This window comes from Phoxinus phoxinus (assembly GCF_949152265.1).
Source record: "Phoxinus phoxinus genome assembly, chromosome: 15".
Classification (NCBI taxonomy): Eukaryota; Metazoa; Chordata; class Actinopteri; order Cypriniformes; family Leuciscidae; genus Phoxinus; species Phoxinus phoxinus.
This window is the reverse complement of record NC_136890.1, coordinates 19,552,939-19,674,834: the sequence shown is the minus strand read 5'-3', so window position 1 is coordinate 19,674,834 and position 121,896 is coordinate 19,552,939. Positions and strand designations below refer to the sequence as shown.

General features: G+C 38.0%; 10 protein-coding genes across 23 annotated transcripts in view; 3 read left to right on the top strand and 7 right to left on the bottom strand.

The window, feature by feature from the left end:
• Positions 1 to 4,587: 4,587 nt before the first annotated feature.
• On the bottom strand, positions 4,588 to 7,232 carry LOC307011876 (CMRF35-like molecule 7). 5 transcript variants are annotated; one of them, XM_079637939.1, is made up of 6 exons: positions 7,097 to 7,232; positions 6,348 to 6,529; positions 6,093 to 6,227; positions 5,659 to 5,763; positions 5,380 to 5,435; positions 4,588 to 5,195 (listed from the first exon to the last, which is right to left on the bottom strand). In XM_079637939.1, the coding sequence occupies exons 2-6, from the start codon at positions 6,484 to 6,486 to the stop codon at positions 5,013 to 5,015; spliced, it is 618 nt and encodes a 205-aa protein (XP_079494065.1). In that variant the 5' UTR covers positions 6,487 to 6,529; positions 7,097 to 7,232; the 3' UTR covers positions 4,588 to 5,012. The 5 variants fall into 5 exon arrangements, with proteins under 5 accessions (XP_079494065.1, XP_079494067.1, XP_079494063.1 ...); XM_079637941.1 differs by having other exon boundaries at positions 6,093 to 6,224; XM_079637937.1 differs by having other exon boundaries at positions 6,348 to 6,680; positions 7,097 to 7,229.
• A 932-nt stretch (positions 7,233 to 8,164) lies between these two features.
• Positions 8,165 to 14,498, bottom strand: lmod1a (leiomodin 1a (smooth muscle)). 3 transcript variants are annotated; one of them, XR_013800579.1, is made up of 4 exons: positions 13,931 to 14,498; positions 10,282 to 12,042; positions 9,602 to 9,659; positions 8,184 to 9,171 (listed from the first exon to the last, which is right to left on the bottom strand). XR_013800579.1 is itself a non-coding variant. In XM_079638530.1 (3 exons), the coding sequence occupies exons 1-3, from the start codon at positions 14,189 to 14,191 to the stop codon at positions 9,145 to 9,147; spliced, it is 2,049 nt and encodes a 682-aa protein (XP_079494656.1). In that variant the 5' UTR covers positions 14,192 to 14,497; the 3' UTR covers positions 8,165 to 9,144. The 3 variants fall into 3 exon arrangements, 2 of the variants coding, with proteins under 2 accessions (XP_079494656.1, XP_079494657.1); XM_079638530.1 differs by lacking the exon at positions 9,602 to 9,659 and having other exon boundaries at positions 8,165 to 9,171; positions 13,931 to 14,497; XM_079638531.1 differs by lacking the exon at positions 8,184 to 9,171 and having other exon boundaries at positions 9,184 to 9,659.
• A 4,799-nt stretch (positions 14,499 to 19,297) lies between these two features.
• Positions 19,298 to 41,318, bottom strand: kdm5bb (lysine demethylase 5Bb). Of its 2 annotated transcripts, XM_079636673.1 has the most exons (28): positions 40,976 to 41,318; positions 37,662 to 37,739; positions 37,053 to 37,175; positions 36,425 to 36,595; positions 35,743 to 35,799; positions 34,226 to 34,369; positions 33,607 to 33,685; positions 33,348 to 33,466; positions 32,412 to 32,570; positions 32,140 to 32,259; positions 31,831 to 31,989; positions 31,528 to 31,709; positions 30,657 to 30,819; positions 30,458 to 30,577; positions 30,082 to 30,276; positions 28,770 to 28,951; positions 28,450 to 28,574; positions 27,808 to 27,958; positions 26,463 to 26,577; positions 25,967 to 26,337; positions 24,807 to 24,945; positions 24,477 to 24,656; positions 23,700 to 23,858; positions 23,138 to 23,611; positions 22,649 to 22,745; positions 22,372 to 22,544; positions 21,047 to 21,283; positions 19,298 to 20,203 (listed from the first exon to the last, which is right to left on the bottom strand). In XM_079636673.1, the coding sequence occupies exons 1-28, from the start codon at positions 41,126 to 41,128 to the stop codon at positions 20,069 to 20,071; spliced, it is 4,560 nt and encodes a 1,519-aa protein (XP_079492799.1). In that variant the 5' UTR covers positions 41,129 to 41,318; the 3' UTR covers positions 19,298 to 20,068. The 2 variants fall into 2 exon arrangements, with proteins under 2 accessions (XP_079492799.1, XP_079492800.1); XM_079636674.1 differs by lacking the exon at positions 35,743 to 35,799 and having other exon boundaries at positions 40,976 to 41,311.
• A 2,921-nt stretch (positions 41,319 to 44,239) lies between these two features.
• On the bottom strand, positions 44,240 to 49,201 carry tuba5 (tubulin alpha 5). The gene is made up of 5 exons (XM_079636672.1): positions 48,494 to 49,201; positions 46,487 to 46,709; positions 46,144 to 46,292; positions 44,937 to 45,617; positions 44,240 to 44,859 (listed from the first exon to the last, which is right to left on the bottom strand). Exons 1-5 carry the CDS (start codon positions 48,494 to 48,496, stop codon positions 44,566 to 44,568), a joined length of 1,350 nt encoding a protein of 449 aa, XP_079492798.1. The 5' UTR covers positions 48,497 to 49,201; the 3' UTR covers positions 44,240 to 44,565.
• A 244-nt stretch (positions 49,202 to 49,445) lies between these two features.
• klhl12 (kelch-like family member 12) lies at positions 49,446 to 59,993 on the bottom strand. Of its 3 annotated transcripts, none has more exons than XM_079636669.1 (12): positions 59,769 to 59,993; positions 58,596 to 58,834; positions 57,264 to 57,417; positions 54,840 to 55,057; positions 53,368 to 53,517; positions 53,092 to 53,206; positions 52,800 to 52,906; positions 52,504 to 52,699; positions 52,020 to 52,178; positions 51,752 to 51,850; positions 51,355 to 51,541; positions 49,446 to 51,233 (listed from the first exon to the last, which is right to left on the bottom strand). In XM_079636669.1, exons 2-12 carry the CDS (start codon positions 58,776 to 58,778, stop codon positions 51,107 to 51,109), a joined length of 1,695 nt encoding a protein of 564 aa, XP_079492795.1. In that variant the 5' UTR covers positions 58,779 to 58,834; positions 59,769 to 59,993; the 3' UTR covers positions 49,446 to 51,106. The 3 variants fall into 3 exon arrangements, with proteins under 3 accessions (XP_079492795.1, XP_079492797.1, XP_079492796.1); XM_079636671.1 differs by having other exon boundaries at positions 50,106 to 51,233; positions 52,800 to 52,945; positions 53,068 to 53,206; XM_079636670.1 differs by lacking the exons at positions 58,596 to 58,834; positions 59,769 to 59,993 and adding an exon at positions 57,550 to 57,693 and having other exon boundaries at positions 50,106 to 51,233.
• A 722-nt stretch (positions 59,994 to 60,715) lies between these two features.
• Positions 60,716 to 65,584, bottom strand: adipor1b (adiponectin receptor 1b). Its single transcript, XM_079637477.1, has 9 exons — positions 65,284 to 65,584; positions 65,121 to 65,201; positions 64,192 to 64,392; positions 63,528 to 63,650; positions 63,244 to 63,415; positions 62,135 to 62,321; positions 61,851 to 62,038; positions 61,574 to 61,767; positions 60,716 to 61,468 (listed from the first exon to the last, which is right to left on the bottom strand). Exons 3-9 carry the CDS (start codon positions 64,330 to 64,332, stop codon positions 61,340 to 61,342), a joined length of 1,134 nt encoding a protein of 377 aa, XP_079493603.1. The 5' UTR covers positions 64,333 to 64,392; positions 65,121 to 65,201; positions 65,284 to 65,584; the 3' UTR covers positions 60,716 to 61,339.
• A 3,134-nt stretch (positions 65,585 to 68,718) lies between these two features.
• ptpn1 (protein tyrosine phosphatase non-receptor type 1) lies at positions 68,719 to 99,735 on the top strand. Of its 5 annotated transcripts, none has more exons than XM_079637476.1 (11): positions 68,719 to 68,788; positions 68,906 to 68,999; positions 69,458 to 69,548; positions 69,956 to 70,056; positions 75,113 to 75,211; positions 75,391 to 75,528; positions 75,815 to 76,024; positions 81,950 to 82,111; positions 86,595 to 86,767; positions 86,872 to 87,113; positions 87,763 to 89,126. In XM_079637476.1, exons 2-11 carry the CDS (start codon positions 68,943 to 68,945, stop codon positions 87,789 to 87,791), a joined length of 1,302 nt encoding a protein of 433 aa, XP_079493602.1. In that variant the 5' UTR covers positions 68,719 to 68,788; positions 68,906 to 68,942; the 3' UTR covers positions 87,792 to 89,126. The 5 variants fall into 5 exon arrangements, with proteins under 5 accessions (XP_079493602.1, XP_079493600.1, XP_079493599.1 ...); XM_079637474.1 differs by lacking the exon at positions 87,763 to 89,126 and adding an exon at positions 99,169 to 99,735 and having other exon boundaries at positions 68,727 to 68,788; XM_079637475.1 differs by having other exon boundaries at positions 68,754 to 68,824; positions 87,763 to 89,125.
• A 4,205-nt stretch (positions 99,736 to 103,940) lies between these two features.
• cebpb (CCAAT enhancer binding protein beta) lies at positions 103,941 to 105,610 on the bottom strand. The gene has a single exon (XM_079638727.1). It carries the CDS (start codon positions 105,242 to 105,244, stop codon positions 104,408 to 104,410), a length of 837 nt encoding a protein of 278 aa, XP_079494853.1. The 5' UTR covers positions 105,245 to 105,610; the 3' UTR covers positions 103,941 to 104,407.
• Positions 105,611 to 107,730: 2,120 nt separating this feature from the next.
• On the top strand, positions 107,731 to 115,959 carry peds1 (plasmanylethanolamine desaturase 1). Its single transcript, XM_079638013.1, has 6 exons — positions 107,731 to 107,932; positions 111,167 to 111,286; positions 111,634 to 111,725; positions 112,189 to 112,333; positions 112,432 to 112,644; positions 113,176 to 115,959. The coding sequence occupies exons 1-6, from the start codon at positions 107,797 to 107,799 to the stop codon at positions 113,295 to 113,297; spliced, it is 828 nt and encodes a 275-aa protein (XP_079494139.1). The 5' UTR covers positions 107,731 to 107,796; the 3' UTR covers positions 113,298 to 115,959.
• A 4,898-nt stretch (positions 115,960 to 120,857) lies between these two features.
• Positions 120,858 to 121,896, top strand: part of slc52a3-1 (solute carrier family 52 member 3-1) — a 7,037-nt gene continuing 5,998 nt past the window's right edge. Inside the window, exon 1 of the mRNA XM_079638319.1 lies at positions 120,858 to 121,138. The gene's annotated coding sequence lies outside the window, so the exon portion shown is untranslated. The remainder of the gene's footprint in view (positions 121,139 to 121,896) is intronic.

Here is a 121,896-nt window from a genome sequence, read left to right as displayed (position 1 = left end):
TTTTATTTAACACTGTGGCTAGATTAACAAATAAACAGACATCACCTGAACAAAATATTCCGTTACATTTTAGTAGTAATGATTTCATGAATTTCTTCTCTGAGAAAATAGAAAGCATCAGAAATACAATTGTAAATGTACAATCTTTGACAGCATCTTATGATTCAGCCTCAATTATTGCCCCTCAAGAACAACTACAGCGCTTTACAACTATAGGACAGGAAGAGCTAAATAAACTTATCACTGCATCTAAACCAACAACATGCTTATTAGATCCAATTCCCACTAAACTACTGAAAGAAGTGTTACCTGTAGTGGAAGAGCCTCTTCTCAATATTATTAACTCGTCTCTATCTTTAGGACATGTTCCAAAAACGTTCAAGCTGGCAATTATAAAACCTCTTATTAAGAAACCACAATTAGATCCAAATAACCTAGCAAATTACAGACCCATTTCAAATCTTCCATTTATGTCTAAAATACTAGAAAAAGTTGTGTCCGCTCAACTGTGCTCTTTCTTGCAAGAAAACGATATCTATGAAAAGTTTCAGTCTGGATTCAGGTCACATCATAGCACAGAAACTGCGCTGGTTAAAATTACAAATGATTTACTTTTAGCTTCTGACCAAGGCTGTATCTCAATACTAGTTTTACTCGATCTTAGTGCTGCGTTTGACACTATAGATCATAAAATACTCTTAGATCGACTTCAAAATTACACTGGTGTTCAGGGACAGGCATTAAGCTGGTTTAGATCGTACCTATCAGACCGTTACCATTTTGTCCATTTAAATGGGGAAAAATCAAAGATAACGTCAGTAAATTATGGAGTGCCGCAGGGATCTGTATTAGGCCCCCTGCTATTCTCAATTTATATGCTGCCACTTGGTAATATTATAAGAAAACATGGAATAAGTTTCCACTGTTATGCTGATGACACTCAATTATATATTTCATCAAGACCAGATGATAACACTAAATTATCTAAAATGACAGAGTGTGTTAAAGATATAAAATATTGGATGACGTGTAATTTTCTTCTATTAAATTCAGATAAAACAGAGGTATTACTGATTGGTCCAAAAAACTGCCCACAAAACCTCTTACAATACAACCTTAATCTAGATGGACGTCCTGTTACTTTATCCTCTACAGTAAAAGAGATGGGTGTTATACTAGACCGCAACTTGTCTTTTGAAAATCATATTTCAAATGTCACAAGAACAGCCTTTTTCCACCTTAGAAACATTGCTAAGCTACGTAATATGCTATCAGTTTCTGATGCAGAAAAGTTAGTTCATGCATTCATGACCTGAAGACTAGATTACTGTAATGCTTTATTAGCTGGTTGTCCTGCATCCTCCGTAAACAAGCTACAGTTGGTCCAAAATGCAGCTGCTAGAGTTCTTACTAGATCAAGAAAATATGATCATATAACACCAATTTTATCATCTCTACACTGGTTACCTATTAAGTTCCATATCAATTACAAAGTATTGTTACTGACATATAAAGCCCTAAATGGTTTAGCTCCTGTGTATTTAAGAGATCTTCTATCGCCATATAATCCATCGCGCTCTTTAAGATCGCTAAATTCAAAGCTTCTGGTCGTACCTAGGATATCTAAGTCCACTAAAGGAGGGAGGGCGTTTTCACATCTAGCTCCTAAACTCTGGAATAGCCTTCCTGATATTGTCCGAGGTTCAGACTCGCTCTCCCAGTTTAAAACTAGATTAAAGACGCATCTCTTTAGCCAAGCATTCACATGATGCATCTCATACCTTTTATACTACAGTTAAATCAGATCAAATGCATTCATATTATGAACAGCAGCTACGCTAATTATTTCCCATCTGCCTTTTTTTGTTGTTATCTCGGGACACCTGTCCCGAGATAACTCAAATAGAGTTCGTCAGCTCCAGTTATGTATCCAGCCTCTCATGGAGACTTCAGATGCCCCAACGCCTGTGATGAGACGACTCGACGCCTGTGAAGAGACGACCCAACGCCGGCGATATGTTATGCCCTAAATTTTATGATTAACTAACTGTATTTTTGTATGTATATTTTTTGAAATGCATTTTCTGTAAAGCTGCTTTGAAACAATATGTATTGTGAAAAGCGCTATACAAATAAACTTGAATTGAATTGAATTAACCACATTTTGGTTTACCTTACGAAAAAGAAGTAGGCCTATACTTCAAGTTAATTTTATGAATGTCCAAGTATATTTTTAAGTTTACTTTATGTAGTAAAGACGAACTTAAAAGATGACAAACTTAAAAGATGCCCCACACACACAGAGAGAGAGAGAGAGAGAGGGAGAGAGAGAGAGAGAGAGAGAGAGAGAGATACTTCTACCTACAAGTGGATAAACCAATGACTGTTAAGCAGTGAAACTACAACTTAAACAATCAAAAAATAAGCAAACCTTATGTTTTGAAGAAGGAAGAGAGAGCGACAGCAAAGAATGAATTTGTACAGAAATTCTTATTTTCTGCTAATTTTTCAAATATGCAAAAAAAATATGCAGTCAAAAATAATATTGCGCAGTTCACATTATTGCACAATGTTAACTTATTGTAAAAAAAAGTGTTAAAGTGTGTTTTAACTTGTTAAAAGTGTGTGTGACTGTGTGTGCGCGCGTGTGTGTGTGTGTGTGTTTGTTCAACTGACACTCACATTAATTGCAGTGCCTTCCGGAAATGAAATTTGTGAAGTGAAACAGCCTCACTGCAACACCCAGGCTATTTCAGTGTGCATATGTATTCAAGAAAACAACGCACTAACCTAACACCTAACACATTTTTAACTGCCTTTTGGTTTCCCTATACCACCCTTTTAACCCCGTAACCACATTTTGATTTACCTTACGAAAAAGAAGTAGGCCTATACTTCAAGTAAATTTTATGAAGTAATGTTCAAGTATTTTAAGTTTACTTTATGTAGTAAATGTACTTATATCAATGTGTACTTGTAGTAAACTTGTAAGTGTACTATTTCTGGGACTAAATTGGCCCACTTTTAGCATATAAAAGTATACGTTTAAGTGTACTATAAGTGTAACAGTAGTCAACTTTCAGTACACAATAGGTTTCTCATTTGTAATGCATCTGTACTACAAGAGAACTTATAACTAATAGTTTAATATTTTAATAAATTTTATAGTTTATGAAAGTACACACTGAAGTGTACTCTCAGTAAACTACTTTAGTAGTTTATACTGCAAGTATAGCCTTCTTGTAAGTTTTCTTTAAGTGAACATAACATAATACTTATAGTCTACTATATATTATTTTTGCACTTCCAGTATACCACTATGTTCAAATGTAGATATTATTTTTTATACTTGAAAAATACATGTAACATGCCTACTTTAACTCATTTTAAAAACATTTTATTAGCTTCATACAACCTTTTTTTATCAACAATTGAATGTCGGTAAGTTTCATAAAGAAAGGCAACATTTTAAAAAAAGTTGAGAAAATCACATTTTTGTCAAAGACTACACGCCTTGATCAGATTCAGAACGTGATCAAAACACAGATGGAGTAGATCGAGTCCAACAACCCCAAAGCTTCACAGTCGTTTTCTCTTCATGGGTTCGACATTTAATTTGGTAACATTAAGCAGTTTTGATTTATATGTTGTTTAATATTTGATGATCACGTAATTTTACATTTGCATGAGCAATCTTCTATCACTTGTTTCAGCTTCTTCTTCTCCTGTGTTTTGATCCGGAGATTCTGTACTTGAAGAGGTGTCATCCTACCGTATAACAGTGAAAACATGGATAGCTGGAAAATTCATTGGGGAAAGAGTGAAGTAGAATTAAAGTAAATTCCTGTGCACACTAAGTGGACTAGCCTACACAAAAATTTAAATACGCAGAATTAGAAACTTATCTGTTTTATGTCAATATTCTAATCAATACTTTCAAACAATGTAGCCTAAGTTTCATAAGATTGTAGGCTATATGAAAAACAATGTAAAAAAAAAATATATATATATATATATATATAGGCTACTCGGTCAAAAAAGTTAACACAACTACAAGCCAAGTATACTTTGAATTCTTAATTACTTTTAGTATATCTCAATAAAAAGATTGAGTACAAGTACAGGCCAAATATACTTGGACTTTTCTCTCAGTATGAGTAAGTATATTTCTGAGAAGTATATAAAGTATATTTCTGAGAAGTATATAAAATGTAGACTGAAAGTATACTTTCTTATTTTTTTGTTTAAAAGAAGTAATAGGACACTTGAATAAACTTCTTTTTCGTAAGGGTTAGTTTTTACTGACATTTTATGGTTTAATATTCCTTATCAGGTTGTATGCTACTCTTAACTACTTTGTGTTGCCTTGTTGAGAAACAAAAATTTACATCAGTCATCATCAGTATCACATTTACCTTTAAGTTGTATTTGAGCTTCATTAAACAACCTTTCTGTGTCAAAGCCGCACAAATGGTCAGTTTTTCCACAGATCTTGATCGTGATTTTGCATAAAGCCATTCTTTCAGCTATTTTATATTCTGTGGCTCTGTGTTTGACTTTTTATTCTCAGAAAAAAGAGACAGATATAGAATAAACAAGCTTTAATATAAGAGACACTGGGCAAAAGAAATTCTTGCAATAATAATACACCATCAGTCTAAAAAGACACAAGAAGACACACAGACACACAAAGGTGTCAGAAAAAAATGTGGATTCACTGTGGATTTCATAATTGGTCATAACATTTGATCTCCTCATCAACTAAGTCAGGCAGACTATTAAACAAATATACAAACAATGTTTGTTTTTTTTAAAGCAACTTTGCATGCACATCACGAAAGCTAATGCTGTTATAGGAAATGCACACTATTCATTTAACACAGCAGCTCAGTTCGATGTCACGACTTGACGCACATGTCCACAGCAGGATGTTTGCAGGCAGACATGCCTGTTTTAGCAGGTTGACCACATGCATCATCTCACATCAACAGGTTTCAAGAATGAGCTGTTTTTTAAGAGAGAGAATGAGATTGTGTGATGATGAGTGAATAAAAATCGTTCATATCATCCTGAGGTGCAGGACCACAGTGCTGCACGGTGGAATATATTACAGAAGAATTGGCATCTCTAGCTGGACCAGCCAGGCTGTTCTCGGTCACCATTTCATCGTAGATGTGATGGACATCATCTACAGTCTAAGAGATATAGGGGTACACATACAAAAAAAATAATTGTGTACATTCAACATGTTTAGCGTAATCTTGTTTAACCAATTTAAATGTATACAATGTTGATCAATTGTATTTTGTTGGGTTAATGTGGTTTGTAATCAGATATTGGTGCTTTAGGATAAAATTGTGTAAGAGCAGATGTTCCCACCTGGTTGAGATCTGGTGAATCTTGAACTGAATTTTCAGGAACAGCACCGTTCAAAGCTGAAAGAAACATGATGGTGTAGAACTCATTCAAAGTGACTTATAGTGCATTAGTGATCTAAACAAAATAAATGATGAGAGCATTACTAAATACCCAGCAGTCACACCAGTTCTCTAGGCCTATGTGATTTTTAAAACAGATGCAATGGGGGTTTTTTTTTATAATTTGATTATTTATTTTGGGCATTTGAATCAGATCAAGTCTTTATGTTTGTGGTCTTACGTCTGGACATTGAGTGTGATCTTTTCCTGCAGAGAAACACTAAAGCCACAAGAACCCCAAACACCAGCAGCACCAGAACACCTGCACACACCACAGCCACATTGACTGAAATACAAAGAGAAAGACAACATGTTATTATTAAGTTTGCTGCAGCAAGCTAACTGTTAACATTTTAAGACAGTCATTTTTTTTTTTTTAATCTGGTATTAACACAATGTTACACAAAGAAATTCATACAAAACGGTTCATAAGAAGTAGAGTTATCCGAGAGAGAGAGAGAGAGAGAGAGAGAGAGAGAGAGAGAGAGAGAGAGAGAGAGAGAATCACAGATTTATAAAAAAGAAGCAGAATCTCTCCTTTGAAGAACATTGAAGGTGAAAGTGTAAAATACTAAATTGAGTATGCTTTTCTTAATTTATAAATAATCTAATTACTGTTGTAAAATGGATCATTAGTTTGCAGACTGGATGTAACTACTGCAGAGGTGAGTGTTGCTGTTGTCCATGCAGTTGTAGTTGTAGTTGTAGTTGTCTTTTCAGAGATGTGTGAAGGTTTGTTCACAGGAGCTGCTGAAAATAAAACAGAAAATGGAGGAATTTAATAAACATTTTGTAAAGCTATATGAAATTATTTCAATAAGAAGACAAATGTATTTATTGTATTCACAAACTGTTTGCCTAAAAACCCACCTTGACGGACAGACAGATGAACTTTCTTCAATATGTCACTCCACCATTTGTCAACTCCACAGTAATAAACACCAGAGTCTTTGAGTCTGAGATCTTTGATGGTTACAGTGAAGAACCTTCCACTCACAGTATCAATCATAGAGTATCTTCCATCGGAGACGACCTGATCAGTCTTTGCAATTCTAATCAAAACATGCTTATATTCACAGGGATCACGGCAAAAGTACTTGGGTGTATATCTGTAATCATCTGAATATAGACATCTGATCTCCACCTTTTCACCCACTGTTCCCTCAAAAACATCTCCAGACTTCATCAACACACCACTGAAAACTAGAGAAAACTTCATCACATCAGTCTATGTGTTAAACTGAAACATTTTTACACAATCCTTTTTTCCAAAAATATACAGAGGGTCATCAGACAACTACAGGTAAACCAGTTCAATTTAACTTTCAATTCACTCACATTGATAGCCTGCAATCAGATGTCAATGTAAGCATCTCTAAAAAGTACATCTTGAAATCATTTTGAATTGTCACACAATTCAGGCAAGATCATTTAACCCTGGAATAATGTAGGCTAACTATCAATGAAATGTGGATTTACTAGAACTTTTGTTTGTAAAACATCTTAGTCAAATTTCGGATCATTGGTATATTTTACTTCACTAAATTCATGTATTTCCTCTTTTAACATGCACACGACTAATACAAGATTTATACATCAAGCAGGAAAAAAGTATTTACCTACGAAAAGAGACAGAATCTTTAGATGGGTTTTCATTATCCCCAACTTATCATCCTCTTCAAGAAAGACATGATCTTTATAATAACCTACAACATAATAACACAACTTTATAATATGCTTCCTCTCTCTCACAGAGAGAGCGAGAGAGAGAGAGAGAGAGAGAGAGAGAGAGAGAGAGAGAGAGAGAGAGAAAGAGACCTACACCTACACAAAAGAACAAACCAATGACAGTTTAACAGTAGGATTTATGCATAGACACATGCCTACTCGCACGTACAGAAGGAGCCCAATGAGGGAGATTGTGATTATTGAGATTATGTCACAATGTGAGGTAAATCCGGCATATTTTTCCGGCAAGTATATTTGATTATGTAAGCTTAGTGTTGTTAACAATATTGTGAAAGGCAAAAAAAAGCCAGAGGACAAGAGAAGAGAGCCAGTCTTTCAGCTATTAATATTACTTATTTTTTCTGCTTCCATTGCTAATATTTTAAGAAAAAATGCCTCATTATGAGAATTAATTCTGCTATAAACTATACATACTCTTTTGAGCTAACTTTTCTTACCTATTTTTTGCACTACAACATCCGCCACAATATATATATACCATGTATTTAATATTTTCTCCTACAAAGGAATTAACTACTTTGAAAAATATTAGTCTACATTTCATCTTCTGTGCGCAATGGTAACTTGTCTCTTTTGCCACCTGCAGGTGGCATCCATGAACTGCACCAGTTATATTAAATTATACTTTAGCCTGCTACAGACAAGTTAGATGTCTTCTTATCCACAAAATAAACTTAAACTTCAAGCTTTAATTGCACATAGAACAACCAAAATAAGATAATGTGATGATTTGAGTTCATGTTGGCAGTTTTCACACTTTGACCTCCTGTTCCCTCATGAATAAAAGAGAGCCTGCTAACTACAGAGCCTAAGGGGTGGAACTTAAAGGCCCAGTCACACCCTAATCCTATATCCCTATATGTAATTAGGTCAAGCTCCACCCATCTGACCCATTTGGCTCTGCAGTGAGCACCAAATCAAACTTAATCAATACCAGGAACCATTTGTGGAGGTTTATTCACCAATCTGTTATCCAGCTATAAAAAAAAAATCATAAAAATAAAGTACAAATCATAAAATTCAAACAGCTAAATCCACATCGGTTAGGGCTACATACAGAGATCTCAAGTAAGTAATATTGCTAATTCAATACTTCTCAAGTGACATCTACAGTATTTATCACAATTAAAAACAATTGTGGTTGTTTTTATCTCGATTTATAAGGGATGAATAAGAAATTCTGCCCATTGATAAATGGATAACGTTTGCAGACGTGAAAAGAAGCTGTTCAATTTGTTCTATTTTCCCTCCTTATAAACTATCATTTATTCATGTTTTTAAATACACCGATAAAGCATTTAATTGATTAAAAATATGCTGCAGAAAGCATGGGATGAACTTTCACCTTAATATCATACAATGCATATGCCCTGGACTACTTTCATTGGTACAAATGGAGGATTGTTCGATAAACAACTTGAAGAATAGCATTTGTAATGAAACTATGATGAATTAAATATATACAGTACATGACCATAAACAGACCTGCTTATGAAATTACACAATATCACATACAGTACATAATCAATAGTAGTTTATAGTTACTGTAGAATTTAAAGTCTCCCGTAAATCAAAATGGACAATTCTTGTTTTTTTTAATTCAATATTTCAGTATTTATAATACATGATGTATCCGTGCACATCATTTAGTTTTTTTCATGTGCCCTCATAATCTTTAATTAAAATAACTTTCCCTTTCCTCTCTAGTACGTTGACTGTTTAACTGTCAGTCCAGGGGAAAATCTAGTATCCCACCTCAGATGTTTAGATTTCAGATAATCCCAATCGGCTGTATTTCAGAGTGTCTAAACCAGTTAAGGTGGAATCTCATCTTGATGATTCAATGACTCCACAGATGATGATGGGGCACTGGAGGACTGCAAGGGAATCTGGTAGAAGCACATACCCCAGACAGATGCTATCTCAACCGCTTAGGGATCTCAACCTGAAAGGCAGATTAAAAAGAAGATTAAGCATTTATAATAAGATATTAAAATGTAACTTCTCTTTTGATAAAAAAAAAATATATATATTAAAGGGGTCATGAACTGCATTGTTTTGTTTTTTAATGGGGTGCACTTAAAGTGTTAGTATGATTTTTACATTAAAAAAATCTAATTTATAAATAAAAGCCTTTTTTCCAATCCTGATTTTAACCCTCTGATTTCAACGCTGTTTGAAGGGGCATGGATGCTGTGAGACTTCAGTGTAAACGCCCACTGCTGTGATTGGCTGACATCTTTGCATATGAAATAGCTAGTATTACGAAAACTTTTAGCACGTTTTTACTATTATAGCTCTCAAGATGAACTAATCTATAGCATTATATTTAGATTGTGGCATGAAAGGTTGGAGTGATGAGCATTGTGGCCTACCAGACGTGTTGAGCGCATGAATGCAGTGATCTCGTCAAAACAGATTATTTTCATCCTACTAAGAGAAACCATGTGAAGTTGACCGTTTAGTCACTGGTTTGATTTACTGACACATAGACAAGACATCTGACTGTACATGAATCGTTGCATATCAGAAATCACTGGTCACAGATCAGAGATTCGAATTAACAGTTACTTTCATGTTGTCGCATTGCTCCATATCGTGAATTTTTTTATCTCAAATCCTGGTTCGAAATTGCAACTGATTTACCAAAGAATACACAGTGAAATGTACCAAATACAAATGAATAATGCTCAACTGAGACATTCACATTGTTGAAAATAAATAACCACATTCCTAGCATTAGGATCCTTTGGAATGTATTGTTGTTGTTTTTTTGCGTCATTCACCTGTGTTGATACGTCACATGACATCATATCCATACAGAGTAAAGCTGCTCTAGCTGTGGGTATTGGGTAGCGTGAGGTTGAAAAATTTGTGTCACAATGGAAATAGAACTTAGTTTTTTTAACGGAGGTGAAGTAATCACCTTTTCAAAAGATGTACTCAAAGAGTATGTGTAGAATGAAGCCTTCACATTTTTCTTATTAAAAGAGTGATATTTTAATACACTCATGTCCTGCTTGTATCTATGACATGTGATGTCCGTTTCACTTGCCTTTTTGAGAGCATTCATGCTGCAGTTTCTGATAGAGTCCAGGAGCTGATCTCTGGAGTTCCTGTCCGTCTGTCGGACAACAGCACTGCTGTCTGGTTTCCTCTGAGAGACTGGGGTCAGCGACCTCCTCAGGGCCTGGACATCTAATGCTGGACTGGGAGTTGGTGGAGGAGGAGGAGGAGGAGAAGGAGGAGGAGCTTGTCGACTTCCTGTTGCTCCTTTTTTCTTTCCTGTTACCTCAGAGGGGAGGGGTTTAGACGGTGGCGTTGTGGGCGGAGTTTTAGAAGTTTCCTGAGCAGAGGTGAATTTTGAAATGGCAACAAATTTAGAGTCTTTCTTCTGAGTGTAAATGGACGGTGTGAGCTTATTTGTTTCAACTGAGCTCTTATCTTCACGTGGGGTTTTGTGGGTGGAGTCGGTCTCCAGTCTGGCGAGTTTTTGTGCTTCTAGTCTTTGCTGCCGCTTCCTGTCCATGTTTCGGCTCAATATGTTTGTCATGGTCATCCTGGGCCCAGCCAGCTCGAAATGATATCCCAACTTCAGCAGAGAAGAGTTGTCACGTAAGACTTTGGCCATCTCCATCTCAGTCTTCCCTCCGCAGATGTGTCTCTGGTTATGAAACCGCAGCTCCATGAGCGTGCTGTTGTGCTGAAGAGAGTTGATGATGGCCAGGATGCCTTTGCCAGTCAAATGGTTCGAGTCGAGGTTGATTCCGGTCAGGGTTGAGTTATTTCGCAGGGTTCCAGCGATGGCGAACGCAACATGATCATCCGCTCTCGCGTTCGCGAGGCAGAAGGTTTTGACGTGAGTGTTGCTGCGAAGACCCTCGGCAAACTGTATCAGAGTGTCTGTCTTAATGGCATCTGAATTATTAACATTGACCTCTGTTAGTTCAGGGTCGTCGCTGCGAACCTGCTCTAGAAGGTCGTCAAACATGCTGGAGCCAGTATCACTGTCAATATCTTCGCTAACAGACTCATCTTCCTCAGTAGGAACAGAACGATCATCAGCACCATGACATTTCCCCGAGCTGTTACAGGTGGAATTGGTAGATATCTTCACCTCTCTGTTTTCTGACTGTTTTACTTGTTCTCTCTCTTTCTGTGCTCTGGTTGTATCTCTCTGTGGGGGACTTTTCTCACCCACCTCTTCTCTTGCCTTTCTTTTGATTGTCTCTTCTACATTTTTAATTCTGCTTTTCTTCTCCTCTGTTTCTCCACCTTTTAGGTTTAATCTTCCTACTGCTCTGTTGTTCTTGGGTTCCTCTATGGTTTTAGTTCTGCTTTCGTCTTGTTTCTTGACATATGCTTTATTGTCTTTTACTTTTAGGTCTTCGGCATCTTTATCCGCCTGCAGTTTGGAGAGAAACCCTCGTATTTTGGAGTTTTCACACGCTTTTTTCTCCTCCTTCCTCCCTCTTTCTTTCTTATCCTCTTTTTTCTCCTGCAGTTTGGAAATGAGGTCTAGAGTTTTGCTGCTTCCTCTTTCTTTCCTAGAAAGTTCTTTTCCACTTTCTGTCTTATTACCTGTCTTCTCTGCTTCTCTCTTGTCTTCCTCCATTTTATTCTCTCTGTCTTTGACTCCTTCATCAGGTAAGCCCTTAAAGTCATCCTCCATTTTTCTCGCTCGCTCCTTATCTTTTTCACTCTCTACATTTCTGCTCTCTGTGTCGGGAGGATCGCCGCTCTGCGACCTGGAAAACTCTCTGCTCCTCATTCGGCGGAGTCGATCTCTCCTTATGCCATCCCCTCTTGACTCTCCCTTCAACAGTAAACACAAAAGAAATTAGTCACAGCACATTAAATCTGAGAAGCTGTTTGTCTTTTGGTAGTTGGCATATCTGATTTTGGCTAATCATAATCTGACTTTTGACATCTTAAATGACATCATAATGCCGTATTCACATTATATTAGTTCCCATTTGCTTTCATTTCAGTGTAATTAGCTATAGATATTAACATTATCATAATACATAGGGGCATCAAACAAAGGAAACATATCTAGAATAAATACATCCAATTGCTGGACCCAGCTAGACTTGACTGAGGGAGTTATTTTTAGTGGTCATTAAAAGGGAATGAACATACTGTGTAGATTTGTGTGCCATTGTTTGAAGAAGTCTTAAAACTCTCAGATGTGCCCTTATAAGGCAGCAAAGGGAGGAACATTCAGGACTGGAATGCCGTCCTTGACTATTCCGAAGCCTCACTGTGGCCAAGCTTCAAGTAAACACATTCACAAATCGCTGAAGTGCATCACTCTTAACTACTGACTACTGTAAAATAACCTGAACATAAATTTCATTCTCACAGCTGTTTTACTGAATATACTGGAAGTGACTATTCAGTTAGCAAATTCACACTGCCAACACAATGACGCACCTGAACAGGCTTCACAGACAATTTTTTAAAGTTAGAATTTATCAAAAATAAGCTATAAATGGGGAATCACTGAATATAAAGAGCACAATGTTACTTAGTAACTTGCGAGGTTCCTTTGTGTGTGTTCTGTTGCCTGCTGAACATGTTTCAAACAAACACTGCAGTGTCTCAGTAGAGTTTAAAAGTAGTTTGTGGCCCCTTGAGTGCATCTCACATTACTAGTGCTTCATTAGCACCTGTTTAAAACACAAGTAGCACTCTCCAAAACCATAAGGAACACCGTCCCAGAAGAACCAGACCATCTGTTATGTTCTGCTTCTGTTACTGGAGACCATTTTTACAGCATCCTCTCAGAAAATCATATTGAGGTGAACCCAAAAGTGAATGAATACAGCTACTTTGAAGTCAAAGGTGATTCTGCATAGTTTATAATGGAGTGCCAACTACAAATGATTATCCCCTAGAACCACAGAAGGGAGAGATAATCCTGTGTTTATACCAGACAACAATAAACTAAACTATGATACAAATGTTTATAAAGACATTTGGCTGTAATGAAAAATGAAATGCGTCAGGATTTTTACCTAAGATAAGTTTATACTGTTATAACTTCTTGCCAGAAGTGTTTTGGAAATGTGTTGTTGATAAAAAGCTTCGACTCCCACTTGGAAGTACAAAGGGTTTTGTAAATGTGCACCACAGGCAAATACTCCAAAGCAAAGAAAAAGTTCATCACCGCCAGATGATGGCAACATTATTGGCCATAAGAGTCCCGGGTGTGCAGCAAAACAGGTGTTGACATGTGCAATCATGACAGCATGTCAGGCACGTAGGCCGGACTGATTAACATGGATCTCAGTGCTAAATCAGCCATTCACTGTGTCCACAGATCTACAAAAATGTCACACTATGATGAGAACTGTAAAAGACTGAATGACAGATGAACACAGGTCAGCTCTCCATTCTTCAAGTCTCTAAACTTGGCCACTGAGAGCAAATTCCCATAGGGAAAATACAGCAATGTTTCAGTGTATTTTTGAAGTTTGGATTTAGTTCGAAATAAATCAGTCTTGAAGACTTTTAAAGTGTTTTAAAGATTTAAGGGTTGGTGGACAAAAAAAGTTGTTTAACAGTTAGATATATTATTAAAAATAATAATAGCCTAAAGAAAATGATTTTACATAATAACCTACTAGACCTACTACTATCAATAATAATAATAACAATAATGTTATTGTTGTTGTTGTTGTTGTTGTTATACGCATCACCTCTACGCTCAACTCTCTCCGGATTAGTTTCTTGGTCTCCCGCTCGCAGTAGTCCAGCATAGCCTCTCTGTTATATCCTCTGGACGGTAGTTTTTCTGTCTGATTCCGCTGGCGGAGTCCCACTGGTACGGTCGGGTCGGGATCGATAAAAACGAGCTCCCGCTCGAGCTCCTTCACTTCCTCCGGTGAGAGCGTCGCGAGCAGCAGGTCCGTGTCCGAGTCATCGCTCCCCTGCCGCTCCGAGACCTTTGGTCTGGACATTTTCTTTGGAAAAAATTAATGTTTATTAGCCAATAATGTTTTAGTCTTCGGGAATGCAGCTGACCCAGCTAAAAGAGTATATGTTTCCTTCACAAATGCCGTTAAAATCCAATCCATGAAAAAAGGGGTGCAGAGGGTCTCGCGCTCAGAGCGCCTTTCACGAGCTCCAGCTCAAGTCGGAGCGCCAAGACGCATTCCGCGCGAACCTTCACATTTGCGTGACCGCGTGCAGTAATGCGCACACGCACTAATGCGAGAGCGTCTGTCTATCTGTCAGACAGGTCGTGTAGTAGGCCTACAAAGTCATTTTCTCACAAGCCACCTCCAATGACTGCAAACATTTTAACGATTTCTTTCTGTCATATTCTTTTCATTTTCCATAAAACAGTAGGCATAACCTGTATGGTCAATCACAAAAGTTCTCATTGGCCTTCATACATTTTTCTCGTAGGGTAGGCTACTTGCTTTTGTTATTATTCCTCTTGTTTCACCACTTTCTGTATTGTTTGAATCATAAGCCCGAACTAGTGGTTATTTTGGATAAATACTGGGGTTCTGAATGGTGGTGCGACATAAATATTGCTATGAAGGTTGATTGTGTTTAACTTGTGATTGAGTCAATGATACTAATTATATTAAATATTATGTGCTTGTGTTTCTTCGAAAAATGTGGACATTTTGTCTAGAGCCGTGTGAAAACAGCTGGATTGTGTTTAATGTGTAGATAATTTTTCAAAAAGGTGCTTCGACAATTGCACGAATGGTTTCGAGAAAATCTGTGTTATGTATGCATGTATGGGTAAAGGCTGAGAGGGGGTAAAATCTTTGCGTGGCAGGGGGAGCTGCCACTCGACCAGTCACGGAAATATGCGTGGCAGGGGGAGCTGCCACTCGACCAGTCACGGAAATATGCGTGGCAGGGGGAGCTGCCACTCGACCAGTCACGGAAATATGCGCCTGCCACTGCGTTATATGCGCCGGCCACTCGACCAGTCACGGAAATATGCGCCGGCCACTCGATCAGATGCGCCTGCCACCCGAACTTACACAATATGTAAGGTTTTTTTTAACCAAATGCAGCAAGTTTCAGCCATGTCAGCCACTACCAGCCACACGATCTTTCACTGTTTACATCTTTCAGACACTCCTATTGATACACAAGAGCACACAGACAGTGCAATACAGATCTTATTTACCTAGCCTATTTCTCATATTATGTGATTTTTTTATTCGCTCTTTTTACCCATATATGGGAGTGCGCTCGTGGCTGTAAGCGTTGCCAGCCACTACCAGCCACACGATCTCTCACCGTTTATATCTTTCAGATTCTCCTATTGATATGCGAGAGCACACAGACAGTGCAATACAGATCTTATTTACCTATTTCTCATCTTATCTGATTTTGTATTCGCTCTTTTTACCCGTATAGGCTATGGGAGCGCGCTCGTGGCTGTAAGCGTCGCCAGCCACTACCAGCCACTACCAGCCACACGATCTCTCTCCGTTTACATCTTTCAGACTCTCCTATTGATACGCGAGAGCACACAGACAGTGCAATACAGATATTATTTACCTATTTCTCATTTTATCTGATTTTTTTATTCGCTCTTTTTACTCGTATATGGGAGCGCGCTCGTGGCTGTAAGCGTCGCCAGCCACTACCAGCCACACGATCTCTCACCGTTTACATCTTTCAGACTCTCCTATTGATATGCGAGAGCACACAGACAGTGCAATACAGATCTTATTTACCTATTTCTCATCTTATCTGATTTTTTTATTCGCTCTTTTTATCCGTATAGGCTATGGGAGCGCGCTCGTGGCTGTAAGCGTCGCCAGCCACTACCAGCCACTACCAGCCACACGATCTCTCTCCGTTTACATCTTTCAGACTCTCCTATTGATACGCGAGAGCACACAGACAGCGCAATACAGATATTATTTACCTATTTCTCATTTTATCTGATTTTTTTATTCGCTCTTTTTACTCGTATATGGGAGCGCGGTCGTGGCTGTAAGCGTCACCAGCCACTACCAGCCACTACCAGCCACTACCAGCCACACGATCTCTCTCCGTTTACATCTTTCAGACTCTCCTATTGATACGCGACAGCACACAGACAGTGCAATACAGATATTATTTACCTATTTCTCATCTTATCTGATTTTTTTATTCGCTCTTAACTACCCGTGGAAACTACTCGGTTTTTAAACTTTGTTTATACTCTTTAGCACTTTGGGATTGTTTTTAACTATGAAAAGTGCTTTACAAATAAAATATATTATTATTATTATTAACCGTATGGGAGCGCGCTCGTGGCTATAGCGTCGCCAGCCACTGCAGCCACACGATCTCTCACGTTTACATCTTTCAGACACGCGAGAGCACACAGACAGTGCAATACAGATCTTCCAGATAATACAGATAATATGAGAATAGCCTATTTCTTTTCGTTTTAAAATGTTTCGTTCAAAAGTAGGCTAGACATTTCTAGCTTGCATTGTGAGGAACATACAATGCAAGGGATCGCACAGAAACCATATGCCACGATTTTATAGGCTATTTTCTTATTCGCTTCTTATTTATTAAATCCAGCCAGGGAATTGTTTGATCAAACATTGATTAAAATTAATATACAATTTATACAAAACGAATTTTACTTTAAAAAGGGCTTTATACAAAACAAAACTTAATGGAGTGGTCAATCATTCTTCAGAATGTCTATCTGAGTATATCAGGCAGCTGCAACAGTGAGAGATAGTGGCTGGCGCGCCACAAGACGCGCTACATTACAGGTCAAAATAGCTAATAAAAATATAAGATAAGATGAGAAAAGGGTAAATACGAGCAGGATTGCACTGTCTGTGTGCTATCGTGTATCATGGGAGTGTCTGAAAGATGTAAACAGTGAGAGATTGTGTGGCTGGTAGTGGCTGGCGACGCTTACAGCCACGAGCGCGCTCCCATATACGAGTAAAAAGAGCGAATAAAAAAATCAGATAAAATGAGAAATAGGTAAATAATATCTGTATTGCACTGTCTGTGTGCTCTCGCATATCAATAGGAGAGTCTGAAAGATGTAAACGGTGAGAGATCGTGTGGCTGGTAGTGGCTGGCGACGCTTACAGCCACGACCGCGCTCCCATATACGAGTAAAAAGAGCGAATAAAAAAATCAGATAAAATGAGAAATAGGTAAATAATATCTGTATTGCGCTGTCTGTGTGCTCTCGCGTATCAATAGGAGAGTCTGAAAGATGTTCGGAGAGAGATCGTGTGGCTGGTAGTGGCTGGTAGTGGCTGGCGACGCTTACAGCCACGAGCGCGATCCCATAGCCTATACGGATAAAAAGAGCGAATAAAAAAATCAGATAAGATGAGAAATAGGTAAATAAGATCTGTATTGCACTGTCTGTGTGCTCTCGCATATCAATAGGAGAGTCTGAAAGATGTAAACGGTGAGAGATCGTGTGGCTGGTAGTGGCTGGTGACGCTTACAGCCACGACCGCGCTCCCATATACGAGTAAAAAGAGCGAATAAAAAAATCAGATAAAATGAGAAATAGGTAAATAATATCTGTATTGCGCTGTCTGTGTGCTCTCGCGTATCAATAGGAGAGTCTGAAAGATGTAAACGGAGAGAGATCGTGTGGCTGGTAGTGGCTGGTAGTGGCTGGCGACGCTTACAGCCACGAGCGCGCTCCCATAGCCTATACGGGTAAAAAGAGTGAATAAAAAATCAGATAAGATGAGAAATAGGTAAATAATATCTGTATTGCACTGTCTGTGTGCTCTCGCATATCAATAGGAGAATCTGAAAGATATAAACGGTGAGAGATCGTGTGGCTGGTAGTGGCTGGCGACGCTTACAGCCACGAGCGCACTCCCATAGCCTATACGGGTAAAAAGAGCGAATAAAAAAATCAGATAAGATGAGAAATAGGTAAATAAGATCTGTATTGCACTGTCTGTGTGCTCTCGCATATCAATAGGAGAATCTGAAAGATATAAACGGTGAGAGATCGTGTGGCTGGTAGTGGCTGGCAACGCTTACAGCCACGAGCGCACTCCCATATATGGGTAAAAAGAGCGAATAAAAAAATCACATAATATGAGAAATAGGCTAGGTAAATAAGATCTGTATTGCACTGTCTGTGTGCTCTTGTGTATCAATAGGAGTGTCTGAAAGATGTAAACAGTGAAAGATCGTGTGGCTGGTAGTGGCTGACATGGCTGAAACTTGCTGCATTTGGTTAAAAAAAACCTTACATATTGTGTAAGTTCGGGTGGCAGGCGCATCTGATCGAGTGGCCGGCGCATATTTCCGTGACTGGTCGAGTGGCCGGCGCATATAACGCAGTGGCAGGCGCATATTTCCGTGACTGGTCGAGTGGCAGCTCCCCCTGCCACGCATATTTCCGTGACTGGTCGAGTGGCAGCTCCCCCTGCCACGCATATTTCCGTGACTGGTCGAGTGGCAGCTCCCCCTGCCACGCAAAGATTTTACCTCTACACTAAAGGCTTCTGCAGCTGGATGATCTGGCAGTTGCATAATAATTACCACTAGATGGCCGCACTTTCACCAGTTCTTGCCAGGCATTATAGCAAAATAATTCCATATTAGTAGAAAGAGTAGCATTTACTGTAAATTAAACTCATTTGATATCTGATTGTTAATATTGTCTAATATTACCAATTCACAAGTAATTCAATTGAAAGTTATTTTAATAAGTAAAAAGTATATTGTTGTGTGCATTCATTTTTTTACGTTTCTACTGATTATTATTCAATATAAGAAGATTAGAGAGTTTACGTGAAATCGATAGCCATCTACAAACATTTTGATAAGTAAAAAAAGTAGAGCGATATACATGATGTCTGATAAATTAAAAAGAAAAACTAACAGGGTTAAAAATGACCCTAGGTTAAGAAGTTCAAGCATGAAATGCCTAGTATTACCTAAAGACACTAATACCTGCAGCAGAGAGGGTCAAATTCAGTTTCAGTATATAAACAATGCTAAAATAACGCTGGTCTGTGATCAGTGTAAAGAAATCAGATGCACCACCACACCAGTGATCAATAAATGAGGAGAAGAGGCTTTGTCTGATATTAGAACAAAGAGTTTTATTTCACACTATAAATTGGGACACTTTTTTTTTTTAAACAAGCTAGTCAAACCCTAACACCCCCCCACCCTCACCCTTCAAAACGGCTTGAGCAGGTTTTGTGGCAGTTCATTACACTCTTCTGTCTGCTACAAATCTGACGTCTGTGTGTCCGGTACATATCCTGAATATCTCACCACCATCTCTAAAAGCACCAACACAACTGAGACCGCCCAAACCTGAAACTTACAAACGACATTATTGCTCCGATAAATAAAACTAATCTACAAAAGGAAATAAAACAACACAACGGAGAGAATCCCAGATGCCCGTGTACTGAAACGGCAAGTTTCCAAAAAATAGTTTCTCTGTATTTATTATTTATTGTATTTGGTGAAAACTGTTGGTTTGTCTTGTGTTGTGGCGTTTCTGGCCGTGCATGCAGAAGACCTTCGCTGTGTTTCACGAGAGCGCCTCTCCTCCACACCAGAAAGCAACACAAACACAAACCCATGCACCGCTATATTCATTCAGCATTTAGCATATTTATCATTGTTTTAGACAATCACAAACAGTTTGACAGAAGGAAAAAAGCTGTAAAAATACAAAAAGGTGACCAAATAGTATCATTCAGGACAATAGAGTCCAACATAAAGAGTAAAATAGCACCGTTGTTACAAAGGTCAGAGGTCGTAGGATAGGGAACGGGGAGGGTCAGTTACACATCCAGGAGAAGGGATACAGGAGGATGGGAGACCGATTGCCACCCTCACTTCCGGCGGCCCGCATTGGTTGTGTTGCAGGTCACGCACATGTAGTCCTCCTCGGCTGCGAGTTCTGCCGATACCCCCACACATATCATATGGAACCAGCGGTTACAGCAGTCACACTGTACCCAGTACACCTGAAGCACAGAGAAACCAGTCAAAATGCATTCAAACACACACACATACAATAGAGTGATCCTTAAAAGATGGCAATCTCGATTTACACACCCATGTGATCTTATTCCTAATAAATGACACCGATTCGGCAAAAAAAAAAAAACAGGTTCACAAACAACAAAGTTATTTCTAGGTTACAATAATTCAAATGATCACAGAAGTACTGGGATACAAGTTTATATTTCGGATATAAATACTGATGTCTACGATAGCGATCTAAATAGAGTAAATCAGCTTTTGAAAGTAACGTGATGCTTCAAATAAAGATTGTATCGATTATATCAATACACTATAGGTGGAGAAAAGTGGCTGTTAAAAATATATTTGTCTTTAGCTATGTTTCCATCCAAAGTTGAGAATTTAACTTGTGCTCAAATTGGAATAGCGCATAAAATATTTGTCATAAAGCAGCGTTCCATTCCATGCGTTTTTACGTTTTTGTTTTTACTTCAGGGACAATACACAATAATGATACATAATGTATTGGGCCAGATTTAGCCAACACTGTCCAATTTCCAAAAATCCACATAAGTAGGTGGATGGAAACATAGCTATTGAATCATTCATTCAAGAAAATAGTTTTAAAAATGCTGATTCATCCAGTAATGAAAAAATGTAAGTCTTTTTGAGTGAGTCATTAAATCATTAATTCAAACTGATTTCTTTTTAATTCATTCAAAATAATTTAAAAAAAAATGTAAGAGACTGCAGCAATTATTTGGTCAGAATCCCTAGTAAATGACGTAATTTTGTTGTGTTGTCTATCCAGAATTGTGCAGCTCTCATTACTTTCCCTCCCTCACCTCTTCCCCCTCCGGCTGGAGACAGCTCTCTGCTGGACACAGGGTCATATCCTCCTCCGAGTCTTCCGACTGAGACACGTCTGATGCAGAGACAGATGCTGCTTTCCTCTCTCTCCGCTTCTCCGTACCCATTCTCTGCTTCTTGCTTTTCGGCTTTATCCCTCTATCCCTGATCTCAGTATCCTCTCTGTTCATTCGCCGCTTGGCTTTCTTCTCTGCTGAAGTGATTGCATCTCTCTTTAGAGTGTGAAAAAAAGAGGAAGACAGAGAAGTAATGAATGTGAATTCTTAAACAAAGGTTCAAAACTTTTTCAGGCTGAGGACCCTTTGGTGGATCAACACCAAAAGTTTCCACAAAAATATTAGGAAGCACAACTATTTAACAATGATGATAATAACTAAGATACGTTTCCTGAGATCCAAATCAGCATATTGTGTTGTATACATTAGTGATGGCTGCTTTGCCATCACAGGAATAAATTACATTTTAAAAATATATGAATAGATAAGTTATTTTAAATTGTAATAATTGCACAATACTACTGTTTTACTGTATTTTTTATTACATCAATACAGCTTTCATGAGAATAAGAGACTTCTTTCAAAAACATTTAAAAAAGACCCCAAACCTTTGAACTATGCATTTACATACTTTGTATAATAAAATAATTATTATTGATGTTATATACTTATACAGTTTAATTTGAATGAGGGAGGAACCTTCCATTTTTAAAGTTAACTTACTTCTGTATTTTTTTTATTGCATTTTTTTAGCTACACATCTAGCTATACAATAATAGCTAGATCCCACTGAAGAGCTCATTCAATAAAAAAAAATTAATGAGCTAAAATAAAACAAATAGTGGCCGCCTACTTTTTCAGCAGCCTCGGTTCTGTAAGTATTTTCCATAAGGATTAAATAAAGATACTCAATTGTTAAAAAAAATCCTCAACCATCAACTAAACCAACAAGCTCCAGGATAAATTACAATATCAAAGTTTGATTTGAAACAAGAAAGCTGCTTCAAAGATAAAAGACTTGCATGAAGCAAATTATGTATTCAAGTGAAAAAAACAACAGTAGGCCTACTATTGACTAATAAATGGAATGTATACAATATATTTTATATATTTGCAAAATAATAAAATATATATTCATTGTTTGAGAGGGTAGGGAAACTCATTGAATTATATAATTCAAGATTTATGGGAGTGGGAAGTCACTGCTGAGCTCTTTTGCCATAGCATTTTAAACCCCGATTATTATTCTCAATTAGTGATTGAATTGTATTTGCTAAACATCATGAAAGCCTCGCACTCTTTACCTCTCTCTGCGGCGAGGAGTGTTTCTGTGTGAGGTAGGGTGTGTGTTCTGTGTGGGAAGTGTTTGTAGTCGGGAGGCCGGACAGCAGAAGTCTGTAAAGCTGCTGGGTCTCGGGGACAGAAACCTGCAGGAGCAAACCCTCCACCATCAGTTCCTCCAACTCCGAACTGAGACCTGGAACATAGACGGATTCATTTTAAAACAAGCAGTCATTCTGCACTTGCTCTGCAGTGAGATTTCAGAAACTAGGGGTTTGTGTATGTGAGAATCATACAGACCCTGGAGAGGGATACAGCGTTGCTCTGTGTAAAACACCGTCTGTTCCTGCCCAGAAACATGCCAGTCCTGACTCTGAGATGGAGATCCACACGGCTGCTACAATAAAACAACAATGACTCTTTATTGATGGGTAGAAAGCAAAAATGGCTTTACACTGCTACAAAAAATGGGGAGAAAAAGGGTAAACTGATGTAATTCACAAATAAAAACAATATATATTGTTTTAAAAAATAATGAAAGATAAAAAAATTAAATAAAAATAAAAAAAGTAAATATAAAAAGATATTACAAATAAAAATTAAATATAAATGTATATTTTATTATATACATTTTAATTGAATAATAAAAACAACAATAATAATAATACTATTGAATCAAATAACATGACAAAAAATAGTAACAGTAGTCTGACTGCAAGATTCTCACCCCTTTAGAAATAAAACATCGAACCACTAACAGTCTGGTTTCTGTGTGAAATAATGTCTAACCTTCCTGTTGTGCCCAGTGGTCCTGTGGCTCTTTGTAGGTGAAGCTACTCTGCAATCCTGAGAGGTCGGCGAGAGATCATAAGAGTCTATGACCTCTCGTGCCCGCCGCTGCCAGCTGACAGTACGTTCAATCATATAACGTAGAGCGTCACCCTCAGGGAGACGCACACGGATCCGCTGCAGTGATGACAACAGTGTCAGGATCTTGTCCATAGGAGGCTTAGTCGAGCGTAGGCATAACGGACACAGCCAGGCTTCAGGGTCGAGGGGATCCGAGGGCCCACGTACACACACGCTGTGGAAAGCATCTCGACACAGCTCGCACTGCAGCATGGCTCCCATGGCTGGCTTCTGACACACACACACTTTGAGAGCAGAGCAGTCCGCTGTAGGCAGGAGCTTCGATTCATTAGCTGCACGGAGAGAGCATAGCGACTCCAACTCTTTTAAACGAACCTCAGCCAGAGTAAACATCTGCGAGAGAGAAAAAGAAAGTGAATGATAAAGAGAAGCTTTTCGTTCATCTACAATATTTCTGAAATGTATCGTATCGCGAACTTACAGCGGACGCAGAGTCTTTGCTGTCTGAAAGTGCTCTCTCCACATCACTCATACTGTCCAGCTTCACAAGCTTCTTCTTCCCTGATGACACGCACTCTCCCTTAACCTTCCTCATCTTCTTCTTCAAAGAGCTGCCCACTTCCCATCGGGGACACACGACCTGCACAGGTGATCAGACCCATTAAAAACCTCAACTACTATTTATTCAAACCAAAGTTTTACAAAGTTTCTTTATGAGTGAATGAAAACATTTTCAGGTCATATTTGACCCCAAAATCAAAACCAAAAAAATATGAAATTATTTAAAAATTTTGCGCATATGTATTACATTCTCATAACATTTATTTTGCAAATATGTTTTGCATTCTCACAACATATCTTTATTGATATGTTAATAATTAAAATACAATTTTATTAAATAAAATTATACACTTTGCTTTATTATTTTTGAAAATAATTGGGACAACAGTATTTAAATATTATAATCATAATCATAGATTAACAATATATAATTAATTTATATCATAAATGAAAGCAAAGGAATAATTTAAAGAGGGTTTTTTACATTGAAGTAATTAGATTATTTTGCAATGATCTATAGTCATTTTCTTTATGCCTTTAAACCCAACCTCTAATTCAATTATAAGGTTATAACAACTTTTAGAAGTTAATTTTGAAACTTTCTATCATTTAAGAACTAAACATCTATTTAAATTGTTACAAATTCCACTTAAAAACGTTATATTTCCTATTAGTTTAATAAACTGTCCAGTCTAACCTCCAACAGTGAGAAGGGGGAGTTTTTGATGAGGAAGGTTTTTGTGGCTGACTCTTTCCAGGCCTGCACCTCTGATACCAGAACCTCCAGCTGGTCCAGAGGCTCCAGCCGCACAGGAATAGCATGAGCTCTCAGAACCATATCAGAGAGCGAGCTGAGAACCGGAGACTGACCTGCCACCTGCCAGCACAAACAGAAACGCAAAGGATCACAACTACCATTAACATAACTGACAGATTTTTTTTCTCCCTTCAAAAACATGAACAGACACGAGACAGTACCCTAGTGTGCAGAATGCATATATAGTTAATTTAGCGAGGAGTACTCAACCTGTAAATCCTCAGCTTCCTGAAGCCATTCTTTAGCCCTGTTCAATGTGTCTTGTAGTAGGAGGCAGTTTGGCAGGTACGCAGGAACCCCGTCCACCTGAGTCAACATGGAACCGAGCGTCTCTAAACTCTCTGGAGGCCTAAAAGGAAAAAGAAAACACTTTAACAAATGTCATTCATCTCATTACACAATCACTTTGTGGAGCCTCCTGCAAGTCCTCAGCACGCACCACAGGAGTTAATTCAGGCTCATTCAAGAACTGCTTTGCATTTCCAAGCCTCCATTTTGTCCTGAACTGATGCAAATGTTCATCTGTTGTATGAAAGGAAGTGGTTCCCCAATTGTTACAGCTTGAAACCTGAGAGCTCACTCCAATGGTTACTAGCCTTATGAAAACTAGAAATGTTGTCTTGGAAACTAATTAAATTAACATACGCTTAAGTTGAAGTACAAAAATGACTAAAACAAAAAATAAATAAAATTGAATTAATGCTATAAAAAAAATAAAACTAATTTAAAAAAAAAAGTCAAAAAGGACAATTTTTAAAACTTAAAAAAAGTCAATACTATTAAAAAAATATTATTAAATACTATTATATTATTAATTAATAATAATATTACCGTAAAATTATTTAAATAACACTGGTACACTATCTATTCAATGCCATTTACATGTTAAACGTTTGGACGGGGACACTTAACGAACGACTAGCTGAAACATTTCAGACTGAACTGACTACACACTTAGACTTTTCAACGACTGCAGCAGATTTTAAACACCGACTGAATGCAACTGTCTCTGAGTCTGCGCGTTTGGGCATGATCAGTCGTAAGTATTAAATTACATTCATAATTGGCATTACAATCTTTAAGTGTGTCCCTGGCTTTAATCACAAACTTTTTTTTTTATCAAAAGACATCAGGTTGAATTGTGCCTTTTTTGATTGATTGTTTTCTTTTGAATGGATGAGTTGCACTGTTTAATATAGAAAAAGTATCCAGCGTATTTGTTACAAATTTATTTTCAATACTACTTTACACATACCATTTTCTCACAATATAAACGGTTCATTATATATGAAAATATATAGCTGCCTATATTTGAGGAAGGGGGTTCATCATATTTAGGAGTCTGTGACATCACTCAGTGCTGCCCCCACCTGGCCTTCAGCAGTGCCTGCGCTTTCTCCTCCAACTCCTCTGAGATCGTGAGCAGTTCCTGCAGCCGAGCCATCGTGCGTTCAGTGGAGGGATGCTGAGTCAGTCCAACTCCTCGATCGATCAGCCGGCGCATGCTGTCCAGAGAGAGGCCGCAGGGGTTTGATACCGGATCCTCTGCCTGGTCAACTCTGGCCAGCCACCGCGCCTGTTCCAGACGCTCCCGTAGCAGCGGCAACTCCGGAAGAAACACGTCAAACTGAGAGCCCTCCTCCAGCAAGGACTCGATCTCACTAACAACATCTGCGCTCACTTCATCGGAGAGAAGCTTCTCACTGTGCTGCTGGAAATCCTCGATGCTATTCAGCAGTTCCTGAGACAGAGAGTGTTAATAGCTTCTATTATATGAGCTGTTTAGAGATGAACTGTGCCTCATTCATCTTCAGGAGGACTGCCTGCATATGTGTGTGTGTGTGTGTGTGTGTGTGTGTCAATCACCTTCAGAAGCGGTGCCTGTGTCAGGCTGCAGGGCAGGTTATAAAGCTGACGGACAAATGATCTCATTTCCTCCACAGTGAGCTGATTAGGAGATTTACCCCCGCCTGTGCGATACCTGCAGACAGATGACGGCAGACAGACATAAACAAATGCACGAAAGCATACACAAAATTCACATGCCACATGTGTCTAGACCAAACCAAACCACTGTGTGCAGGAAAACGTAGCCCACCACATTGGAAATTCCCCTTAAATGGAAATAAACACAGAAATAAACACTGAGTCGAAGTACTTGTATAGTGAGTGTGTGTGAGAGGTCATTCTTGCATCCGTTTGCACTATGCAAGTATGTGTATAGACGGATGTCATTGAGAGTTGCAATGCACTTGTTTTTCAGCAATCTGCACCATGAGCTCCACCATTTTTAAGATGCATCGCGCATGTTAAGGGAAAACATAATATTCAGCAATAACTTTTTTTTAATTAAATTGATCAAAAGTGACAGTGGAGACATTTAAATTCACACAAAAGATTTATATTTCAGGTATACAGTTTTTTTTTTTTTGACATTCTATACTAATCAGAGAATCGCTATGAAAACTGTTCCTTCATTAAACGTTCCATTCCGTGACGATCCGGCCGGGCCGCTACCGATATGGTTTCATTTTCCACTGTGGGGCGGATAAGTGATTTGGAATGTAATACAAATGCATCAGTCATCAGTCAATGGTAACGTAAGAGTAATGATATGAGATGTACATATAGCGACAGTTATGGAGAATGATCAGATCTATTTTTTTAAATGTTATTATTAATTTGTGTTTACATTGCTCAAATAGCACTTAGCCAGCTACAGAGCAATTGGTAGCCAGGCAACAGACAAGTGACCAATCCTGAGTTGCAACGTCTCTACACGCATTCTACCAGCACGGTTCGGCACGGTTAGCCAAGCGTTCTGAGAATTCCGGGCCGAGAATGGTTTATAATCGTGCTGTGCCAAACCAGGCTCAAGTGGAAACATAACTGGAACAGTTCCTTACCGTTCTCTTAACAGTTTGGCTTGATGGTGGAAAAGCGGCTACTGGTATATTTTAACATTAATAATAATAATGTTTCTTGAGCATCAAATAAGCATATTAGAATGATTTCTGAAGGATCATGTGACATTGAAGACAATCAGCTTTGCTGTCACAAGAATAAATTACATTTTAAAATACAAAACAGATATTCTAAATTGTAATAATATTTCAAAATATTACTTATGATATACATTTGGCTTGTTTGAGTAGGTTTCATTATAGTCTATTTGTAGTGTGTGTGTGTGTGTGTGTGTGTGTGTGTATACCTGGTCTGCCTCTTGCCGTTTAGCAGTTGCTGAGCAACAGACGAGCATTTCTCAGCATCTTGAGTTACTAGCCTTAGCTGACGTAGCAGATCGTTCTCTGGGAACGACTTCTCATTAGACTCCTCTAGAAGGGTGCGAAACACTGTGACATCTACAGCGAAAGAGAGAGAGAGAGCCAGAGCAGAAGTGAAACTCAATACATGGTACTCACAAATGCATTAACTGTAGTCATGTAACATTTCATTACTGAAATACAATATTCTATTAATTGCAGGATTTGATTTTGTATTTAAAACTTTAATGTACTTAAAAATTAATTTCTACATGCGCAGAAAAAAGAATACACTTTTTTGCTTAGTATAAAATAATGTTCTTCTTTAGAATATCATGCAGATGATTGTGTACATTCAGACCAGGAACATTTAAGTAAATAATAAGTTGTAATTTTGTATCATTTAAAAAGGAATTTATCATCAAATTTAATTTCTACATTTAGTGTATACCGGTACATACATTTATTTGATTTACACATTTATATTACTTTTATATAATCATAATAATAAAACTACACGTTGAAAGTGGATTATCATTCAGAAAGATTCAAAGACTATCAGTTCTGGAAGTTTTCAGAGTGAAACTCACTGCGTTTCTTGTCTAGCTTTGCTTCCATGACCTCTGTCACCTTTGACGCCCATTCATCATAAGACTCCGCCCTCTGCCGCACAGCGTTCATCATGGGGTAAAGGTCATCCAGTGTGTAACGGTAACTGTGTGGTTGAGCATTGCAATGTGAAACTTTCACCACGTTCAGTTAAGAAATCTGCACCACTGATTATGATTATTAGCAGTGGAATCACTTCAATGATTTAATAAATACATGTAAATATATGCATTTTCTTTGTTGATTTTTTTTTAAAATAATGTCATTGAGGAGTACTGAAACCAGTGGAGTGGAGACTTACTTGAGTGTGTAGTTGGAGACGGGGCAGGAGCAGAGGTCGTAGGCATGGTGTAGACACACCTGGACTCCTGGTCTGCAGGGGCAGGTGAGAGCAGTGAGGTAACAGGTGGTGCGACACTTCACGCACTGCCTCTCATCATCTGCCAGCAAGTCATATTCAAACAACTCACACTGGACCACCCCCTACAGAGAGAGAGAATATTAACAAATGATCATCTATAGACAAGTATCTTTTTTTTTTTTTATTCCATATATTATGAAAAATGGCATAATCAGACATTACTAGAATCTCTAACATATTAAAATAACCAAAATTAAACACCATCATGACCACTACCATATTCATTAGGGCTAACAATTAATTAGACCATTTTTTTGTAGTTAATTTGTCACTGAATTGCTCAAATTTGCATTATTAGAATAAACTAAACACCATTACATTATATTTAGCTAATCTCAATTTAACACATGGTCAATTTAACATTGATATCTCAATAATATAATATAATATAATATAATATAATATAATATAATATAATATAATATAATATAATATAATATAATATAATATAATATAATATATGGGCTTGACATTAACTTTTTTGCTCACTAGCCACTGTGGCTAGTGGTTTTCTAAACTTACTAGCCACAATTTTGACATCAATACCATGGGGGAAAACTGCCATACAGATATTTTTAATATCTCATAATTTGGCAGCCGGTATATTAGGCTGTTGTCACTTTAAGACCTGAAGCATGTACTCATTATACTGTTTTATATAGCTAATATACTTGGCTTTATGTGCACACACTTTTGTTGTGAGCACAAAATCTGCAGGAATGAGTAAAATTATGCGCAATACACGCAATCCCTCACCGATATTCAAGCCCTCTAACACCAATCAGGCAGCAAATTAGGGGAGGCGGGTTTGTTTCTCAACTCCCTGTCGGAGATGAAAAAGCGCAGCTGGTAACGTGCTAGTATCGATACGTATCGGAAAAAAAAATCTATATTTTTGACAAAACTACATTGCACTTAGGTTATTATTTCAGGTGTCTTTTTAAAAGACTACAATAAAAACATTTATTGAAAATTAAACCCGCCAAAGTGGCTAGTAGGAGTGACTGTTACACGCCACTGCTGATATACACCTGCATTTGGCGGGTTGGCGGGTGTGATTGTCAAGCCTTGAATATAATATAAGAGTAGTAATGAACAGTATTGCATAAATTTACACTATAGTGTCATTCACACAAATTGCATCACACGCACACACACAGAGACTTGACAGGTTTTGTTTGTGTTCTCTCACCATCTTACGAACTTTGTCCCGTAACTGTCTCTCCTCTCTTATCATGAGCCGCATGTCCTTCTGTACGGCTGACGCCAGAACCACGTCCAGTTTGCCGGCCTTCGTGGCCATATTACACACCATCTCATCATGAGAGAACACACAGTAACGGTGCAGCAGGCGGTAGTGATCCACACACTGACGCCCCAGTGGCATCTGCACACCAAATTTACAAAGCAAAGTAGTAACAAAAGATTACAACAAAAAAATACAGGAAAAATAACTGCAAAAATGAATGTGAATTAAAACTCTCCATGCTCAGCTCTGAGACCTGACCAAGAGAATCTACATTAAAAACAGTCATTGTAACAGCAGGATTGATCGAGGAAAAGCTCACCCAGTCCACTGTGCAAAAGTTCACAGCCTCTGCAAAGTTGAAGCCCTGGTTGAAGCCGCTGTGATAGGATCGCGGAAAAGTGATGACAAACTCTCCTGCGCACTGATTGGTTCTGTAAATCTAAAAACAGAGCATGTGTTACTCACAGGTTCTCTATGCGAGTGTGTGACTTGTAATTGTGTGTATAAACGTTACTCACTGGTACTCCATGGGCCATGAGTGTATTGGGGTTCATGATTGTGACGAGCTGGTGTAGAAGATCCGGCTGAGACTCAAACAGTTCCGGGGCCAGTTTCTTCATGACTGCCTCCAATTGCTCAGCGGCAAAACCAGGAGCACCGTACCAGGTCTTAGGTTCTCCCCTAACACACAAAACACATCATCAAGGTCTTCACACATACATGAAAGTTTTCGGTAAGATTTTTGAAAGAAGTCTCTTATACTCAGCAAGGCTGCATTTACTTAATACAATTCAAGTAAAAACAATAATATTGTGACATATATCACAATTTAAAATAACGGTTTTCTATTTTTTTGAATTTTCAGCACTCATTACTCCAGTCTTTAGTGTCACATGATCCTTCAAAAATCATTCTAACATGCTGATTTGATGTTCAAGATTTTTTTTTTTATGATTATCAATGTTGAAAACATATTGTGCTGCTTAATATTTTGCAGAAACAGTGATGCATTTTTTTCAGGATTCTTAGATGAATGAAAAGTTCAAAAGAACAGCATTTGTTTGAAATATAAATATTTTGTAACATTATAAATAACTTCACTGTCACTTTTTATAAATGTAATGCTACCTTGCTGAATTTACACAAAAAAAATGAAGGAAAGAAATTAGTACTTAAAGGACAATTTAGTCATATCAGATATTTCCTCTCTGTGACAACACACACTCTCATGGGTCACTGTTTTTTAGATTATTTATAGCAGACACCAAATTTAAAGCAAAAACAAGGTTGTATGGGACAGAAGCACAATCAGTTCAGCATGCTGCACTGTATAAAGCACAAATATAAGCATAGTTCCCCCTTTATTAAGCATGAACTTGTGCTTATTACCAGTGCAAGTAGTTGATTGAATAGCTCCAGTGGTCCTCAATGTGCCAGCAGAAAGAGGAGAAGCACATGCCCACGTAGAGCCACGGCAAAGTCATGCCACAGATATCAGCAGTGACATGGGTCAGCACCGACGGTGTCATCATGGCCATGTTATTCAGGTTCCACCCACAATCAAGATATTTCTACAGCAACCAATCACAGCACAGAATAACTAAATCAATAATGGAAACAGGATGTACTACATATTACTGAGAACGTCTGACATTATTTTACATATCTCAAAATCTGATATTTCTGTTGTACCTCATCATGCGGTGCAACCTTAAACTTTCCACCCTTGATTGGAAAACCGCTTCCGAACTCCTTTGAAGCTATATCAGCGCCATATTCCACGGTCACATCCTCCTCAATGGTGCCGACCAATCTCCAAAACTCTTTTTCTACCAATTCGGTGGGTACCATCTACAACAAACACCATATTCAGTATTCACAGGACAAAAATTAACATCAACATCAGTGGTTATTATGTTAAGGTTAGTTTATGTTTTAACATTATATTTGTATATACTCTTGAGAGTCAATGTTAGAGTCTCAGTAGGGTTTCGTACATACATGAACGGGCATGTTGAAATAGTCTGACTTGAAGGAGTCTGCCATTTCCCCAAAGGATTTCAGAGAATAGTCCCTGTACGCTTGCTCGAAGCCAAACGCCTCCTGAGGTTTACAGCACTCCTGCAGAAACACATAAATAATGAATCAATCATCTATTCTACTGAATCAAATTCTTTTTAAAAAGTAACATTGACTGGATAGGGATGCTAAAGCAGAACTGTTCAGCTTCAATGATAAAAAAAAACCTGTTACTTTACACTATGCAAACTCACCCGAGCCAGACACTTAGGGCACCTCCAATCACCTTTAGGAACCTCACTGAGGGGCGGGATCAAGCAGAAGGTGTGGTAGCTGTCATCACAACCGTCGCAAAGCAACAAACGATCCTCATCGTTCCCTTTTCCACACACCAAACACACATACAGGTCCACCTAGAGAAAGACAGAGTGCACTATAATATCACAAGCCACGTTTACAAGGTTTAGCTACACAAAGTGTTTGAATAGAGCTTAGTTACAAAAGAAATATAGTTTAAGTGAACTCGAATTTATTTCACAGTACTGTACAATATTATAAAGTTACTCATCTCATTTAATGATCTTAAACCATTGATGTTGATTTTAAGGTTGTGTAGGTAAGAATTGTCTAAATAACTTTTTCAAATTGGCTTAAACTGTCTTTATATACCAAATTACCAATACATAATTAAAATGTAAGTACTTTGAAAAAGAGAGTATAAAAATTGAGTGACTATAGTGTATTTAATCTTCAAAAAACACAGCTCATTAATTCCTACCGGGACGAAACAAGTGATTGGCTTGCGCGACTGTCACTCTCCGTCGCCATGACTACCGCCGCTATTACTGGCTCTGCCCACGTGCACGCAGTCGCGCACCCGTTTTTAGGTGGGACTGAATGGAATTAATGAGCTGTGTTTATTGAAGATTAAATACACTAGAGTCACTCAGTTTTTTATACTCTCTATTTCAGAGTACTTGCATTTTAATTATGTATTGGTATATAAAGACGGTTTAAACAAATTTGAATAAAAGTTTTTTTAGACAATTCTGACCTACCCTACCTTTAACTTGTAACGACTCTAAACTACAATCAACAGAATCCATTTGTCCACGGTTCATTTAGCCTACATGTGAGAGAAAAGCTCAGCAGAACTTACATTTGAATAAGAGATAGGGGAGAAAACTCACCACGCTCACTGGAGGAGGGAGGATGTTTTTCTTGTAACGTGATTTGCTTTTTTCTGGTTCAGGATTCAGCTCATTTATCTCCACAGGTTCCTGCTTCACCTGTATAGGGATCTCCCTCTCTAATACACACATACAAACACATTTGTTAATATAAATACACTGATTTGACTAGTCAATCACGCAAAGCAAACATGATTAGCATAACTTTATTATAGATCTGTGAGTCATGTGAGATTAGATGCAAAGGTTAGTTGCTCACCTGGTTCAGGCTTGGCAACGAAGGAACCCATCCTCCTCCTGAGATTGGGTCTGTTCTCACATCCCTCACCCTCTTCCGACTACAGACACACACATTGAGCATGCAAGTTAAAACACTAACAAATCTATTCGTTTAACATTGGAAAAAAATATTATACCCTACCTTTCCAAAAGTTTGAGGTCAAAAGTTTTTTTTTTTTAAAGAAATTAATACCTTTATTCAGCAATTACATTTTTAATTTGCTGAGTTTTTCATGTTTTTAAAAGTCTTTTCAACTTTACAATAAATCAAAGAATACATAAATTATTAAAATTTCCACAAAAATATAGCAGCACAACTGTCTTTAACATTGATAATAATGCTTCTTGGGCACCAAAACAGCATTTTAACTTGTAATATTGCAAAATATTAAATTTTACTGTATTTTTGAACAAATAAATACAGCCTTTGTGAAAATAATTAACTAAAAAATCTTGCCAATCCCTGTCAAATGATACTGTATAACCAAACTGACATACTGACTGGCATGGAGAAGTAAAACTTCTTTAATCTAAACTGACAAAATGGAGGCAGATTGTGATTATGAACATACAGTATGAGTGCGAGTGTTTACATTCACCTCTGTTTTTATCCTCTTGGCTCTTCTAGCAGGTGCGCTCGTGTCGTTGGGCTGGACATGAATGTTTTGCCTCTGCAGCAGATCATAGGGTTTATACTCTTTATCTTTGTCATTTACATCATCCACTGGAGTCTTCTGGAGACACTGAGGAAAACAAGAAAAACAACTCACCCAGTTATATGAGCCCTTCAGTCTGGAAATTAACTTGATGAAATGAAAAATAATATCAAATAAATAATTCACTTTCCCTCATGTAGGTTTAAACTTGAATGAATTTCTTTTTTCCCGTGAAACTCAAAATTAGATTTTGTCCAAACTGCTCTTTTCCATGTTGCAAATGTGATTAAAAAGCTAAGGCTGAATGGCAAGATTTTCAGCAAAAAATTTACATTGTACTATTGTTTTTTTGTTTTTGTTTTTAGCTTGGCAGCCAATGGAAAATAACAGCTTGTGAATCTCCATTTGTGTAGAGAAAGTCAGTCATACAGGTTGAGAACAACATCTAATGATCCATTAACTTAATCATTAACTTTGGTGGTAAAATGATCCAAAAACTTAATTTCTGTATGAACTATTCCTTTAGCGTGTAATTTAATAAAAACATTAGATCTGTTTTTGATCCAGAGTAATGTTTACATTTTTAATTCGCAGCTAATGAAGTCAAAGGTCATTTTAAGGTCAGCTCAGTTCTCCACACTCGAAATTGTGAAACTTCACACTTTAAAAAATTCCCTCTAAATCACCGTCATCATTTCCCTCCACTCCAGAGATAAGCTGTGCTAATGTGTGAATAACCTGTTAGCCTGGCCTTAAAGAGTGTTACATCTGTGATTGCATGCAGGAAAAATCCTCAACATTCTCGGTTATGCTTGCTACCACTATCAGATTACAGATTAACGTAGAAACAGAGGATAGAGGGAGAAGAGAGAACAGCTGGAGGTGTAAAGAGATTAGCGTGAACAGAAAGCAGGTCACAGACTCTGTGGTTGAGAGGAGGAGTAAGAGGGGGGAGGGGTGGAAGAAAAGATGCGGCAGAAGTCAAAAAGACAAAAACAGAAAGAGCAGCAAGTGAAAAAGACAAGAGAAGTAGGTGGAGAATGAAAGCAACAGTGTCTCGGCAGGATGGCTGCGGGTTTGGTGGGGGTCAGGACGGGTTGAATGCTGTCCGTCACAGAAACAACAGCTCGCTCCCATTTGTTACCCAAACTCAAAAAGCAAAACACTGCGTTAAGAAAAATAAATAAACACACTCACGCTGACAAAAGCAGCAAAAGGAAATGTTTATAGATCATTACAATAAAGTACCAAGGAGAGATTGTGTGTAAAACATTAATGAAGGGGTAGCAATACATGATTTTATTAATATGATCCCTAATTTTTACACTTTAAAGATGGAGAGTGAAGAGCCACAGCGACTACTAAAGGAAAAACATGAATTGCCACAGGTCCCATAATGACATCACATCCTGTCCATATTTAAATCGTCAGATTAAGTAATGGGGAAAGTAGAAACGTACCTCCTCCATCCCAGGAGGTGCCCTAAAACTTGACAGTTTGGCTGCGATCTCAGGAGCCTGATGTAGAAAAGAGCACCCAACATTACAGACACACTGCCAGTGACCTCGGAGTCAGAGGTCACAGACATCTCTAACAGAGATGTCAAGCATTCAGTCAATGGAAAGAAAATTAGTTATGCAAGAGCAAATGAAAAGTAACTTGGAGCCTATGACCACTGACCGGATTAAAGAAATATAATACATATTTACAGTGTGAAAAAAACACATGAATATGATAGTGTTTGTGCTTTCAAAACATCCAGTTAATTAATATTGATAATATATAATATCTAAAGACAAAATAAGTAATTTGCGACCACATTTGGCAGAAGCTGCAGCACAAATAGCAGTAACGCTGAAAAGATCAGCACACATTACAGGAAATCAAGCAGATAGAACACAATAAAACACACTTAACAACCACAGATTGCATTTATGCACAGAGAATACTCCATTAGACCTTAATAGTGCACAAACTAATACTGCTTACCCCGAAGGCCCAGCTTTAATACTGCAGACCAGCTGTAACCCGACTAACCCCAAAAGCCGCCCAAACACACACGGTGAACTCCTGCATGACTGCTGAAAGCTTTATGCAGAGTGTGTGATATATTGATTTGAAGCATCTATAAGTTAGACTCACCAGCAGGTTTGTCCCAGACTGGAAGAGGTTGTACGGATACAGGACCCTCTCATAATGGGCCCTCAGGTGGGACCCCACAGCTTTGCCTGGGGCAAAACCCATCGTCATGGCAATCTTCGTCCATCTCCTCTCTCTACAAACCAAATCAAATCCGCCCTCATCTGCAACCAACTGGCAGATGTGGAAAGAGAGTTTTGGACTTCATTGTAAAAAAGATAATTAACATTTATCAATGCTTTAGTTTCTCTTGGCCAATGATAAAGAGCCCAGCAGTTACACGAATTAAGGTCCATTCACACTATAATAACTATTTTGACATCCACACCAGCTAAAAATATTATAACCACATGCTGCAGTTTTGTCGTCTGTCTTGTTATGAATTTTTGATATTTTGATTTGCTCTCAATGTTTTTATCGTTCATGAGTTCATCGTTTAAAAATATTTCTGAAAGTTCCAAAGACATTGTTCCTCTTCCCCATTCTCACAGAATGAGAACTATTTTAAAAACTTTATAGTTATTGTTATAATACTCTGAGACACATACAGATATGAGTCACAGGTTCCCAGCTAACAATATTAAGAGTCATAATGGATACCATATACTGTACAGAACAAAGACTCACTCACTTTGTTCAGCTGGTAAAGATCGAGGATCTTCCGCTCCACGTGTGGAATTTTGAGCGTGCATCCTTGTAGTTCCCAAAACTTAGCAATCTGGTCCAAGAAGTTGAGTTTAACTCTGGTTTGAGCCTGCGAGAAAAGGGGGGTTGATGGAGGTGCAAAGAAAAAGAGAAAATAAGAATCAGCAACATTGTGAATGGTGCATGTTAATTATTAAGCATCTCAGAGACAGTGTTTTTTTAATATCAGACATCTCAAAAGACCCAAATTCTGCTGACAAGACTGTGACCATTGACCTTACAATGCAAACATGCACCCTTCAGTTTCACTATATTACTGACGACATCTCATAGACACAGTGTTTTTTAAACAGAGGTGATGATATTTGCAAAACCCTGACCCCAAACCTAACCCTGTGACAAACCTGTTGATATCAGTAGACTGATTTGACAGATTTATGTCCAGGTTTTCCAAGCACTTCAGATGACCTCGCAAGTTAGTGGTCAGCACGTCTCACTATCTTTGAGAGGATATTTCTAAATATTTGGCCCTCATGAATATAGCCAAACTTCTATACACACAATTTCTCAGCTCAAATCAAAATCATATAATTACCTCTAACTCGTTGAGTCTCTGGATTCGTGGAGTAAAATGAAGTCTGTCAACATCACATGCAAATGGAGGCTGCCAGTCCTAATCACAGACACACACACAAAGTTAACATACAATTAGTAAAGTTACATTTCTTATACTTTTATTGATATTTATTTAAAATTTCTGAAGTTTATTTAACTTTAGTATGCAATGTCAGCATAATTTCACAGTAAAAATCAAGCAGTGACATCCAAAGGCGCCTAATGAAGCATTAATTGTATGGTCATGTGATTTACATTCTACATAATTTGTCGTTAAAAGTTAAAATGTTCACAAAAACAAACTTTATTTCCATCAACAGCAAATCCAAACTGCGTCCTTGAGTCAAACCTCTGACTCATTACCGCTGAGGTCATGAACACAAACATGTTCAAAACACGAAAGGCTTTATCGAATAAATAATTTTTTATCTTTAGCTTTCTGATTTTCTGAATTCATTCAGCAGCCTTCTGAAATCATCAAGAATGGGTCTGCATGTGCACACAAAAACAAGAAGCTTTTGATTAGAAGGTAACTGTTTTTCATGTTTACAGATAAGACTTTCATTCTGAGGGTACTGGACACTGATAAATTAAACGGGGACACAAAATATCTACATAAAGATGTAAAAACACACCTTTGGAACACCACATTTTATACAAAATTTCAGAAGCAAAATAAGAAAACTAGTTGCTTCTCTTTCACTATCCCCCTCCCCCCTCCTCTGCATTCATAAATTTAATTGAAAAGATCTGACGAAGACAACCCTGTACAAATGTGACTGGTACACTGTGGTTTGTGGTCAACATACCTGTGAATGTGTGTCTGCTTAATACACTAGCTAAAAGTGAGCTAAAAAAATATATCACATTCACTCACACGCAACCTGCTGTGGATGGCTAAAAGGTGGAATTATGGTTCTTTCAGCTCAGTCCCCTATATATAAAAAAATGTTTTGTCTAAGTTTAACATTTTCTTTGTCTCCAGCCTCCCATAACCACATGCTTACAATTGCACTCAGAAAAACAGCAACACACACAATCGTGTCTCCAGATACACACAATGTAATTAACAGTTTGATTACAGAGACCAGACATTTTCCTCTTGGGATCAATAAAGTGTTACCCTTTCTTAACCAAATAAGGAACCACAATCAAAATGTGCTGCAAAACCACACATTTTACCATCAGTGAATTTAAAATGCAGATAGGTTTACTTTTACACATTTAGCCTATATAAATAGTGTATGTAATCATGAGGAAAACAAAACAATAATTTTTACAAAAAACAAAAAAAAAAGGAGAGAAATACTTTTTCCTGCCTCATAATGCATAAAATGGCATATCCATAGATAGACACACACCAGTGCAGGAGTCTGTACATTAAACCACTGTCCGTTGAGATAATTGACTACATATACAGATTTCTGCCTGTCTTATGAACAATATTCACCACAATCTGCATCGACTACCTCAGCTACACAAAATATATGAAATGCAGGTGAGTTGTGCGCATATAAGACCATTTATTACAGTATTTCCTTGTTTGCTGTTCAGGCAGCATAGTTACAGAAAGACACAAAATGGCCAGATGGTACATTCACTCCAAAGCTCGCAACATGGAGGACGCGCCCGGCCCGAGGACTTCATCTATCCATCCACAGGGTTCGGACCAGAATCAGCCGAGTGAGCCAAACCGAACCTACGAATCACTTTAGTTTACACGGTCTACATGGTTTAAAACGTGCCGGGGTCCAACGCACGTATGTTGGTGGTAGAAAGCAAGGGGCCATTTGGAAAACATTCTCAGCTTATAACCTTAGCAAAATATTACTTTCCGGTTTATTAATGAGTCAATAATACCCAGCCATCGTACTATAACGATGCTTGACATGTTTTACCCCGTTAATCGTCGCTTGTTAAACGTAATTACGCTTTCCCTCATCTGCGACCTCACGCGTGCCGTGAACCACGTCACGTAGCTGCGAATCTAATAGATTCATACCCGAATTCACATCAAACCCGAAGCCAGTAGACTACCAGAACCAGCGAGTTTGATCCAGAGCACGTCATGGCCATAACACATGGAGCGAGAATTGTCAATAAATAAGTAAATGGCATTTAAAATAACATGAAGACAAAAACTAGTTTTAGTGTCCATAAACATGAAAATAAATATAATGAAATACATAATGGGGTTGTCAGACACACAAAACCATCTTCAGATATTAATAAATTATAATGTTCGTGTCATTGGACTCGTCTAATGTTCACTCACTAACAAAGACGCCAGAACCACTGAAACCCTTCAAACTGGATTAGACAGGTTCCGGAGTTAAGAGTTCGGATTCAGATTAACGCCGCTGGTCTGAACTAGATCATTTCGCTAATATGTAAACTATATTTAGTCGCTGGGTATAAACGGTAATTAATTAATTGCATTAATCTAATCCGCACACAACCACTTTTGTCACAGAATGGATTTGCTGACCAGAATAGATGATATAGACTAATTTATACCATCATTGTATGCTTAATCTGTTCATATAGCCTAGGCAATCATGCAATACAATTAATATAGACTAAAAATTCAATTAATGACCATTTAAAAGTAGCCTAAGTGTGCTAAGGTGAAAATGAAAGGAAGTTTTATTTCCGCATTGGCAGGTATCTCCTTGTCTCTTGGTGTTTTTGTCTTTTTTGTTTTGTCTGTCTGGTATGAGGACATTAAAATCTCGTTAAAAAGTACATTGAACTCATTAAAAGCCTTTCAATCAAATGATGAGGTAACAGATGGGGGTTTCTGTTCGTCAATGTCAACAACAAAGATGCAGAAGCAACTATACCAGGACTACGAATTCAATGTACAAAAATATATAATATAAAACGATATTTTATATCAACGATAATTACTGACAATCAGCAAACTAAACTAAGTAAATGTGACGTTTAATCTAGTACTAGAACCGAGACAGGCCGTAAACTACACTTACAGCGGCTATAAAGAGCCATTTTACTGTATAATATTCACACATCCGCGATGTTTGCGTGTATTGAGCAACGTTATTGGGCTCGTGGGTCAGAAATCCGGGTCATGCGGGTCTGCAGGTCGAGCACAGACCCGGCAGAGCTTCGGAAATTCAACTGATTTGATGCCTATAGACACACAAAGCGGTTCGGCAGTGCTGTCACTGCGCCGCCATGTTTAGACATTTCCCTTTAAATCGAACTCAGAATCACTCCGCAGATCCGGCCCGGATCAACCGGTCCGATTCAGACCGTCCGGACAGCACTCACCGGCGGCGGTCGAACCTTGCAGATCCCTGTTTTCTCGGCGATGGGTCGGATTTTATTGATAAAGGCAAACGGGTCTGCAAATTCCTCCCAACTGGGCTCGAACACCGGGCACTCGGGCGGTGGGGTAAACTCAGCCGGGCCCCGCTGGGTCATCCTGCAGGTCCGGTTCCGGAGCAGAATCGAGTCGCTCAGCGAAGCGGGGACAGAACTTCCTGGGATCCGCAACAAGGTCTGTCCGTCCGTTACTCCCCTAGTCCGGCTAACACTTGAACAACACGAACAATCAACACACACGCGCGCACATACATACACACACTCACCGTGACGTGACTGCTCTTAGGCTGAGACCACATCCGCTCAAAAATCTAGAGACTAAGTGAGCGTGTCCACTCATTTCTAGCGTTGAAGAAACGCTTAAAATACATAATTAAACCGTGATATTTACCGTTAATTGTTGTATTTTTTAAACCGTTAGTCTTTTTTGACGCGTTACGATAATAGCTGGAAATACGTTGTTATTCGTTGTCGACTTAGTGCACGGCACGCCGCACGCGCTTTTGAAAATCAAGAAACAAACTAAATCTATTTACTACAGTTACCTCACCTTCAAATACAAGTTCACATTTTAAACTTCTGCACCCTTTATTCGGTCATGTGACATTTAATTTAATGCCAGTGTACAAAGAGATACCAGAGTAGATGCAAAGTGGTAACAATGTTTTACAAGTTCAAATCCACTGTCGACTTGTACGATTACGTGAAAACTCATAAGAATACACTTGTTCTGCACTGTTCACTGTTAATTTAGAAACTTTAGGAGCTCTGTGTGCATTTATATCCACTCAAAGCCGTCAACTGCTTCGCTCCGCCCCAGTGTTTACCTCTGCGTATGGATACCTTCAGGTGACAGCTGATAGTGGCTGGGACTTCTTCTTTAAATAGACTCACTGCTACTGCTGATTGGACGACTTGCGTGTAGAGAATGTGACGCAATGCAAGGGGGAGGAGGGGCGTTGTAGTAAAGCGCTTTACGTAGTGGTCTACTTTTGTGTTTTGTGTAAAGGTAACTTTGGTAGTGTCGCACTTCAATGTGAAATTTAGCATTGTCATGTTTTATAATGTTTATTATATGATAATATTATATATAAATAATATATAAATTACATAAATTACAAGGCCACGTCAGAGGCTGAGAGTGTAACACAAAGCTTATTGTTTTAAAAGTATTATTTTGTTATAAAGGACAGTGATAGATAGGAAGGTAGCAGTGCTGCATCTCAAACCTGGCCTATAATAATATACTCTATTATGCTTTCATTGCACATCTATTAAAATAATCATTATTGGTGTACAGACACTCACATTTTATTACAATTTCAATAGTCATCCACATTTTAAATTTTATATTGAAAAGACAAAAAAACTCTTATATCTCTAGGTTTGGTTGAAGTTAATGTAATATTGTATTTATTTTTTTCTTCACAAAATAAAAGGTTGAGATGAAACAATTATTGTGTTGTAATATAATCGCGGAAGACTATGATTTAGATCAGGGCAGGTCGGTCAGAGCTCCACCGAAATATTAATCCAAAAACTTACATGTAAACTGAATAAATTATAAATGTGTTCAGCCTTCTGTTACAAATATTGTCGGAAGTTCTACACTATTTAAGTCGTAAAGGGAGCGGGATGTATCTAAAATGTAGCGCGTGGCTTCGGCAGACATGTATCATGAAACTGGGCAGATGGTGTCCTCCCCAGCTCTACCGTGCCCCACAAATTTTCTATGTAAATCTGTGGAGAAAAATGGAACTGCAGCGCTCAGACTGCCCCGCTTATTTTCACGCATTCTTTTCAGAACAAGACGATTCAGCTATTAGTTTGCATCAGGTCAGTAACTAGTCGCTATGTCTGTTCTTCGTATCAAATTCATTAGTTTAAACGTGCTAATAATGTGAATAGCCTTTATAGTTCTGCTCTGTTTTTAACATTCTAAAACATAAATAAGGCGATAATTACTACATTAATAAGACAATACTAAAAATATGCGTGCCAGTCAATCCATAGACATAAAATACTCTGTATTTATTTTACATGTCTGTCAGTCAACATTAGAGCGCCACCCTCAGGCTGAATAATCCAAGGACGTTAGACACAGAATCAGCCCTAACCACAATTACGCTCAGGAGTCTCTGTCCATTTATAAAGTTTTATAGATATTTTTACATAGAAAATGTGATGTACTTAAATGTCTTGCAGTGTCACTATATATTAAAATATTTGAACAGGGTACACCTCAGAACCCACCTGTGGATTAACTGCTTGACTATGATAAATACAAATGACTTGAAGTTTCCAAACTAAAACAGCAATTAGAATTGTTATGAAGAATTTCAGTGCTTTAGGATTACTTTTCAGCAGGAGAGAACATTTGTTAAAAATAGCCTACCATTCAAAGTAGTACTGTATTCAGGATGAAACCCATTTTTAAAGCCTATTATTGTTCTTTTAGAGCTCTTTGAAACAAATGGATAAAACCTTAAGCTTACTTTCATACTAAACATTAATGAAACCGTTGAGTCACTGGCTATAGCTTTACATAACTAATAAAAAATTATTTTAAACTATTAAAGGATTAGTTCACTTTAAAACGAAAATTAGCCCATGATTTACTCACCCTCAAGCCATCCTAGGTGTATGACTTTCTTCTTTCAGATGAATACAATGTTATATATATAAAAAAAAATCCGATTTTTATAATGGCAGTATTTAAAAAATTACAAAATAAAATTCTAGTTTCCAGCCAAACTTGCCCCTATTAATGTGCAACTTACAAAATGTATGATGTCAGAAGTAGCACGAGTCAGTCATGGCGTAGTGTAAATATCAGCAGTACGTCGCATTACTTGCACTTTACACTGAAGGGGAATTCGTATGTTCGTTTGGCCGGAAGCTGCTTATTCTACTTTGTGTAAGAAAAAAGTAAATATTTAAAACTTTATAAACTCAGTTTTGCTTCAGACGGCCTTTATTAATCCCCTGGAGCAGTTTGGAGTTAGTTTACGATGGATATACGTTTTTGAGCTTCAATCTCCTGCCATTATAAAACTTAGAAGAGCCAGGATATTTTTTTATATAACTTATTATATTGGTCTGAAAGAAGTCAAACACCTAGGATGGCTTGAGGGTGGAGTAAATCATGGGCTAATTCTCATTTGAAAGTGAACTACTCCTCTTTAAGGAAAGAATACACATACAAAAATAAATAGACCGGACAATTTATTCTGAAATGGTATTTATCACTTACAGCATATGTGAGAGACAAAAGACAGCTTACAAAACAGTGTTCACAGACAGAACTGCCTTTGGCAACTCATTTCTTGTGAAATCAGATAGAATAGGAGGAATAGAAAAGAACAAAACCTGACACAAAGGAACATTTATATCACACACATCAGGGCATTGTTCCCTATCATTGGGATTTCATAAGGAAGATTGCCATTTGAGAGGTAAAATACTGCTTGTAAGTGCTGGAGTAGGACTAGTTTCTCTTCTAACTGTTGGTCTCAGATCAGCCTCTTAAAGCGTCTTTAATACTCCTCTCCCTCCTCTTCATCCTCCACAGACTCTGCACCAACCTCCTCATAATCTTTCTCCAGTGCGGCAAGATCTTCTCTGGCCTCTGAGAACTCTCCCTCTTCCATTCCTTCACCGACATACCAGTGTACGAAGGCACGCTTGGCGTACATCAAGTCGAACTTGTGGTCCAGTCGGGCCCAGGCCTCGGCAATAGCCGTGGTGTTGCTCAGCATGCACACAGCTCTTTGTACCTTGGCCAAGTCTCCACCAGGAACCGCTGTAGGTGGCTGGTAATTAATGCCAACCTGTAGAGAAAGAGGACACATTAATTTGACTGAAGTTTGAATTAAGTACACTTGAATCTCTTGTCAATTTCTCCCACCTTGAATCCAGTTGGGCACCAGTCCACAAACTGGATGGAACGTTTGGTCTTTATGTTGGCGATAGCAGCATTGACATCTTTGGGCACGACATCACCACGATAAAGCATACAGCAGGCCATGTACTTCCCGTGCCGGGGGTCACACTTCACCATCTGATTGGACGGCTCAAAGCAGGCGGTGGTGATCTCAGACACGGACAGCTGCTCATGGTAAGCCTTCTCAGCAGAGATGATGGGAGAGTATGTGACTAGGGGGAAGTGGATTCTGGGATATGGCACCAAATTGGTCTGGAACTCAGTAAGATCGACATTCAGGGCGCCATCAAAGCGCAGCGAAGCGGTGATGGAGGACACAATCTGACCGATGAGACGGTTGAGGTTGGTGTAGCTGGGGCGCTCGATGTCAAGATTTCGGCGGCAGATGTCATAGATTGCCTCGTTATCCACCATGAAGGCACAGTCAGAGTGTTCCAGGGTGGTGTGGGTGGTTAGGATGGAGTTATAAGGCTCAACCACAGCAGTGGAGACCTGAGGAGCGGGATAGATAGCAAACTCAAGCTTGGACTTCTTGCCATAGTCGACCGAGAGACGCTCCATCAGGAGGGACGTAAAACCAGAGCCAGTGCCTCCACCAAAACTGTGGAAAATCAGGAAACCCTGGAGACCGGTGCACTGGTCTGTCTAGATCAGGAGAGGGGGAAAAATTAAAAGAAGTAAATCAGACAGACTCGTCTAAATTACACTTATGTAAAGGGTTATGGATTGTTTACTCTTTTACCCTCATGTTATTCAAAACTGGCGTGACATTTCCATAATATTTTGTGGAACAAAAGGTACAGAAATATAATTTTGTTTGATAGAAACAAATAGTAGGCTATAGAAAGTCAATAGTAAACAGGAGGGTAACCGATCCCTTTAACATACTCTATCAATACCATATTGGTTATCAACCAATATTATACTTTTTATTTAGTATTTTACTTTGCAAACTCATTTCCTCAACACCTTATACTCATTTAAAAGTTCTCCTTTTAAAAACACAAAATTTAATAAGTTAAATGTAATCTTTAGCCAATCTCAATAAATATCCATTTTAAATTTTGTACAATATAATGTTGTGATACCCAAATGCACTATGTAATGCTTAATATTGGCATCAAGTTCAATATTAGTCAGTGCATCCTTAGTTCTCAATTATAGTCCATACCAATTTGCGGACGCGCTCCAGCACCATATCAATAATCTCCTTGCCAACAGTGTAATGGCCTCGGGCGTAATTATTTGCGGCATCTTCCTTCCCAGAGATGAGCTGCTCCGGATGAAACAGTTGCTTGTAGATTCCAGACCTTACCTCATCTGAAACATAAGATACAGGTCTTTATAATATCCAACTCTATAAAAATAATCATGCATGCCAACTTAAGCTTAACTATTTGCAGTCTGGATGCTGGCCAAAGTACACATACATTTCAACATTTCAGGGGTAATAAAACAGGTTTGCTACAAGATAGAATTTTTATGATGGTTGATCCCTTTCAATAACCATTTACCAATGACTGAAGGCTCCAGATCCACAAACACAGCTCGTGGCACATGCTTCCCAGCGCCAGTCTCACTGAAGAAAGTGTTGAAGGAGTCATCCCCACGACCAATGGTCTTATCACTCGGCATATTGCCATCAGGCTGGATGCCATGCTCCAGGCAATACAACTCCCAGCATGCATTGCCAATCTGTACTCCTGCTTGGCCCACGTGGATGGAGATGCACTCACGCTACACAAAGAAAAAGAAATTGCTTTAAATGGCTGCTAACCAAGAGCAGCCTCCAGGTCAGTGAACCTGGTGATCACAGCACATGATGGGTAGCCTTTCACAGTTGAAGGCATTTCACATCAGGTTAATAAAAATAAAAATGTTTTTGTGTCCAAAGCATTGCATAAAAGACTGCTTTCTTTGCCAGGCAGCTTTTCAATTACAAGTAATTAAAATAAAGGCCATAGTCTTAAAAATGAGATTAGAAGTTGGAGTCAATTAAATGTGGGATATTGACCTTGAACCTATTTGAAGCTGAAACTCTAATTAAAGTCCTAACTTCCTCTTGCAGCTGAACTTGAAACTATAATTACAGTTCAAACACTAACTGAGGTTGGAAGGTGAGACTAAAGGGTACTAGGGAACCTGGAGAACACCTGAGCCAGATTCCTTATTTAGTCTGATCTGAAGACCAAAGAATATCCAGTTAATATACTTGCTGAATCTCTTTAAGAAATCGTTTAAATTTCATTACCTCCAAGTTCCTACAGGTGTTAAAATGATAGTTCCGGAATGTTCCATTCGTGTGACTTTCTTCAGTGGAACACAAAATGAGATTAAAGTGACAGCTTCAGTCACCATTCACTTTATTCATATGGAAAGGAACTCAATTCATTGAAAGGTGACAGAAGCAGTCAATCCTTACTGATGTCTCATTTTGTGTTACATGAAGGAAGAAAACCCCACACAAGTTTGGAACATGGGGACAGAATTCTAATTGCAATAAAGAACAGAATTATTCCAGGAGAAACTCAAGTTATCTCACAGGCACATTTTAAATAAGAACTTTTTTGAAGATTACTACATCCCATTTTTCAAAAAAATTTCTTCAACAAGTGCTGCGCGCTGTGCTCCGATCTCTCGCGCTTTATCGTAAAATGGTCGACAGGAAGGAGCCGTAACCTGAACTATTGCAAAATAGAGGAAGTATAAAAAATAAATAATTATGCGCCAAACATCAAAGCGACGACACAAACAAGTAACAGAAATTTAAACGAACGATCGCTCCAAGAGTAGCTTTAGGGTTAAAAGTCTGTAAAAGTTGGGAGGGAAAAAAGTCAGCAGACTCCCATCCCCCAGCCTCGCGCTCCCACCAGACGCGCGCGTGAAAGGCCTCCGCAGTTGGATTCGAGGAATTCCTCATGCGCAGCAGCCTAGGAGTTACATATCCCATTCCCAATATGGTATAATCATACATTGCGATCGGAAGATTACATTCATTTTCAAAGGTCGCATACATAAGCACGTTTCCTCCATTGAGGCCAATAAACATTTCACGTCAAAGTAAAGACACGGAAGAGAAACGACGCTTGTAACGTTAATCGATTTATAAAGTTACTTGATATTGATAATGTGACAAATGTAACTTTTGAGGCGTCAATGTCTCAAAGGGATTGTTCACCCTCATGTTAATCCAAATTTGTATTTTTTTTTCTTCTTACGTGCTGACAGTTCAGTAAGTCACATCTTTTTAAACGTGAAGGCAGACAGTCTATGAATCTGCCCAAAATCTCGTTTTGTGTTCCACGGAAGAGCGAACGTGCATGGTTTTATAACACATTAGGGCGAATAGAATTGGCACATTTAAGTGAACTGCTCTTTAACACGCTTCAAAGAGAGCCATGCGACTACGAAGTAAACGTTGGTTTAATAACACGCAAATTAAAAAAATAATTGTGAAAAAGACCACGTTTGACTTTCTATTATTAAAGTATTCATATTTTAGTAACTAGAGTCTCACTTACCATTTTGACTTTATCTTCGTGGATACAAGTTTTTTATTAAAAAAAACGTTAATGTCTTTCGGTGGGAAAAATCACCAAAAGTCTATTTTGAGCTCGGTTGAGTTGAGTGTAGACCAGACGCGTTACGTGTCTTCGCCAACACAGCAATATGGGGCGAAAGGTCCGCGGTTCAGTCTATATACTCGCGTGCACGCGCACACCGGCCGCTGCAGCTCGCGATTGGCCAGCAGCAGCATCAACACCCTCCTCGCCATATGATTGGTGTAACTAAACACTCATTTTAGATTTAAAAATGTTGCAACATTTCTAACCGTTCGAGAACCATGTCGAGAACGAAATGGTTAGAATTAGAAATAACAAGCCATTTCCTTTTCCTGAGAATCCTGATAAGAAAATAGGTTGTGGGAGAGCTGAATTATTCATATTTTTTTGTCTCCACGAGAAGTGAAGGTTTCCTTGGAAAGTTCAAAATCCTCTGAGGTGCAACAGGTAGCCTATTTCTTTAGTTCCCGACAGCTTTTCTTCACTAAAGTTCGTTAACATTATTAAACAGGGCAATGGAAACTATAAAAGCACTGAGAAAGCTCCAATGAGTCAAACAAATATTTAAAATACTTTTTTTAAGGTTTTGTTTTTTAAACAAAATGAAGGTTCTGTGTCTTTTAGTCCATCCATGTGTATCAGCTCTGGTGTATTCTATATGCTAGTGTGTACTCATGAAAACTAACCCACTTTTATCAGATAAACATGTTTTAAGTTTATATTATAGTCTTGCTCATGTAGGGAAAAAGGCCTATAAATATTGATGACTCATCAGGCACTATTCAGAATTTTGTCCAATCAAATCTCTAGAATCAGCACATCCCTCCTCCAAATGGCACCTGTAACTAACAAGTATGTGGCCTTCAAGTGGAGACAGAATTATCATAATTCGAGTTCTGAGCACATGAATGTCTGAGCAGTTTTATTTACAAGTGGGAAACTCTGAATTCTAGATGTTACACGAGCTGCGACGTTGGAAATGAGCATGTCGATTTGAAACATTGATCTATATAATCAAAATATAGATAAGTGAGCTGAAACAAAGCCTTAAAAAAGTGTTGTTAGAAGTTATTTACTCAACTTTCAAGGGTTGCAGTTTGTAACAAAAACATTTTAATACCATGTGTAGATATGTGAAAGAAATTAATATTTGTAATAATTTTGAATTCAGATGTAGTTATTTGGGCTTATTATTATACTCCTTCAAGCCCTGACGAAAGCCTTGTTGGCTGAAACGCGTAGGCATGTTTTTATTTTATTAGACTAGCCATGGTTAAAGGCTTTTTAATCTTCATCCTCCTGACTGCCTCAGAACCTTATCTTTAGATATTTGGGTTTATTGTTCAGTCTAATTATTTTTCATGGCTACTTCCATGTTGTTCCCGATTTGAATGCATGATTTCATAATGAACAGACAAGGTTTGAGTTTCCCAGGTGTACTTGAAGGCAGCATTAGATACATATCGTCTCAACTTCCTGTTTCATAGGAAGTATGTCAGCACAATAAAGAAAACTGCAAATCTAACAATTTCAATGGGTCTTTAAATGTTTCATGAAATAATAGCCAATTCACCAGACAGTAATTCAAATATATTTGTCATTTTGGGAGAGGGAGTGCAGCTACCATGGCAATATTCAGCAAGCGTGGACCAGTGTAACTTGAGATTGATTTCTAGCATCTTCTATTTTAAAGTGATCTTACGGGTAAGCTGATGATGTGAAACGTTCGAAAGGGCTTACGTTTTGTTACATGATAAACAGACTTTTCCTTTATTGTCTTTATCATGGAATCACACTATTAAACCAGCATACCACATCAATGATATACTGCAGAACATCCACCATGCACGTCATCCTTCATTCATATTAATGGGTCAGTTTTCAGTATTTAACAAGACACTTTTCACTGAGAGAGAGCACAGCTAAATTCACCCATGCATTCAGATTCACACTTAAAACACCAGCACACTGGCTTTATGATATCTCGCTGATGGTTCTGTACATGACAGAAAAATCCCTGGTGCATCAGGCACATTGATAAAGGGTCGAGTCAATGAGAAGAGCCCCAGCAACCAGAGATGATGACGACAATGTCATAATGGACGTTACAGACAGCATCAAAACAGATTACGCAAAGCACCTCTGCTGTCGCATCCTGATGAATCTGACAATTTTCTCTCCTTCAGGAAGGATTCAGTTACTTGGACAGTAAGGCATACACATACTTGTCTCTTCTCTGAGACATTTTGACACCAGTAGATTATTATATTGCACTTTAAAGGACTCAATTGAGTGAATCTCACAAGTAATCAAAGATCACAGAGTTCTACGTGAAGAGAACAAAAACGTGAAACACAAATGTTCACTGCATCATAAAGTTAGTGTTTTTCTCCCTCATTAAAAGAAAACAAGGACTGAGATCTCAGATGGCAAAAAAACGTAAATCCAAAAAGAGGAAAGTGTCATAAAAAGGCTGGTAATGGGATCTGACGCTCCACTGAGCAGTGGAGCACAGATTTCCGCATCCAGAAGTCATTATAAAGCGCCTCTATGTCTGAATAGTTCCTCTTCTCATTTTTCTCTAAGCACACAAACTCCTGCATCACATCGTTGTGTTGCCATTGAAGTCACCACTTCCCAGCTGTCAATCACAGGGTCATAACATTCAATGCTGCTGAGCAGCGAGTTCCCATCATATCTGCAGAAAGAACATAAATGCAATATCAAAGTAAGTGATTACGTCATACATTTATTTTCTGGTAGTAACAACAGCACAAACACATTTGGGAAAGGTTCAATGTAATACATTGACATCTTACCCTGCAATAGCATAGAGGCGGCCCCTCAGGACTGTGGCTCCTACATAGCACCGTGGCGTACTCATATTGGCCACAGTGGTCCAATAGTCTGTGCGGATGTTGTACACTTCTACGGAAGACAGGTGGGCTGTGCCATCAAACCCTCCGACAACATATATATGATCGTTCAGCAAAGCCACACCAGCCCCTGCAACATAAATAAAAAGCAGTCACGGTATATAGCATTAGGATTCAGTGGGGGTTTGCCAATTATTGTTTTTGTAGAATAAACATTTGACCAGTAGTATTTGCAACATGCACTATATAGAAATGATTCTATTCACAAATATTTTTAGGACCTGTTGTAGAATATTTAAAAAAGTATATTTAATGTGTAAAAAGGAGACTGCGAGTGTACCTGAGCGTTTGTTGGCCATGGGAGTGACGCTGGTCCAGTGTCCCGTGTGAGGGTCATACCGCTCTACAGAATTCAGGATGTTCAGACCATCATAACCACCTGAAGCCACAACAACACAATGGTCTGAAAATCTGCATGTCTATCTGAACATGTCTGTGCCAAGCCTCTTGAACAACCGTATTCCTGATTTCTCAGCACAAGAAAACTAGAAGAAATGTCCAGACTTCCAGTCATATTAATTTACATTCAACGACTAATAAAACGCTACCTAAACAGTAAATGAGGCCGCTGGCTACAACAAGTCCTGCTCCCTCTCTGGCAGTCTGCATATCTCCCAGCATGCTCCACTGGTCAATATTGGGGTCATAACGCTCCATGCTAGTGTGACGTCGACTACCATCGAATCCACCCGCAACATAGATCATATCTGTGAAAGAAAAAGAAAAAAACTTTCAGATCGACACAATGCTGGTTTGCTCAACCGTCTTGCTAAAAGAAAAGCGCTTCAGGCGATGTAGCCTAAGAAAAGAAAAGCATCCTGCTCTACATCCACGGAACCCACATAATTCAAACTCACTGAACTTGTTTGGTAGATTTTGTTTCAGTCTTATGTGAACTGTACTGCTTCATTCAATGCTCATGTACCTGTAAATCTTCATAAACACAACCCACCTTGACCCAGAATCCGGAAGAAACCACAAGAACTGTGAATGTGTAAGAACAAGCATAATTCCCCAATACAGAATAGGTACCTCCGAGGGTTGTAGCTCCTGCAAGGCCTCTGCGTACATTCATTGTGGCGACCGAGTACCAGACTCCATCTTCATCTGCTGTGTAGTCCAAACACTCAACCGAACTCAACCGCGATCGGCCGTCATACCCACCGATAACGTAAACGCGATCATTCAGGGCGACAGTGGCAACATAGCGTCGCTTCCTTGCAATGTTCTGGAATGTTTTGAGAGAAATCAGACATGATGTTTGCTTCAGCGGCCGTTTTGTCCACTGACACTGGGGACATGTTTTATCAATGTAAAACATAACTCACAGGAAGAAAGCTCCACTCTCGGGTCTTGGGATCATACTTCTCAACAACGTCTATGGGTGATTGCTGGCTGCCAAATCCTCCGATTACCAACAGAACTTCTTTTGCACCTAAAACCCATTCCAGTGTCAGAAAGTAGTTGTACGAGGCTTCACAAGAAAATCACAAACATGTTAAGACATGCCAAACTGATTCAGCGAAAGAGTGAAATGACATAATGAATGATATATTTAGAGGATTAATTAGACTGAAGGATTTCAGGCCTAAATACTGAAAACACACAGAGGCATCAGACCGAGTCTCGCTTGGGTTCGAGGACTCTGCATCTCGCTGCGTAACTCTGGCCGGAGGTGAAACTTCTTTGCTTCGTCCACCAAATCTCGACATGGCAGACTGCAGCGTATCAATGGCTGAAACAGATACAAACACTCAATACAAATGTACAAATATCATGCAGCAACACACAAAATAAAAACACAGGTGGGGACATGGACCCCATGAACATTAAGATCTTTGTAACTGCAGCATCCTTTACATTCATATAGGCAGAGTGTATTTGGCAGAAGCTAACCTCTATGTCAATGACGTCAGTGATGTATCGTGGGGTTAGCAGCGGCATGCGCACATACTCCAGTAGATCAGACAGGTACGGCTCTCTTTCTTTTCTGTTGTGCTTCACCCAGTTCAGGACTGCCTCGAATACAGGCTCCTCTGAGTCAACCTACACATGTACAGTAACATTCAGATTTGTTGAGACACAAACTTTACTTGTTGCTTCTAATTTTCATGGTTTAGATCTGACTTCTGCACGATACTATAAATTGAAGTCCAAACGTTGTAATTACACTTTCAGAATGAATGGACCATGGTGAGAGACAAGAATTTAACAACACAAAAGGTACGTGTTTTTGTCTGAGAGTTCGTGTGTGCAGAAAACAAGACAAGAAGGGGGGTTACAGGTCTGCACTTGCATTTTTACTTGTCTTTATTACACTTTGTTGCTGAAAGTCTCAAAAACACAAAAGAAAGACATTTCAAACTTGCGGAGAAATATGGGACCGAACTGGTTCCTACATGCAAATTTTGCAGATATTATGTATATGTAAACAAAAGAGTATGTGCTATCATAGTGTGTTTTTTAATTGCTTGTGCCCTTCAATTGGAGTCAGAAAAATTGTAATTACAACTTTCAAGCACATAAATGACCAAGCAAAGTCATATTTACAAGATTAACTTATGATACACAAGATAACATAAAATAATATATCTCTAATCTAAGCTCCCGGGAAATTGCCGTAAAATCGCTAGAGTGTCTTCTGTGTGAACGCAAACACGTCCCGGGATCAATGCCGGGATGGGGACCAAGTAACATTGCCGGGATCAGTCCCGGAACGCGCCCTGTGTGAACAAAAGCCACGACCAATACCGTAAGGGGTGTGTCGTAGTGATTTCTATAACCTATGCTACAGCATATGGGGAACAATCCACTCTGCAAACCCAGTGGCACTACTGGGGAGTATGGACTTTTTACGGGATGTGTGTGAACGCACTCACAGATTCCGGAAAATCACTGGCAGTGTGAATGAACCAAAATCAAACAATCCCGGGACAAATTATCCGTGTATTTTCCGGAATCTCTGTGTGAAAGGGGCTTAATCTATAGATATGAGTGAGCGGTGAATGGTCTAAGTCTTCAGTGAATGGTAAAGAATGATTTTGCAAGTTTAATTTTACAGGCTGAATTTTAATAATTTTAAAGGGGTGATGTATGGAACAACTGATAGAAAACAAGTGTTAAGTCAATCCCTCAACTTTCACGTTTTGCCTAATGTAACATTTAGATACCATGTATAAATAAGTTATAGAAATGATCATTCAGATGTAGTCATTTGTGTTTCCTGTTCACAATATAATTAATTTGTTTCGGACTACTTCCGTGTTATGTTTCTAACTTGAATGTCGCAATAAGTCAAAGGTACGAGTTTGCCAGGTGCACTTGAAGGCAGGGACTCATTCAGAGTGAAAGAGAGCAGACAATCTCACCTGGATCTCATCACACTTGATGAGTTTTTCCACTTCACTCTGACTGAGAAGCATAAACTCTTCCTGTTGCACCACCTCAGCAAAATGCTTTTGTGAGAACAGTTCAGCAGCCTGCATCAAGTCCAGACAGTTGTGCGTTTCTGCAAAGTCTCTGATTCCCAAGCAGTTTGATGGATCCAACTGACTATTAAGAAAATCACAGCAAGCCCTTTTCACACCTGTAAAGAAAAAACAAACACACACACACAATAACATCAGACTGGTTTATCTGTGAATTAAATACAGCAGAATAACATTCACTCAACAGGCAAATTGAATAAATACATCAAGCAGATATAAAGATTCAAGATTCAAGATCTCCAATTCCTTCTGCTCAAAGTAACCCAGAAGCCTAATGCTACCACCATCAGTTTTTTTTAACAGTAGGGAGTGTCGGGAGCAGGTGTTACCTGAGTGTCAAGCTACATTTTGTTTGTGCCAAACATTAACGTTTCAATTTCAGAACAAAGAGCTCAACCTTCAAAAGCTTTTAGGTTTTGTCACAGGCCGTTTTTTGTCACAACCTTTCTCAGAAACGTCTTCAAGTTTGAGCGATTTCAATAATCTAGTTTGAATAGATTTTTTGGATGCCTGAACAGTTTCCTCCTTTTTCAGACAACGTACAATTGCTGTGTAGTTTTGACTGTTCTCCTGCGTGTTCTCCTTTGTGATTTGCTTATCTTTGACTCATGCACGTTTGACTACACATGACACAACGAGAAATCTGTTTAATAAAAGCTGTTCTTTTAAAATAACCATTCATTAAAAAATATTTTTTAAAACAATTCACAAAAATATTAAGTAGCACAATTATTGTTTTCATCATTGATAATAAGAATACATATTTCTTGAGCACTACTGTCAAGCTTAAAACCAGGTAAAAGTAACTGCTGATTGGTGTGCATTCTCTTAAAGGTGCAGTAAGCGCTTTCTGGAAAACGATGTTGATATTTGAAATCACGAAAACTAACACGCCCCTACCCAAAAGGATCACACCCCTATCTTGATGCCTCCGCCCACACATTCACACGCCATGCAACACAGCCCTGACGCCCGAGGGTATGATGTCATAAATAAGTGAAAGCAAATGTGTTACTATGATAATTCAGGTCTGATGACTAATTGTTATTTAGCTCCTCAACTCCTTCAATGGCAAAGTCATCCATTCCATCCCAAAAAACAAACAGTTTTCATGAACATAACACGATACTCCAAGTAGGCTAACTAATATATTACAACAGTGACAAGATCAAGGGGTTATAGCGATCAGTAAAATGGGAACCAAAAGAAATCTTTATTTTCGGACACACTTTACAAGATGCTTCAAAACGGACAGTGGATGAGGTTTAGACGTACCAGGCTTATAATAATAATGCATATGAACAAACAAGCAAAGATGACAGACACGAATATATTCAAGCAATAGACTACATATCTTAGTTCTGTAAAACACAGCAAAACCAACATTTACTCGCGTATCGAGAAGAAATAAAGCAACCTCTGCGTCCGTTTTCAGTCCTTCCCGCTCCGGCTTAAGGTCTCTCCAGCGCTGGAAAGCTTCTCCGATATTAACGCGAGTCCTACCTCTTGCCTATATTCCCCATGTTATATTCCCCTGGCCCAGTGACTCCTTATCATCCTCTTTTATATCCTCTGCCATCTCTCTCTTTTGTGTTTTCTCTGCCATCTCACTCTTTCTATAGTCGTTCTACTAATGTCTGTGCAGTGAGATCTCTCTCCTCCTCCATCATGAGTATATACGGCCCTTACTAATGATTGGCTACAAGTGTGTTTTGGTGTTCGGTCCGATCCACTTTCAGCAGCGTTTTTTAAGATACATCTGTTAATGTTTGGTAAAAATGTTTGGCCATACGTCCTATGTTTTTCTTTTGTGGAGACAGTGAAGAGACACAGATTGAATAAAAAAACTTCTTAGAGATCAATCAAATTCTTCTCTAATCTCTATCTTCAGCAGCAGAGCTGTAATAGTATGTCTCTGGCAATAATTGCACCCTGATTTCATGCAGGTTTGTACTTGTGTTTGTCTCCTTCATAATTAAGAGTCTCAGTGACTCCTTATGCTCAGATCTCAGCAAGCATGCAGTGTTGATTTCCTTATAACAGAATCAAATCATGCAGAATGATGTTTTTTTTTTTTTTTTTTTTTACATATCACATGTAAAATCTTATACATACCAGGTTAAAAAAAGGATGGTAATGTGCTTTATTCAGATGTGCTGATCTTGTTTTTCACTTTAAGCGCATATAAAAATGTATAAATGTTGTACATGTAATCGTCTCTCAAATCTGAAATGCGTTTGTTAATGTTAGAATCCAATCACAAAGAAACAGCAATGTGAGCTGGGCTGGTTTGTGTGTTTGTACCTTTAAGCTGCAGGAGACAGGCAGCGGGCAGCAGCTCTTGAACGTTTTCTACAGTAACCAGCACCGTCTCTGTGTAAACAAAATCCAGCAGGATCTCCATGGTGGACGCTGTGAGGCCCTGAATGTCCACAAAGGACTTCCCTTTTTCAGCAAGCTATGGAGTAACAACAAAATAGACTGACATTAAAAAACAACAACAGATTTTTCTTTTTACATCCATATTTAAATCAAAACACAATTTAGACTGTAGATTAAACATGATGCAAGGTTATGGATTTATTCATACTTGGGGTAAAAGCTGTCACAAGGTTGTTGTTTTTTTTACATTGTTGTTTTTCTTCCCTTTTCTTGGCAAAAAACTGACCAATAAGAAATAAGCCAGCTTTCCGGAACCAGCATTTCAGATTGTGACGGAGTACAAAAATAAAATCTACAAATGACCGAAACAAAAAAAAGTGATAAGTGCAGCAAATGCATAATATTTCTACCCTATCACCACAGCTGTAATATTATCATTATAGAGTGGTTCAAGGATGGCACATTTTTGCATGCAAAAAACGGAAACGAGTTAGCATTTTTGCACTTCCCGTTCCATTGTCCTGAAGTCAATGGGTTTTTTGAATGGGTTTTTGGATAAATGCCTGAAATAAGGTCTTTGGTGACCACAAGCTCAAAATATTTTCACGTTTTATTCTACTACTTTAAAATTGACTTTTACATGTTTTAAAAAAGGTGGTTGCTAACAAGTGGTTGAATAGGACTACAGAGGCTGTAGTCAGCCGAACAGGTAACCTCATCTACTCACTAGTCCACTTTTACAGCCTCATTGTGTTTATAAATGTGTGCCCTTGCAAACTATTTTAACTCAAACTTTCAGGGATTAGTTGTTTTCTTAATTAAGACTGAAAGAGTTGTAGGAAGCCTAATGGTGGTGACGTTAGGCCACGAGACCTTGGTGTAGTTCGTTTATAGCCTACGTTTAGCTTTTGACTTCTGATTATTGTATTTAGGCTTCAAAATTCATAAATATGATGTTAATTTGTGAAGATTATCATGATGAACAAAATGTGTAAGAATCGTTATACATTTTTGTTGGAGCTTAAGTTCTGCAATAAAACAACAGCCAATGGAAGGGGTTCTTGTTGAGGCGAAATAAACCTAAAATTCTCAGGACAGGAGCATGTGTCCAAATTTGAATCTTAACCGTTCTATTTCATCAGATACGATCTGTAAACAGGGCTTTAAGTGTAAAATACCGAACTTGTCCTTTAAGACCACAGCGATTTCTGTAACGTGTGAGTGATGAGTGTGAAAATAGAGGGTGTTTGTTACCTCACTGGTGAACATGGCACAGAAATAATCACTGCAAGCTGCCAACACAATGCGGTGGGCCGGGAAATCTGTGCCCTCCACCCTCAGAGTGATGTCACACAGCGTGTTGCTCTTTCTTAGGGCGTTCATGGCATTCAAAATGGACTTGGCGTGTGAATTGGTCATGATGTCCTTGGGTGCCATGACGACAGGGGGTGGGGTGGAGTGACAAAGCCTCAGGCACTGCAGGATGATGATTTCTGCAGGACACACCAATCAGTGACCACTCTAAAACAACACGGCTGATCCCAAATACACACATAATCCAAACTTGTATTACTTTCTATCTTCTGTGGCACATAAAGGAAGAGATTTTGAAGAATATTGGTAACCAAACAGTTTTGGTTTCCACTAACTATCATTGTATGGACAAAAGTCAATGGGAACCAAAACTGTTTGATTACCAATATTCTTCTAGATAAATAGAAGTTTGGAAAGACATAGAGGTTTGGAAAGATATGAGGGTGCGTAAATGAAAGAATTATAATTATTGGGTGGCCTATCACCTTAAGATCAGACCATTTGTATCAATTTGTGTATCTGCTGCCTTCACGTGCTATCGGAAAATTCCTACTTCCCACTTCTGAAGTCGTGATTACGAGCTCGTCGCATTCAAATTTTGACTTGAGTGGGCGGTCATGTCCAATTTTTTAACAAGGAAACTAGTATTTACGATAATTCTGATAGCACGTGAAGGCAGCATTAGCTTAGAAATAGGCAACTGTATTTGACATTTGTTGAGAAAGTTAAATGTAAAAAGGATTAACCAAAAAGATCTATGTCTTAACGAAAAGGTTCACTACGCATCCTTTAGGATACATTAATCTTTTCAGCAGCATCTTAGAAAGAAAGAGACATTCTGAAACATAACGATACAACCATGTAAATATATAAACAATTAAATATTTTAGAAAAGGTCTAACGTTAGCTGTAGGCTGAGAGACATTACGCCTGTGTTGCAACAGACGGAAAACAGGAATATTTTCTTCGTATTTAATATGTTCCTCGTAAAACTTCATCTGAAAGTGTTGGTGTAAATCAGGTGAGAGTTTTAAGTTTCACAGAGGTGGTTGAGGCTACATGCTAAGGCTAACTAAAAACGACCCACACATAAACATCTTTATGTGAACTCACAGCGTACAGCTGATCCACAGCAGAACAGAAACGGAACAGGGCTGGATGACAGCACACGGCGGTCTATTTGGACATCTGCTGGCACCCCTAGCAGGGAGACCCTCGCAGGTGTGAATTGAATCAATTTTACTCCAGCAATAAGAACTGCGTTCACGTGTGCGCGCATCCCTAGCAAAACACTGCGACGTCACCAGCGCGCGTGCGCTTTCAGCAGCTCTGCGCACTGTAAATGTGCTCGCGCGTTTCGTAATAATGCCATCTCAAATCTCCATTTGATAACTTAATACAAAAAAAACCCCACATCATTTTATGATAAAACTATATAACTAACTCTCTTTATATAATAATTTTAAGTGAAAAGTAGTCATAGACTATTTTGACAAACATAATATTTTGCTGTATGATGATATTTTGCTAATAGTGATTTGTAGTTCAAGTTGGGCTTAAATGACAACTTGAACAACAAGGTGCTAGTTTGGTTGGGTATTTTCATTAAGAAAATAGGAAATAAATTACAATAGAAAATCAAATTTATGCTTTTAGTGTTATTAAAAATTATTTTAAAAAAATGTAAACTATTAAAAATTGTTTTTGTAATTGAAATCAAGCTGAAATAAAATAAAATATAACTATTAGAACAAAAACTTAAAAACAAATTAGAAATGTTGCATTGGCAATGGACTGAAATTAGCTGAAGTTGAAATGACTAAAACCGGGAAAAAACTAATTAAAGCTATATAGAAAAACCTAAAACTAATCAAAATGGCAAAAGCACATCATATTACTAAAACTTAAAATTAAAGTACAAAAATAAAAGTTATTCAAAATATTAATAAACAGTATATGTTATGCTTCAACCACAAACCTACTTAAAAAAAGTCCTCTTTCATATGCCAAAAGGACAGAATACTTTACAAAAAAAGATTATTAATGATCAAAGCAAGTAATTATTGGTGTTTCATCTTTATTCTGCTCTTTTTAAATATCTTGACTTCTATGATTTCCAAAACCAATACAAGTATTTTGGACTGAGACCCTGATTCACTCAAACAAAAGATAAAATTGCATGTGCCCTATTGTGAATCCCACTGCTGAAGCTCTGGGTCATTTCAGGTCAAAAGTTAATAAATGATCATGCAAACATGTTTGAGGAAACCGAGAACTAAGCATGTTCATGTGTGTCTTCCCTAAAATTCATACAAAGTACAGAACCACGAATCATTAAATCAAATCTTAGATGAAAAACCACTCGGTAGATCAGAAAACTGTCAGAAAAAAAGTGTAGGAGGAGGTAGTGTCTCTGAAGACCCCTGTAATGCTTTATGACTCATTCCAGTGATTTACAATAAATTCGGTGCTGTACTGAAATAGTAAAGAACAATATAAACACAAGACTACCTCATTTATCAATAATTATAAGTATCTTAACAAATAAAAATCTTATTTAAATATACTGCATGTTAAAATCCCTCAGAGATAATACAAATCTTTAAATCATTATTATGTCGGGTCCAGGTTCATTGTGACATGAGCAGGCACCGGCCAAAGTTCAAGCGATTTGTTGGTTTTTTTTACAGCAGAGTGTCATCTGTACAGCCTCCTTCCAGACCATAGCGGAATTCCTGCAGGTTTGAGATTCCATAAAAATGGACAAACGCCGCCACGACAACCAGCACATGGAATATCTGATGAGACTGAAACTGAAAAAGTAGAACAGATCGAGACCATGAGTATACTTGCATGAACATTACGCAACTAGGCTACTTTACAATACTACATGCAACAAACATTCCCTTGAGTCTTACCCAGATGTCACATCTTCCAGGAAAGTAGCGTTCTGGTATCCGTGCTGCATACAGTCCTGCTCCACTGACATACATGGCCCCCATCAGATAGAACCAGCCCATCTGACCCACTGTCGTTGCCTTCACAAAACCCTCTGTGATGGTAAAGTGCATTGTGGGAATGAGCCCACTAAGACCGAGGCCCAGGAAAACACCTGAAGATGGGGAAATGTTTTATCAAACATCTCAAATCAATCATGAAGGTGGACTATTTTTGAGGAGCAGGCGAGTGTGTTACCTGCACGAGTGCACCGGTGGCGAGGGGTGGCGAATCGGTCAACCTGGGCAACTATGATGGCAGCGACGCCCAGCACACATACAACAGATAGATAGATTAGCCGCGGCTGAGGAGAGCAGTAAAACGAGTAGTACAGCCATGGAACGAATGAGCCCATAATCAACAAAGCGATACCGGAGTAATCCAACCTAGGGGCATAAAAAATGACACTGCAGTTACTGTATGTGATGCATACACATAATATGCCTACACACACATAGAACATAAAAACCGGTGTCACTTACTTGGAGAAAGTTCTGGAGACCTTTTCCGAGTGGCAGTAGACGGTGTGAAAAAGCCATGAGAAGCACAAACAAAGCACTGCACCCAGGAAGAACATCCCCAAAACCACCTTCTCCTGCACTGGCGCCATGAATGACACATTCGGCCGCAGCATTGTCAGTGTGCCCAAGCACAGGAACAGAATTAGGCCTGTAGGGAGACATTGCGATAGATTAATTAGCCTCCAAAATGACTCCCCAGCAACATAATTACAGGTTTGACTGACATTAAATGTCAATGTGGTGTGGGTTTTTTTTGTCATCCACAGGGCAATGATTCACACATATCAGATTATCACATTACAAATATCACAAAATGTATCTTCTAAGTTCCAGAAGTTGTGGAATGTCATTCTTAAAAGGCCATAAGACATACGCAATGTTCAAAAGTTTGTGGTCAGTAAGATTTTTTTTAAAGAAATTAATACTTTTCAGCAAGGACACATTAAATTGATCAGTAATGACAGTAAAGACATTTATAATGTTACAAAAATGTTCTATCTCAAATAAACATTTTTCTTTTGAACTTTCTATTCATCAAAATGCTCTGAAATTAATGAAATGTCAAATTAATACAAATGTAGCATGAGCAGCATATCAGCACAGTAAAGTTATTTCTGAAGGATCCTCTAACACTGAGGACTGGAGTAATGATGCTAAAAATTCAATTTTGCCATTAAAGGAATCAAATATGTTTTAAAATACATTAAAATCGAAATCAGTTATTTTATAATATTGTTGTTTTTACTGTAATTTGATAGAATAAATTCAGCCTTGGTGAGCATTAAGAGACTTTTTTCAAAAACATTTAAAAAATATTATTGACCCCAAACTTTTGAACATGTAAATGTAAATAGAATGTAGAATGTAAGTAATTCCTCAGCAGGAGAATTTGATAACAGGAAACGTTTCTCAAAGACTATTTGGTGGTGGTCGCTTGACATGTAGCAGCCACAGTGATGTGTATGTCTGTGAGTTTGATTAAAATCTCTTTTCAAGAGATGATTGTTGTTATGTTTTCATGTTATGTTTTTGCATTATTATGTCCAATGTCAAATATCATAAGCACAGACCCAGCAGGTGTGTCCAGATGTTTCCAGTTTCTGTGTGAATCCTAAAGATGCTCCCAAAACAGGCACGGAAGGACGGCATGGGTGGGCGGTGTCCATGCAGCAGGTAATCATTGTCCTTCAGCCAATCGGGGAGGAGACTGTATGGAATAACTCGCCAACGTCCTTCCCATACCTAGTAATGGTAAGAGTTTGCTTTACTACAGACATCTCATACTAGAAATAGGCCACATTTACGTTACAATCACAAAAGTAACACTTTTGGGACATTTAAAGACGAACATCACCTTGTGTACAAACTCCTCCATTTTCTCAATGGCATGGTGTGCCTGCATGGGCAGTGTAACCACCCGCAAACCTTCTTCTTCCTCTTCTTCCTCTTCATCCTCATCAGGAAATGCAGATGCACCCTGAAAAAACAATCATGCTTTTAGTTAAATGTAAGTGTTCTTGTCTCATTCTATCTTTTAAATGTACACTACTGTTCAAAAGTTTGAGGTCAGTACGATTTGTTTTTGAAAGTCTGTTATGCTCAGTAAAATATAATTACAAATTGTAATAAAATAACATGTAATTTATTCCTGTGATGGCAAAGCTTAATTTTGAGATTATTTGATAAATAGAAAGCGCAAAACCATAGTATTTATTTGAAATAGAAATGTTAACATTAAAATGTCACTTTTGATCAATTTAATGTGCCTTTGCTATTTTACAGTACAATACAGTACTTGCTGTGTACTTGCCCAGGAAAGCATTGGTTAATATGAGGAAACTACATGGGTTAAGGTTAGGTTTAGGGGTAGGTTCAGGGTTAGTACCTAGTTATTACCCAGTTATTGTAAAAGCTATTAAGTACATACTATGGGGAACAGGAAAGTAAAATAAAGTGCTACCAAAAAATCTTACTGACCCTAAACTTTTGACTGGTAGTTGTTGTTTTTTGCTACTCACTCTAGATTTCTCTGCTTTAGCCGGAGTTGTCAACAGCGGTCCAATCTCAGCGGGCTCCACATTCTCCATTTTCTCATCATCAGAGGTGCGCCGCTCGGCATCACTGTTGGAGCCGCAGTCACCGTGGTGACACGTTGTCATGGGGAGACAAACCTAAAACTCCCAGAGTTTCTACCTTGTCCAACAGTTCACAATCCAAGTCTGATGATGACATATATAAAATGCATAGATTAGAGAGTTTTCACATAAATTAATGTCAAAATGCAAAGATTAAGTGCATAGATGTAGTCAAAACAGACTTATCATAGGTATTCAAAATATAAAATTACTGGCATATCAATAATTATCCATAATCCAGTGGAAGTACATGATACAAATGAACGTACAAAGGGGGGGGGGGGGGCCTTCAGTTAAATTCTGATACTGATTTGACTCAGTATAAAGTTAATCAATTTCAGGACTTAATATCTGTTTTAACTTGAACTGTATTAGTGTCGATCAAATGTTTTTCTGCTCTGATCTGGACAGGCTGCTCCAGTTTTTCATAACCGTCAAAGGTTTACATCCTGTTAAGTTAGCATGCTTACAGGCTAACCAAACGAAAAATCAAACATTAAAAGAAAAAAAAAAAGAAACCTCACTAATTTTCGAATCCTCGCGTCTAGAAACGTTCTGCGCAACGTGTTTGTTTCCGTATTGTGTGTGGCAGTGTTATGTATGCTCCGCATTATTATACTGCGTGTAACATCGTAGTTATGACCTGAATCAGGTTAGTCGAACCAGAAAACATTAGCCTGCATGCTAAAGCACTTCCCTATTATCGGATTTGATAATTGTTTACATAACACAAGACTACTTTCATCACAGTTAGCAGATTATTATTATTATAGGCCAGGCAATAATATAACAGACCAGTGCTCATACGTTACCTGGCTGGACGGGCTGTCAGTCAGTTCATGGGAGTTTTACAGCAGCAGCTTGCCGTCCGGTCGCTATGAGCCTCTATAAACCTGTAGAACCAGTCGGTTCAGTTTAGTAGCAAATTATAACACAAATAACGAATTGAAATAGACTACAGTCTGACACACATACGCTATCAGCACGCGGAGACAGTGCAGTGATGCACTCTCTATCTGTCAAAGGGAGAAGAACACGTAATACCGTAACCGGTTTGAGCCAAGCGGTTTAACATTTAATCCTTAAAACGTACTAGTAGGCCTATCTATTTTCATGCTATTAGTACTCATTTTTTTAGTAGCCAGTATCTATTCCATTAGGTAAAAGTAGCTACTTATTCATTAGCACTTATTCTTTAGTTTCTAGTACCTTTTTAAAAGAGCCTATACTAACTTATTTATTATAGTTCTTATTTATTTATTTAGGCTACTGTACTGGTATACTCATTCGATACTAGTTCCTAAACAGGCACTATTACTTATTTATTTCATTCTTATTCATTAGATAGCCTACTACTTATTTCAATAGTGGATAGTAACTGTTTATTGTATAGTAACACACTTTAATTTTTTATAATTTTATTCTGTAGGTATACAGATATCAACTATTCAGTTTTGGCTATTATGTATTCCAATTAGTAGGCTTACATATTTATATATATATTAGTAGTTATTCATTAGATACGTGTACACATTTTTTAGATAATACTTAGCTATTATTATATAGGCTGCAAGCACTTATTTATTAGATACTTGTACATGGATATTTATTTATTTTATGAAGGATATTTATGAAGTATTTATTCATTTGATACTTCTTATTTATTAGATAGTATACTTATTCATTAGATACTACTTATTGACAGAAGATTGAGCCTTTTGGAGAGTATTTAATTCCTCAAAATAAAAATGACGAATATTAATTCATTAATATTTGATTAGGTGGTGGGAAAATATGTTAAGAGATGAATAACCTATTTTACAAGCCAATTTAGACCAAAACGTTTTTATTTTTATATTATATTATATTTTTTACATTAAGGTTTGGGAAAAACAATTACGCATGGCACAAAGCTTGGTTTGTAGCACTTGCTCACACACACACACACACACACACACACACACACACACACACACACACACACACACACACACACACACACACACACACAGGGACATAATATTTTTATACCCTAGCCCCACCCCTAACCCTACCTATCACAGAAAACTTTCTGCATTTTTACTTTTTCAAAAAACATTACTTTGTTTGATTTAGAGAGAGAGAGGATTAAGTTCACCTTTATTATTAGGATTGATGTAATTGTTGTTGTTGTTATTATTACAAAATATTTACAAAAAAATACTCTACAAAAAAAATAGATTACAAACCTCAAAACCAATTAATAATCATACAGTGTACAAACAACTGCATTTACTGTATTCCCCATAATTGTATAAACTTTGGTAGAGATTCATTCCACCAACTTGTAGTATGCCGACTCCACGCTCAATCAAGAAGCTACCAAACAAAAACATAGGCACAACGCTTATTGACCTTTGCCCCAACAGTCTGTTTTTCCTTATCAGCATTGAACGACAGTGGCTCAGTGGTTCATGTAGGTTGTCTACAAACCGGAAGGTTGGTGGTTCTATCCCCGGTTCCACCTGACCAGGTGTCAAGGTCTCCATGAGCAAGACACCTAACCCCAGCTCCCGATGAGCTGGATGGCGCCTTGCATGGCTGACACCGCCGTCAGTGTGTGAATGTGAGGCAATATGTAAAGTACTCTTGTGCCCATGGGTCTGTTAAAGCGCTATAAAAAAATTGTTTTTCAATTGACTCTGTATCAGAACAAAAGGGGCAACCCAGCCCAACACTATGGTGTACACATGTCTGTTTGTAGCTATTGCCCCATGTACAATCCTCCACTGGAGGTCACCATTGAACATTTATGCAGGGTACACAAGCTGCCTTTAGGACAAAAGTCAGATCCAAATAACTGTGTCCATCTTGTTGAAGAAACTCCATTCAAAAATTGCAAATATGTCAAATAAAGAGATTTCTTTCCAGCAGAATCCAAACTTTCCAGAACTGGTGTTTTCAGAGTCAGTAAACAGCTTTTTTTTCTACACAACGATTGAGGGAAAAAGATGACCATAACCCTCTACCCATTCATTTAGGACATCTGGGTCTTTCAAATAACCGTGATAATCTGTGCACAAGTCCTTGAATATCTCTGCAATGCACTGTTGTAAAAAACGGATCGATTTCACACCACTTCTTTGGCTTAAGTATTGCAAATTATTTTTCAGGATGTGTCCCATGCTTATTGCACCCAGCCACTAACAGTCGTGCTCGCACATTTTCAGATGACAACAGTCTTGAATTGTTTTCTCTTGCAATTGCATTAAAAGCAAATGTTTGTCAAAATCCATTCCACCTGCCCTCCTTAAAAGAGCTGTGGCAGTGTCCATCCAGGCAGAGTTTTTATTATACAAGAGTCTTAGGGCTGTTTGTAGCCGAAAAGTCATTATCATCTACCAAGCCCTGCCCGCCTTCTTGTACTGGAAAATACAAAGAGGCTGATCGAATCCAGTGTTGTCCTGACCAGAAAAAGGTCACCAACCTCCTTTGAGTGCTTTGATAGTCCAGGTGGCTGCAGTACATACAGTTTATGCCAAAAGCCACTAAAGCGACCAAAACTAAAGTCTAAACCCTCCCAATTTAACTTTTAAATGTTGACACCTAGAGTGAATCATAGATTGCGCGTCCACAAAAAAAAAAAATATATATAGGCTGTAAAATAATGAAAATAATAACTTTCAAAAAAAAACATTTAGGGAATTTAGAACGTTTTGATGAAAGGTATAGGCCTAGGCTAGAAATACATTTGAGAATGAATCGCTTGTTTTAAAAGAGAAGAAAATATTGGCATGGTGCCCCCTGGATGGGGTGCCCTGGGGACCTGCCCAATTGCCCTATGGTCAGAGATGGGCACAAATACATCAAAAAGTATTTAATTATAAATTACAAATACTTACTTATCAAATGTATTTAAATAGGCTACAAAATACTGCTGTGAAAAAGGCATTTCATTTTTTTGTATTTAATAATTCACTTTGCTCTATTTGAACCTAAATACTGTATTAAATAAAAAATAATATGACATATTTTTCTATATTAAGCCTTAATTCACAAATAAAACTCTGTAAATTATGAAATTTACATATAAGCTACAAAATATCACATTTACTTTATTGAATGCTTCTTGCAAAGAAATAACTACAAAATTAATTTGTTGCACTTTTAATACTGTAGCCTAAAGACAGAGAATGTTTGGGTTGTAAATATGATCCATTTTACTTGATGCACTTACCTAAATCTCATTTGCGGACATGCGTATTATTGCGTAAACTCCCCGAACTACAAAAACTACAGAGCCCAGAAGAATAAAGCGGTAACTCTCCGTAGTATGATTGGCCGAAGTGGTTGCCACGCCCCACCACTTTGAGCTGATTGGCCTTTACCCTGAGTTCGTAGACACTCACAGTCTTTCATTGGTTCATGTGAGGAAAGAGGGGCGTTTTCACGACGTAGAGCGGAGAGCCGTGCTGCGGGAGGAGCGAGCAGCGTGTTTCCGGTAAGGGCGACACAACAGTACCATAAGAACCGTTCTGTAAGAAAATTAAAGCAGACTTTAAAAGTCATTTAATTTTATGTGATTCGATATCAACTTTATAATTAATTGTATTGTCAGGGAGCTATCTATCGAGCGTCGCGGAACACACGCGGCAATGGAAGCCGAGTTTCGGGAAATCGATGAGCTCGGGAACTGGAACGCCGTTTACCAGGTAAAGAACTGATTCTGGTGCTTCATACTTGATTGTGATGATATAAATATTCATAACAACCAAAAACAAGTTTGTTTTGTTTATTTGTGTTTATTTAAATTTTTTGACAGCTCAGATTACGCTGCTTAACTCAGAAAAAAACGATTTGACAAATTAAAGAGATTACCTGAATTTGTAATTTATTAACGGAGACTAAAATAGATATGGGGGGAATGAGGTCGTCTGTTATGAGAAAAAGTCTGTTATTAGTTGGATTCCCACCTTTATCTACTTCTCTGACTCACTTGCAGTTTTTTTTTTAATAACAGTGATGAATTAATGGCATCCTAAACTAGATGCTGGTGGTCCCTCATAGTCCCTGTGTGCCATATAGTTTCTCACAGCAAAGCATTTGCCACATATTTGTTTTACTAACAGATTGAAGCATTTTCATCTCATAGACTTCTGTTTTACTGTAGGAGATTAGGCAGCAGTCCAGTGACCTACCATGCAAGATCGCCAAACTTCCAGAAAACAGAAGTCGTAATCGCTACAGAGACGTCAGCCCATGTAAGTGTGCCGCTTCCCCTGTTCGACACAGTGAGTGACACCTAACGGAAGGGGCCTGTTATCAGCGAGCTGTTAAAGTCATTTCACACTGAAGATGTCATGTCTTTTTTTTCTCTCCCTTTTTTAACTCTTCCGTCACAAAGAGCGACACTGTTGTGGTTTCCTCTTTCTCTGAGTCTTTTTCTTTTTCCACAACAACCTGAAAAGGTCCTCAGTTTGCAAAACACCACATTAAATTAAATGCCTGTGTGTTTTATCTGTTTGAATTGAGTGTTTTCATCAGGAAGATGTTTTTCTCTCTTGTGGGGAACTGAGAACAGGACCTGAAAAAGAATCGTTCCACCGCTGAATTTGCAAAGCATCATGGGTGATGTGCCCCACAGCTTAATCTTGCTCTCTTTTCACAGTTGACCACAGCCGTATTCATCTACAGATCGGCAATAATGACTACATCAATGGCAGTCTGATCTCAGTGGATGAAGCTCAGAGAAACTACATACTAACTCAGGTGACATACTGACACTTACACCCCAGATTTGCATCTGCTGAGGAATCTGATGCTGTATTTGCACCTGCATGACATCCGACACACACACACACACACACACACACACACACACACACGAGGATGATACAGATGGTGTAAAGGCACTGAAGAGTTCATTAACATAGTAATACCCGTGGAAAATCTCGTGAGGTTCACACAATTGACAATTTTATGGTTTATTGTTTGTTACTTTTTAAGATCTTAAAATGTGGATTATTAATGCCTGTTCACACGAACAAAAGTGTTCAGTGCAGGAATGTGGTTTTCGTATGGGATTTGCCTTGTTTTGACCAATGAGTAAAAAATGCCAGATGAACTGAATGAAAATGTTAAATCACTCTCTTATTTTAGGTGGAAATTGAAAAGATTCGATGTCAATTTACATACATTCTAATAATCAATTGTTGTTTGAATTAACAATTGAATAATTAATCATTAACCTTATCCTCTTAAATCCAAAGCAAGGGGCGTTACTAAGTTGTCACGTTACTTAACCACTTTAACCAACATAAAATAGGTGTCATTAATGCTTAGAAGCTTGGCTTTACAGTGAGTATAGAGAATATGACCATCACATAACAAGTGCTTTTAAATTTTGCTGACATATTAGAAGTGCTTCATTTTCATTGCATGAAAAAAAAACCTACTTTACATGAAAATGTGATCTGTAATATCATCGTACATAACAGATAGACTTGTGTCATATATCGGTGTAGTACGATTACACATGATGCTTTTGGATCACGTTTTTGTTTGTAACTTTGCGAAGCCTTAGTAAATCATTGAATGAGCCCAAAAACAACATCGGCCAATGTGTAGATCATGGAGTGACATAACATGCTGCTTGGCTAAAGCTAAAGGACTTCCAGGATCCGGTTGTGTCTCAATCACGATGCAGTGTTTTCCAAAGTCATTTGGAGAAAATAATGGATCTTGGGTTGGGTGTGGTGGGTGGGTAGGGTATAGTGGATAGGGGCGATGTGTAGAGACCAGTCGGACACTGTTTTATAGCTGGAGCGTGCTTTGATTGGTTTAATCGTTCAGATTGACGGGTCTTAATTTATCATGTGCCATAGAATAGGATAACTTTTATAGGATAACACAACTAAAACAGCACTGAAAGATCATCACTCATCCATCAGGATGTTATTACGGTTTATACTATGTACTTTTATTGTGGCGTTTACACAAGTAAATAGTTCTTAAGTTCAGTAAAATAACTTGTTTGAAGGTTTTTTTGGATCCTTGGTTAATTGTTTCTAAATGAACAGCTAGCCTGCTGCCTACCAAATCCAATGCATGGCTTGAAGACATTAGTGCACTTAGAATATGTAATTACGGCGTGCTACTACATTTTTCGTGGTGTGTCTGCTGCACGTGTTTTGCTCATGAGCCCAACACGCCTCAAAACTACTTAGTTGCTTAGTCGGTAATTGCTAATTGCTTTTATCAATTAAATTATAGACAACTTGATACAAATTTATGTAAACTCTAACAACTTAATCAAGCTTTTAAAATGTAATCAAATAAAAATATAACAATTAATTTACAAAAAAAAAAAAACATTGCATTTTTATTATGTCAAATAAGATGCTGCACAACAGAATTGTATACATTTAAAACATGGATGAAAAAAAACTTGGTTGTGTGATATTCTAAAAAAGAATAATATTACTTTTTGAGGTACATTTTAGTACAGCAGTGACATTTTTCATAATTTCTTGAAGTTAAACCGAACTTTTGTTTTGACTGCTTGACGTGAAGATCTTTTGGTTTTAGTTTATTTGACGATAGTTTTTCTAAAATGAAACAGTGAATAAAGCTTGTGAAGTGACTCAAAGCAGCTCTGGAGTTCATGTCCTGATATATTGAGATGGCAGACGCTGAAAACACTGAGCGCCACGTGTGTGAGTTTGTGTATTAGATTAAACCAAACCACGCTGTTCATTCACACAGAAATCACTTATTAGCGACATGCACTGACTGCTTGTTGTCGTGTTTATTTCTGCTGTGTGATAGGCTGTTAGATGAATCCATATAGAGTAAAAATATCCACGAGTTTATCATCGTTATCCATGTAAATTTTATGGCAATCTCGATATGATAAAGTTTATCGCCCAGCCCTATCTATAGTAGCATCACTAAGAACATCTTTCCTTTAAAAATCTGTCACATTGATGCAAATGTTATGTTACGCTTCACCCAACGGTTCTATGTATCACATTCACTACACAACACCCCTAACAACCACTCTTAGCAACATAAACATGTGGTGTTCACGACCGTGACTTATTCACGATACAACACTAGCCTCTCGTACCTCAATGCTTACATAAAATGTTTATTGCATTGATAGACTTTTGCAATCGTGAAAGCTATTCATTTCACGTGGGGTCATCACTAAAATTCACAGCGCCCCATGACACAATTTTTACAAAAACAAAAGTTTTAATTGGTTGGCAACAAAACAAATTTGTGTCGCACCAGGTGTCTCAGCCAGTCAAATAAAATCAAAGTAAATGAGTTATAAAATAATAGTGCTAAATGATACAGTATAATATGTAAAAGAAACACTTCTGGTTTGTTGTCAATTATTTGGTATTTGACTTTGGGATGGGACTTAAGTGATGCATAAGACAAAAAGGTTAGGAAACACTGACTTATCCTGGATAGCTACACTAAAACAATGATAGGTAAGCAAGTAATGGGGGAACTCCCTGTTCAGAGACCCCCCCCCCCCCCCCCCATCCTGGTTTTGACATTTGCGTTGATGTTAGTATTACGTGTCCCTTAGGCCGCCAACACCCAAGCCAACGTCACACACTGATATACTACAGAGACATTCCATTTTGAAACTCATGGCATCTACCAGAGAGATTTTTCCCTCTCCTGTATCTGGAGAGAACACTGGGAAATGTTGTGAAATCTTGAGTTGAGTCAGCGTGACATGTTTCTTTAATATACAGATGAATTAGCACACTGATACTCTGAGACTGCAGCAGACTCGTCTCAACCTGCAAGCCTTGTTCAGTCAGAGCATTGCCAGCTACAACCACAAACACACAAAACAAGCACACATTCTCACCCGAAATGTCATGTAAAAATGACTGCTCAAATGTGTGGTTTACTGAAACTTAAGGTTATGAGTGAATGAGTGTTCACTAGAAGCAAAATGAATAGTCTCAAATACATTTGTTAGAATTACAAATTTAGTAACCACTGTACAGACATGTTCACCAAACATGTCAAGCCTGAAGGTTTTTTTCTCACATAACATTAAAAACTTTCAGTGGGTCAGTAGGTTTTTTTTTTTTTAAAAGATTTTTTTTTTTTTATGCATTACATTTGTTAAAAAGTGACAGTAAAGACATGTATAGTGTTACTTTTTTATTTTTATAAATGCTATTCTTTTGAACTTTTAATTCAAAGAATAACTTTGAATAAAGAGAACTGTATCACGGTTTCCACAAAAATATTAATCCGCACAAATGTTTTTAACATTGATGATATTAAATGATTCTTGAGCACCAAATCAGCATATTAGAGAATGATTTGTAAAGGATTATGTGACACTGAAGACTGATGTAATAATGCTGAAAATTCAGCTTTGCCATCACAGGAATACATTACATTATAAAATATATTAAAGGGCACCTATTATGACATTTAAAATGTTCCTAATGTTGTTTTGGGAGTCCCCAACAACAGTTTTACATGAATGCAATGACAAAAAACACTTTTGTTTTCGTATAATATGCATTTATTTTTACCTGATTTGCTCACCGACTCCCAAATGAATCGTTCAACGACTCGTTTTTCAAACCCCTCCTTTGCGCGACGCTAATCTGCGGTGATTGGTCAGATGACCCAGCAGTGTTTACAGAGATAATACTTATTGTTTAACATGAAGTACAGTGATGCTTTTATCAATTAAATTGTATTATAATAATGATTATAGTCAATGATATAGATAAAGAATGTAATGTTATGTTAGCGAGCATAGCCCAGTGTTCATATTGTAAAAGCACAATCAGTCTTTGTTTGAATTAGCCCGATGCATAAACATAACGTTTTTACAAAAAAAAAAATGCAGTTACGTTACTACGAGGTATTACTCTATTCTTTAAGACAACTCCGAAAACAACGACAAACACTTCACATATCTCAATACAATTGTCATTGAAGACCTAGAAGCTAAACGGTGCTTACACAACAAACAAAATTATTATTAAGCATGCTACATAAAATATAAAAGCAAAAATTATTAATAACACTTACAGGTTGTGATACGGAGGAGGAAGCTGATGCAAATACACTTGGAACTGAACCTTCCTTCAATATCAGCCAGCTCGCGAATCCCAGTTTGATTGCATTTAAAAAGCAATCGTCTTCAAAATGACGCGAACAAAGCACAAGGCTCGGACTATACTTCTGTGGTATAGTTATATGAATTGTAGCCACTTAGTCTTCAAATGCTCCTCCTTGGGCAGATGAAAAAAGTTTGCTTTTGACTCGCACTTCAGAACACAGCGTCTCGTCGCCATGATATTTTCCCTGGCCTTGGAACCATAGACAGTATGCTTGGAGCGCAATAAGTGGGCGTATCGTATTCAAATAACTTGACAAGTTGACGTCATCTAGTCAAAGAAAAAGCTTCGGTCTTCTAACGATTCATAAAAATGACTCCGAGTCGACTCTCACTTTTGAAAGACAATAACTTTATATACGGTGCACTTTCATATTTCAAACTTTGCAGGATGTTTTTGTTCACCTAGATCTATGTTACACACTACATGAAAGATAAATTTCAAAATTCCATAATAGGTGCCCTTTAAAACAGACATTACAGTACTTTAAATTGTAATAGCATTTCAAAATATTACTGAATGGTAATGCTGCTGCTTAGTCGTATAAACTCTGTTGCAGGACAAATTCATGGTATTATGTATGTTTTTAAGATTTATTAATAATACAGTACACTGGTTGTGCTTGTTTTAAAAGTTGTGTTTGTGTTTAGGGTCCGTTACCAAACACCTGTGGTCACTTCTGGGAGATGGTGTGGGAGCAGCGCTGCCGAGGGGTCGTGATGCTGAATCGCGTTATAGAGAAAGGCTCGGTGAGACAGACACACTGACCTTGTATCTATGTACCATACCTGTAACATTGATACACACTCGCTTTGGATACCTGCCTGAAACACTTCTAGCGTGCATATGGAATGTGTATATGAGTTGTGTATGTGAGGCTTGTGTTGTAAGGTTATAATGAAGAACTGTGTGTGTGTGTGTTTTGCAGGTAAAGTGTGCTCAGTACTGGCCTCAGCGAGAAGAGAGGGAGGCTGAATTTGAGGACACAAACTTCAGACTTACTCTGATCTCAGAGGATGTGAAATCGTACTACACAATACGAGAGTTGGAGCTGGAAAATCTGTTGGTGAGACACTTCATCTCATCCAGACATACTTTTGCTCATCTGTCAATCTCTTTCACTTATCATTCTGCTATTTTCAACTGAGATTGTATGCAGTGCTTATTCAGTTATTTTTCTTCCATTTGGCCAAATTCTTGTTTTCCTACAAAAAAAATTAAATGCCATGTTCTTTATAGCTGGACGGCTTGTTGACTTGACTCGACGCTCTCAGGATATTACAGATGCCAGAGGCTCAATTCAGACAAACACACACTCATCATGATTAATGTTGTGTCATGTGTGTTTAAAGACACAGGAAACACGGGAGATTCTTCATTTCCACTACACCACATGGCCAGATTTCGGCGTGCCAGAGTCGCCTGCGTCTTTTCTCAACTTCCTGATGAAAGTGCGCGAGTCGGGCTGTCTGAGTCCAGATCACGGCCCTGTCGTGGTTCACTGCAGCGCTGGCATTGGCCGTTCGGGAACGTTCTGCCTTGTAGACACCTGCCTTCTACTGGTGAGAGAACTGTGTTATGCCATATCTACTGGGCAAAATTGCTTTTATTAATATTTAACTTTTTTAATAAAGGAGTATACTCAATAGCATATTAGTTTATATTATTAAAAATATATATTTAGTCATGACATTGACCTTTGTGCATTTGACAGATGGCGTTATCCAAGTGAAATTTCATGTACCTTGGCACTCAATAAAACAAAAAATAAATGGCACTAATAATACTCTATAATTTAATATTTTGGGGCCATTACAATACTTTTATTCTTATACTTATATAATAGAAGCATTATATTGATCAAAATTGACATTAAAGATTAATTGTTACTAGGGGTGTCGCGACAAAAATATTTGATAACTATCGGTGATGTAAACGAAATGATTCGCGATATAGAGTCAGTTTTATCCAACACTCAGCTTACTGTTTTTAAAAAAAAAAGTGTAATTAACCCAAAAATTTAATGTTTTGTCATCGTAATCACCCTCATGTCGTTTTTAAACCTTTAGATTTTCGTTCATCTTCCAAACATAAATGAAACCTGAGAAATTTCCCTCCATTTTAAGGCCATTCCCCTAAAGCTTATAAGATTCAAAAAGGTCATATAGGCATCATAAAAATAATCAATCGAGCGGTCTAATCCAAACCCAAGTTTTCTGAAGAGACACGATGGCTTTATACGACGAACAGATTTACAATTGGAGGGAGCAGCTCTATTCAAAGTGAAAGCACAAACATAATTTAGATCACCATATCGCATTTAGTTTTAGTAGAATGATGATTTAAAGCATTTTAGATGTTGAATTCTTATGCAAGTGGATTAATAGTGGGATATGCGGGACATACCGAGCACCAGGAGAGTCTGTGTGCGTGGCCTCTCAAAGAGATCCAACGAATGCCGGCATTGAAAGCGAGGAAAAAAATGAAAGTTTACGTGTTTAAGTTGCAGTACTACATTGAACTACTATATGACGTTTAATAGAATGTATAATAATGCAATGGGTAAAATCTTGTTGGTCATGATATTTCCTAATGTCTGATTTTACCTTTAAAAAAAGGGCCTGCATTAGGGATGCAAATTATCGATTAATTAATTAATCATTAGTTGATTGACCTTATTGATCGATTAACGATTAACTGATAAGCGGCTATTTTCCTGAGAATGTAAATTTCTCACGGTATCAATAGTGTCTTTAACATTAAAAGCAAAATATTGCTTATATACTGAATAAAAATGCATGTTATATTGCTCAATTGATGTTTTATTGTAACAGTTGTTTAGGGATGTCAATTTTCACAAATTCCCATGATCGATGGATGAATGTTTCGATGTCATTGATTATTTAATTATCAAATATAATGACTAGCCTACTATACAACGCGTCACCAGCGCCGCCTCAGGTGCAGAATGTGTGACTGTGGACGTGCTCTCCCTGAACACACTGAAGACGGCAACTAAACCCAATGCATTCACAACCATTTAATACAATAGTGTTCTCATGTTATGTAATATGTCAGTCCCAAATTATTCATCGTTATTATTAGTCGTGCATTTCTGTTTGAGCTGCGCGCGCTGAATGAAGGCTACCGTTAAACTGGAGCACTTAGTTTGCTAGCGCGTTATTTAACTCAAAGAAACGCATCCTATATGAGATTCATCAGATATATTCAAAATAAACATAATATTACTCATTTTTTCTGCACAAAATGACGCGAATGCACAAGTGAATTTGAACTAAGTTACGTGCCATTCATTCAGAATGATCATGTTGTGGACGCCCTCTTCCTGGAGCAACGCGACAACTAAACTCAAATAATGCACAATGTTTTATTACATTATTGTTCTCTTTATAATGTTATGTAATATGACAGTCCTGCCAATAGTCATTATTAGTCGTGCAGTGCCGTTTGAGCCGCGCGCACTGAAGCTGATCACGCGCACTACAGCGTTAATTCAAGGGATGCATGATAAGTGTGCGAATTATCCATCAATATTCGGGGGGGTCCCCATCTCCCGATTGTTGCGCAATACCGATCAAAATTTTCTCTCTATGCAGTAGGCCTATAACATTACAATATTTCATGGATGCATGCAAGCCAAGACAATCAGTATAGCCTACATGACAACACACACGCACACACGTAACAATTTTTGCTAATCCGATATGCTATAGTATTCGTAAAGCATCACTGACGTAGGAGGTTGCATTGGCTAAAGTTGTTTGGATGCATGTTGTTTTATAACAAGAAGAGGCAAAGTTGTGCATTACAATGCAGACATGTGCAACAAAATGTAATTGTGTAACAAAATAATAGTTTTTATTTAAAAAAAAAAATTCTACAAAAACAGCTTTTTTTATGTAAAATTCACTTTTAGACCCACATTTCTATATAAATTTAATTTATGGGGATAACATGGACAATTTTTTGCTTTGATTATTTTTTTTCTTTCAATAATGTTACATTATGATTACAATCAACCCTGAAAAAATATGTTACAAAGAGAAAAGTTTAGTTTTTAGAGTTTATCATTTATCATTATTCATTTATTAATTGTACAAATGTCTATAACTGAAACAAACTGTAACAGAACAGACATGAACAGTTATTAGGCTACATATTGAAAACACTCAAGGGTTAAGTTAATAGACCAAAGATGCCTTGGCTCGAATACTTGTGGTTTTCGTCCTGGTTTCCAGAACTTTCTATTCATCATAATTTTTTTTTTTTTTTTCAACATTAATAATATTCAGAAATGTTTCTCGAGCAGCAAATCACATCAGCATATTATTCCCTCAGGTAGATTCCATGTTTGTTTGTTTTATTTGCGTGGCTGGATGGATGTTGGACTCAAGAACAATATCAGTATATAGCCTACATGACAACACACACGCAACAATTTTTGCTAATCCGATATGCTATAGTATTCGTAAAGCATCACTGACGTAGGAGGTTGCATTGGCTAAAGTTGTTTGGATGCATGTTGTTTTATAAAAAGAAGAGGCAAAGTTGTGCATTACAATGCAGACATGTGCAACAAAATGTAACTGTGTAACAAAATAATGGTTTTTATTTAAACAAATGTAATTTTACTCTGTTTATTAATGTTTTTACTTCACATTTATTCAAAAAACGCTTTTTTATGTAAAATTCACTTTAGAAAAGACCCAAATTTCTACATTTAATTTATGGGGATAACATGGACAATTTTTTGCTTTGAATTATTATTATTATTTTTCAATAATGTTACATTATGATTACAATCAACCCTGAAAAAGATGTTACAAAGAGAAAAGTTTAGTTTTTAGAGTTTATCATTTCTTCTTCTTTTTTTCATATAATTGTACAAATGTCTGTAACAGAAACAAACTGTAACAGAACAGATATGAACAGTTATATTACATATTGAAAACACTCAAGGGTTAAGTTCATTATCATCATCATCATATTTTTTTTTTTCCAATAATAATTTTCATTAATAATATTCAGAAATGTTTCTCGAGCATTTTTGTTAGTTTTTTGCGTGGCTGGATGGATGTTGGACTCATGAACAATAATCACGTTGTTTGAATTCGCCAAAACTGATTTGCCAAAATAAAAACTGGACAGTGATTGTAAAGGGATTTGCCGTTATAGCGCGAGTCCGGATCGAACCGGGAGCGACCAGACAGCAGAGGATTCTGTTTTGTCACAAAATAATGATTTTGATTTGTCACAAAAGAATGATTAATTCTCAGTTTAGAGTTTGTTATTCGTATGGTCTGATGCGCGTGAGTAGGCTGTGATTGTATGATGGCGGTGTCATGATAATTCTCATGTGTCGTGTTGCTGCTGTATCAGTCTGTGGTTAGATCACTGCAGTCAATAAACGGGACGAATATATTAATCCTAATATACGGGACGTCCCGGCTAATACGTGACAGCTTGCAACACAACTTTTGCTAGCAGAACTAGCCGCTAAAGTTACCTCAGCACCTGCTTCGTCTTTGAAGCACTCGGCTTCAAATCGATGTGCTTCTAGGGAGTCACTGGGTGGGAGAGGATCCTCTGTTTTGGTAGCGAGTGGGCCTTCATCTCTGAGTGCCACCTTTTTGGATGTGAAGTTTGTGAACCCAAAGTGGGTGAGTGATACACTCTGGTTAAGCTTTCGCTTGCTGGCCATTTTTAGTATGTTTTCTCAACGTTCTTCTTCTATTTGGCGCATATGGCTAATTTGCATACGTGCACTGGACTGGCTTGCTCCGCTTGGCAAAAAATAGAATATATTTTTGATTGTGAATAAATGTTTTGAATCCTGAATACTGGACATGGTGAGCTTAAAAACATTTTAGTGACCATTAGTGACAATAAAATGTTTTTTATTTTATTTTTGACAAAATTTGAGACCCCCTTCAAAATTTGCTTTTGAGTCTTTCAGGGGGTCTCATGGGTTAATCGGGGGGGTCGAGCCCCCCCGGACCCCCCCGTATTTCGCACTATGGATGCATCCAATATAAGATAAATCAGATATAGATAGGCATACACAATATTACAACTTACATTTGCACGAAACAAAAGGCTGCGAATGAACACACAAACTTATAGTCATAATGAAGGTGTAAAATGGTCCTAAACAAAACGCACTCACTTTGTTTCGCGGTTGAGCAGTGCGCACGCGCATGAACCTGCTTAATCGATGATCGAGAAGTTGTATCGATTAAATTTATTATCGACAATTAATCGATCGTCGATTAATCGTTGACATCCCTAGCCTGCATTATTTATATGTACTCAGTGACATGGATTCTGGATTTTCAGCTTCAGAATCATGAATATTTTTATTCTGGTGTCACCATTTCCCTGTGCATCGGGGACCAGGACTAAGTTCAAGTCTATTCAAGTAAGGAGTGTGCGATAGTGACAAATTACCGGTATATCTCAATATTTTCTGGGATTTGATCGATAACAATATGTCCTAAACAATATTTTCCTGAGTGTGTTATTGTGTTGGTACCTAGGCAGGTTTAGGACTGCAGCAGTGACAGAAATCATCTTTTCCAATAAGTTTAAACTTAATTTTTTTTTTACCTTTATGGGCTTTTTTACCTTTTATAAAGTTTTTATTTTTACCTAATTATATGTATGCATCTTTTGTGTCAAATTCTTACATTTAATCAATAAATTCAGTTGGAATAAGACGCAGTATAGGGCTGTTACCAATCAAATTAAATCAGTATCAACAAAATTCATCTTTGCAATGCCGAGGAAACACAGAAGCTGCATCTGAAGATGCTTTTACACAGACTTATTATTGCAGCTCAGAGTCCACATGAATGCATTTAACCTGCAGAGATGCAAAACAGTCCTGTTTTCATTTTGTGAAATAGAACAAAAACAGGCAATATTGTGTCTCTAAATTGTAAGACACTTAATATTAACTTCTTGTTTATTGAACTATTGTATGAAATCAATCTCACATTTGTAAATATGCTGATATTTGGAGAAAAATATATGAACTATATTAAATTACATAAATATAAAAGACATACAGAGGTATTTTTGTCCCTTATCTTGAATATTGAGGACATTATCTAACTGACCCCAAATATTTGAAAAGTAGTGTAATAAATTTATAAATATTATATACAGTACTAAACTGAAATGCAACCTTCAAGTATTCAGTAAACAACCAGTAATATAAAAAAAATAATAATAAAAAACTTCAAGCAAAATAACAAGTAGTGCAGAAATGCAAATGAAGTAAACAGCGCTTGACACTTTTTTTTTCTTCAGATAATTAACAGCCGTATCAGTACTTTGGACTTCCCTTGTACCCGCTGGATGTCTGAATTTCTCATGCACACTTCAAATGTGTTGCTTTTTTTCTTCTTAGCTCAGTAGACTCCCACACACACATCCTCTAAACAACTGCTATTGTGTGTTCTCAGATGTCTCAGAGGGAAGATCCATCATCAGTACGCATCCAGGAGGTATTGCTGGAAATGCGACGATACCGCATGGGTCTGATCCAGACAGCTGATCAGCTGCGTTTCTCTTACCTCGCTGTCATAGAGGGTGCCAAGTACATAATGGGAGACACGTCTGTACAGGTAATGCTATGGGATGTTAAAGAAACCAACATATTTAAAACGTTTAAATTTGGTGTTCTGAAATGTTTCATTTCTGGACTTTTTGCTGAGGGTGTTGCAGGGTGTAGAGCTGATAGATGCACTAACATTCAAAAGTTTTGGGTTGTAAGATCATTTTTAAATGTAATGTTTATGCTTTCCAAGGATGCCTTTATTTGGTAAAATTACTATAAAAACTAGCCTGACTTCGTCATACTCATATTCTAGGCACAATGTGTGTCTGATACTGCTCCATCGGGCTTAGATTATGAGGCGTGTCTTAACCGAACCAGGAAAAAAAACCTCTGCACTCAATTGGATAGACCTACAACCAATCAAAGCAACGCATGTTGAGCGACGCATAGTTGTCAACAGAGCTCAACTGCACGCACGCTGAAAGAAGTAGTAAATTAATGAGTGTAAACGATCTTTGCCGTTGTTGTAAAAATAATTTAAGAATTCGCGGAGTACTTACAAGCACGAATAGAAGGTGTATGTATATACGAACAATTTCTCCGTTTAAGATTAGATCTCGACAATAAAGCAAATAAATCGTCTCTCATTTGTCGACCCTGTCTCAACTTTATAACACGGTTGCAACCTGACTTGACTGATTTTAAAAAACGGAAAGACGACGAAAGAGACCAGGCTGAGGAAGCGTTTTCATTGCGTCCCATCTTCTTAGCGACCATCGTAGCCAGCTGATAAATTAAACTTTTGCCGAATCCCGTAGGAAGGACGGGAAACATATCTTTCCGATCGACAAATGCCTTGATTACGTTCTCTGTTCGTCATTTAAAATGAATGTGCTGTCGATTTCTTTTATAACAGACGCGATAGCGGAATCTAAACATCTCAATTCTCCAGCTGCAGTCATCTTTGTTGAAAACCAATTCAACCCAACCGCTCTTTGATGATGTGGTGATTACGTAACCGCAGATCATCTGTCCATCATCGATTAAAGCCCGCCCTGGCAATTTGATTGGCTTGGCCTTCTGGGAGCCGAGCATAATTACTCCTCAACGGATCGAGTCCAGACCGAACTTCCCGACCAAAAAATGTTGTGGGCGGGGTTCGGGCTGGCACCCAGGCTATATAAAAACAGTAATACTGTCAAATATTATTACCATTTAAAATAATTTCTCCATTTGTTATAATCTATTTGAATATATTTTAAAATGTAATTTATTCCTATGATGGCAAAGCTGAATTCTCAGCATCATTACTCCAGTCTTCAGTGTCACATGATCCTTCAGAAATCATTCTATGTTGAATTGCTGCTCAAGAAACTTTTCTAATTATTATTATCAGTTGAAACCAGTTGCTCTGTTTAAAATGGTTTTGGAAACAGTTTTTTTTTTTCATCGGGATTCTTTGAATATAAACTTAAAAAAATGTATAGGAAAATGTCAGGGTTGTATTGTTTTAAATGTATTTACTGTCACTTTTAATCAATTTAAAGGATTAGATCACCTAAAAATTTAAATTGTCATTTACATAATTTAAGGCTTTTGTTGATTTATACAAATTAATATTTTTAGAAGATATCCATGAATCGAGTGGTTAAATCAGACTTCAAAAGAGATATGATCGCTTTATATAATGCACAGATTTAATTTAGGCTTTTATTCGCAAATAAACCTTGATCAACGAACATGCATAAAGCTTTCAAATTTGGTCACGGAAGCTCAAGCAAGCTAGCTCGATGCGTGAGAACCAATGAGGTTCATTCTTGCGTGTCACGCTAGCACATTTAAACTTTCATAAGAACCAATGAGGTTTGTTCTCGCGCATCAAGAAAGGATAGTTGAGCTTCTGTTTATGTTTGCTGATCAATGTTTATATATGAATAAAAGCCTAAATTCAATCTGTTCATCACATAAAGTGTCTCTTCAGAAGACTAGGACTAAACAGCTCGATTCATATGGAATTATCTTACATTATATATCTTTCGAAGCGTCAGAGTTTTGGGTGAATAGACTTTAAATGGAGGGACAGAAATCTCTTAGATTTTATTAAAAATATCTTAATTTTTGTTATGAAAATGAACGAAAGCCTTACGGTTTTGGAATGACATGAGGGTGAGTACATTTACATTTAGTCATTTAGCAGACGCTTTTATCCAAAGCGACTTACAACTGAGGACTACAGCAAGCGAGTCATCGTGAAGAGGCAAAAATAACGCAAGAAGTGCTCAAAATACAAAGTTCTGGCATGGCTCAGAGTAGCATAAGCCAAAACAAGGGAGGATTAAAGAGAAGGTTTTTTTTTATTTTTTTTTATTTTTTATTTTTTTATGTCAAGTGCTCACGGAAGAGATGAGAAGGGAGATCATTCCACCAGCAAGGAACCGTGAATGAGAATGTTCTGGAGAGTGATTTTGTGGCTCTCTGTGATGGTACCACGAGCCGTCGCTCATTGACCGATCGCAGGCTTCTGGTAGGGATGTAGACTCGTAGGAGCGAGTGAAAGTAGGAGGGAGCTGAGCCTGTGGTCGGTCTGTAAGCAAGCGTCAATGCCTTGAACTTGATGCGAGCAGCGAGTGGTAGCCAGTGCAGAGAGATGAACAGCGGAGTGACGTGGGCCCTTTTTGGCTCGTTGAAGACAAGACGGGCTGCAGCATTCTGGATCATTTGTAGAGGTTTAGTTGCACATGATGGAAGACCGGCCAGAAGAGCATTGCAGTAATCAAGCCTAGAGATAACCAAGGCCTGGGCGAGAAGTTGTGTTGCATGCTCAGTTAGGAAGGGTCGGATCTTCCTGATGTTGTGCAGTGCAAACCTGCATGATCGAGCTGTCTTTGTGATGTGGTCTGTGAAGGTCAGATGCTCATCAAATGTTACTCCAAGGTTTCTGACCGACCTTGATGGGGTGATTAAAGTTGAATCTAGCTGGATAGTGAAGTCAAGCTGTAGAGATGGATTGGTAGGGAGGACGAGAAGCTCAGTCTTTGCCAGGTTGAGCTGCAGGTGATGTTCCTTCATCCATGCCGAGATGTCCGCCAGGCAGCTTGAGATACGTGCAGCTACTGTGGGATCATCTGGTTGAAATGAGAGGTAGAGCTGGGTGTCATCAGCGTAGCAATGGTAAGAGAAGCCATGTGCCTGTATGATGGGTCCCAGTGATGTGGTGTAAATGGAGAAGAGGAGCGGTCCAAGAACTGAACCCTGAGGAACCCCTGTTGTCAGTTGATGTGCTTTGGATACCTCGCCACTCCATGCGACCCTGAAGCACCTACCTGTGAGATAGGACTCAAACCAGTGGAGAGGAGTTCCTGTGATGCCCAGTGATGAGAGGGTGGACAGGAGGATCTGATGATTCACAGTGTCGAAGGCAGCAGACAGATCCAGGAGAATGAGAACTGATGATTTGGAGGCAGCTTTTGCGATCCGTAGGGCTTCTGTGTCTGACAGCAATGCAGTCTCGGTTGAATGCCCTTTCTTGAAGCCAGATTGGTTTACATCTAGTTGGTTGGTCAGAGAGAGGAAAGATGATATTTGGTTGAACGCAACTCGTTCAAGTGTTTTCGCAATGAATGGTAGGAGAGAGACAGGTCTGTAATTCTCTAAGAGTGATGTGTTTAATGTCGGTTTCTTAAGCAGTGGAGTTACCCGAGCCTGCTTGAATGCTGTAGGAAAAGTGCCAGTGTGGAGGGATGAGTTGATGATGTGTGTGAGTGCTGGTAGAAGTGTGGGAGAAATGGCTTGTAGAAGGTGTGAGGCGATGGGATCTAGAGGGCAGGTGGTAGGGTGACTGGAGAGGAGAAGTTTAGATACTTCTTCCTCGGTTAGTGAAGAGAAGGAGGAGAGAGGGTGCTTGGGAGTGGGAGGGGTTGGACTGGGTTCCTGTATGTTTGGAGCTGAGAACTGACTGCTGATAGTTGTTGTTTTGTTGGTGAAGAAGTTAGCAAAATCATTAGCAGTTAAAGAGGAGGTGGGTGGAGGTGGACAGAGGAGAGAGTTGAATGTCTTGAAAAGTGTTCGTGTGTTAGCGGTGCTGTTGATCTTGTTGTGGAAATAAGAAGATTTTGCAGAAACATCAACAGAAAAGGAAGAGAGCAGAGATTGATACATACTAAGGTCAGTTGTGTCCTTGTAAATGACAGAATTTTCATGTTTGAGTGAACTAACCCTTTAATGAATCCTTGTTGAATAAAAAAAACTTACTGATCCCAAACTTTGAATGTTAGTGTACCATTTTTACAACCATTTTTTATTTATTAATTTGAATGATTTATTGTTACCATTTAATTTAATGTTAAAATGAATCATCCTACCATTTGCCCATAAAAATCCCTGTCATTTTTAAATCGTATAACTGAAAAAGACTTCTATCATCATATGATATAGGCCTACCTTTACTGTCATAAAAATACTTTTACCATGATATGTAACATTTTGTTCATACCGCCCACTTCTGGTAGGCTGTATTGATCAGTGAAGTGTTTGTTTTCATGTGCGAGTAGGTGCCTTGGAAGGAGTTATCAAATGAGGAGGATCTCCCCCCTGAATTCACTCCTCCTCCCAGGCCACGGCCCCCAATAGATCCTCCTAACGGCAAAGACGACCTGATGAACTCTGACCCCACACACTTCTTCTCTGAGATCATAAAAAACAGTGCAGAAATCTGTGCAAACAGGTCAGCCTGCCAATATCTTTTATCTACTCCAATATATTCTCTCTGGTAGTGCCCATCCACACCCAGCAGCCACATTCTAACACTTTTTGTTGCTGTTTTTCCAGTGCACCCCAGACATTCACAGACGGGCCGGACCTACGCAGACGGATGGTCGCCCCTGGTGAGGTTGGAGCGACGCCATTACCAATCGAACAACCCGACGACCCAATCGTTCCAAGAGAAGCCCCTCCCAAACCCGCGCGGTCTCCGCCCAAGACTCCCACCGCAGAGGCTGTTCCTGCTCCCGCCTGCGGAGCATGGAGCCCCCTGATGGCCAGTGTGTGTATGTGCACGGCCCTGGCTGCAGGTGCTTATGTCTGTTACCGCACCTATTTCCACTGATGCCCTGTCTTTCGTTCCGTCTCTTTCTCTATCCCTCCATCTGCTGGCTATTGGTGGGAAAAGAAAAAGAGAGACACACACACACACATTCTCAGCTGGACCTGTCTCTCAGCTGAGGCCATCTCACTCTCTCCAAGTGTCTCTGTGGAAGAGTTATAGAGGCTTTTCTCTGCCAAACTGCTGTCGTCTCCCTCTATACACACTCTTACACACAATCTAATAAACGTGTGTCCGTTTAAAACCTCAGGGCCTCACAATTCAGGTGTTGCTACCTAGACGTTATATACAGGTAAAAGAGAATCCAAAAGACTGTTATTGCTGCAGTAAGTAAGGGAAATTTTTGTGTGTGTGTATGTATCTGAATCAAATGGCATTTTGCATTTTAAGTCTGACGACTATCAGTGATGGTCTCGGCTGGAGCTGCACAGGAGGTGAGCTCATAATACATGCTGAACACACAAATCTGCTGTACCTAATAGGGGAGGACACGAGTAGTCTTCTTTTCATCCTTTTTTTTTCCATCCTCAGCTTTTTGTGTGTATGCCAAAGGTGGCGCTGGCATTTCTTCTGTCTCCTCATTCATTTGTTTTCTTTGTCAATACCATTTCCAAAAGGTTCAGACCATTCAAAATGCTGGAGCTGATGTCAAACCTCAGTCAGATCCAATCTTGCAGATCTGCCGGTCCTCCAGAGGCCTAATGCAATAAAAGGAACTGCGGCCATTTCACAAGAACTCACATTTTAGTTTTTATTTAATACAAATTCTAAAATCACTTAAAATCAGGCAAGCTTTCTTACTAGACCTGATGTTCTGCACTTGATGGGTATTTACCCCCAAATGTGGGTAAATTTAACTTAAAGTGAGCTTTGGAAATCGAGGGAAAGAAATCGATTTAACTTTAATGATGTAACAGCATTAAGTGTGAATCCCTCAGTGTTTTCATCTAAGCATAAGCTCATTCCTGGATAATTGATTATTAATTTAACAAAAGTGTGGTAAAGCTCAACCAGCAGGTGGCAGTATTGTTTTTTTTTTTTGCTTGTATTCCCCATTAGAGAGTAGTGATTCATGGGACAGGTTTTGATTTTTAATTGTAAAAAAAAAAAATTCCCAGCTGCAATACAGAGAGGTTCAGATGCTTTTGTCACATGATTTAAACGGTGTGCAGTGAGCACAGAGGGTCCGACTAACCAAAAAACAAACAAAACACCAGCACCGAATGAATGCAAAGAGAGAAACGATCAGTGACGGTGAGCCGTCTTTGTGTTTTACTGTTTTATCATATTATTGTCATAGTAATTATCAAGAGAGATTAATGGCAGACTGGCAGAAACATTTCCTTCAAATCAAACCACACTGCAGAACTGTTACTTTTGAACAATTTGTGAACAAGTCAAATGCAGTAACCTCAAAACAAATGAAGCTTTTTCTTTAGGTGTATTGAGGCCTGAAATGCTTTTAATTGTGACTTCGCTTTGTGTGATGACTTTTTTACTGCTGCTTGACCAGTCCAGAATGGTAATTTTTGGGTTACTGGGTGGTTTTTCCTGTTTGTAGAGGTTCAATGTTTCACACTCTGAAGCTGTTGATGTTTGGTTTGAAGGTTCATCCACCATCCATCATAGTTATTCAGAATCTGGTCCTGTCGCTGGACCACAGAATGTAAAGTCTCTCTTCTTGATAGCTTTATTTACACACATATATATAGAGAAATATATTTGTCTGTGTCATTGTTTGTCTTCTTTCAGTTATCTTTGGACTGGTAGACATCTTTGGCCTTTGTATTTGAGGCTTAAGAATCCCTGCATCCTGTTGTGTTCTTTTTAATGTTTATTATCTTTTTTGTTTTGTTTTTGTAAGAAAAGCATTATGCATTGTTTGCGTATGCTTTCCAGTTGGATGTAATGAGTTAAAATTTTATTTTTCAGACAGAATACAGAGCAGACGCTGTGGTAATAAACGTGTACATCTCTGATGATCTTCTGTTTTTGATTTTGTTCCTATTTCGTTCTTATTCCCTCGTGTGACGGTGAGAGAAGTTTTTATAAAATCTCATCGAAAACTTTGAATGAAAGGGCTCTCTGAGTTCTAATGTTAAAAATAAAGCTAAATCATAGATTAGAGACTCAAAAATACATGTGAAGTGTGGTGTATTACATCATCATCCTATTATTTAGTTTAAGCTCGCATTTGATACCACAATTAAAACTCAATGTAAGTGTATGCAGGTCTGGATTATGAACCGAGTCAATCTCTCAAGACTAAAAGAAATTGAACCAGGGTCCTCAGTGATACAGTGCAATCTGACGCTAAGAATCCCAGATACAATTTTCAGTTGTCCAACCATAGCCTACCAAATCTTAATTATTAATTAAAAAAATAACCAAATTGCCTCCATTAATAGTCTATGGAGAAAAATATACCAGTAGTATATATTTTTTATATACTGTATGTAAGGAAGGAGAGATGAAAATGTAGAAATAATTTGTAAAATATGTAAATATTAAATTATATTAAAATTCTTATTTATATATAGTAAGAAATTAATATTTTTACAAAACTGTTTGCATTTTTTATAATAATTTAAAAAACAATATTTTTTTACTCCCAGTGAATTTTCCAAAGATCCCTATAGCACCCCTTTAATGCACCCGGATATTTTTTTTGTGACAGGCCCTGTGAATTTGATCAGTGTATAAAATCATAATTGTAATTGGCGGACGTGTCCCTCTGAATATCAGGTGATTACATCCCTGACGTCAATACACACATAAAGAAAACTCCATGTGGCCAGTGGAGGGCGCTTCATGATAAGTAACTCACTTCTTGGCTCTTATTTCGATTGGGTCTTTCACAATAAGCGAACTAGAACTTTTTTTAATGACTTGTCTGAACTCGTGTCATTGCAATCTAATAACACGTATTTCAGAGTCAGTAAATTGTGACTTTTCAGATACTTGTACCCCTTTTCTAACTAAACCCATCCTCATGTTAGCATGTTCACAGTGCAAAAATGCAGATATAAATCCATAGGCTTTCCTAAACCTATTTGTCTTTTCTTATGACAGGAAAAGAAGGGAGGCTTTACTTATGACAGGAGTCTTCAGCTGTAATGTTTCTTTTGTGTACGTGCTTGAGTGTGTGTCAGCACAGTAGTCTACAGCTGGTACCCATGCATTTCCTGTAGCAATAACTTGCCCTACTAACAACCTCACCGCTTTAAAGAAATGATTTTGAACACATTTGCAAAGTCTTATTATCCCAGATGGACTGTTTCTGGAATAAACAAAAGGGATTTCTAGAATGTTTTTACAAGTCTTATAAACATACTTTCATATGTACTTACAGTAGACTACAGTATACAGGACATTTCATAACCATTCTGTGATGCTTTCGAATTGGTTTCAGTTGATGCTAATGACGTTCTTCTGACGCTGCTGGTCTGAGGCGACTGATTTGTGGTTTTCTCAGCCTGTTTTTACTTCTATATACTAGTTTGTGTTTGGTTTATACTAGTCTGAGAAGGTCGTAGGGCTGTAAACGATTAATCGCGATTAATCGAATCCAAAATAAAAGTTTGTGTTTACATAATATATGTGTGTATTGTGTATAATTATTTTGTATATATAAATACACACACATGCATGTATATATTTGAGAAATATTTGCATTTATATACAGCATATATATTTTTATATGATTTATATTATATCTAAATAGAACTATTTTATATATAAATAACACAGTTGTCTTAAATATATGCATGCATGTGTGTGTATTTATATATACAAAATAATTATACACAATACACACATATATTATGTAAACACAAACTTTTATTTTGGATTCGATTAATCGTGATTAATCGTTTACAGCCCTAGTCCATTGGCAGTTTGTCGTCTCATGTGCCTAAACAGGTTAATTTGAATTAGAGGTGATTTATGTCACATCACATTCATCCCATTTCCTGTGACATAGCTGATATGTGACATTATAGTATGTCTTTTCATGCATCAGTTCACTTGTTTGGTTTCACTCATTTTTATCTCTCTATCGCTGTCTTTCAGGGTGATTCAAAAGTTTGGAATCATGTTTTGGGTTGCGGGGAGCAGTTTATTAACTGTTTCTGGCCTAGTTGAATTCAGATTCTGTAGATTTCAGGCTATAGATGTTTTTTTCTAAAATCGATTATTTCATCGCATATTGCTAAAAAAAAACTTTCACGCCCACTCGTGAAGTGCTGAAATTAAATGCCATTATGAACCCTGTGATAATACTTATTCATCTGACACTGACACACACATAGTTTCCTATCAAAATAATGCTGCAAATAAAGTATATTCTCAGGACTGTATTCAAATGAGTTTGGATGTAAACCAACAGGAAACTGTAAACGTGACTCGAACATGTAAGTGTCAGTAAAGGAATTAATTGTATGGTTCCAGTTGGTAAAGTGTTTGTACACTTATCTGATGGTCTTAACTGTTCATAGGTGTAATCACATTCTGTTGTAGGTTAAAGTTACAGTAGAGGTGAGTGTGTTCTCAAGTATGCGTTTGTGGTTCACAAATATGTTGGTTCACACTATTCAGGAATGAGTGTGTGTGTGTGAACGTGAGTCAGGGCACTCCCTAACTCGTGGTACTTTGACGTAAAACAGGCAAGACAGAACAGGCTGATCCAATCATCCAACTACTTGGGAAAAACACTGAGGTGGGCAGGGCTTAGTACCGGAAACACACTTAAAAAGACAGCAAACACGAAACTCCAGCTGGGGCTCGGGTCAGTTATGGGGTCTGGTATCAAACAGCTGCTGCTTATTATTTCTAGATTTTTATTTAAGAGTGCTGACAACAAACACAAAATCTATGAAACTCTGCTTGGTCTGTATATTTAGAGTAAAATCATTTGGATTGGATAGGGGGAGTTTTGGCAAGCGCATAGTGTGTATTACAACATGAATGAGGAATGATATTGGTTTTCTCCTGGTCTCTCTTTCCTGTACGTACCTCCCTTTGTTCTGTCTCCTCCCATTTCCGTTCCTTTTGGAATATTTCCTGGGAGCAACAGAATTAGGAAACTCCAGAAAGAAAAAAAAAGAAAACTGTGCTTGAGTGACTCATGTTCTTACTCAATCTTGATGTCAAACCTCCGATGTTTAAACACATTTTTAGTCGGTACAACTTTAACACAGTTCAAATCTGAAAAGAAGCAACAATAGAAAACGAATAAACAAAACAGACTTTTCAGGTGACAATCTGGTTGTTTAATTGTACTTCCCCATTGTAATTAAATTTACGAGGCACTGGCAGTTCTCAAACAGCATTTTAAAAACACACAGGGTGTTCTGAAATGCTGGCAACTTAATTATATAAATCCAAAATGGCGGACGAAGTGAGAAATGTATAGATTAGAAATATAGGCCTACTGGAAAATCATTCAATACTAAAAAGTAAAAACTTATGTGCAAATTTTACAAAATATGCCGTTTTGTGCTATGTGCGCTTGTTTATTAGAATGGCAATATGTTAGCATCAAGCTCTATTGAAATCAATGGCAAATTGAATCTCCCATAATGCTCTTTGAATTGGCTGCTTATTTTAAGCATACTATAAAATTACATGTGTGCCATGTATTTTTATGCTTATTAGAGCATTATGCCGTTACCTTAGTAAAATGCTATATCAAACTCAACGTGAACTTTTAGCTCGAGTTCCACATGTTTGGAATGCCGTGTTTTATGCTGCAAAAGATGCAAGCACAACGGTTAAATCTGTTTGTCAATAGCTCATGAAAACCGTGATATGCAGAGACACAAAAATGCAATGTCTAGAAACAGGTTTTTTAAAAGTTAAACTTCTTTAAACTTGAACGTTGAACATATTTTAGAACACCATATGCGCAAAACACTGTAAAAGAATGGTACTTTGTTCAAAAACAGTACTGTTTTTGGAACAAATAACCATTTTAAAATTCTGTGTATCTATGTTTTTTATGATCAATAAAGCATCTTGCCATTATTTTAGCAGCATGCTGGGATTAAAAACTGCCTATAATGCCGCAGTCTATGTTGACAGTTGACAGAAAGGCAGCTCACTAGGTTTGGGAGTTGGAACCCACTGAAACATAGCATGAACTGTGTAACCCTCAGATTACCCTCATATGTCAAAGTAAGGTCAGTGTATACAAAATGATCTTGAAAGTTTTTGTCATTATGACTGGAGTAAAGCAGCTAAAATATCTCTTGAGTTTCATTATTACACTTGTTTATGTTTAGGTAAATGGAAAAAAGACCTGATGCTGGCCATTGTGTTTTGGGACACTGTTGGTCTGTTTGAGGGCACCCCTCAACCGCATCTTGTTTTCTTTGAGGTCGGTTACCTTGGCAACAAGCGCGTGCGCTGTAATTTCCTGTTGCTATGTACGCAGCGTGCGCAACTGCGCATGCACTCTACTGAGTTTTACGTAAACAGCTAAGCTCGGTGCTTCCCCTTCTTTGCGACTAACGCTTCCTTCCTCACAAAATGCTGTGACCTGCTTAAAAATTTAGATCTTCCACAAGTGCCCTATCGTTCACCGCCTTTACATCACAGTCGTCACATTGACGCTGTGTAAGTTTGACAGGGGGATGTTTTCATACTCAGGACATGAAGCGCAAAACAGCATGTTCTCAAACACTGTATACCCTCTGATTTTCAGGCCTGCTGACATCTTACAGAAAAACAGCATCAGTATGAATTATGGGATTTTTTGTTTTATCACCCAGTGTATTTCAAAATAAGCGCAATTTAATGTTTTAGCGGGTGCATTATGAACAGGGCGCATAGGGTGAGGGCCTCCGAAACCTAAGGCCACAGATAAATAGTATAGCCTACAAACTGACAACTAGGGCCCTTGGCCCTCAGCACATTCAGAACAAGCTGACTGCTGGGGAAATTTTAGTTTTCAAATGTTAGCTTAACAAAAACACACATTTTCTAGTTTGTTGAGCCAAATTGTCCCTGTTATTTACCCTACCATGTCAGAAAAAAGCAGTATACCCTTAAAGGGACAACTTTGTATCTTATTTACGCATATAGTACTTAAAGAGTGTCTTTAAGGTACTAAATTGCACCTTTTAGGGGTAGACAAGGTACAAAGTTACAAAAGGTAAAAATTATATTTTTGCTAATTTTTTTCTGACAGTGTAGGGTAAAGGCCATGACACACCAAACTGATATCAAAGAATTAGCCAAATGTGTTGTTGCATTTAAAAAGTCACGCTTAAACAAGACTACAGTCAACGGCCAACTAATGTACGTTCCGCCCGTGCGTTTGTTGTTTGATTAACGTTATTATAGAGACGGAGGCAGGAATATTAGGCTGCTGTCACTTTAAGAGCTGCATGGACCCAGTATACTGAACACGTGTGCGCAGCACAGAAAACAGCGCATGAGACTTCTTACGCCTTGAAAGGTTTAAAATCACATTTCAATCACTTTTTCTGTGAGCGTGCGTTGGATGTGTGTGTAACACAGAAAATAGTGCGCAGGTCATACGCTTGAATGGTTTAAAATCATATTAAAATGCACAAAGGAATCGATTAGAGGAATCTAAATTTAAATTATATAACAAGTATCCGATTCCAGAATCAAATCAAATCACCTGTTCTTGGACATTTAGAACCGGTTCTAAAATGGAACCGGTTCTCGATACCCATCCCTACTCTTGACTTTGTCGTTTACCTCACTTTTGTTTTTCTTATCTCGCACTGGTTCGCTTAATTAAACAGCCAGTCAGAGTCCAACAGTGCAGAACACACGGCAAAAACTGAGCTGACAGACACTTAACGATGGCCCAACTTTGGCTGATGGTTGGCTTAGTGTCTCACGACCTCAAGGGGCCCTATATATGGAGTATCTTGGCTCACTTATGTCTTGTGTGATCATTGTTAGGCAGGCCACCCCACTCATGTCAGTTTTCAGTTTGTTACATTTTCCATTCTATTTTTCAGCATAACACTGACAGCATGACTAAACTCTTTTGAGAAGACGTGACTCAGCAGCTATCCTCGCAGGTGCAGTGCAGACCATGACAGAGAACCCACAAAGGTCCAACACAAAATCATCTTGTGGTTTCCTCCTTGTAATTCATTGAGGGATCTTTCCCAGATTGCATCAGGGGCATCTGTGAGCCACATTAAGAGTTTAAGCGGAAATGAGCTGAATTAACTCTTTTGTTCAGTTGAGTCCTTAGGTAGTGTTTAATGGAGTTTTGATCTTTTGGTGTTAACTAATATGCCTCACACACTCACAAAAATGCTGTGATATTAGCATCAAGTATTACTGTGTATGCATATAGCGAAGCGGTTTATGTGCAATAGAGTCCTGACAACTTTGAAGAATATTCTTCTAACTAATTTCTGAGTCATGTGTCTGGCTGTAAAGGGTGTGTCTGGAGTTTCAGGAGTGTTCAGTAGGGCAGAGTGTGTTTCTGGGATCTTAGACTGGGCTTTGTTGTATTTATCTTTCCTCCTTTCATACAAAGTAAGATTAAACACAGCAATCATGGGTTTTTTGCTCAATTTTAAAATACTACATTTCCTCATGACACTCTGCATCATAATACACAATACTGCTTAGCACTGCATGAAGCTGTAGAGTCTACCTGGGGTCAGAGAGAGAGAGAGAGAGAGAGAGAGAGAGAGAGAGAGAACCCAAAGTCAAGGCCTGACCCTGTGTGTTTAATCATTCTTTGGGTTTTTAAAGTTCAAATGCATACATTGTAAAGAGGGAGGGATCTTCATCATTTAAGAGCTTAACAAGCCAATATGTCACCAATTGTGACCACAGTGGTCTTTATCCAAAGTCCAGTCAAGTGTTTGTGAAGTCACCCATTACTGACCAAGATATCAACAACTTGTTTTTTTTAAGTGAATAGAAATATGTACACTCAAATTTAAGGTTTATGTATTGGAATGGCATTAAAATTTCCATTCATTTGGATTACACAATTACACAAGATAAACAGATAAATGTAATATGATGCATGTTGGTCAATCATACATAAATGTAATAGTAATAGTAAATGTAATATGTACTTTAATTTGTTTTAAATACACAATAACAAAGTTTATATCATTATCATAAATCAATTATCACTTTTTCCACAGCCATATAGCATATGTTCATATACTTTTTAACTGAATAATGTAAATTTCACAATAAACAGAATGCTGATTCTAAAAAAATGTAACAAATGCATTTTGAAAATATGATTATTTAAATAAACCCAAACTGTTGGAAATGTTTGTTTTTTGACTGCAGAAATCAAACATGTTTCTTACCGGTTTCATTTACAAACATAAAGTTTATTAGTTGATGTTAAAACTGTGTAGTCCGAAATGAATGGGATTTAAATGTAATTCAAAAGCATAAATCTTACATTTAGTCCTAAATATCTTTTGAGCATATTTGTTGATATAAAGTATAACGGATAAGAATGTAAATGTGTACCTTGAAATGCAATGTAAATCGCTTTGGATAAAAGTGTCTGCCAAATGCATAAATGTAAATATAGAAAAACAATATATTTTCTGTTGAAAATGGTGTGTGGCGTTTGCATCCAAAAACGTTCTGGTCTCTAAATATGGCTCAGATCCCTCCTTCAATGTATATTGATGGGATTTTTTTCATCTTTTTTATCATCTACCAGGTGAAGTCTGGTTCAAAAAGTTTTATAAGTTTCACTGCACAGTTTTATGTCCGTATAGCACAAGTTTATTAGACTTAGTGGTTTGTTAAAATCCCTAAGTATATGAGCAATACTAACAGTGATACTTGCTAATCAACTTGAAGGAGATGCATTGGTCATTAAATGCACACAGCAACCTTCGTGTTATCAAGAGCTTTCGTCAGTTAAGTTCTGACTTTTCCTGCACTCTAGCTCTCTGCGTTTTTTGCGTTTTCTTGTTCACATTATCTCTGCAGGAAGGAAGAGATCCAATATAGTGATGTGGGTTGAGTGCCACGGTCGGTTTGTGAGACAGTTAAGATTCCATCACGTGAGTTTAAGAGAGGTTATTCATACGTAAATGCACACGCGCAGCCAATATCAGTACCCTCTGAGACTGTGGCCTATTTTGAGCCGCCTGCACTGATTGTCTATCTCATGTTTAGAGGTGAAGAGAACAGATGCAACCTTTACGCTGGAGCCCCTCGCATATTGGCAGATGGAAATATGCGTTTGCGAAGAAGATACAGTGACATCATCAATGCAAGGAACCGATCTCTTCAAAAAGCATTGCGTAGTTTTGGGCTACTGGGACGACAGATAGTCTGAGTCCTCAAGCTAAAATAGAACAAACACATAATGGTCTTAAACGAATGCTATCAGATTAAGTGTCAAACTATTTCATATCATAATGTTCTATCCATGGACTATTTCTTGTTAAGGCAAATACCTCTATAATTATTACTCACTAATTCTTATTTGATCAAAGGTACAGCAAAAAAGTCATATTGTGAAATATTATTACAGTTTACATTTGGTTTCTCTTTGAATATATTTTGAAATGTAATTATTTCATGTGATGGCAAAGCTGAATTTTCAGCATCATTTCTTCAGTCTTCAGTGTCACATGATCCTTGGTGCTCAAGAGACATTCCTTATTATTAAATGTTGAAAACAGTTGGTGCTGCTTAATATTTTTGTACAACCCACGATTAAAAAAAAAAAAAATCCCCAGGATTCTTTGATTAATATAGAAAGTTCAGGAGTACAGCATTAATTTGGAATAGAAATCAGAATGACAACACACAGACCCCAGGTGGGCTGTTTTGACTAAGAAGAAAAACACTTAGCAACCATAATGTATAAAACCACTTTCATTATGTTAGCCAACAATGCCCTGGCAACCACCCATAGCACCCTGTAATCTTGGCGGTAAGTTTTGCACTGGTAAGCACCGCTCACATTTTCTTTAAAAAACTGAAAAAAAAATTCTAAATTCTAAAATCTAGATTCTAATGTGAATCTTTAAAGAAAGAAAGCAAAACTGATCATTTGTGTGCTCAAGTTGATATATTTCGCTCACACATTTGCATGCGACAATGGCATGATTTTCCAGTTCATAATTGATTCATATGTATAAATCACAACGATCTCCAAGATAATCGAACATGTACATGACATTTCTGCTTAACAGGCCAGAACCTTAACGGGATAGTTCATCCAAAAATGTCAATTCTGTAATCAATTACTCATCCATCCTCATGTCGTTCCAAAATCTGTCTGACTTTCTTATGCATAACACAAAAGAATATATTTTTTTCATGTCTGTCTATTTGTGTTCATAAAATGAAAGTCAATAGGGTCTAATGGGATTTTGGACCCTATTGACTTCCAGTGTAGACAAAAACAGTTAAAACATAGGCCTCCTTTCACAGACAGGGTTTAGATTAAGCCAGGATTAGGCCTTAGTTTAATTAGGACATTTAAGTATCTTTTATAAACGTGCCTAAGAAAAAACATTACTGGTGTGCATCTTGAGACAAAACAATTGGATTAACATATTTTGCCAGTGCAAGTTGCGTTAATTTAAAACAGCTTAAACATGCATTTTTTCTAGGATAGGAATTGTCTGTGAAACCGGGGCTTTGTGTTCTACAGAAGAAAGTTATATAAAGTTTGGAAGGATATAAGGATGAGCAGTGAGAATTATCCCTCACTGTAAAAAGTGATCAGTTGACTTAACTTAAAAAAATGAGGAAACCCATGAACACATAACTTAATTTTTTCAATTACGCATAAAGTTTGATCACTATTTACAGTGTTTAAACAAATGCTCTCCAGGTAGGGGTGGCATGGTGATTAAGGTTAAAAAAACTTCACAAGTCTGACCAATTTAGATATTAGTGTTCAGTAGTTTTACGGCCTGCTAAAGGATCAAGTGGGAAATGATGACACCTTAATGTGTGCTAGTGATGTCCGTAGTGGCCTGATCACTGTTCTGTTCTATTATGTTGTTTTGCAACAACAGGAAGGCTGTCAATTACTCAACTGTGTCCTGCATGATGCGAGCGGTACGACCCAACATCGTGGCGGTCGTCGTGAGCCACTGCGCAAGCGTCACAAGGCAGAATAGCAGAAGTGCAACAGTGTCGAAATCTGGGCCAGTGTCCTGCTGGGTCATGGCTCCACCTCTTACGGCCATTGTGGACGCCTGAGTTACCGGCAGCAGCGCCGCAAGGACCCCCGGATGTTCACAGCCAGCGTCATCCACTCGAGCCCAGGAGAAAGAGAAGAACGGTGACAGAAAGATCGAGAGAAACAGGGAAGTGGTGGATGAATGAAAGCTTTTGCCATTGGTACATCACAGCACTTTCAAACTGCTGACCTCATCCCCACCCTCAAACCTACTTTTCCACTCTGAGTAGTAGACCACAATGATTCTAGTCATCTTGCAATTGTTTCTCCTTCTTTAGATGGTCAATTGGACTCTTAATAAGCCTAATTTGGATGCAGGTTCGAGTCGGGCTTAAACCATATCTCAGTCCTGTTTTAACTCTCCACTTGTACTTTCCTGTTGCTTCTGCACTATAGTGTGAAAATAAAGACAAAAAGCTAATAAAAGAAACAAAACTATAACTAAAAAATGAATATTCTTGTCTCTTGTCAACAGTGTGCACCTACAATATTCCAAAGTATATTCCTGTTGACCTGATGCCATTTTTCAATCAAAAATGAATCATTTGCTAGTTTCACTCATGCCATAAAGGTGACGTTGACCACTTGGGAAGGTGTCAGAAACTCATTGACTATTAATGTGTCTGCTAGGGATTGTTCACCTTTGATATGTTGGCCTTGTTTGTTGCAACAATGATGTTGTTAATATTTAACCATATCATTTTATATTGGGACAGTACCAGCTGGCCTTTTCGAAACAGTGGAGAACTTATTAAGAGGCCTGAGAAGTTTGTTTTGCAGTACGGACCAGCTGAGAGAAATTCTTTTAATTTCAAATGTGTTTTCAAGGAAAAGGGTAATTTAAGGGAAGTGAGAGGACAACCACATGCTGAAAACATGCCGAGGAAGCTTGAATCTGTTTGATTCAATTGAAAACATTTGATTTTGGTATGATTGAGATTTCAGCGCCAAAGTGTAACTCTTGAGAAGCAGAAAAGGACCAAAAGAAAATAGCTCAAGGCCATATGAGTATTTTTTTGATTGTTTCTAGGTAAGATGCATGAGCATGTGGGACGAAGGCTTGACAATCCAGTGTAGGCTGGATCATATTAGTATCAGCAGGTCCGCTGGCAGCGTGACTCAACGATTCGTTTACTGACAGACGTTACACTATTGACGGTAAAATCCGGCCTGGAAGCGGGTGGGGCATTGCTCTCTAGTAAAAGGGGAAAAGAAACTTGTAATCCTGACATCGGAAACCCCTGTGTTAGCAATCAACGGTGCTCAGAGACTGGGACACAAACTAAATAAACAAAGTGAAATGTGTAATGTAATTCACAGGAACTATAGCATTATTTTTTGTTTGCCATCTTCTGCTTAGTTTGGCATTAACAAAGCAAACATCTCAAGAAAAGTAAATAAAGCACAGAAAAATCCTGTTCTATAGATTCAAATAGTGTATGGCAAGTTTTGTTTGCTCTTGCACACTTAAAAATATTCACCTAACAGATGTAGATGGAGTCTGGTTGTGTTGGATTAACACAATTGTATTAAATGAGGCTATCTAAGACAGCAGTACGTTACACATGCAAGCACACTTGCATGCACAGATGGAGAAGGAAGTTGGAACTGTTGAGCAACTCAGATCTTCCTGCACTATAGGACGACGTTGTGAAATACACTGTTTAAAACAACACCCTTTTCCTCCTTTTAGAGATCAGTTTCTCACTGTTCTACAGGTTCCCCAAACATCAAACAAAATGTCAAACTAAACTTCTCAAGCAAACTGTGAGTGTGGTGCAATCCGTGTGTAGGCATTTCATTACGAAAGACAACCCCTTAATTCACACAATAATTATATATATATACAAGGTATGTATATATAAGTCAAGTCAAGTCAAGTCAAGAATATTTGTATAGCGCTTTCACAATACAGATTGTATCAAAGCAGCTTCACAGTATATATATATATATACAGATATATATATATATATATATATATATATATATATATATATATATATATATATATATATATATATATATACATATACATATATATATATATATATATATATATATATACATATATATATATATATATATATATATATATATATATATATATATACAGGGGTTGGACAATGAAACTGAAACACTGGGCAATATAGCAAATGCACGGTCTGATGGCCAATCTTTACTGATTTTACATCACCATCAGTGAGCAAGTGTGAAGGTTGAATATTGAAATCCACACTACATATTGGGAGACATATCAGAGTTCAAAAGTGGACAAATTGTTGGTGCGTGTTTCACTGGCTCATCTGTGCCCAGGAGAGCAAGTCTTTGTGGTGTATTGAGAGCCACGGTATTCAGAGTAATGCACACTTCCACGTGACGAACCAAATCCAACAGGAGTAACGGTCGACGCAAGAGGAAGCTCTCTGAAAGGGATGTCCAGGTACTGACCTGACTGTATCCAAAAAACATAAAACCACAGCTGGCCAACTCACTGAAGAATTGAATGCGCACCTCATCTCTCCTGTTTTCACCGAAACTGTTCGTCGGGAGCTCCAGAGTCAATATTCATGGTCGGGCTGCTATACCCAAACCTTTTGTCACTTCTGTCAAATGTTGGTTTCATTGGTGCCAAAAGTGCAAATATTGGGCTGTGGACAATGTCCCACATCTGTCCGTCTTTCCCACATCTGTGGGAGTTTCAGTGTGGAGACGCCCCAAAGAGGCTTAACACCCGGACTGTTGCTGCCCAGAGTGAAGCACAGGGGTGGATCAGTGATGGTTTTGGCTGCATTATCATGACATTCCCTACTGTGGTTGATGGCACACTGCCAAGGACTACCGAAACATTCTGGAGGACCATGTCCACCTAATGGTTCAAACACCATGTATCAAGATGATAATGCACCAATACACAGAAAGACTTGTGACAGAATGGTTTGATGGACACGGAAGTGAAGTTAAACATCTCCCATGGTCTGCACTGTCACCAGATCTAAATATTTTTTAGCCACTTTGGGGTATTTTGGAGGAGCAAGTCAGAAAACGTTTTCCTCCACCAGCATCACATAGTGACCTGGACACTTTTCTGGAAGAGCAATGGCTCAAAATCCCTCTGGCCACTCTGAAGGACTTGCATCTGTCACTACCATGACTAATTGATAATGTATTGGTCCACCATACTAATAAATGATTGTGGTCTAAAACCAGGTGTATATATATATATAGACACACTTTTACATTGTTTTGCAGCCATTCTTTGAAATAGATGTGTGTGGTTTTAGTGATTTTCTATCAGCTCAGCTGTTATGTATGTTATTACCACAGTCCTTCTCACACACAAGAGGAACATTTGCTTGAGAAGTTTAGACTGTTGATCACAAGTTCAGATTACCCACTGATACAAAAATGTAAGCCCCCCCCCCCTCCCCCTCTCTCACTCTCCCACCTTCTATTGTCATGTTGATGAACTGTTCCTTGTCTACCTACTTACTCTCCTCCCTGACTGACGGGTCAGTCAACCTGTCCATCAGGTTTCATTTCCTCCTGCAGGACTCAAACGGTCACACCTCAAGCAGTTTCCCTGTAACCGATGAAGAAATCCCAACAATAACTTTCACATAAAATAGATAAAGCATGTACTCTGGTAGCCTAGAGCATACTGCATACTGTACATAGGCCTACTGTATGTGGGATTTCATTTTTAATGAATCGAATCAGGTTCACCTTGGCTAGACTTACATTTGTATGGCTTCATATATTATCATAAACATGAATATATAGCCTATATATATATATATATATATATATATATATATATATAGGCTATATATTCATGTTTATACATGGATGACTGATAGATAACACACACACACACACTCACACATATATGTATTATATATATATATATATATATATACATACATACATATATGTGTGAGTGTGTGTGTGTGTGTGTGTTATCTATCAGTCATCCATGTATTATATTTATTTTGACAAGAACAAATTTGTAAATAATATAATTCAATTAAAAAGCATTTTTAAGTTTTTTTTTTTACTTTTGACAATTGAGTTTGTAAATTGATTAAATCCATATTGATAATTTATCTTATCTAAATCTTCATTTTCACTCAAATTAAACCATATCACTGCTTGCTCATCCACAACGGCCTTTATTCCATGTCCATGTTTATCTCACCGGGGCAGGCTTTCTGTTCAGTAAACTGAGTGTTTGTGTGTTTTGAGGGTCTGGAAAGTTCACTGTTTATCTAGCCTTGAACCGCAGTCTTTAATGGACCGCTGAACTCTTTGGATTGTGGACCCTGCCTGTGTATTTTAGATAACTGTACCTCAAAGTGACTCATGGACACAGATTTCAAAAGATCTCCAAAACCCCAGTCACGAAACAGGAGATTTCTATCAAATATCTGTAAATGATTATTGTGTCTTCATGTGTACAGGCAAAGTTTCAAACGTATATGTCCTGATAAAAGGAGACTATTAAATGTAAAGTAAACAATACTGCATAATGGAAACTGAATCTCAGCATCTGTGGGTGGGTGGGTGCTAATATTTTTTGACAGCAGTAATAAAATGCAGGACACAGGATTTCAGTACAGTAAAAATCATTTAATTCAATAAAATAGTATATAGCAATAGACCAGTTGTACCTTTATCATATTTGTAAGACTACTTCACTGCGTTTCCAATACTGTTACAATGAGTTGCATCATACCTCTGCAGTACAACTCTTCCCATGACAACCACTGCCCCAGATATGGCGAAATGAATTTAAATAACAGAATATTAAACAGTAGATATCTCACTTTAGAACCCGTACAAAAATACTTTACAGACGAAATACATGACAGGGTTTCCAGATAACCAGAGTTATACCGAGCACACGGTGGGATATTGCGCAATCCAGGCGCACATTCCACTTTCATGTTTTTTTCTCGGTTGTAAACGCATTGAACGAGCGCTCGCCCGTTTTTCTATCAAGCGCAGAAAACTTTTGTTGTTAATTCTGCTCTCTTTAAAGTCACTGACAGTCATTAAGCACCGCCGGAGTCCCGTCAGCACTGGCCGGTGGCGGAGAGCAGGTTCCGCAGCGTCGCCAGCTCGCGCGACAGCTGCTCCACGCGCTTCTGTAACCGGTCGTTCTCGGCCGCGAGCTCGAGCACTTTGTGCTGCGTCTCCATGTTGCGCATTTTGGCTTTGTCTCTGCTTTTGCGGACGGCGAGATTGTTCCTCTCGCGCCTCTGTTTGTACTCGTCGCTGTCCTTTTCCAGTCTCTTCTTCCCTTTGCCGCCAGAGGCCATTTTGCCGCCCGACTGAGGTGATCTTCCCTTACCTGGCGGCGCAGGTGTACCTGGAGGGCTCGAGCAGGAGGAGGACGCGGTGGAAATGTTTCCCAGGCTGCCGCTCGGAGCGTACTGCAGATACGAGCGCATGTCAAAGCCCCCGGAACCCTCCATTGGCGGCTCTTCGTGTCGCCAGTTACTTTTGGCAAAACTGCCCAGAAAGTCGGGGCTGAACACGGCGTCTATGCGCGTCTCCTGTATCTCCGGATACGCCAGCTGGTTATTCGGGTCCCGCTCGGTCAGCGAGATGTAGTTCTTGTAGTTCTGTAACGCTGCTCTCTTGCTCTTGTTTTCCTCGGAGAGAAAGTCGCTGTAGATTCCCAGTGCGCGGTGCCGGGTTTCGTCTTGGCTGGCCAGGTGCTGGTACTGGGACGAAGAGTCCAAATAGATGCTGAAGTCTATGGCTTTCTCGTGCTCAGAAATATCATGAAGCTTCGTCATGGAGCCGTTAGTGGGCTGCTTGCATACGCTGTTGCTGTTCGGACTGCTGCTGGCGTTAGTGCTGTGGAAAGCGAGGTAGTCCCCCTCGTAAAAACCGGCCACTTCCATGGATCTTAACACCCGCCGGATTGCGGCAGGACGGAGATCAGGGTTTCGCCGCCCCTGATAACTTCGCAAGTGTCACTGACGGACGGCAGTGAAGAACTCACGAGAAAATTCGAGTGTCTTCCAAAAAGCAGAAATAACTAGATGCCTTTTGTCTTGTTATATGGGTGATAGGTTGCCTGCCCAGCGATCGCTGGAGAGCTCGAGTCAGTTCCCATGCTTCGGATTGGGGTGTTTATAGGGGTGTGAGAGTGGGCGGCGATTTTCTATTTGGAATGTGACGCGTTTTTCTGGTTTGACCGCAGACTCTCAAAACGGAGGTCTGTGAACACACGAGTGAATAACAATAGAAAATAAACACGGCATACACAGATACAAAATGTGCCGAGCTTTTTTTTTAATAAGGAACACATGTTTTTAAATTTTGATCTAGTTTAGAATGAGAATCAGAATGAGATTTATTGCCAAGTCAAGTAGGGAATTTGTCTCGGGGAAGCCTACAGTAGGCTACACAGACACAAAACGCAGATAGGCTATAATAGTAATTAAAATATATATACTAACCCCTTTTAAATAAGTTAATGCAATAGGGTCTTATTAATGCCATTTAAACTATCGTTTAAAGTGCTTTTTTTTTTTTTTTTGCATTTACTTCATTACTTCATGTGCTCTCATAACTCTATAGACACAACACATAAGTAATAAAATAATATATTACAAATAAAATAAATAGAGTAAAGCTATGAAACATGTTTCTCGAAGGAGCAGTCATTATACACTCTTGCCATGCATGGGGACTGGTCATTATTTAGCCATATTTAACCTGACCAGTCAAAATAATGTCATCTAGAGCAGTGTTTCTCAACGCCAGTCCTTGGGACTCACCTCCTAAAATGTTTTAGATGTCCCCCTATTCAATACAATAAGAAGCTGATGAGTTGAATCAGGTGTTTTAATTAGTGAGACATCTAAAACACTCCTGGTGGGTCGGGGACGCTGTCCCAAGGACTGGAGTTGAGAAACACTTTAAAAACAAAAAGGTTACCACATAATAAAAATATTTGGATTTTTTTATTTTTTATTATTAAAACATTGTTTCATTCATGTGACATGCTTATTTAGGGTTGAAGGTCCCTGACATACAACACAAATAACATTCTCTATAGGACTGTAAAGTGATATGGTGGACATGTCAAAACTATTACTATATCACAACACTTCTGGAATGCTCTCTTGACCGTCAGTTGCTAGAACCGGAAGTATCCGCTTATAACTTCATTTAAAGGTATTTGGTTTTCTATTGACTTCTACAGGCCTGTCATCCTGCAATATTATCCACACACTATATATTTTCACATTAAAGTTACTTAATCAGGTTTATTCACTTTATTGATTAATATCATATCATATCATCATTGTCTAACCATAAGTTCTCTCAGTGGTAACTTCAATTTCAATTTGATAGCTAGTCATAGTCATTTTCTAGGGACAGCACGCAGCAGGCGTTGGCTTCTGCTATAAACTTGTTCTGTTTTTTTCAGTGATGTAGTTAGTCTGCCATCTGGTGGGTAGCTAAAGGATTGCACTACAAGAATTAATTTCATCATTGTCCTCCAAGCAGACTGCTTCACCATCTTTCTCAATATTTCCTTTGCTTATTCTGTGTCTGAACATTCCCCTGTGTGTATCATAGTGCAACGTGTTGCAAGAACTGACTCATTAAGCTGCCAGCACTTGAAAATATTGTATAGCCTACATTTTCATTTCCAATGTGTATTTAAAAAAATAATAATTTGTTACCATGATATCATATGTTCTTTTACACATTCAGTGATGCAAATCCTACATCAAAACACATATTTATATGGGGTTATTTTCATTGTCAAATACAAATTTTAATTATAGCCATGTCCCTGCCATCTCCTTTTGTGTTTCACTGAAGAAAATGAGTCATTCGGGTTGTTAGGAACAAAACGAGGATGACAACGATGACAGAATTTATTATTTGGAAGATATATTTCTATTTTGAATGGAGCGTGAAGTCCAGCTCCCCCTCTCCTTAACCCATGACGTCCAGAGAGGTGGAGCTGGGTGTCATCTGCAATGAGGACCACTTTTTTGTCTGTTATTTGTTCTGCACAGCCTCTGTATACACTGTATTTCGCATCTACTCCTTTGACTTGTGAAGTAGGCCTAACATAGATGGTAAAAAAAAAAACTTAATTTAATATCTTTTTATTAACATAACGAAAATTAATATTTTGACAACGCAATAAAATACCAGCATCCACAACTGTACATTAAAGCAAATAAATGTAATCACTTCCAGTATAGCCTCTTTTCTGATTGGTTGCATCCGGGTGGGGTCAGGACATTCTTGTTTTCTAATTGGTCGTCATATTTGTTATGAAATCGTAGTCGAATTGCTGATTGGCTGAATGTCACAGCGAGACGAACACAATTGGTGGAGGGAGGAAACGCGGAACAGGGCGGACAGAGGCGTGAAGTTGAGGATGCGGAATTAACGCATCCGCTCCGCCCGAACTGGTCTGAATATGGCGAGCACCGAGAGCAAAAGTGGGTCTTCGGAAAACTTTCACACACAGGAGCCAAGTAGAGTGGCTCAACCGGGCGCGAGATGGGGTCCACAGCATGCAGGTGCTCGAGAGCTCGCGGAATTATACTCGCCAGGTGAGAATTTAAACCGGTTTTTATATTTCCCGTCGGCGCCGGTAGCCGCCTGCCGCTGCCCACACCGGGGATTGAACGGACTGCCAGCCACGAGTTTCTCTTAAGCAGCGCCGGACCGCACGGCCACGAAGCTGTAGCTTTCGCCTCGTAGTCTAGAGTAGTCGGTTTTTAAAGGGCATGTAGCGGAGCGCGTGCTTATTCTGTCTGGGGTCTCTGCGGGGACAAACACTACGCAGCATAGTGTGGCATATATGGATTAATAAGTGATGTTTATGTGGCAGGGAGTTTGAATGAGCTCAACGCCCTATGATGCCAGTCATCAGATGAGTCTAACACAATTGTCTATGGTAAATTTGACCAAAAGTATTAATCGTCTTGTGAGTTTATCTATTTCTTATGGTCCCAAGGGATGTAATTCTGTGTCAGAAATAGTTATGGTACTTGTAGCTGTCAGATAGGCTACTAACAGGAGATCTCTTTGATTCACGCTTACCACATTACTCAGCACGTACTCAGTTATGTTTTGCTAGTTCAAAAAAGTTGTACAAATAAAACATGACCGGCATTTTGAGAAATAACATTATGACTTACAAAATAGAAGAAGCTGGTGTTTTTTCTACACGTAGCAGCTCGTTCCTTCATGGGTGCCGCTAATATTGACATCACATGACTAGTAGTTGCCATGCAACTGGCCGCTTTACTACCAAAAACAATACTGTTTATTTCATTTAGCAGATACAGACAGTGTTTGCTGTGATTTACAAAGCATAAACGTAAAAGCTAATGTGAATAAAACAAGTCAAACACAACATAGCAAACAGAGCCACTGTAGAAAGCTTTAGAAAGGCTCCTAGATCAATTATAATTTTTCACAGCAGAATTTTGTTTCGTCAGCAGAACAATCAAAAACACAATTAATAGTACAACCCTGATGAGATGTAGTCCATGTCTATCTATCAGTGGCGTAGGATTGATTTTGAAATTGGTGGGGACGGGGACATATATTTTAAGGTTTGATCGAAATTATTGCTAGGGATATATCAGTGTCACTGGATATTGGTAGGGACACGTCCCTAGCGTCCCTACTAAATTCTACACCCCTGCTATCTATCACAGCCTTGCTTTCATTCCTGTTAAAAGTAAAAGATAGCACTGCTGTGAATAAGGTCAATAGTATAGTTATGCAGCTCACACAGAAGTCTCTTTCAAACCAAGTTGCTTTCTGTAGGTAAATTCCAAATTCGCATGATCATCTTGAATCCTCTGGAAATCTCCATTCCCCATCACAGGGATTCCTATTTAAATGGCTGCATTTCTCCCTCAAATATTCGCAGAACAACGTTAAATGTGTCCGCAGCCGCACCATAACAGCATAGTTGGAAAACAAAAAGATAAACAAATATCTTTGATGTGTAGCAACAGCAGAACAAAGCATTATAATGCATCAAGCCAAAAAGTATCAGTACTAAGTACCAAAACCACCGGTACTATGGAATATCGAATAAGAAGCATCCAAATGTCCTTTAAGGACAGCTTCGGGTTGACTCTTTGTTTTTATCTCAATAGGAATGGCTGTTCACACTATTAAATATAAATAACAACAACAACAAAGTAATTTATAGCATAAGTAAAACAGGGTCACACAAAACCAGCAGCCCCCAATAGTTGATTAGTTTGTGTGCAGTAAATCTGAATACCGTGGAAGGAGGATCTCCATCAGTACCAGCAGGGAACAGTGGACATTTTGTGGAGGATAAATGCTGCATATAAACACAAAAACAGAACAGGAGCGGAAACAAAAGAGCACAGTAAGCACTGAGCAGACCTGTGTGAGGGTGTGGTAGGTGTGACAGGTATGAGTTTGTTATGTGTGTGTGGTTGAGGTGGCGCAGTTCAATGTCAAATCGAGCAGGACCGATGTGGGTTTCTGGGTAGCATGAGATTCTCTAACTTCACATCAGTGTCCTCTGATAGCATTGTCCTGTTTACAGTAACTTTGGTGACTGTTCAGGCTCTCAGTATTTCGGTATCAGATTAACTCGGAATGAATCAGTCACCCTGGAACAAGCAGTATTTCTATTCTGTCATCTGTGGTGTGAATCATGTTCTTTTCTGCAAAGTGGTTCTGCACTGAATTTAGGGCAAAGGTGAATTTGCCCTCGGCACACAATTGTTGTAGCTGTGCAAAGAAACAATGCGACTTTGTTGTGAGCATTGGTTTGATAAATGCTCACAGCCATAACCATCTGTCTCGATCTGTTATAAACATCTATTCAAATATGCTTTCTCAACAGTTTCTATGATAATGATGCTGAATTTTTGGAATATCAGTGACCAGTATTGTAGATATAGTTACTTTTTCATGTTGCTGTATTGTTGATTTGATTTTACTTTATGTACAGCTAACAAGTTGGTACTTCAGTAAAGTTACTTCACTCAGACACTGGAGACTCTCTAGGCCACTCTCTAGGCCACTTTGGATATAAACTTATATATATATATATGTACGTGTGTGTGTGTGTGTGTATTTATTTATTACTGTGTGTGTATGTATGTATTAATTTATTAACAATTTTTACCTTCCATAACTATTTACAAACAGATTCCAACATTGCCATTTTGGTGGGTGAATGGCAGGTGAATTAAGAGACTTTTCATTTTAAAATTTGTGTTATTTTTATCAAATAAATATTTTATATATAACTTCACGTTAGTGATATATATATATTATATATACATATATATATATATATATATATATATATATATATAAGTTGTTTTTATTTAAAATATATCTTTGGCAGCAAAGTACTAATTTGTTTGTTGTTTTCCTCCCATATTTGTTACAAAAAATCTTATATATGAAATGAACCTGTGCGTCACATACTTCTCATATTTTGTTTGGTGGCTTCCACACGTGTCATGTGTTTGAATGTGTCACCACATTCTGTAGAAAAAAACTTCTGACGATAGCCTTTGAAAATGTCAAGTGTGCTAGTTGACATGTTTTCAGTATTAGCTGATTTATGTCTTTGATTTGAATTGTATTCATATATCAACATATCGTTCTTACAGTCTGTTTTTAAATAATGCATTATGCTGCAGTTCCTATTAAAGTTTTAGTTATTCACCAAAGTCAATTTTTACTCAAATGTGGTGCTTTGCTGTTATTTTTGGACCCTGCTGACTAAAGACTGCTATTTCAAATGTCTCAACTCTGTCTATTTCTCACAGGAAAAAGAGGCCAGGAATGGCTCAGTGTGCTTCTTTGCTTTACCCTCATGGCCTTCAACTTCTGTTACCTGGTAACATACTTCCACCTGGGACACATCTGGTACATCCTTCTAGGCATCGGTTGGTACAACAAACACACACACACACACACACACACACACACACACACACACACACACACACACACACACACACACACACACACACACACACACACACACACACACACATCAATGTTTAATAAAGTAGTGGTAGACAACAAAGGAGTTGCAAAGTACAACTCTGAAATTCCCAGTATTCAAAGAATGCTAGTAGCTGCCAGATTTTTTTTCTGTGTCTTAAATAACTAGCAACTACCAAAAACAGCTTTTTATGGGAACTGAAAGCCAATTTGGTAAATAATAGGATTTAGAGATTGATTTCATGCTGAGATTCTTGTGTGTGTGTGTGTGTTTGTGTTTGTGTAGTGGCAGGGATCCTCACAGCAGACTTTGCCTCTGGTCTGGTCCACTGGGGTGCTGACACATGGGGTTCAGTGGATCTGCCCATCGTTGGGAAGGTACAGGAGTGAAACATCCTTTTTTCCTGTTGTGTTATTTAAGGTAAAAAATGTACCGTAATAAAATACTTTGAGAACAAGTAGATATAGATATTGAACCACTTAATCGCAAATAGATTTCTTGGACATTTAATATTTTAGTTTTTACTTTAAACATCTTTTAAGGCCAATTCACACTGCACTGACAGACACTGACCAACGGCGACAGTATGTCACTTTTCAGACATTCACCCTATAAACACAGATTCAACATGTTAATCCTGCAAAAACAAGCGCCGACCGGTTAACACACTGATTCGACAAAACCCGATGAATGTCTATGTTGGTGGGCTTCGGTCAGTACAGTGTGAATTGGCCTTTAAATGTCTTTAAGAAAATATGAATCTCAGGAAAATATACTACTAAATTGTGCTAGCAAAATTACTTATCTTAAAAAACGTTTCCTGTGTTTGTTGGCACCCAGGCCTTCATTCGTCCATTTCGAGAGCACCACATTGATCCAACAGCTATAACGCGCCATGATTTCATTGAGACCAATGGTGATAACTGTATGTTGACTATCATCCCTCTCGCTAACATGGCCGCAAACTTCTTGATGCTCTCACCAGGTAAGACATCAGACATATTATCTGTCCAATACAGAGACAAATGATGAACCACATTCATTTATGACTCTGTGTCTCATATTGTGCTGTTCTCTCTTCAGCGGAGATCTATCGAAGCTACCCATGGTACTGTTACGTCTTTGCTTTAGCCATTTTTGTTACACTGACCAATCAGATTCACAAATGGTCGCACACATATTTTGGGCTCCCACGCTGGGTGACATTTCTTCAGGACTGTTACATCATTTTACCACGGAAACACCACAGAGTTCACCACGTTTCACCTCATGAAACCTACTTCTGCATTACCACAGGTATACTCGCACACAAAACACGTATAGAAAGTTTAAAAGAACAACATTTATTTGAAATAGAAATGTTTTGTAACGTGTATTTATTAATTCAAAAAGTCATTCAAAATGCAGTGCGTTGCATACATACAATAACAAAGGCATATGGTGCAACTAATATGCAGAAGAAATGAAATCAGATAGAGGACTACTACAGACCCTCACGAGTGTGCTACTACCCAAAAACCTAAAGAATATTTATCAATAAATAACTTATAGGCCTTTTACCTTCAAAAGTGTATTTTAAAATGTATCAAGCCGAGGCACTCAAGAGTTAAAGTAAATGTATGTCATCATGGCTTAAGCAATTAAAAATGTATTTAAACTTTTTTTTGAAAATGGTATATAAGAATTTCCACAACCTTATGAAAGAATGTTTTCATGTATTAAACTAGATTTTTGAAGATTTTATTTATCATTGACACTAAATTATATATAAATTGACATCAGTTATATAGTTACATGTCATTGACCCGAATGCATTTGAATGTGCAGGCTGGTTGAACTATCCTCTAGAGAAACTGGGATTCTGGAGAAACCTGGAAGATCTGATCCAGAGCCTGACAGGAGAGAAACCCAGATCAGATGACCTCAGATGGGCCCAGAAAACCAAGTAATCTTCCTCTGCCACCGACCCACCTCCCCTACCTCAGACCTGCTAATAGGAGAACAGTCTTTTTTCTCCGTCTACTTGTCCTCCCTCAGACAGAACAAGAGGAATGGCAAGATATCAAAGCCCAAATTAGAAAGCCATCAATTCTTAGCAAAAGTTGAGAGAATGGGGTTTCAAATGCAATTGAAAGCAATATCCCACCCTGCTCACTCTAAAGAACCAAACATCCAAATCCTTGTTGAAAACTTGAGACTTCTGTGAAATGTTGAAAACTACTCAAAGTGCAAAAAAACAAAACTTAACAAAATTTAAAATGTCAATACTTGAACAAAGTGGGCTCTTTTCTGGACACCTTTTTGTCTTTCAGCTGCTCAAAGCTTTGCTGACTAGCTTGTTTCTGTGGGGCTTTCCTCTGCACTTTTGGGTTTGGCCTTTGGGACTGATATCTCTTGCTCTCACCCTTCACTTGTTTGGGGTTTAAGTGCAGTAAACTCAAGGCATTTTGGCTCTTTCACCGCAGAGGGCTGAAAACCGGTGTCTTCATCTGTTGCTTGTGTCTGAACGGACGGAGCAGCATCATATGCAGTCTTACTTCAGTACGCCTTAAAAGACAAATCGCAAGAAACTTGCTTTGCTCTGCCTCATCCTGTTCCTTACATTAATTTTTTTCATTGTTAATACTTTCTTTTGAAGCACATTTGCAAATTCAGAGGTGCTGAAAACAGTTAGCTCTTGATCAAGAGATGTATATTATTAGTATTTCCACGTAGGTCAATATTTAGGTCAATAATGTCTCAGTGTGAATAAGCAATGGTGTCCTCACAGATATCAAAACCCATGAGACACTCAGAATAGGCCTTATATGTATCCATTTGTATCTTGTATTAACTTCATTGTAGGCTAGGTTGACCAGCTGACTGACACAAACTTAAACTTACACTCCATTGCTTGGGTTTTAGGTCTGCGTACATTGTTACTTGACAGTTTAATGTTCAACTAAACACTAGCATGTTAAATTTTAATTATAATATGAAATGTTAAAGGTGGTTACAGCATGATGAAAAGGACAGATTTAACATCTAGCTGTATAGTGACTTGTAACTACTACCAACTGCTTATTTAATGAGCGTTATATACATTCTCTATTATAAAGCTGCAATGACAATGGACTCGAAAAATATTTATTTACTTGACTTTATATTTAAATACAGCAGTAGTCATATTTTTAATTATTAAAAAAAAATTAAAGTTAATCTTTCACTAATGAAAAAAAAAAACTTTCTTTGCTTTTGAAAATAAGTGTTGCTATCTATCTAAGCCATGTCGTCTTATAGGAGTAAGGAAATTGAAGAAGTAATGAACAATTTTATATCACATCTAACATAATTGTGATCATTTTTGTTCTGCCATTTGATGGTATTAGTTTAATTATTTTTCTTTGCACAAAAAACCTGTTTGCCCTTAAAAACTGAAAAGGTCAACCTAAACGAGTTCTAGCTTAAAAGTTTTATGCTTATGTGCTTTTCATGCCAAAACTTTGTTACTACTTTGTTACTGTCAGCCGGAATGTGTCAATTGTTGTGTTTCAATAGGTCAGTTTGGTGATGGCACATGTTTAAAATAGGTCAGCTTTATAGAAGGTCAGAGAACACGTTTTAGAGAGCAAATTAATGTGTCCAATGTGTAAAACTGTTACAAAGGAGTCAGCCAGAACTGTACAAAAACAAAACATATATGAGGTGTTTTGAGCTGATTCATAATGTGTCATGTGTTGTTACATCTTTTTTTCCTCCTTTTTCTGAATTCAGGAAGATTTGTTAGATGGAATATTGTAGTATTTTTGACAGTCAACTAATATCTTATATATTTCTATGCTGATATGAGATGCCAAACTTATTTTTGCTCAGCTAATAGATCTGTTGTGGTCGGTGTTTATTTGAAGAAAACACCCCAGTGGCGATGCTCACTGTACAGGGAACTGAAGCTTAAACCAATTACTTTGATTTTGTAAAATGTTACATTTGTCATTGGATTTCACTTAATTTTGTATTTTTAGTTTCCATTGAGTCTTTATTATGAAATTATTTTCTCCTAAATTTTACATTTGCGGAGTGTGAGCGATCATATCATATAACATATCCCACCGAAATTTAGGAAATTGCTTAAGAAATGTTACTAGTTTGTTGTGAAATGTGTAAAAGAGATTGTGGTAATATGGCGATTGTATTATCGAAAATGCAAGATTAGAGTGTTAAAGACCTTCTCGTTGAGTCTCCTTTCTTTCCATGCACAGTGTAACAGTATGTGGCTGAGAAGACTGAACTAATCACATTGTACTTGCTCAAAAATATCATACTGTCCCTCAGATAACAAAGCAAAGCCGATCCCTTATTCACTGGGTCATTTGATTGATGACCTGACCTTTGGCATTCACACTTGTTACTGAATGTTTGTTCTTACTGATTTATTGGGAGAAGCCTTTTAAAAATGCTATCTTGGCTGATTTTGCAATTCACCTCATAGTCTCACAATCAGCAAGTTTTTGTAGGACGGCTATTTGTTGAAAACTGAAAATAATGCCTTAATGCCTTTTTTTGTTGTTTCTTGGTTTGAAAACTTATGTCATTAAGATCATATTTATAATAAAATTAATAAAGAACTGTAAAGACCTGTGGCCTGATTTGTGCTTTTCATCCTGCTTATGTTGGGTCATTGAAGACGTTTATTCTTTATGCTTCAGTACACATCATACACAGGGATGTCATCAGATGGACAACAGGTTAAGGGGTTTAACAAACATTATACTCAAGGACATGTCCACTCAACTTTGACTTGACCCTCAATGCTAAATAATGTTTGTATTCAACAAGTTGACTTATTAGAATGACGCCATTTATTTGTAAAACTGAACACGTGACATTCCTTTTTGTTCTTTCTTTTACCTTTTACCTTGATTTCAAAGTTAAGCTCTCTCTCTCTCCCTCTCTCTCACACACCACACACACACACACCACACAACACACACACACATACACGACTTCACATTGTGACTGAACCAAAAGAAAGATAAATAGAGGTGTTTAACACCAGAACAGATTGCAACACTTCATAGAGATACATGAAACACTGTTATCAAATTACTGATGATTTATGTACATATAAATAATACACTTATATTTAGATCAAGGATTGCGGAAGCTGGGCTTCCGTCCAGGCCTATAGGTCCGGGTACAAATATGACATACAAAAATACATATGTATCGAAGATTGATCATTAAAAGATGGCGATCTCAATTCAAACTCGCATGTGGTCTTACTTAAATGACAATGATTCAGCTATGTCTATGAAACCTTTGAAATTACAATCACAATTACAAATCATTCTATTTCATAACTTTAAACTGTAAAGATTTTAACAATATTGAAGAATGGATAAAAGGAAATGAACTTTTTTAGGATCTAAAAAACATTATATTAATAAATCAGCAGTTTCTGAAATACTCAGACCAGCCGTCTGGCACCAACAACCATGCCACGTTCAAAGTCACTTAAATCCCCTTTCTTCCCTATTCTGATGCTCAGTTTGAACTTCAGCGGATCGTCTTGACCATGTCTACATGCCTTCATGCACTGAGTTGCTGCTGTGTGAATGGCTAGTTAGATATTTGCGTTATGATCTGTGAACCTTTGGCTGCTATCTTACCCCATCTGGCTTCAAGTCATTGACTTTTGTATTTGTGTCTGATTTCTGGTAAAGTCACTTATGTACTCATAGGTCCCATCTAAAGGCCCGATGCCTTTATTTAATGCGTTAATAGTTATAATTAAAGCTGCAAGCAGCATTTGTCGGTGTTCAAGCCTTTAAGGCCTTTGAGCACATTAAAGCATTTAAGACATTAAGTTGTATTTAGCAAGCTTTTAACCACTGACATAATAGATAGAAAAGTCCATTTACCATGATTTACAATTTACCATACATTTAGCATGATTTACCATAGTTTACCATGATTTATCAAAGTTTACCATGATTTACCATGTTCTAGGATGATTCACCATGATTTACCATGACTTACCATGTATGATTTACCATAGTTTTCCATGATATACCAAGTTCTAGTATGATTCACCATGATTTACCTTGTTCTAGCATGATTTACAACAATTGAATACATTCTAGTTTGATTTAATATGATTTTAGCATGATTTACCATAGTTTACCATGATTTATCTTTGTTTACCTTGATTTACCATGTTACAGGATGATTAACCATGATACACCACATTCTAGCATGATTTACCCTATTTACTGTGATTTACCATGTTTCTAGCGTTATTTACCACGTTGCTAGCAATAATGTGAAGCATCAGAACAAATGAAGTGATAAACTCTGACAAAATATGATTGTGTTATAATAGTAGGCTAATCGTTATGTAAGGGATTTTTTAGTGTCTAAATATATACATGTAAAATGAAAGTGAGCCAATAAGTGGTCTTCTACTGCCCTCTGCTGGACATTCTACTTATTAATAGTCTTTTAACATGTACTTTTACAAGTCTTGATTTTTACCAGTATTTTGCACTAAACCAAACCAGTTTTTCCATGTTAACTCCATTATGCATGCTTACACACATTACACGTCCATCAAAATAACAAAGATATAGCTTTAAGCATTTGTTTGTTAGTCAATGCTGAAAGCTGATAAAAAGATTACAAATATAATCCTGCTGCTCTCTCTAGTGGACAACACTGGTATTGCAGCCTCTATCTTACAGTTGAAGTGAATGAATGAATGGAAATTTGGTTTTTCACTTATATTTCGGGAACGAGAAGGCGAAAAAATCTGAAAATCGGAGCTTAGATAGTGCTCGAGGGGCCCTGTGTAATGAGACCATCCTGGTGTTGGTGGGCGATTGGGGCCGGGAGTTATTCCCGTTCAAATGCAATCCTTTTTTGGCTTATATCTCGGGAATGCCCGGGCCAAATCGCACCAAAATCGAATCGAAGCTAGGCGGGGACGGGCCCTTTCCATCAAGCTATTCCACAAGGATCGGGGTGGTCTGGTTCGGGAGTTACAGCCGTTCAAATTTGGAGGTCTCGCGAATTCGACATTCGCGGGGGGGGCGTTCCTGAGCTCCGCGACAATAGATTTCAATTAAGAGCCTGGAGAGGACCTTACCATCAAAATTTGAGCGCGCAACGACTTTCCGTTTTCGAGTTATGAGTGAATTTGTACTGCGGGGGGCGTGGCCTAACTGGCGGCCTCCGTTTCACTTTCACTTCCACAATTCCCATTTCTCAGTGTGATACAATTGTCAATAGTAATACTCCAATAGATGAATTTTGTCAAAATGTGATTGTAAATGTTAAAATAGTGATTTTATAAAGTCTAAATATGAATTATAGAACAATATTAGTGAGTAGTATGACCAAGTGACCAGAAGGGGGCAGTATTAAACCACTTATGTCAATATGACTAGTTTGCAAAAGTAGCTTTTTAACATAATAGCAAATATTTAATGAACAATTTTATTGACAGTAGTGGTTCTTGAGGCAAAGTTGTTCAGTATGAGGAGATCTATCAAAATATATGCATATTTTGTGGATGTTTTTAACACCACGTGATTACAGAGATGGAAAATACCATTTACAGCCAATACAGGCAAGTCACCATAGGGAATACATGGTTTTCAAAGCTTTTTAACAGTTACAGCGCCACATACGGTCCGATCTCCATGAAACTCGGCGTGCTTCTTCAGCATGTTATGACACATATGCCTACCAATTTCTGTGAAGTTTTGAGTTTTTGTTTAGGATTTATAGGCTTTTGAGTGTAATTTGCCACGCCCATTTTTTAAAATGACCCTGTTACAGCCACCCAAAGGAAAAAGTTCAACTTTTTTTCAATAACTATTGATCTAGAGAGTCCAGAGAATTGTCTTAGACTTGTTTGGTTCTGATTGGGCGAAAAACCAGGGACTAGTTCGCAAAAGTAGGTTTTTAACATATTCGTGAATATTTAATAAACGGTTTGATTGACAGCAGTGGTTCTTGAGGCAAATATGTTCACCATGAGGAGATCTATCAAATGATATGCATATTGTGACGATATTTGTAACACCACGTGATTACAGAGCCTTAAAACTCGTTAGCGCCAACTAGTGTCCGATTTCTTTCAAAACTCTTACAGACCTCTGGGGCCATGAGTTGAACACGCCCACCGAGTTTCGTTCTGATTGGCCTCCGTTAACCTTGTCTAATAGGTGATTCAACTTAATTGGCCAATGGCGGCCATGTTTTTTGAGATACGCCAATATCCTTTTACACATACATGGCCCCTTGGCCCAAGACACTGCATACCAAATTTTAAGTCAATCGGACAAACGGTCAGGTGTTTATATGTTTTTTCTGTGTTATAGCGCCACCATGTGGCCAATCGACGCGTTTTTTTTATCGTGACCTCAGATTGACCTCCTACACATGGGTACCAAGTTTGGTGAAGCTATCTCATTTACTTCTCGAGTTATAGGCATTTTAGTCAAATAGGCTCCTCCCACAACATTCATTTTGCGCCCCCTAGCGAGCCCGATTTGAAAATTCAACTTTTTTTCGTTTATTATTGATCTTCAGACTCCAGAGAACATTTCTGCACTGGTTTGGTTCCGATCGGGCAAAAAAACAGGGACTAGTTGGCAAAAGTAGATTTTTGACAAAATTCAAAATGGCGGAAAAATTTGCATACCGGAAATGAAATCGGAGATATACATTTTTTACGTCAGGTGGTCAGCTTTCCAATGATATAAGACACTTGAGTCTACGACATACGGTCTAGGAGTTATGAGCAGTTTCGCGCAATTGATTGCTATAGCGCCACCTATAGGCCAATCGGGCTCATAATTTGATAACCTCTCCTCGATTTTTGTACTACCTTGTGGCAAAGTTTCAAGTCTCTAGCACTTACGGTTTGGGCTGCACGATGCGTTTTACAGGAGAATAATAATAATAATAAAAATCGGTACAATTACAATAGGTTTTCAGCACTTCGTGCTTGAACACCTAATAAATCTTTCTTTTTAGGTACAAGTTCAAAACCTAGAAGAAGCTGTTAATCAGTAATGAGGGTAGTAAAGTATATGTAGGTCACACCATATAAAGCTGCACTTACACTGTATGCTGTGCCAGAATGAGCTTTGGGTTGTGATGTTTTGTGATTCATTTTATACCTGCTATGAGAGTATAAAAATAAACAGCACCTAAGGCAAGTTCAATGTTTTGTAAAGACTTTTAACGGTTCAAAGTTCCACACCGATTGTGGTACAAGGACTATGGCTTAAATATGATGTGAATTGAAGTCGCTGTGCTCTACATTTGTTATTCTTGATGAAAGATATGATGGTTGAATAGGGTCAAAGTACATGCCGCAAAAGAGTTCAGGATATTCTGTTCTCGATTAAATAATAATGATACATCTCAGCCTATGTATGAGTCCAAATTTTACTGCTCACTGAACTCTGTCCTCCTGTAGATGCACAATTTGATGCCAATGCTGTAGTACAAGAGTTATGCAGAAAAACTGGACCAGCTAAAAGGCCATTTTGTTGCAGTGTCATGTAACAGGAGAGTTATGCACTTCATTAGAGCGGGATGACCTTCATGAGACCCACCCACACTCATACGCTGAGGTTAAAAACCACACTGTGGACATCTTTAGAGTTGAGAGGTTAACCGGTAACGAGATATCGGATTGCTGAATGAATGTCGCTTCTATGACTTACCGGTTCGTAGAGCAAACTAATGTCTGTGTCAGAAGGAAGAGCATGTTCTGTCTCATTGGCTCAGCAGTAATGTGAGTACTGAATTAGTTTAATGCTCCTCCAGTGAGATAAATCAGTCTTTTCTCCTGAGTTATAGGTATCGGATGTTTGCTTACATTCTGACTGAATATTTTTGATGTGTTATCATGTTGGATGTTACATTTATGCAAATCCGATTGTCTTTAACCATTGACCGACAAGTTCATTTTAACTTTTAACATTGTCTTTGGTTGTATAAAGAACAACTAAAAAAGACCACTGGATCCAGTTAACAGAATTAACATATTAACATATTTCAATTTAGACAATTAGCAAGCCAAATTAATACAGCAATTTACATTTTATTGTTGTAGTGCCGGTTTATAATAATTTTATTGCTATGCTGCACTTGTACTTTGTATTGCATGCAACGTTTTGTAAGCTTAAAATGTGATGTAATTACACACACACACACACATATATGTATATATATATATATATATATATATATATATATATATATATATTAGTCAAAATTTGAAGTGGATCAGAAAAGTTAATCAAAGTTATCCTAAGACAAGAATGGGTATTGTTCAAAATTCCTGTTTTGTCTTTGATGAAAGGTTTTGATCCACTTCAAATGTTGACTACTGTATATATTTCATTAAGGATGCTTTAAAATGATCAAAAGTAACAGTAAGTCCTTTTAAATTGTTACTTTTTTATATTTAAATTAAATGCTGTTCTTTTGAACTTTGTTCATCAAATAATTATAATACAAATATATTAAGGTTTGCATTGATATTAGTAA

Coding starts and splice junctions, on each gene's coding strand:
- LOC307011876 (XM_079637937.1), bottom strand. CDS start 7,133: ATGAAAACCCATCTAAAGATTCTGTCTCTTTTCGTAG. Junction 6,681..7,096: donor GATTCTGTCTCTTTTCGTAG/GTAAATACTTTT, acceptor AGTTTTCTCTAG/TTTTCAGTGGTGTGTTGATG. Junction 5,436..5,658: donor ATCACACTCAATGTCCAGAC/GTAAGACCACAA, acceptor TGTTTCTTTCAG/CTTTGAACGGTGCTGTTCCT.
- lmod1a (XM_079638530.1), bottom strand. CDS start 14,191: ATGTCCAGACCAAAGGTCTCGGAGCGGCAGGGGAGCGATGACTCGGAC. Junction 12,043..13,930: donor GGAGAGAGTTGAGCGTAGAG/GTGATGCGTATA, acceptor TTACTGTTGAAG/GGAGAGTCAAGAGGGGATGG. Junction 9,172..10,281: donor GCATGAATGCTCTCAAAAAG/GCAAGTGAAACG, acceptor TCTGCCTTTCAG/GTTGAGATCCCTAAGCGGTT.
- kdm5bb (XM_079636673.1), bottom strand. CDS start 41,128: ATGACCCAGCGGGGCCCGGCTGAGTTTACCCCACCGCCCGAGTGCCCG. Junction 33,686..34,225: donor CCAAGAGGATAAAAACAGAG/GTGAATGTAAAC, acceptor GTGTGTCTGTAG/TCGGAAGAGGGTGAGGGATG. Junction 32,571..33,347: donor TCCCTCCTCCAGTGAGCGTG/GTGAGTTTTCTC, acceptor GTCTTTCTCTAG/GTGGACCTGTATGTGTGTTT.
- tuba5 (XM_079636672.1), bottom strand. Junction 46,293..46,486: donor TCTGGAGCCTTCAGTCATTG/GTAAATGGTTAT, acceptor CTTATGTTTCAG/ATGAGGTAAGGTCTGGAATC. Junction 44,860..44,936: donor GGTGCCCAACTGGATTCAAG/GTGGGAGAAATT, acceptor CTTTCTCTACAG/GTTGGCATTAATTACCAGCC.
- klhl12 (XM_079636671.1), bottom strand. CDS start 58,778: ATGGCACCCAAGGACATCATGACCAATTCACACGCCAAGTCCATTTTG. Junction 57,418..58,595: donor GTGCCATGTTCACCAGTGAG/GTAACAAACACC, acceptor GTTACTCCATAG/CTTGCTGAAAAAGGGAAGTC. Junction 52,946..53,067: donor GATGCCTCTGTGTGTTTTCA/GTATTTAGGCCT, acceptor TTTCTTGTGAAG/CCTCGTACAACTACTTTCTG.
- adipor1b (XM_079637477.1), bottom strand. CDS start 64,332: ATGACAACGTGTCACCACGGTGACTGCGGCTCCAACAGTGATGCCGAG. Junction 62,322..63,243: donor CATCTGGACACACCTGCTGG/GTCTGTGCTTAT, acceptor GTCTCCCTACAG/GCCTAATTCTGTTCCTGTGC. Junction 61,768..61,850: donor CCACCGGTGCACTCGTGCAG/GTAACACACTCG, acceptor CCCCATCTTCAG/GTGTTTTCCTGGGCCTCGGT.
- ptpn1 (XM_079637474.1), top strand. CDS start 68,943: ATGGAAGCCGAGTTTCGGGAAATCGATGAGCTCGGGAACTGGAACGCC. Junction 75,212..75,390: donor GCGTTATAGAGAAAGGCTCG/GTGAGACAGACA, acceptor TGTGTTTTGCAG/GTAAAGTGTGCTCAGTACTG. Junction 76,025..81,949: donor TAGACACCTGCCTTCTACTG/GTGAGAGAACTG, acceptor GTGTGTTCTCAG/ATGTCTCAGAGGGAAGATCC.
- cebpb (XM_079638727.1), bottom strand. CDS start 105,244: ATGGAAGTGGCCGGTTTTTACGAGGGGGACTACCTCGCTTTCCACAGC.
- peds1 (XM_079638013.1), top strand. CDS start 107,797: ATGGCGAGCACCGAGAGCAAAAGTGGGTCTTCGGAAAACTTTCACACA. Junction 111,287..111,633: donor GTACATCCTTCTAGGCATCG/GTTGGTACAACA, acceptor GTGTTTGTGTAG/TGGCAGGGATCCTCACAGCA. Junction 112,645..113,175: donor CTACTTCTGCATTACCACAG/GTATACTCGCAC, acceptor TTGAATGTGCAG/GCTGGTTGAACTATCCTCTA.